We start from the raw sequence: 143,563 nt of genomic DNA on the forward strand, positions 1-143,563 counted from the left end.
GACAACCCGATTAAAATGGCTTCTTTGCTTGGTGATTTGCTGATACAGTGCAAGTCGGTAGCGCAGCGAGAAAAAATTCTGAGAAATTCCTTTTTCGGTGTCGTCCGAGTCTCTGCCCTCATCCCTCATCCCTCGTTCTCTGAGGGAAAGTCGGGGAGTTATTTATGGGGTATCTCCTGCCATTGGTATGGAAGATATTAAGAGCCATTTGGTGGATAAATGTGTAGTGGACGCCCGTCACCTTACTACGGTTAGGGAGGGGGCGAAGGTCGAGACAACGTCGGTGGTGTTGTCCTTTTCCAGCACTTCCCTACCCCCTAAAGTGTTCCTTGGGTATCAAGCATTTCCTGTCCGGGAATACATCCCTCCCCCTCTAAGATGCTTATAGATGTAAAACTTTGGACATACTGCACCATCTTGAAGGGGCAAACAAGTGCAACGGGGAGCATGAGTACAGTAGTTGTCCTAGCCTGAAAATGTGCTGTGCCAATTGTGGGGGGCGACCACAGTGCTGCCTACAGAGGATGTGTGGAATTTCAAAGGGCTGTCCAGATTCAACAAGTTAAAACTGCTGGGAGCTCTCATACACAGAGGCTGTTCTCAAAGTTCTTAAAGTTAAGGCACCAACCAATGAAACCAATCTGATCACCAATTCCCCAGCACAGGCTCAAATACAGACAGTCGGTGGGTTGTCAAACCAAGACTATAGACCAGAAAACCTGGGTAGTGATCACTTTCCAGTGGTCACTAATCTTAAATTAGGAAGGGACTTGGTGGATTCGGATGGACCGGCCTATTGGAATTTCTTTAAGGCTGACTGGGGCCTCTTTTCGAGTCGGTGTGCCAGTGAAGTGAGGGAAGAGATGGTTGCGGATGATATTGATAGCTTAATAGGAATATGGTCCAAATTATAAATAAAATTGCAGTTGACACAATTCCAATTTCTAGAAATTCCATCGGCAAGAAAATTAGAGTACCCTTGTGGAATGAGAGTTGCAAACAAGCTATTCAGGAGAGGAGGGTTAAGGCCCGTAAAAGGTTAAGTTCCGTAAAAGGCCCGTAAAAGGTTAAGGAGAACCCTGAGGTTGGAGGGTGCCTTTGAGTATAAAAGGAAAAGGGCATGTGCCCAATGGGTCATCAAGCGAGCCAAAACGGCCTCGTGGTGTGCATTTTGCTCTTTTAATCAATCCAGATACCCCTCTTAAGGTTATATGGAAAAAGGGTCAAAAGTATGAGGGGAATCAGATCGGGGTGGAAGTCGATCCCGGCTCTCATTTTCCAGAACAAAACTCTCTGCTCAAATGGGGACAAGGCAGAGGCCTTGTACCAGCACTTCTCTGGAAGTACTGGTGGAAATAACAGGGGGTTGAAAGGGCAAAGGATCCAAATTGCAGAGCATCATCTGGACATTATCAATGACCTGCTGCCATATTGAGTTTTGTAAGGGATTTCATTCGAATCTCAGGCTAATGGGGGAAGGGGGGGGGGCGGAGCAGTATAACCCATTTGGCTCCCCAGCGTCTGACTGTCTGGTTTTGAGAAGCTGTTGACAAAATCTTTGTTTGACCTTGCGTCAACATTCCTCCCTATGCGCTCCTTGCCTGCCCTTGCCTTTCTCTGAAGCCCAGCCTGGGAAACCGAGAAGATGTTTATTTTGAGTTTTCTTTGATCCTTGAAATATATTACTGAATACGAGTGGGAACGAACTGAGATGTTGTTGGTTGCTGGCTGTGTGAGGACCAAAAGGTGCTACTAGCTTAAGCGCCCATAGCTACCATACATGTTATCCTTATCCCTCAATAAACCTGTTGTACAGTGTCCGAGTTGAGGTGGTTATTCCAGAACCGAAGAGATTAGGGAATCCACGACAATAACAGGGGGTTGAAAGGGCAGAGGATCCAAATTGCAGAGCATCATCTGGACATTATCAATGACGAGCGGGCCCCAAATTCCTCACTTGACCTGGATTTTATTCTTTGGGAGCTGAAGCAGGTTGTTCAGAAGGCAAAGAATAGTGCCCCAGGTCCAGATTGTTTGATATACCTTATGGTCAAGCTTTTGGATGATAAGTTTCTGAGAGTTCTCCTTTCACTATTTAATAGGAGTTGGGAGTTAGGGGAACTTCCCTGTGATTGGAAGCACTCTATTGTAGTGCCTATTCTTAAGGATGGGAAAGATAGTGCAGCCCCGTCTTCATACCGTCCCATCTCCTTCACTTCGGTTACGTCCAAATTAATGGAGAAAATGGTTCATAATCATTTGGTTTACTTCTTCGGAAAGAACAACCTCTTCTACAAAGGGCAGTGTGGGTTTAGAAAGTGACGGTCAGCTATTGACCACATCACTACACTGGCTAATGAGGCCGGGAAATCTTTGAATAATCAGGAGTCACTTCTGGTGGTTTTTCTTGATATCCACAAGGCTTATGACTTCGTTAGGAAAGAAGGCCTCCTCTATAAGATTGAGAACCTTGGGGTTAGTGGCAGAATGTTTAGGTGGATTAGGGATTTTCTGTCTAATAGATCCTTCCAGGTTGAAGTCGGTCTCAGCCTCTCAAGGGGATTCCTCACGGCAGCTACCTGAGCCCAACACTCTTCAATATTATGATTAATGATGTAGCGTCCCATCCTCGGCTCCATAGCAAGATCCTTTTGTTTGTGGATGACATTGCCATGTGGACCCGTGGTAATAATGTGGCCCATGCCAGGAAAAATCGTGAGACTGATATCGGTTTCGTGGAGCAATGGGCCCAAGCCTGGGGGTTCAAGCTCTCTGGAGATAAGTCCAAATTTATCATTTTTTCCCATAAAAAAAGGTGGGGGACATATTGATGGTAGTGAATGACATTTCCCTTCTGAGGTGGCCTTTTAGGAATCGTTTTCGCTAAGGGATTAACATGGATCTCTCTTGTTAAGAAGTTGGTTGTTAAATGTGCCAAGGGTCTAAACTTATTGCAGTGCATATCCGGTACTGACTGGGGAGCTCATAGGGAGAGCCTTCTCCTTTTATATAAGGCTTTTATTCGCTCCCATCTGGATTATGGCTGTCTGGCTTTTGGAGCTATGTCCATGAGCAGCCGCCTTAAAATGGAGAGCATCCAGTCTAAAGCTCTCCGTGTTTGTTTGGGGTTTTTTATAAGCTCCCCAGTGACAGCACTTTGGGTGGAGGCAGGAGAGATGCCCTTGGCCCTTCGTTGAGAATTGGCCAGAATGAAATACTGGGCTACAACCATTTCATCTGGAGATAATCATCCTGGTAAAGCCATATTTTCAGATTGTTGGGAGTATCAATGGCCTAGTAAGATCTCCACATCTCCTCCCCTAGGGCTAGCCTGTATGAAGGGTTGAAAAGGTCATGGGGCTGGACTCTCTTCCTATTAACCCCCTTTATAAAGCTCCAATCTGACCTCCCTGGACTCTCGAACCCCCCCCCCCCCCCCCGCTAGATCTCTGGGGGAAAATGGACAGGAGTTATCCCGTGGCAATCTTGCAACCAGGCCATTTAATTTATCAATTGGAATTGGAGTCAATCCCTGCATGTTTATACGGATGGGTCTAAAGAACCTTCTCTGGGAAGAACAGCCTCTGCTGTACGTATCCCGGACCTCAGGGTAGTCAGATCAATGCGGTTAACCGACCACTTCTCAATGTTGGCAACTGAACTTTTTGCCATAGTTATGGCCCTAGAATGGGTAATTGAATTTAACCCTCTCAGTGCGGTCATCCTCTGTGATTCGCTTTCTGCGCTAAAGACTTTGGAATCCCTGCAGGATGGTGGCAGATGTGACCTGGTCCTTGAAGTGCTTCACTTGGTGAACGTTGCAAGGTGGAGGGGATCAAAGATCGACCTGTGTTGGATCCCCACTCATGTGGGCATTGGGGGGAATGAGGCTTGTGATTGGGCGGCTAAGCAAGTCCTTAAGAGTGATAAGGTTACTGAAATCCCTCTGGGCCCATCGGGATATTTTTGTTATTTCTTTTTTTGTATACAACAACGAGGCTCGTGAAAGAGCTAACATTAATCACACAAAAAGTCTAACCGACACATAAAACACAAAATAAGGGGAGCGGCAGACAAGAAGGGGCGAGAGGGGGAAGGACACAAACACAACATTTGAGAGCAGGGACATCGAGAGAACTGTGGGAGGGAGAGGGCTTTGGGGGAGGTGGGAGAGGTATAAAACATATGGACACTGCAAGGACTTCCAGGAAAGAAGTTGGAATTTCAAAAAAGTGTATCTGGGGTGAATTAACGGGGGTAGAAAATATCAAGGTTTTGGATGGGGGAAGATAAGAGGTGGTGGTGAACAGCTGTTTTAAAGACCTGGAGGGAGAAGTGGGATTGAAGAGAGTGAGGGAGTTTGTTCCAGAGGCAGGAGAAAAGGGGAATGAAAGAGTGAAGGTGAGCAGAGAGCCTAGATTTTGGCAGTTTAACCATAAGAGGGTTGCTGGCAGATCTTGTGCGACCTGTAGGAATATTTGGGGGACAGAGCACAGAGAGAGCTGGGGGAGCAAGGCCGGAGAGGAGTCGGTAGAAGACAGAAAGACCACCAACCTGCCTGCGGTGAGTAAGTGAAAGGCCCTCGAATTTAGCTTCATTGCAGGAGATTCCAATGATTCTGAAAGCTTTGGTTTCAACAGCGTGAAGCTGAGCTAGGTGTGAGGCAGGAGCACCGGCCCATAGGGGAGAGCAGTATTCCATTGAGCTGCGGATGAAAGCCTTGTATGTGGTGAGGAGCTCAGGTGTGCCAAGAAAGGACTTCGCACGACGGAGGATGCCCAGTCGGCGACTGGCTTTGGAGGCCAGATTTGAAATGTGGTTTTCCCAAGAAAGATCATGGCGGATAGTGAGACCCAAAAGCTTGAGTGACAGAACTTCTTGGAGAGGATTATTCTGAGTGGATGGGAGGGTTTTCCAGTCGGTCTTTTCGGAGAGACATAGTAAGAGTGTGAGATTTGTCAGTGAAATTGTCAGTCCAGTTAAGGCCTGAAGAGATCAGGTGGCTTTATGTAGGTTGAGAATCGGACACTGTTGTCTAAAGTCTTACCTTCATCGAGTGGGATGTCACTCTACAGGGCATTGTGAGCATTGCAGGGCACCAGAGGATTTGATGCACCCATTTGTTAAATGCCCACTCCATGAGGGAGGTAGGCAGTGTTGTGGATGCTGCGCACACACAACTCGATTGCCAGAGAGGTAGGCCACAACGTGTTTGTATAACAAAGAGTCTTTATTCCAAAGCTCGTACTGCAGCACTGAGCGGGCTCGAGCTTAGAGCCCGCATATATATCCCGAGGCCACGCCTAGTCCCCGGGCGTGGCCGATAGGGCGAGAGGGCGATAGGGCACCCGGGCGTGGCATGCATTCTAGTTCCCCACCTGGACGTTCACGCCACCTGCTGGTGCGCTGAATTCGTGTCCCTTGTGTCCGCCACACGCGCCCCCCCCCCCAGAATTCCCGCGCACCTGAAGGGTGAGTTTGCGGGGAAGCCGGATGACCCAGCTGAACGCCCCCTGGCGATGGGTGCCGGTCTGGGGGGTGGCGGCAATGAAGGCCTGCGCCACATCAGCTGCAGACGTCGCCGCCAATGGGACGGCCTCCGGCCACCATGTGGTGCGGTCCACCATGGTGAGGAGGTGGGTGAACCCCCGTGAGGGGGGCAGAGGTCCCATCAAGTCGACGTGTACATGGTCGAACCGACGCTCGGGCACCGCAAACGGGGCCAACTGGGCCTGGGTGTGGCGGTGGACATTTGCGCGCTGGCACGCGAGGCATGTCCTGGCCCAGTCGCGGACGTCCTTCCGGAGGCCGTGCCAGACGAACTTCGCCCCGATGAGCTTCTGGGATGCCTTCGTGCCCGGGTGGGACAGGCCGTGGATGGCGTCGAAAACTGGGCACCGCCAGCCAGCAGGCACGATGGGGCGAGGCCGGCCGAGGGAGACGTCGCATAGGAGGGCCACGCCCACGGCGTCGAACGGCACCTCGGTGACGCGGAGGCCCGTGACGGCGGTCCGCAAGGCCTGGGCACCGGGGTCGGCGGTCTGGTCCTCCGCCATCCGGGCATAGTCGACCCCGAGGTGGACCGTGAGCACGACGGACCGGGAAAGGCAATCCGCCACCGGGTTGTCTTTACCTGCCACATGACGGATGTCCGTCGTGTACTCGGACACGACAGAGAGGTGACGCTGCTGCCGTGCCGACCATGGCTCGGCGACCTTGGCCATCGCGAACACAAGGGGCATGTGGTCGACGAAAGCCGTGAACGGGCGGCCCTCCAGCAGATGGCGGAAGTGTCGGACCACCAGGTGGAGCCCGAGCAGCTCGCGGTCGAAGGTGCTATAGCGGCATTCGTGCGGGCGAAGCTGCCGGCTAAAAAACGCCAGCGGTTGCCAAGCACCACGCACCCACTGCTCGTGCACCGTGCCCACCGCGTAGTCCGACGCGTCGGTGGTGAGGGCGATCGGTTCATCGGGCGCCGGGTGCGCCAGCATGGTGGCGTCGGCCAGGGCCAGCTTTGCGCCCGCAAACGCCGCGGTCATCGGCGCCGACCAGGCGATGTCACCTTTGCCCGGCTTGCCCCGGCGGGCCTCGTGCAAGGGGTGGAGGAGCTGGGCGACGTGGGGCACGAAGCGGTGGTAAAAATTTACCATGCCCAGGAACTCCTGGAGCCCCTTGATTGTGTGGGGCCACGGGAAATCCCTGACCGCCTCCACCTTGGCCGGTAAAGGGACGGCCCTGTACCTGGTGATGCGGTGCCCCAGGAAGTCGATGGTGGCGACGCCGAAACGGCACTTGGCGGGGTTGATGATTAGGCCATGCTGGCCCAGGCGTTCGAAGAGCGTGCGGAGTTGGAGCAGGTGCTCCTCCAGGACGCGCTCGCGACCAGGATGTCGTCCAGGTAGACAAACAGGAAAGGTAAGTCGCGCAAGACGCTGTCCATAAGCCGTTGGAACGCCTGGGCCGCATTCTTCAACCCGAAAGGCATCCTCAGGAACTCGAAGAGGCCGAAAGGGGTAATGACGGCCGTCTTTGGGACGTCGTCCGGTTGGACGGGGACCTGGTGGTAGCCCCGGATGAGGTCCACCTTGGAAAACACGGTCGTGTTTGCCAACTGGGCGGAAAAGTCCTGGATGTGCGGGACCGGGTAGCGGTCGGGGGTGGTGGCATTATTGAGCCGGCGTTCGTCCCCGCACGGCCGCCATCCTCCGCCGGGCTTCGGCACAATGTGCAGAGGAGAAGCCCAAGCGCTGTTGGAGCGCCGTACGATCCCCAGCCGCTCCAGCGTGGCGAACTCCGCTTTCGCCACCGCGAGCTTCGTGGGCTCGAGTCGGCGTGCCCGGGTATAGACCGGCGGCCCGACCGTGGGGATATGGTGCTCCACCCCGTGTTTAACGGCCACCGCTGAGAAGGTGGGCCGTGTGAGGGCCGGGAAACTGGCGAGGAGGCGGGTAAAGTCGTCCACTGCCGGAAGCGTGCAAACTAAACTCGCCGGGACAGAACCCTCCAGCAAGCCGCTTGGCAAGCCGCTCGGTGAGCCACTCAGTGAACAAGCGAGCGAGCTGAAGGTTTCGGCCTGGACGAGCCGTCTGCGCTTCACTTCGAGTAACAGCCCATTCGCACATAGGAAGTCCGCACCGAGCAGTGCCATTGGCACGCTGGCGGTCACGAACGACCATTGAAAGCGCTGCCCTCCGAACCACAGGGAGAGGCAACGCTTCCCGAATGTGCGGATGGGTGTACCGTTGGCGGCAAGCAAAGCGGGGCCCCGGCCCGTGGTTTGCTTGTCGGACGTGGAGGCGGGGAGGACGCTTACCTGCGCTCCTGTATCGCAAAGGAAATGGCGCCCGGACAAGGTGTCCGTGATGAAAAGGAGGCTGCCGGAATGGCCGACGCTCATGGCCGCAAGTGAGCGCCGGTCGTTTCGCGACCCGTCAAAAGAGCACGGCGGGCGACACGTTTTAGCCTTGCGGCCGAACCTGGCATGGTATTAGCTCCAGGTTTGCGGCGGTAACGGCCGCGGCGGCCGTGCCGGCGGCGGTGGTGGTGGCGGCGGCGGTAGTGGACGGGGCGTAGCAGCGGCCATGAGGAAAGTCGGGAGCGCTGGAGCCTCCGCGCCGGGATCCACTACGGCAGCACCGTACACCGACCGCATGTCGCAGGCCGCGAAATACTTGTCGGCCTCTACGGCCAGGGCGCGGGGTTCCTTTATTTTGGAACCGGCCAGCGCGAGGCGTACCTGTGCAGGTAGCTGGCGTAGGAAAAGCACCCGGAATAAGAAATCCGGGGGCTGGTCTCCGAGCAGGGATAGCATGGAATCCATCCGGACGGATGGTCGTGTGTCGCCGAGGGCGGGAAGGTCCAGGAGGCGGTCGGCCCGTTCGATCTCCGTTAGGCCGAACGTGGTGATGAGGAGACGTTTGAGCGCCTCGTACTTGTTGTCGCCCGGCGGGCGCCGAAGGATGGACATGACTCGGGCGGCAGTGCCGGGCCCGAGGGCGCTGACCACGTGGTAGTACCGGGTCTCGTCTGCCGTTATGCCTCGGAGGTGGATTTGAGCTTCAGCTTGCAAAAACCAAATGTCGGCGTGCGCTTCCCAAAACTCGGGGAGTTGGACTGCGACGGCATTGGTAGCCATGGCGCGTTCGGTGGTCAGCGACGGCTGAACCAATCGGGGTCACCAGTGTGGATGCTGCGCACACACAACTCGATTGCCAGAGAGGTAGGCGTTTGTATAACACGTTTGTATGACACGTTTGTATAACAAAGAGTCTTTATTCCAAAGCTCGTACTGCAGCACTGAGCGGGCTCGAGCTTAGAGCCCGCATATATATCCCGAGGCCACGCCTAATCCCCGGCGTGGCCGATCGGTCGATAGGCGGGCATGCATTCCAGTTCCCCGCCTGGACGTTCGCGCCACCTGCTGGTGCGCTGAATTCGTGTCCCTTGTGTCCGCCACAGTGTCTTATCCAGAGTATTAGGGAGATGGGGGTCAAAGTCGCAGACCAGTGGGAAATGTTAAGCATGTTGAAACAGAATCACCCTCGACTCTGTAAAGCCGTGTCAAGATTTTTAAAGGAGAGTGTGAAAGCCCTGTAAAGTTTTAGGCCGAGGGGAACCTAATAGCGGCTTTCTTGATTAGGTCGTCCAAGCTTTGTGCGTGGCGTATATGGAGCCTCGCGGCTCTGAAAGCGCCATAAAACCCCAAGACGAAGAAGTAGAAGTATAAGAAGAAGACGAATGAGCAGAGAAGAAGAAGAAGCATAAGATGAAGAAGAGAGAATGAGCAGTCAGGAAGAAGAAGAAGATTAACAAGAAGAAGAAGAAAGAATGAGCAGAGAAGAAGGAGAAAAATGAGCAGAGAAGAAGTAGTATAATAATAATAAGAAGAAGAAGAAAAGAGAATGAGCAGCGAAGAAGAGGAAGAAGAAGAAGAAGAAGTAGTATAAGAAGTTGAGGAAGATGAAGATTGAGCAGAGAATAAGAAGAAAAAGAAGAAGAATGAGCCGAGAAGAAGAAGTAGAAGAAGAAGATTGAGCAGAGAAGAAGAAGTATAAGAAGTATAGGAAGAAGTATAGGAAGTAGAAGAAGAAGAAGATTCCGCAAAGAAGAAGAAGAAGAAGAGAATGAGCAGAGAAGAAGAAGAACTATAAGAAAAAGAAGAAGAAGATTTAGCAGAGAAGAAGAAGTATAGAAGAAGAAGTAAAAGAAGAGGAAGAATATTTAGCAGACAAGAGGAAGTATAAGAAGTGTAAGAAGAAGAAGAAGATTTAGCAGAGAAGAGGAAGTATAAGAAGAAGTATAAGAAGAAGAAGATTTAGCAGAGAAGCAGAAGTATAAGTAGTATAAGAAGAAGAAGAAGTATAAGAGGAAGAAGAAAATTTAGCAGAGAAGAGGAAGTATAAGAAGAAGAAGAAGAAGCAGAAGAGGTTAAGCAGAAGAAGATTTAGCAGAGAAGAGGCTGTATAAGAAGAAGTATAAGACGAAGAGGAGGAAGAAGCTTTAGCAGCGAAGCAGAAGAAGCATAAGCAGAGAAGAAGTATAAGAAGAAGAAGAGGTAGTAGTAGTAATAGAAGACGAAGAAAAAGCGACGCCGTTGTTCACACGTTCTCACGACACGCACGCACGCACGTGGCTGCGTGAAGCGTTGCGTAGTCCTGGCCTTGGCGCGCGTGGCTTTCCTGGCGGCAAAGTCCGTGTCGTCAGTCTTGAGGCTGACTGTGGTGCGCGGCCTCCTGCTCGGGTCCCGGAAGACGATGGCAAACACCAAGTTCGAGTACGTGCGGTCGTACGAGGTTAACGACGCGTGCCTGCCGAATTGCTGGATCGTGGTGCGGCTCGACGGCAAGAACTTTCACAGGTGTGGTGGTCGATAGCGTATCGGCAAAGGTAATGCGACATTGATTGGGGAACACGGACGATGTCCGTAAATCGGACCTCACGTCATTAGGCTGTGCGGGGTTAACGATACCAAGGTATCTCGAAAAGAGAAGCCATTGCGCGCCGGTGCCCTAGCAAGGATTCGTCGATGTTCAACTAAAGGGGTCGAGATACCAAGTTTAGGTTAATGCTAAGAATGGGGTTAGAAGATTCGGTTAAGATGGGTCAAATGGGCCCCTGTCTCCAGGTTTGCTTGCGTATCCTTGTAGTTGTACAGTGTACAGTGTACACCCATTGAATTGGGCATGAAGAGTGTTGTGTGATGGCTGAGGGATGTGGAGGAGCTTGTGCATTAATCACACGAATTAGAATATCGATTCAGTTAATGAGATTTGAACCTGTGGTTGTAGTTACAGGTGTTTCGATGGGAGCACAAAACTGAGTAACGAGGATCCCTCCCTCTTCTACTACCCCCACCCCTACAATTCCACCACCACTACCCCTACATTTACCCTCCACTGTCCCTTACCCTGCTCCTACCCCTCTCCCCCTCCTCCCCATCTCCTCCTCACCCCCATCCACCTCCCCCCTTCCCCTCCTCACCCCCATCCACCTCCCCCCTTCCCCTCCTCACCCCCATCCACCTCCCCCCTCCCCCCTTCCCCCTCCCCTCTCCCCTCTCCCCATCTCCCCATCTCCCCATCTCCCCCTCTCCCCTCTCCACCTCTCCACCTCTCCCTCCTCTCCCACCTCTCCCACCTCCCCCCCTCTCCACCTCCCCCCCTCTCCCTCTCTCCCCTACTCCCCCTCTCCCCCTCCCCTCCCCTCCCCTCCTCCCCCTCCCCTTTTCCACAATGTGACAATTGTCAACTGGTTGTCTGTTCGCAGATTCTGCGATGCCCATGGCTTCAGGAAACCCAATGATGACCGGGCGCTCCAGCTGATGGGACGCTGTGCGATGCGTGTCATGGCGGAGCTCAGTGACGTGGTCATTGCTTATGGACAGAGTGATGAGTTCAGCTTTGTATTCCACCGCCGTACAGTGGGGTTTGGGCGCCGCGCTAGGTGTGCATCAGCCATCGAATCGGTGGTGGTTTGCATCACCTTTCCATCACCTGATTGTCATTGCTGTTTGTCATTTTCTAAACCAACATTGCTGTATCGATACGGGCTCTAAGTCTAATAGGGCTGCAGATAGACCATGAAAATGAGGGTGAAGTGGCAACTAGCTTCCTACCAGCTAATTTTGATATTTTTTTAATTAAGTATGGGCCCTGACTACTTCACACACCAAAAATACCCAGAATCCCCTTTTTTTTTTTCTTTTTTTTTTTGTATACAAGATCGAGGCTCGTGAAAGAGCTAACATTAATCACACAGAAAGACAAACCGACACATAAAACATATAACATGGGGAGCGGTAGACAAGATGGGGAGAGAGGGGGAAGGACACAAACACAACATTTGAGAGCAGGGACCGAGAGACATCGAGAGATCTGTGGGAGGGAGTGGGCTTTGGGGGGAGGGGGGGTGGGAGAGGTATAAAACATATGGACACTGCCAGGACTTCCAGGAAAGAAGTTGGAATTTCAAACAAGGTGGATCTGGGGTGAATTAGTGGGGGTAGAAAAGATCAAGGTTTTGGATGGGGGAAGATAAGAGGTGGTGGTGAACAGCTGTTATAAAGACCTGGAGGGAGTTGGATTGAAGGGAGTGGGAGTTTGTTCCAGAGGCGGGAGAAAAGAGGAATGAAAGAGTGAAGGTGAACAGAGAGCCGAGATTTCTGCAGTTTAACCTACAGAGGGTTGCTGGCAGATCTTGTGCGACCTGTAGGAATATTTGGGGGACAAAGCACAGAGAGAGCTGGGGGATCAAGGCCGGAGAGGAGTCGGTAGAAGACAGAAAGACCACCTACCTACCTGCCTGCGGTGAGTGAGTGAGTGAAAGGCCCTCGGAGATAGCTTCATCGCGGGAGATTCCAATGATTCTGAAAGCTTTGGTTTCAACAGCGTGAAGCTGAGCTAGGTCTGAGGCAGGAGCACCGGCCCAGAGGGGAGAGCAGTATTCCATTGAGCTGCGGATGAAAGCCTTGCACGTGGTGAGGAGCTCAGGTGTGCCTAGGAAGGACTTCGCACGACGGAGGATGCCCAGTCGGCGACTGGCTTTGGAGGCCAGCTTGGAAATGTAGTTTTCCCAAGAAAGATCATGGCAGATAGTGAGACCAAAAAGCTTGAGCGACAGAACTTCTTGGAGAGGATTGTTGAGAAAGTAGATGGGAGGGTTGTCCAGTCGATATTTTCGGAGAGACATAGTAAAAGTGTGAGATTTGTCAGGATTGAAAGACATGTTCCACTTGTTTGACCAGTCTGTGATTTTGTCCAGGTCTTCAGAGAGTGAGGAGGCTGCAGACTGCCGATCTGAGGGAAGCGGAATGGAGCGGCAGAGAGTGGAGTCATCAGCAAAGAGATAGAGAGGATTTTCCAGAGAGTCGGAGAGTCGGTTCCTTGGGGGAACATGTTCAAGTGACGTCATCAAGATGGCCTCCATTTTTATTAAGTTTTTGTATTTTATTACCTGCAAAATCGAAGATTTTTCAAGTATATTGGTCGGTTGCGTTTGTGGTTCTGTCTGTCTGTCTTTGTTTGTTTGTTTGTCTGTCTGTTTGTCACCGGCCTACAGGTCACAATTCAAAACCAATCGTCATAAAACTTCACCAAGTTGTACAGGTCGTCCCAATTGAGGAGCCTATTGATTTTGAGGTCAAAGGTCAACTAGAGGTCAAATTTCTAAAATCGCCATTTTAAATCCGATTGACTTGAAAATTGAATAGCATTTGTATATTGAGTCACTAAATTGGGAAATGGAGTATTTTTGAGGTCAAAAGGTCAAAGGTCAACTCAAGGTCAAATTTTAATACATTTTCATCTGAAAAGCCGTCAATTTTTAACCGATTGACTTGAAAATTGAACAGCATCTAAATATCGAGTCATTAAATTGGGAAACATACTATTTTTGAGGTCAAAAGGTCAAAGGTCAACTCAAGGTCAAACTTTCACAATCGTCACTTCACATCTGAAAAACCGTCAATTTTCATCCGATTTACTTGAAAATTGAACAACATTTGCATATTGCCTCTCGGAATTGGAAAACCAACTATTTTTGAGGTCAAAAGGTCAAAAATCAACTCGAGGTCAAACTTCTAAAATCATCATTTTTCATCTGAAAAATTGTCACTTTTCATCCTGTTGACCCGAGCTTTGATCAAGATCGTAAATTTTAATCTTCATGAAATGGACAATTTGCTGTATCAATGGAAACTTTTTTGGGGGGAGAGGAGGGCGGATTTTGCAAGTATCGTGCTCCGCATGACGTCTTATTATTGTCCCCCGTCGCACCGCGGAGCGAAAGGGGGACTATGGTTTTCCCCTCCGTCCGTGTGTCCGTCCGTCCGTGCGTAAGCGAAGGACCGCATTCGAATTTGGTGTGTGGGTGCAACCCACGTCAAAATCCAAGATGGTCGCCACCATGTATGTCTGAACCTTGAGCTGAATATCTTGAAAAATAAGCGAAGTACCAACTTCTAATTTGGTGTGTGGGTGTATCTCGGCATAAGGAAGAACGCTATTGAAAATTGGGTCGCCACGTCAAAATCCAAGATGGCCGCCACCATATATATGTCTGAAACTTGAGCGAAATATCTTGAAAAATAAGCGAAGTACCAACTTCTAATCTGGTGTGTGGGTGTATCTCGGCACAAGGAAGAACGCTGTTTAAAATTGGGTCGCCACGTCAAAATCCAAGATGGCCGCCGCCATGTATGTCTGAACCTTGAGATGAATATCTTGAAAAATAAGGGAAGTACCAACTTCTAATTCAGTGTGTAGGTGTATCTAGGCATAAGGAAGAACCCTATTGAAAATTGGGTCGCCACGTCAAAATCCAAGATGGCCGCCACCATATGTATGTCTGAACCTTGTGAGCGAAATATCTTGAAAAATAAGCGAAGTACCAACTTCTAATGTGGTGTGTGGGTGTATCTAGGCATAAGGAAGAACCCTATTGAAAATTGGGTCGCCACGTCAAAATCCAAGATGGCCGCCGACATGTATGTCTGAACCTTGAGCTGAATATCTTGAAAAAGAAGCGAAGTACCAACTTCTAATCTGGTGTGTGGGTGTATCTTGGCATAAGGAAGAACCTGATAGAAAATTGGGTCGCCACGTCAAAATCCAAGATGGCCGCCACCATATATATGTCTGAACCTTGTGAGTGAAATATCTTGAAAAATAAACGAACTACTAACTTCTAATCTGGTGTGTGGGTGTATCTATGCACAAGGAAGAACGCTATTGAAAATTGGGTCGCCATGTCAAAATCCTAGATGGCCGCCTTGCGTCTTCCACTTTGTCAACTCGCATCACTTCACTGACGGGGGACCGAGGCGTAACGCTTGTTTTTACATTGAGGGTCACTGTGTCCTGATCTGTAATAAAATGATACTAGCATCTGATTTAAATATTCTATTTAATAATATTAATATTTAATAATATTTAAAAATAATATTATTAATTATATTCAATAATATTTTAAATAATATTTAAATAATAAATTAATTTAAATGCATGCATTGCAAATGCATGCATGCATGCAATGCATTTAAATGCATTTAAATTAATTTAATAATTTAATTTAAATATTTAAATTATATTTAAATAATATTTAAATTAAACGCAGCTGATGCATTAAGATCAATTTCTTGGGTATTAGGGTATTCAGTTGTTGGTTGTATTTTTTCTATGTCTCTGCGAATAATACTAACTGCACGGTGAAGTATTTGGGAATCATTTTTGTAATCAGAACCATTGTTGGTAAGCACATTCTCACGAACTTCTGCTGGCTTCAAATTCGCTGCTGTAAGTTTTATTCCTTTCTTTTTATTCTTGGTTCTCCACAATTATTTATTTATTTATTTTTTTTGGATACAGAATCGACGCTCGTGAAAGAGCTAACATTTATCACAAAAAAAAAAAAATCAAACAGACAAACAAAATATATAAAAAGAGGGAGCGGAAAACAAGATGGGGAGAGAAGGGGAAGCACATAAACACAACATTTGAGAGCAGGGACATCGGGAGATGTGTGGGAGGGAGAGGGCTTGGGGGGAGGAGGCCTGGGAAGGGGGAGGAGGGTGGGAGAAGTATAAAACACAAGGACACCAAGGACTTCCAGGAAAGGAGTTGGTATTTCAAAAAAGTAGATTTGGGGTGAAATTAGCGGGGGTAGAAAAGATCAAGGTTTTGGATAGGGGAAGATAAGAGATGGTAGTGAACAGCTGTTTTAAAGACCTGGAGGGAGGAGTGGGACTGAAGAGAGTGAGGGAGTTTGTTCCAGAGGTGGGAGAAAAGAGGAATGAAGGAGTGAAGGTGAGCAGAGAGTCTTGATTTTGGCAGTTTAACCATAAGAGGGTTGCAGGCAGATCTTGTGCGACCTGTAGGAATATTTGGGGGACAGAGCCCAGAGAGAGCTGGGGGAGCAAGGCCGAAGAAGAGTCGGTAGAAGACGGAAAGACCACCAACGTGCCTGCGGTGAGTAAGTGAAAGGCCCTCGGAGATAGCTTCATCGCGGGAGATTCCAATGATTCTGAACGCTTTGGTTTCAACAGCGTGAAGACGAGCCAGGTGTGAGGCAGGAGCACCGGCCCAGAGGGGAGATCAGTACTCCATTGAGCTGGGGATGAAAGCCTTGTATGTGGTGAGGACTGAGGAGCTCAGGTGTGCCAAGGAATGACTGCACGACGGAGGATGCCCAGTGTTGGGAGGGTTGTCCAGTCGGTCTTTTCGGAGACACATCATAAGAGTGTGAGATTTGTCAGGATTGAAAGACGTGTTCCACTTGTTTGCCCAGTTTGTGATTTTGTCCAGGTCAGCAGAGAGTGAGGAGGCTGCAGACTGCCGATCTGAGGGATGAGGAATGGAGCGGTAGAGAGTGGAGTCATCAGCGAAGAGATAGGATTTTCAAGAGAGTCAGAGAGATCATTGATGAAGACCAGAAAAAGCACAGGGCCCAGAACACTTCCTTGCGGAACTCCAGCCTGAACAGGAAGAGGAGATGAGAGAAACCCATTCAAGGCCACACGTTGACTGCGACTAGAGAGGAAGTCCGCCAGCCATGCTTGGAGATTTCCATGGATGCCAAAGGAGGAGAGTTTGGTGAGCAGGGTGCCAGACCGTATCGAAGGCACGTGATATGTCAAGGGAGACAGCTCTAATTTTCTGTTTGGCATTGAGGACCTCCGTCCATTGTTGAGACAACAGAAGCAGCATGTCCAGAGTAGAGTGACCTGGTCTGAAACCAAATTGATGATCAGAGATCAGGCCATTGGAGAAGAGGAATGTGTTCATCCCAGGAAAAGGCTGATGTTTTTTCGCTTGACAGTAAAACTACTATATAAACGGTTAGGTACCACGTCAGCACGTGTACACAATGCCAAACTTTACAATTTTGGCAGCCATTTTGATGACGTCATGTAATCATGTTCCCTCAGAGGTATTCTGGGTATTTTTGGTTTGTGAACTTGGCAAGGCCCCTACTTTATAAAAATACCAAAAGTAGCTGGTAGGAAGCCAGTTGCCAGTTCTGCCATTTTTAAGGCACTTTTTGACAATAATCTGCAGCCCTATAAGGCTTGCGGAGGACCTACGACACAAATCGCGCACACCTGCAGACGGACACATGAGACATCAGATTTTGCCTTCACGCAAACACAGCCGCTGAAATTGAGATCTGGGGAAGTGACGTCACTTCCCAGAGCGCTATGGTCTATGGGTACCAGTGATGTCATTTTATGACATTCTTTTTCTCTCCGCACTCAGTGGGGGCAATGGAGGAATTTCCTCCTCCCCGTGGGTGCCGTCCATGTTCTTTAAAAAAGAACCTATCTGTCTAGCTGTACTTTGTACTCATAAGCTGTACTCACACATACAATATGTGCTGTTACCCATCCAATGGTCTTTGGTCCAAGGGATGGCATGGGTGTACAGTGGGGAAGAGTTGGGGATTCATAATTGTGAAACAAGGGAGGGAAGACGAGATCAATGGGACAAAATTATGTGAGCCTGCACTTTTAGAGGAAGATAAAATAGTTCGTTGTGGGGGACTGGGATTAGATGGTTGGGGATGATGGGGAGAGGGAGGCTGGTGTCTGGATGGGGAAGGGGAGCAGTACTCTCTCTCTCTCTCTCCCTCTCTCTCTCTCTCTCTCTCTCTCTCTCTCTGTCTGTCTGTCTGTCTGTCTGTCTGTCTGTCTGTCTGGTCCAGTATCTGGATAAGGAAGGGGAGGGGGGGGGGATCTATTGTCTGGATGGGAAGGGGATGGGGGAAGGTCACCTGAATGGGGAAGGGAAGGGGAGTCTGGTGTGACTGGGGAGGTGTGATCCAGTGTCTGGATGGGGAGGGAGAGGGTCCATTGTCTGGGTGGAGAGGGTCTGGTGTTTGGATGGGCAAGGGAAGGCAGGGTCTGGTGTTTAGGAGGGGAGAGGGTAGTCTCTGGTTTGAATGGGGCAGGGGAGAGGGAGTCTGGTGTGACTGGGGAGATGTGATCCAGTGTCTGGGTGGGAAGGGAGAGGGTCCATTGTCTGGGTGGAGAGGGTCTGGTGTTTGGATGGGCAAGGGAAGGCAGGGTCTGGTGTTTAGGAGGGGAGACGGTGGTCTTTGGTTTGAATGGGGCAGAGGAGAGGGGGTCTGGTGTCTAGGTGGGGAGAGTGGGGGATCCTCTGTCTAGGTGGGAAAGGGGAGGGGAGCGTTTGTTGTCTAGGTGGGGAGGGAGAGTCTGGTATCTGGGTGGGGAGGGAGAGTCTGGTGTCCGGGTGGGGAGGGAGAGTCTGGTGTCCGGGTGGGTAGGGAGAGTCTGGTGTCCGGGTGGGGAGGGAGAGTCTGGTGTCCGGGTGGGGAGGGAGAGTCTGGTGTTCCGGGTGGGGAGGGAGAGTCTGGTGTCCGGGTGGGGAGGGAGAGTCTGGTGTCCGGGTGGGGAGGGAGAGTCTGGTGTCCGGGTGGGGAGGGAGAGTCTGGTGTCCGGGTGGGGAGGGAGAGTCTGGTGTCCGGGTGGGGAGGGAGAGTCTGGTGTCCGGGTGGGGAGGGAGAGTCTGGTGTCCGGGTGGGGAGGGAGAGTCTGGTGTCCGGGTGGGGAGGGAGAGTCTGGTGTCCGGGTGGGGAGGGAGAGTCTGGTGTCCGGGTGGGGAGGGAGAGTCTGGTGTCCGGGTGGGGAGGGAGAGTCTGGTGTCCGGGTGGGGAGGGAGAGTCTGGTGTCCGGGTGGGGAGGGAGAGTCTGGTGTCCGGGTGGGGAGGGAGAGTCTGGTGTCCGGGTGGGGAGGGAGAGTCTGGTGTCCGGGTGGGGAGGGAGAGTCTGGTGTCCGGGTGGGGAGGGAGAGTCTGGTGTCCGGGTGGGGAGGGAGAGTCTGGTGTCCGGGTGGGGAGGGAGAGTCTGGTGTCCGGGTGGGGAGGGAGAGTCTGGTGTCCGGGTGGGGAGGGAGAGTCTGGTGTCCGGGTGGGGAGGGAGAGTCTGGTGTCCGGGTGGGGAGGGAGAGTCTGGTGTCCGGGTGGGGAGGGAGAGTCTGGTGTCCGGGTGGGGAGGGAGAGTCTGGTGTCCGGGTGGGGAGGGAGAGTCTGGTGTCCGGGTGGGGAGGGAGAGTCTGGTGTCCGGGTGGGGAGGGAGAGTCTGGTGTCCGGGTGGGGAGGGAGAGTCTGGTGTCCGGGTGGGGAGGGAGAGTCTGGTGTCCGGGTGGGGAGGGAGAGTCTGGTGTCCGGGTGGGGAGGGAGAGTCTGGTGTCCGGGTGGGGAGGGAGAGTCTGGTGTCCGGGTGGGGAGGGAGAGTCTGGTGTCCGGGTGGGGAGGGAGAGTCTGGTGTCCGGGTGGGGAGGGAGAGTCTGGTGTCCGGGTGGGGAGGGAGAGTCTGGTGTCTCGGTAGGGAGGGAGAGTCTGGTGTTGGGCATTGAAAAGTTTTGGCGTTATTGGCCTCATGGTGGTGGTTACCTTTTGCCTGCGGGCCAGCACTGCACTGCCGTCTACACATCTCGATATACGTTTTATATTGGCCTCAAAACGGACGTCAAAGCCAAGGTTTGGTAGCTTAAAACCTTCCTCAGATTTTGAAGTACCTTCACTCAAAATTTTAGGCCTCTCGGTGCCATGGCCATGAAAGATTGGCCAAATTTGGTGTCATGGCCCAATTTAGCCATGAAAGAATAACGTACACAAACACTTAAAAATATGTATCCAATAGCATTATAAGAGCTAAATTGCTAATCATAATGATGTTCATTTGAGTGATGCAGAAACATCGTTTAACTGTTGTTTTCTTCTCATGAATCGCAGTTGAAACGCTTCCACAAACATTTTAATGCTCTTTTTCAAATTATCATCAACACAGTTTTTATTGTTGATGCTCTAGCGGGGAAAATGGCCTTAAAACGATCATTCATTCATTCATTCATGCACGAGTGTATTGTTGTTGATGCACGAGTGTTTTGTTGTTGATGCACGAGTGTTTTGTTGTTGATGCACGAGTGTTTTGTTGTTGATGCACGAGTGTTTTGTTGTTGATGCACGAGTGTTTTGTTGTTGATGCACGAGTGTTTTGTTGTTGATGCACGAGTGTTTTGTTGTTGATGCACGAGTGTTTTGTTGATTCCGTTTTGGAAAACCTCAGTCTTCAGATCAACTTTTTTTTTTTAAATCATTTGCGCGTTCGGATTCATCGTTGCATCCACATTGGTCTTAATGATGCGTACCCGGGTCTTTCACACAAATTGTATGGGATTGCGGGATTTGTCATGTTTCAGGATTGGAATTTCAGGTTTTTGGAGCAATCACAATTTTTTAGTTGTATTTGCAAAGAGTGACCATATTCGATCAAGAAGGTACACTAGAGACGACCCCATGTGTGATACGCCCCGCAGTAAGCTGATGACGCACACCGTTTCGCTGTTCGCATCTTCCTTCGTATTCCACTGGCTCGAGTTCTTTGGCAAATCCGTGCTGCGGTTTCCCCCGACGTTCGATGCGCGCGTCGTGCTGTTTCCGACCGACCGCTGCCTCCGAGACTATCTCTCCTGGAGACAAGCAGATTGTGAGAAGTAACCTGATTTGCCAACGCAATCCACCAATGTTGTGTTGGACACTTTTTTTTTTTCTTTCATTTTTCCAGAGACCTTCAAACTGCTTTAAGAGGGTGCGCAAACACCATTACTGACATCTATAGTTTGTGCATTGATGTTTGATTTGTTTGAAGTATTGATTTGAAAGGATGGTCATCTTTCTGCTGCTGTTGCATCATTTTGCAGCGCTGTTATCGGAGTCTATGAGGCTCGCCTCTAAGCTGTCTCGTCTGGGTTCGAATCCCGACCCAGCTATAAACGGTCAGTTCGGTGTTTCACAGGCAGGGTCATTCACCGATATGTGTGCCGTCCCTCAGATAGACGTTAAACCAGGAGTCCCGTCTGCCAGCAGGCGTTGGTGGACGTTCAAGATCCCATGGTGTCCTTCGCACAGAGTGGGCGAGTATCGCCGCCACCGTGACCAAATTCCAAATTCCTGCCCTAACTAGGAGAACATCAGGCCTGGCCAGGCCGGTTCGTGAAAGACTTGGGCCAAGGATCCCTCGGTCGACCCCACAAGGTGGGATAATGGTGGTCGTAAAAGAGCAACAAAGTCTTTAGGGGTCTTTGAGGGTAACGAAGGCAGTTCCACGATGGTGAATTTTGCTGTTCTTCCAGGCTGCACACAAATCTACCAGCAGCGGGTTCCATTTCTGTGGCTAATTTACACCAGACCCAGTCGTGTTACGGTTAGGGTATCCTTCTTCGGTCTGGTAGCTCAGTTGTTCGATTTAGACCCTGGTCGCACCAAAGATATTTTATTTGCCTCCATCCATCCATCCATCCATGCATGATGAACTTGTTACTGTGATAACTTGAGAACCGCCGAAGCGTTTTTTTTTTTTTTTTTTTTTTTTTTTTTTTTTTTTAATTAAACGAACTTGGTACAAAGGTGTATTGTGACGCAAAGATGAACCGATTGGATCTCGGGGTCAAACGTCATGTGACTTTATCTGAAAGTAGGAAATTTTTGTTACCGCGATAACTTGTGAATCGCCAAAGGGATTTTGACCACACTTGGCATAGCAATTAACTCCAATAGGAAGATGAACTAATTGAATGTTGGGTTGAAAAGGTCAAAGGCAGTTAAGGCAATGCACCCTTTCATTGAACCATGTGTTACTGAAATAGCTTGTTGAACCACTTGACAACGCATATTTGATACAGTCAATGTACTGTATACAAGATGAATGATCAATTTCTAGATTGAACAACAGGTCATGCACAAAGGCACAAAGGTCATGTGCCCCTTTGAAAATAATTTTGCAGACCATAACTCTGTGAAGATGCATTTGATTATCTCCAGAATCGTTATTCGTCTTGCAGGTTTCTCTCAGACCTCTCTCGACTCTCCTCTCGACTACTACATCTCTACTCTCGACTCTCTCTCTCTCGACACATCTCTACTCTCTGCTGCCCCACTCTCTCTCTCTCTCTCTAACTCATCTCTCTCTCTCACTCTACTATGACTCCGACCCATCTCTCTTCTCTCGACACCTCTCTCCTCTCTCTCTCGACACTCTTCCTACTCTCTACGACTCCTCTCACCCTCTCTCTCGACTCTCTCGACTCCTCTCTCGACCTCTCTCCCTCTCTCTCGACCCTCTCTCGACCCTCTCTCTCTCTCTCGACTCTCCTTCTCTCTCGACACTCCATCTCCTCTCGCTATCTCTCTCAGACACCTCTCTCCTCTCTCTCGACACCTCTCTCCTCTCTCTCGACTCCTCTCTCCATCTCTCTCGACCCTCTCTCCCTCTCTCTCGACGACCCCTCTCTCCCTCTCTCTCGACCCCTCTCTCCCTCTCTCTCGACCCCTCTCTCCCTCTCTCTCGACCCCTCTCTCTCTCTCTCGACCCCTCTCTCCCTCTCTCTCGACTCCTCTCTCCCTCTCTCTCGACCCCTCTCTCCCTCTCTCTCGACCCCTCTCTCCCTCTCTCTCGACCCCTCTCTCCCTCTCTCTCGACCCCTCTCTCCCTCTCTCTCGACCCCTCTCTCCCTCTCGACCCCTCTCTCCCTCTCTCTTGACCCCTCTCTCCCTCTCTCTCGACCCCTCTCTCCCTCTCTCTCGACCCCTCTCTCCCTCTCTCTCGACCCCTCTCTCCCTCTCTCTCGACCCCTCTCTCCCTCTCTCTCGACCCCTCTCTCCCTCTCTCTCGACTCCTCTCTCCCTCTCTCTCGACCCCTCTCTCCCTCTCTCTCGACCCCTCTCTCCCTCTCTCTCGACCCCTCTCTCCCTCTCTCTCGACCCCTCTCTCCCTCTCTCTCGACCCCTCTCTCCCTCTCTCTCGACCCCTCTCTCCCTCTCTCTCGACCCCTCTCTCCCTCTCTCTCGACCCCTCTCGACCTCTCTCTCGACCCCTCCCGACCTCTCTCTCGACCTCTCTCTCGACCTCTCTCTCGACCTCTCTCTCGACCTCTCTCTCGACCCCTCTCGACCTCTCTCGACCTCTCTCTCGACCTCTCTCTTGACCTCTCTCTCGACCTCTCTCTCGACCTCTCTCTCGACCTCTCTCTCTCCCTCTCTCTCTCGACCTCTCTCTCTCTCGACCTCTCTCTCTCTCGACCTCTCTCTCTCTCGACCTCTCTCTCTCTCGACCTCTCTCTCTCTCGACCTCTCTCTCTCTCGACCTCTCTCTCTCCCGACCTCTCTCTCTCCCGACCTCTCTCTCTCCCGACCTCTCTCTCTCTCGACCTCTCTCTCTCTCGACCTCTCTCTCTCTCGACCTCTCTCTCTCTCGACCTCTCTCTCTCTCGACCTCTCTCTCTCTCGACCTCTCTCTCTCTCGACCTCTCTCTCTCTCGACCTCTCTCTCTCTCGACCTCTCTCTCTCTCGACCTCTCTCTCTCTCGACCTCTCTCTCTCTCGACCTCTCTCCCTCTCGACCTCTCTCTCTCGCGACCTCACTCTCTCGCGACCTCTCTCTCGCGACCTCTCTCTCGCGACCTCTCTCTCTCGCGACCTCTCTCTCTCGCGACCTCTCTCTCTCGCGACCTCTCTCTCTCGCGACCTCTCTCTCTCGCGACCTCTCTCTCTCGCGACCTCTCTCTCTCGCGACCTCTCTCTCTCGCGACCTCTCTCTCTCACGACCTCTCTCTCTACCCCTCTCTCTCCCGTGACCCCTCCCTCTCTCCCGCGACACCCCCCCTCTCTCCCTCGACCCCTCCCTCTCTCCCTCGACCCCTCCCTCTCTCCCTCGACCCCTCCCTCTCTCCCTCTCTCCCTTGACTTCTCTCCCTCGACCCCTCTCCCTCAACCCCTCTCCCTCGACATCTCTCTCCCTCTCTCTCGACTCTTCTCTCCCTTCCATCTCGACCCCTCTCTCTCGACCCCTCTCTCTCGACCCCTCTCTCTCGACCCCTCTCTCTCGACCCCTCTCTCTCGACCCCTCTCTCTCGACCCCTCTCTCTCGACCCCTCTCTCTCGACCCCTCTCTCTCGACCCCTCTCCCTCGACCCCTCTCCCTCGACCCCTCTCTCTCGACCCCTCTCTCTCGACCCCTCTCTCTCGACCCCTCTCTCTCGACCCCTCTCTCTCGACCCCTCTCTCTCGACCCCTCTCTCTCGACCCCTCTCTCTCGACCCCTCTCTCTCGACCCCTCTCTCTCGACCCCTCTCTCTCGACCCCTCTCCCTCGACCCCTCTCCCTCGACATCTCTCTCCCTCTCTCTCGACTCCTCTCTCCCTTCCATCTCGACCCCTCTCTCTCGACCCCTCTCTCTCGACCCCTCTCTCTCGACCCCTCTCTCTCGACCCCTCTCTCTCGACCCCTCTCTCTCGACCTCTCTCTCTCGACCCCTCTCTCTCGACCCCTCTCTCTCGACCCCTCTCTCTCGACCCCTCTCTCTCGACTCCTCTCTCTCGACCCCTCTCTCTCGACCCCTCTCTCTCGACCCCTCTCTCTCGACCCCTCTCTCTCTCTCTCTCTCCCTCTCTTTCTCTCTCTCGACTTTAATTTCAAATGTGACCTTTAATTGAGATCAAACGTAACGGTTTGTTGAAAGATAACGTGGGCAGAGGCATATCCTTTGTCCAATTTGCGTCAAATTCTACTTTGTTTTTAAAAATGGTATGTGCTGCTTCTTCGCTTCGCACTAAGAATGTCGAGGATAGAGCACTCACAAACCCCATAGGTTGGCATCTCACGGGAGGGGAGTTGGGGAGGTGGAGGAGATTAAAAGGAACAAAATATTTTCATTGTTTCGGAATAGTTTGTATTTTATTTTGGAATGCGCCAGCCAAAAACCTGATTACATATCCGACAATGAGCAGCGGATTTCCCTTATAAAGTACCAAGTAATGTCTCTGCCAATTCCAGGTCACATCAACAACTTGTACAACACCACGTTCTGGGCATTGGTGCAGCAAGGAGACCTGTCACCATCACAGGCCCAAGAGAGGTTAAAGGTGAGGTGGGTTTCTCTCTTTCCCAAAAAAGCTAAGTTTCGGTGCAGTTTCATCTTCCTTTTTTGTCGAAGTCGCTGGAGGCATTACGTTTTTGGGTTGTCCGTCCGGCTGTCCGGCTAGGTCTGTCCTGTCTGTGATAGGTTTTCGTTACCGCGATAACTTGAGAATGGATGAAGGGATCCAAGTCAAACTTGGTAAATGTATGTATAATGATGCAAAGATGAACTGCTTAGATTTTGGGGGTCAAGAGGTCAGGTAATGTCAGGTAAAAATGTGATACTTGAGAACAGCTGAAGGGATTTAAATCAAACTTCGTATAAGAATGTAGATTTTGGGGGCAGAGGCATATCGGTCGACGTCGCAACGTCGAAAAGTGTCGTTCTCGTTCATTATTGCTGTGGGGTGTTTCCCCATTACCGTCACAGTTTACTTTATTACTCCCACTAGGGAGTCATGCATTCAATCGTGTGTGTGTGTGTGTGTGTGTGTGTGTGTGTGTGTGTGTGTGTGTGTGTGTGTGTGTGTGTGTGTGTGTGTGTGTGTGTGTGTGTGTGTGTGTGTGTTCGTGAACAAGATATCTGGAAAAGTTCTGAACGGATTTGGATGAAAGTTGGTGGGATGATTGTCCTTGGGATAAGGAAGAATTGATTAGTTTTTGGTGAAACTCAGGATATTATTCCCGATCCAGGAATTTTTTGAAGGATTTTTTTACCATTGGAAGACAGGGCTCAGCAGCGGCCACCCACGGCGGGAGTATGCGCTCTACTGAGTGGCGTTCTAGTTTTCAGTTTGATTTCCCTCTTTGGGTTTTCATGCTGCCTTTCCCTTTCACAACAAAACAAAACTATAGCAGGCTTGAAGTCAGACAATTTCAGTTTTCCAGTTTGAGGAAGTGGGCTGCTGCACCACATCTCTGCCACCCACTCCCTGGAAGTACATTAGCTCAAAAGTGCTTGTATGACTGCTTGTACACATTCATATAACGGAGATCACGTCAAAAGCAAAATTTTGATAACTAGAAATACCCACTCTTTATGAGAACGGCCAGGGTAGGTCGTGTGCTAATTCTTATTGGCCCCCGTTGGACTTGGTCCAAAACCGGATATTATGGATTGGGTCTCTTCCGTCCATGCGTGCGTCCGCAACCATATCTCGGAGATTTATGGACCGATTTTGTTCATACTTGAAACGAAGACAATACATGATATACATATGCGCCTCATTTTGTTTCACGATGCGATCAAAGATGGCCGACTGGTGGCCATTTGTGTTGTAAAAAAAACAACCTGATGTTGAACACGACCTCAACCATTTCTCGGACATGCATTTACCAGTCTTGTTCAACCTTGGTACACAGATAAAGAATTATGACTTGCATATGCACGTCCTTTTCTCTTGCGATCAGATCCAAGATAGTCGAATGGAGGCCATTTTGTTACTTACACGTGTCCCCAACTATTTATTGAACGTGCATGATCCGATTTTCTTCAAACTTGGCACAGGAGTGGAGGAAAATCGAGCCACGTGCCACGGCTGGGCCAATGCCCCACGGAAGTTCTTGGGTAACTGATAATGTCACTCGAGACTAGGTCTGCTTATATTCTTTGTTTAAAATTTTGTGGTGGAATTGGTGCAATTCTTGGTTGGCTGTGATTTCTCCTTTTTCCTCTGAGCGCTCATTCCACTGTACGTGAAAACCATTGTGTTTTTTTGGGGGGGGAGGGGGCAGGGGGGTTCTTTTTGCTTCCATGCACCTTGATAGATTTTTGTATTTTTTCTGCCTCGTTAAGTGCTGAGATTTCATCTTGACCATAGGTTTGCTCAAAATGTGGAAATGTTACACGCATTAAAAGTACATGGGTAGGCAAAAGATAAACAAAATGGGATTTGAATATGGGTTCCCTTCGGAAGAACACTAATAAAAAATGAGCAATAAGTTCAGGTAGGAACAGTAACAGGATGAAACTTTGATTTAAAACTTAAAGGAAAGATTACTGAATTTGCTTCTTTAAAATATTGACAGCTTTTCTGCTTTTTGTGTGACACAGGGAACAATGGCTGGAGATAAAAACGAGATCCTCTTCTCTGAATTTGGCACAAACTACAACGACGAGCCGGAGGTCTTCCGCAAGGGCACCACCCTGATCTGGCAAAAAGTGGGTCCCGTACTTCAAGCGTTCTCTAATGCGATGCCAACTGAGTTTCTGCAAACTCATACACAAACACACATTTCAGCAACAGGCGGAACAATGCTCTGTTCCATCAACAATCCTCTCTCCTCTCATATGTTGTTTCTCCTTCTGCAAATTCCCACTGTTTTCTACGGTTCTCTCTCTTGCACACACACACACACACACACACACACACACACACACACACACACACACACACACACACACACACACACACACACACACACACACACACACACACACGTTCACACACACACACGTTCACACACACACACGTTCACACACACACACGTTCACACACACACACGTTCACACACACACACGTTCACACACACACACGTTCACACACACACAACCACGTTCACACACACACACACACACACGTTCACACACACACACACACACACACGTTCACAGACACACACACACACACACACACACGTTCACACACACACGCACATGTTCACACATACACACGTTCATACACACACATACGTTCACACACACACATACGTTTACACACACACATACGTTCACACACACACATACGTTCACACACACACATACGTTCACACACACACACACACACACACACACACACACACACACACACACACACACACACACACACACACACACACACACACACACAACAATTCCTAAGCAAAATCCTGAATCTTTGATCCAGCACAGCCTTATTATACTTGTGAAGTACAAAGAGAATGGGGCTGGGGCCCAAAGAGGGGAGGAGAGGGAGAGGAGAGGGAGAGGAGAGGGAGAGGAGAGGGAGAGGAGAGGGAGAGGAGAGGGAGGAGCATAGATTGGGGGATGAGGAACGAGATAACAGTTCTCCGAGGTCATCAAAGTTTTGCGAATTAACAACGAAGGCTGCAGCATTTCCTGGTCTCTGGTGCCACCGCTGGTCCATCCACGGTAAGGGCAGGTCATTTCTCCAACATCTTTGATTGTAAGACAAGACAGGTTGTTATATTTTACCCTCTCCCTAGCCCTGTGGTGTTTATAGATCTGATTTGTATGTTGGTGAAGAAATAGGTGCCATGTTTTTCCCTTCAGTACAAACAAACAAATTGCCCTTCGAGAAGCAACTCTGCTCTCACTAGGTCCACCTGGATCGTTAATCTTCTCTGACCAGCTTGGGGAAGTTTAGTTCACAGAAAGCTTAATTCTCAGTACTTATGAAGATGCAGTTATATCTACTTGTGTCTTAATACATTTACCATCTTGTCTCTTAATAGAACGTTAACCATAGTTCCATAGTTAACCATAGTTAACCATAGTTTCATGATGCCATGCACCCTGGTGGTGGGCTAGTGGCTAGGGTGCCGGCTTAGGATCCTAGGATCCTGGGTTCGAATCCCGGTCGATCGCTGAATTAACGCCATGGGGGTTGACTCAGCCTGTCATCCTTCCGAGGTCGGCTAATTGAGTACCAGTTCACTGGTAATTCCCTGTTTGTCGTTAAAGGCGGCAAAAAGGGTTGGCGTCAGGAAGGGCATCCGGCCGTAAAACATTGCTTCAAAAAGGGGACCGAAAAACAACAACAACCACGGTTCCCGAAAAAGACCAACCCCCGCTTGCGGAGAAAAATGGCCTCTAAAGGTGTTTTTTTTTTTTTTAACCATAGTTGTGTAAGCCTACAATAAAGAGTGTGTAATTCTCATTCAAACGGGGAACTCCTCCTGAGTTGCCAGGCAATTATTTATCCTCAAAGGGAGAAAGAATGTTTTAATCAGTTACAGATGTTGAGACCTTGCAATATAGTTTCAGAACTACAATACACTTGCTCATACTCCTAAATAAGTAGAGAAATTTGTTGTATATAGGTTGAATCATATGGACTATGTGTAGTTAAACTTAAAATCATGAAAATAAATGTGAAATCAAAGAAAGGGTTTTGTAAAGACAAAGAATGCTTTGAAACTCCCTTATCGCTTGCCAGGTGCACAAAGTTATGGGAGCTGGTCCGACCTTGACCAGTGTTCAGTGATAAGTTTGAGAAGTTATTTTCTTTCCGAGCTTCCAAAACTTTTCTTAAAACTTGTATTACATTTGAGTCTAAATACATAACTGTTTGCAGAATATCATGATTATGTATATGTTCTTTCGAACCACCTTTCGAGGCCATTTTTCCCCGCAGGGCGGGGGTTGGCCTTGTTTGGGCACCGTGGTCCCCTTTTTTGGAGCAATGCTTTACGGCCGGATGCCATTCCTGCCGCCAACCCTGTTGGTCGCCTCTTGCGACGCACAGGGAATTACCAGTGAACTGGTACTCAATTTGCCGACCTCGGAAGGATGACAGGCTGAGTCAACCCACCTGGTGTTAATTCAGCGATCGACCAGGTTTACAAACTCGGGATCCTCGGATCCCAAGCCGGCATCATATAGATGTTCTATAAAGAGTATATTTATTTGTGATACAGATATTTAATGAAAGAAAGAATCCTTTAGTGTTAATCTAATTGCAAAGCTGATAAGGGAGCTCACAACTGGAGCAGACAGGTTGCCCTGGAAACGAGTTTGCCTGCAGCCCAGGCAAAGGTTTTATGACTCTTCCTCAAGTCCAAGTTACTAAAAGAGAATAGTTATTGCTGGTAGATTTTAAGACACTAGGGCATGCCCGTACTATATCTATATCTAAAATTATATCCCCCCCTCTATTTACATGAAATGGTTTGGTCCATGAAATGTTTTGGTCCATTCGCAACGCCAAAGCGAACGGCGAACGCTTTACATGAAATGGTTTGGTGCATGAAATGTTTTGGTCCATTCGCAACGCCAAAGCGAACGGCGAACGGCTTGCGAGTACAGTGACAATCCCCCCGGGGTTTTAATTAGTTTTAAAACGGAGCTTGGCAACCGCTGGCGTTCTTTAGCCGGCAGCTTCGCCCGCCCGAACGCCGTTACAGTACCTTCGACCGCGAGTTGCTCGGACTTCACTTGGCGGTCAGGCACTTCCGCCATCTGCTCGTGCGAGTACAGTGACAATCCCCCCCCCCCCCCCCTCTATTTACATGAAATGGTTTTTATTAGTTTTAAAACATAGTTTAACGCCAACATAGCGCCAACATAGTTTGCAAACGTGAAATAAATGAATACGTTCTCAAATGTGCCATCCGAGGCAGAGTGTGTCCGCCACGTTCGGCACACGCGATAGCTCGCTGCTCTCTGATTGGTTGAATCGTTTTTTGGACATAGCTCGGTAAGTAATTGTCCGATTAATATGAAACCTTGAAAAGGCACATCCTCGGGTCCCCAGCAATATACCTGGCAAGTTTAAAGTATATCGGACCCGTGGTTGTCGAGAAACAGCGGTCACAGACAAACAAACGTACAAACGTACAAACAAACACACAGAGATTACTGGAATTATAGATAGATGATTTAAACGGAACAATATATATTAATGAAGCTTTAAGCCTTATAAAAGAAACAATTAAAACTCAAATCTTGCAGCAAGCGGTTGAGGCTCAAGAAAGTCACTCGGTTCACAAATTAAGTATGCAAATAAGTAATTCCACTTCCACACACTCTGGACTTAATATTTGGTAGCACAGTTTTTGGACAAAATAACTGCAGTCAAGCACTTCCTCTAGCCATGAATGAGCTTCCTACACCTCTCTACTGGCAGTTTGTCCCACTCTTATTGTACAAACTGCTCCAGTTCTCCCAGATTTGAAGGGTGCCTTCTCCCAACTGCTGTTTTCAGATCTCCCCACAGGTGTTCAATGGGATTTAGATCTGGACTCATTGCTGGCCACTTCAGAACAGTCCAGAGTTTGTTCTTGAACCATTCCTGGGTGCTTTTTGAAGTGTGTTTGGGGTCATTGTCCTGCTGCAAGACCCATTGCCTTAGACAGAGACCCAGCTTTCTGACGCAAGGTTGAACATTGTGCTCCAAAATGCCTTTGTAATCTCCTGATTTCATGATGCCATGCACCCATTCAGGGCACCCAGTGCCAGAGGCAGCACAACAACCTCAAAACAGCACTGAACCTCTTCCATGTTTGACTGTAGGGAAGGTGTTCTATTCTTCGAAGGTGTCATTTTGTTTTCTATAAACATAGAGATGATGTGCTTTACAAAAAAGCTCTAATTTGGTCTCTTCTGTCCACAGGACATTCTCCCAGAAGGATTTTGGCTTGTTCAGGTGTGTTTTGGCAAACTCCAGTCGGACTTTATGTCTCTCTCAGCAGTGGGGTCCTCCCGGGTCTCCGACCATAGAACCCCCCTTCATTGAGTTGGTGACGGATGGTGCGAGTTGAAACTGTTGTACCTTGTGTCTGAAGGTCAGCTTGAATCTGTTTGGCAGTTGATTGAGGTGCTATCTCCACCATTCGAACAATCCTTCGCTGCAATCTTCGATCAAGTTTTCTCTTGTGGCTACGTCCAGGGAGGTTGGTTACAGTGCCATGGGCCTTAAACTTCCTGATAACGTGTACAGTGGACACAGGAACATCAAGGTCCCTGGAGATGGACTTGTAGCCTTGAGATTGTCCATGCTTGGCTACAATCTTGTGTCTGACCTCCTCGGGCAATTCTCTGGTTTTCTTTGTTTTCTCAATGCTCATTGCGGTACACACATTGACACAAAACAGCAGAATGGCTCCTTTTTTCTCTTCAAACTGGTTGAATGAGTGATTTTTATACTGCAGGCACCTGCAACTCACCACAGGGGAGTTCAATTCCAAAGTTAAGGAGGAATAGCACCTGCTTGAAATCTAATTATTTCGAACAACTTCTAAAATAAAAGGTGCCAATAATATTGTCCGGGCCATTTTAGGATTTCTGTGTGGAATAAGCTAAGATTTAGTGATGTTTCAGCTTTTTTGTTTTGTTCCACTGCAAACCAAAGAAATACATGTGTGGATACCAAAATATTTTTTTATTTCAACAATTTTCTGGAAGAAATGGTGCATTATTTGAACAAAGTGCAAGGGTGCCAATATTTTTGGCCACAACTGTACATATATAAACACACACATGAAGGTGGATACTTTGTGACCTGGGAGGGCTCCATTCTACATTCTGAAACTCGTATATGGCGTTAACAACACACACACACACACACACACACACACACACACACACACACACACACACACACACACACACTAGCCAATAGTTAAGTTGTTACACTTTGTTGTTTACCTTGTCTGAGTATTGATGCTAGCAGACAAAAAAACTGGGAAGTTTACAATTATTTGCTGTCAATTATTTTCTTTTTTAATAAACTTTTAGACAGAAAAGAAGACTGCGACGCAGCCACCAAAGACCCAAGCGTCACCACTCGACGGGCTCGGGAGTGTATCCACCTGTTTGTCCAAGTCACAGAAACGTCATCGGGCTGTGGTGGCCCTGAATGTGGACATTATTGGAGAGAACTTTTGGCAGGAACACCAAGAAATCCTCGCTGACTGAGGCTGATCGCTGACACCACCTCTCTTGGGGGGGGGGGGGGGGGGGGGGGGTAATGGTGACGTTCCTTTTTTAAATTGTTATCATGTGCACCTTCCCATAGAATGTCTAGCCATTGCCTTCTTTGTGTTAATTGATGAGTGAGTAATAGCAACATTGGCCACATCCATTTGCCAAGGAGACTGATTAATTACCTTTGTAATGTTGATGGTTGTCTTGCTCGCAAAGTATCAGGTCATTTCGACCCATGATCACTGTTCACTACCTCAGCTCGTGCTCTGCAACCATGGCTGATGAAATGTTGATTCAACTTGGTCCAAAACGAAACCCAGTGTGCGAAAGGTGATATATGTACATATTTAAGGTTGCATGCAGCATATGTTGCAGCCAGGATTTGTATCCATTGTAGTGTGCAGGCCAAACCACTTCCCTCCCCCATTTTTTTTTCAGATCCTGTCTAATCTATTTTTATATTAATATTGTCAATAAATAAGTCACTGGCCTTTTCAACAACAGGGGAACCACCTTTGGAGGTCTTTTTTCCCCGCAGAGCCAGGGGTTGGCTTTTTTTCTGGCACCTTGGTCCCCTTTTCAACAACAGGGGGAACAAGGTTATTTTGTCGATTCCGTAATGTTTCCCAGAACCGACCTTTTGAATGGTTTATTGGAAATTTCATAAAGCAGAAACAAAAATGAACACGAAGCAAAATAAATGGCAGAAATGAATACAAAACATTAATACGACTAATGGCCTGATCTTGCTCCTTGCTGGGTCTCCTCAAGTCACTATTCATGATTACTCTGGTTTCACAGTCAACCCCACGTGTTGGCGGATCACTGGCTCCACGAAGCGGTGGCAGACATCTCCGAAGTGCTCGACAGGACCTATGGCACACTACGCATGTGGGTCCAGCAGTTGTGGCACGACTGTCTGCTCTTGAGCAAGAGCACATCAATGTGACCACCCCAATGATTAGTCAGCTGGCTTTGTTGAAAGACAGGTTCGCAAAGCAATGACGAGGGTCTCTAAACCCCCCTCCTTCAGGGCACACACAATGTTCCCCCTCCCCGACCCATGATACCCACAGAAAGCCCCTCTCCCACAGCATATTAACTGTCTGGCATGGAGCTCCTCATCAGCCATGAGCAACCAAATGTGGCTCTGACAATAAAGTTCCAGGATTAAAGCAAAATAAAATTTTATTGTAAACATACCTACTGTGTTTCAAAGTAATCTCTGGGAGTTTTTGTCAATGCTTGTCAATGTCGCTGCCATACTTCAAAGCACCCTTGGAAGTCGTTGTCTGAAAAGCCATTCAGCTCATTGATCATGGCTCTATCTCTGCTATTCCTGCTAAATTAGATCCTTTCATTGGAGTTTCAGACGTCGGTCAGATCGGAACAACATTCTCACCCTTTCAATATTTTCATCCATTTTAGCAATCAATGTGTATCCCAACCATGCCTCATCATTCACGTCCGTTCTCCCTTCAGCAAACATCTTTGCCCACTCAAACGCACGTGATTCTGACATTGCGTCTTCCTCGTACACCACCTTCAACTTGTTGAAACTGTCTGCCACTTTTGTTTAGTTTTACCAACAACAACAAAGATGATTCTCCGTTCCATAAATTTGTTGTTCATTTTCAGAACACGATTGCAACACTTGTAGTTTTAACAAAACTCCAGTACGGGCTACACAACACAACCAATCGATACAACGGCTAACGCAATACTGACAGGAAGATCACGATGCACGTCCAATTACGAAATCCAAGCCAGTGCTGCCACCTGTCGAGAAAAAAAACATCAGTTCTGGAACTTTGTCAGACCTCGTGTGCGTGTGCGCGTGCTTGCATACAGTATTTTTCTTTCTTTTCAAGACATCTTTTCACTTTTCATGTCCGACAGAAACTTTCTTTTATGCTGCATTTAAAATAATGCCATCTGTAAAATGAGTCCAGGGAAACCATAAATGTGCATATAGAGCCGACACTCTAGGTTCCTGCTGATGGGTGGTATGAGGGATAGATCTGTGTAATATGAAAGCTAAATTTGAACGTTTAAAAAAATATCGTGTAAACAAGCCAAGTTACCGAGATGGTTGCCATGGCAACAATGCTTTGCCATGAAGTTGTTCAGCCAGTCACAGCCGTGATATAATCGGGTTGAGATAATGTCGTGAGGAATAAGAACCACCTTTAGAGGCCATTTTTCCCCGCAGAGCAGGGGTTGGCCTTTTTTGGGCACCGTGGTCCCCTTTTTTGAAGCAATGTTTTATGGTCGGATGCCCTTCCTGCCGCCAACCCTGTTAGTCGCCTCTTGCGACACACAGGGAATTACCAGTGAACTGGTACTCAAATTTGCCGACTTCGGAAGGATGACAGGCTGAGTCAACCCTCCTGGTGTTAATTTAGCAATCGACCGGGATTCGATCCCAGGATCCTAGGATCCCAAGCCGGCACCCTAACCGCTAAGCCAGCACCAGGCTTGGTCGTGAGGAATAGATGTCTGCAATACGAAAGCTAAATGTTCAACCGTTTTTGAAATATCATGTACACAAGTACGTGGACGGATGATCGGTCGGTCGGAGCTCATTTTAATGTCCGAACTTGTTGGAGGGGCAGGGGGGCAATAATAAAAATCTTAGCAACCTCCTATATTGCTGACAGCGCTCCAGGTGACAAAAACAGTTGTATTGGTCAAGGCAAAAATTACATAATTAGTCACAAATCACACGTGTGTACAACATAAATCACATCAATGCTGAACAGAATGAAATCATCGTACATTCTGAAAGAAATAAAGACAAGGGAATATATCACGTTGCTCAATCGAGGCTACAGCAGCTTCTCGAGCAAACTTCAGGACATTATAATGTTCGAGCAATTAAATGAGGAATTGTGATATAAAAAGTTAATTATGCGTAAAAACGTACATTTTACATTGTACTTACAATGCATTACAAACAAGCAAAAAAAAAAAAACTTGCTCATTTCGATATAATTCAAAGATGCGGATAGATGCCATTTCATGTTCTTAAAAATGGGAAAAACTTCACTTGATCTTCAACATGACCCTTCAGTTATATTGGCTTTTGCTAAAATATTTCGTCTTCACCCATAATACAGAAGCATGGGATGAGGCAACGACATATGGTACAAGGAAGCATCTTGGCCTATCTGCGCAGAAGACTTGTCAACTGCTGGAAACGTTGAGATGCGTCACAAGATGTGAAATGTGTCCATTCTTAGGAGGACTAGGTTCAGACCCTCTTGGTTGGAATCGATGGGGCATTATGCATTAACCACAAGTCAGGTGTGGAGGAGCAGGTGTTTAAGGCACCTCGGCGAAGAACAATCCCAGATATGCATAAATCATTTCAGAAGAGTTGCATTCGGCCACTCACTGGTTTCCAGATACGCGTCGCTGAGATTTCATAGTCGTAAGCCAAAATGGCAGATTGCAGCGGGGTCCAGGCAGTTTGGAAATAAATTAATTTTATTCAGGGTATTCTGCATATTTTTCAGGGTGCTTTTTAAGTGAGGCACCAGGGTCGAGTACTCCTCTGGTGCATGCCAGCTGGATGGTCTGAGAGTTGCACAAAAGCAATGGAATACTCGTCTTGGCGAAGGCAAGTGTTAGTGTGCGTCAGCCGACAAGTCAGACATTGAATTTGATCAACTCGAAGCCAATACTAGTTTGATAACCGCCATTTGAAATGAGCTACGGTTTACTGAGCATGGTATTGGTTTTAACGGTTTGGGTGCTGGCTTGGGATTCTAGGGTCCTGAGTTGAAATCCTGGTCGGTCATTGAATTAACACCAGGTGGGATTGAAAGCCTGTCATCATTCCAAGGTTGGCAAAATGAGTGCCAGCTTGCTGGGATGAATGAGCCATTTGAGTGTCCTGCGTAGGAGTGGCGACCCAACCAGCATTGTGCCCAACAGTCAAGAAACTCCTTTGGCAGCCATATGCATCTGAAGATGCAAGAGTGGACATCATTACTGAGTGTGGTGAGCCTTTTGTCAGAGCAAAAGGAAATGTGGGTAGAGGGTGGATTAATAAAGTACTGCATCCGGTGTGTACCCCGGTTTAGAATAGGTACACCGTATCCCTGCGTGTCGTAAGAGGCGACTAAAAGGGTTGGCGTTAGGAAGGGCATCCGGCCATAAAAACATTGCCTCAAAAAGCGAACCATGACAATTACGACTACATATGGGCAGGGTACAGCCCGAAGTACCCCGTGGGGGACCCCACTCCCTCTCGTCAAAACTCAAGGTGGGGAACCCGATCGAAGCAAGGGTGGAAATCATTCCATTTAGGACGACGAAACGTCTGACGCCCGACGTGGAGATCGGTTTCTGAGATTTGGGACATGGAATGTAGGGACAATGACAGGGAGATCAGGAGAAGTGGTGGAAGTATTGGTCAGAAGAAGAGTGGACATATGTTGTGTGCAGGAGACGAGATGGAAGGGAAGTGGTGTGAGAATGGTGAAGGGTAGGCAGGGACAGAAATATAAGTTTGTGTGGCAAGGGTGCCCGGAGGGTGTGAATGGTGTTGGTGTCCTGTTTTCTGAGGAGTTTGTAGACAGTGTGGTGAGTGTGACTAGAGTGAGTGATAGGTTGATGATGGTGAAAATGATGATTGGAAAGCTCTTGGTGAACATCATCTCGGGATATGCTCCGCAGGTTGGTCGGAGCGATGAAGAGAAGGACAAGTTCTGGTGTGCTATAGAGAAGCTGATGGAAACGTGAAAGATGAGGAAGTTGTTGTGGTAGGAGGAGACCTAAATGGACATGTGGGAAGTAGTATGGACGGTTTTGAGGGAGTTCATGGGGGTTACGGATATGGTGTGAGAAATGGAGAAGGTGAAAGGATTTTGGAGTTTGCTGATGGAGCTGATTTGTTGATTTGTAATATTCAGTTCCAGAAAGAGGATAATAAGCTTGTTACATACACGTCAGGTGGGTCGACGACAACCGTTGACTACCTGCTGGTGCGTAGGCGAGATAGGGGGCACCTCCGGGACACAAAGGTGATCCCAGGGGAGGACGCTGTTTCACAGCACCACTTGGTTGTCTGCGACATAAAGGTGAAAGGTGCGAGGAGAGCTCGGCGGGGGAAGTACCAACCGAGAAGGAAGGTGTGGAGGTTGAAAGAGGTGACAGTGAGGGAGGCATTAAAAGCGAGGCTGAGTATGGTGGAGGATGATGTGGTTGAGCTTGAAAGTGGTTGGATGTCAATGAAAGATAGTCTGTTGGGAGCCGTTGGTGAGGTATGTGGATTTTTTTTTTTTTTTTTTTTGTATACAGAGTCGAGGCTCGTGAAAGAGCTAACATTTATCAAACAAGCAAACAAAGTATATAAAAAGGGGAGCGGTCGATAAGATGGGGAGAGAAGGGGAGGAAGCACACAAACAACATTTGAGAGCAGGGACATCGGGAGATGTGTGGGAGGGAGAGGGCCTGAGGGGAGGCAGGATAGGCATAAAACGCAAGGACACAAAGGACATCCAGGAAAGAAGACAAAAGTCACCTCAAAAAAGTGGATTTGGGGTGAAATTAGCGGGGGTAGAAAAGATCATGGTTTTGGATTGGGGAAGATAAGAGATGGTGGTGAACAGCCGTTTTAAAGACCTGGAGGGAGGAGTGGGATTGAAGAGAGTGAGGGAGTTTGTTCCAGAGGCAGGAGAAAAGAGGAATGAAGGAGTGAAGGTGAGCAGAGAGTCTTGATTTTGGCAGTTTAACCATAAGAGGGTTGCAGGCAGATCTTGTGCGACCTGCAGGAATATTTGGGGGACAGAGCCCAGAGAGAGCTGGGGGAGCAAGGCCGGAGAGGAGTCGGTAGAAGACGGAAAGACCACCAACCTGCCTGCGGTGAGTAAGTGAAAGGTCCTCGGAGATAGCGTCATCGCGGGAGATTCCAATGATTCTGAAAATCAAATGGACAAAATCAAATCAATGGATGGACAAAAGGACCACAGAGGCACTCGGAAACATGGTGGTGGGATGACGAAGTTGGAAAGAAGATTGACGAGAAGAGGAAGAAGTTCAAGGAGTGGCAGAAGGCGAAGGGTACGGGAGCAGAAACAGCAGAGCATGAAAGTTATAAGGCAGCCAAGACAGCTGCAAAGAAAGGTAGCAAAGGCACAGGAGGCATGTAGGAAAATGTTTGGAGAACGCTTGGATTCGGAAGAGGGTCAGAGAGCGGTATTCAGGATTGCAAAGCAGATAGCGAAAGAGAGATGTGATGGGGGTGAGTTGTTTGAAGGATGAAGTGGGACAAATCGTTGTGGACCCAGATGGAATTAAAGGAAGATGGAAAAGATATATGGAAATGCTGTTGAATACAGAGAATGAATGAGATGGCAACACAGAGAGTAACCCAGTTTTAGGACCGGCAGAGAAGATAACCGAGGAGGAAGTTGAGGAAGCGATAAAAGCAATGAAGAGTAGAAAAGCGGGAGGGCCAACGGGAGTTGTGGGAGATATGTTGAAGGCAGCGGGAAATTGGGGTGTGAAGAGAATGATAGAGATCTGTAATCTGGAGGTGAAAGAAGGCCGCATTCCAGTGGATTGGGAACTGAGTACCCTCGTCCCGCTATACAAGGGGAAAGGTGACCCTCTGGAGCGATAAAGTTATTGGAGCATGGAATGAAGGTATTGGAAAGGGTGTTGGAGAGGAGGATAAGGAAGAAAGTAGATAGGGGGCACCTCCGGGACACAAAGGTGATCCCAGGGGAGGAGGCTGTTTCACAGCACCACTTGGTTGTCTGCGACATAAAGGTGAAAGGTGCATTGACGAAATGCAGTTTGGATTTATGCCAGGAAGAGGAACGACAGACGCGATTTTTATTGTGAGGCAGTTGCAGGAGAAGTACATGGAGAAGAGGAAGAAGTTGTTTCTTGGGTTTGTTGATCTGGAGAAAGCATTTGATAGGGTTCCACATGAAGTAGTGACATGGGCATTGAGGAAGTTAGGAGTGGAGGAATGGTTGATCAGAGTAGTGATGGCAATGTACAAAAGAGCGCGCACAGCTGTAAGGACGAAGGACGGGAACAGTGGTGAGTTTGAGGTGAAGGTGGGAGTGCATTAGGGGTCGGTACTAAGTCCACTACTATTTGTAGCTGTGATGGAGGTGCTGGCTCGGAACGTAAAGGAGGGTTTACCGTGGGAGTTGTATGCAGATGATCTGGTGTTGATTGCAGAAAGTATGGATGGACTGAAGGAGAAGATGAACAAGTGGAAGGAATGTATGGAGACAAAAGGTCTGAAGGTGAATATCGGAAAAACGAAGGTGATGGCAAGTGGTAAAGCATGTGGTGAGGTGGAAAGAACTGGGAAGTGGCCTTGTGCTGTGTGCAGGAAGGGTGTCGGAGTGAATTCCATTCAATGTACAATGTGCGCTGAGTGGGTTCATCAAAAATGTAGTGGTTTGAGAGGGTCATTAACCAGTGTGGCAGCTACAATCAAGTGTAAGGTGTGCACAGAGGGAGCTGCAGATGGGGGAAATGTTGAGTTGGATCTTGGAGATGGCATGAAGCTGGAAGGTGTGAAAACATTTTGTTACCTTGGAGACATGCTGAATGGAGAAGGTGGATCAGACTCGGCAACGGTTGCTCGAGTGAGATGTGCATGGAAGAAGTTTCGGGAAATGAGTGGCGTGCTGACGAGGAGGGGAGTGTCATTGAAGCTGAAGGGAAAGGTGTGTGAGTAGTGGACAACTGCATGTGTGAGTAGTGTTATGATTTATGGGAGTGAGACATGGGTAATGAACGTAGAGCAGCAACGAAGGCTGGAGAGGGTGGAAATAGGAAATGCGAATGGTTCGGTGGATGTGTGGAGTATCGTTGAGAGAGAGGAAGACAAATGATGAATTGCGAAAGATGATGGGAATAGAGCCTGTGATGGATGCTGTGAAGGGAAACAGGTTGAGATGGTTTGGTCATGTGTTGAGGAAGGATGAAAGTGACTGGTTGAAAAGAGTGATGGGAATTAATGTAGAAGGAAGTAGAGGACGGGGAAGACCGAGAAAGACTTGGCTAAAGATGATCGAAGAAGAAATGCGGGTAAGGGGGTTAACAAGGGGAGATGCAGAAAATAGGGCAAAATGGAGAACATTGTCATGGGGACCGCAAGGCTAACCCCCGCTCTTGCAGGGAAAATGGCCTTAAAATGCCTGTTGTTGTTGTTGTTGTATATGGGTGAATGGAGAAGGTGGATCAGACTCGGCAACGGTTGCTAGAGTGAGATGTGCATGGAAGAAGTTTTGGGAACTGAGTGGCGTGCTGATGAGGAGGGGAGTGTCGTTGAAGCTGAAGGGAAAGGTGTATGCTGCATGTGTGAGAAGAGTTATGATTTATGGGAGCGAGACATGGGTAATGAACGTAGAGCAGCAACGAAGGCTGGAAAGGGTGGAAATGCGAATGGTTCGATGGATGTGCAGAGTATCGTTGAGAGAGAGGAAGACAAATGATGAATTGCGAAAGATGATGGGAATGGAGCCTGTGATGGATGCTGTGAAGAGGAACAGGTTGAGATGGTTTGGTCATGTGTTGAGGAAGGATGAAAGTGACTGGTTGAGAAGAGTGATGGAAATGAATGTAGAAGGAAGTAGAGGACGGGGAAGACCGAGAAAGACTTGGCTAAAGATAGTGGAAGAAGAAATGTGGGCAAAGGGTTTAACACGGGGAGATGCAGAAAATAGGGCAAAATGGAGAAGATTGTCATGGGGACCGCAAGGCTAACCCCCGCTCGAGCAGGGAAAATGGCCTTAAAATGCCTGTTGTATATGGGTGAAAAGTCAAAGGGGTGTGAGTGGAGGGAGGGTTTACATAGTGCATTTTAAGCTTGCTTTCCGGCCTGGCTCTATTCTTGACATGGTGCCGCTGTTAACTAAGCAATGGACGAACACCCTGAACATTGTGTAACACACCAATGTGGACTCATGGACATTTCAGTGTTTGACACTGTCTGGTATCCAGCCTGCTCAAACAGTACCTCACGTCCTCTCCTTTACAGACTTGCACATTGCCTCTGTGCATGCAAGCAGCTGTCTATGTGTATTTTACTGGACAGACTGCTTTTTTTTACTTGAACCTACATAGGGGGTGGGTCAGGGGTGGTGGGATCTTCTGTACCGCTTGCAGTTGACACCACTTTGTGTTGGACAGTTCCTCAACAGAAAAAATAATGAGCCAGAAGCTATCCCTATCTTCTGATTTGAAGAGCAAAAAAAAAAGGTCATCCTCCTGGTACTGCTCCATGACCCTATCTTAAACCCTTGGATGGATAAGCTAATAATTTTGAGGTATTAGGTATTTCTCATTCGGAGGATGACGTGCAGGGCCTATTCCTTTCCCAATACAAATAGGCAGTGACTCTCGAAGTCTGCATCTGGTTTTTCCCTCTTACCCCTTCGACTTTGTTCCTCCCCATCGCCATCCTTATCCCACATAGTCGTCTAGCAACCCATTCTTTGTTTCTTTCCACCATATCAATCTTACTGCTTACCTCTGCTCATGTGTAAGGGTGCCAATATTTGCCCCACTTGTGAAATTGCTGTCCTAGATCTGTTCCGTCTTATTCTCTCCAGTTCTTTAATATGGCCATGTCAAGTTGTCCTCCATGGTCTTTCTCTATTCTCTCTGACTTCTCCCTTTGCTCACCGGTCGCCCCATCCATTCTTGGGTTTACGAATGTAGTTGGGATTTGTGATTCCAATATGTTGACAAGTAAATAAATGTCTTTCCACAGGTGTCACACTTGTAAGGGCACTCCCTGCTGTGAACCCGCATGTGCGCACGGCAGGCTGCCGAATGAACGAAGCCTTTTCCACACGTGGTGCACTTGTACAGACATTCTCCGCTGTGTATCTTCATGTGCGTTTTGAGGTGCGAGGAAAGGATGAAGGTTTTCCCACACGTTGCGCATTTGTACGGGCGCTCGCTGTGCATTTTCATGTGTTGCTGGCAATGCACCGAATGGGTGAAGCTCTTGTGGCACGTGGCGCACTTGTAAGGGCGGTCTTCGCCGTGGGTCGTCATGTGTTTTTTAAGATGGGATGGCCGAATAAACGCCCTTCCGCACGCCGTGCATTTGTATCGAGGCTCGTCGGTGTGCGTTTCTATGCACTGTTGACAAGTCGATGACCGAGGTTCAGGTCGAGGGTGCTCGTAGTCTCGCTTGTACCCGCTTTCCTCACACTTGACCGCTTCTTCGTTCAAATCGTCGGGCGTAGTGGGACCGTAGCTGCATTGAGAGCACTCGCAAAACGCGTATTTCGGGTCGACGTCGACGTCGTGGTCCTTGTTCAGGTGCTGCTGGAGCGCATCTTCGGTGGTAAAATGCAAACGGCACACGGTGCAGGAGAACATTCCAACACGCGGTGGTTCTTCTTCTGAGGAGACAATTGACAAATACATTTAATACCTTTATCTACAACGTTATCTTTTCAAAAACTATGAAAGTACAAACGGGGAAAGAAATGTCTTTACAAAGCAGTTTTTTGTGTGAACGGTTCAACATTGCGTCATAACGATGAAAATGCATTGAATAACGGCAACGTTTCCACACGGGGTAATGAAGATCTCAATGTAAATTATACAGCATTTGAACTACTTGTGGGTATACATTTTGTTTGTACGAATCTCGATGATGGATGTTATTTTTGTTTGGTTTGAATATATTCAGGGCATTAAGGCTGTGCATATGCAACACTTGAATGCTTCTAAAGAAGATACCAGCAAATAAGAGGTTAACGCAGGCCATGCCTCTTTTCAGTGTTGCTTTTAACCTTCATGTCATTCTTTATACAGGAAATCTTCCATGAGCGAACCTTCATGTCATTCTTCATACTGAAAAATCTTCCATGAGCGAACCTTCATGTCATTCTTTATACAGGAAATCTTCCATTATCGAACCTTCAGGTCATTCTTTATACAGGAAATCTTCCATTATCGAACCTTCAGGTCATTCTTTATACAGGAAATCTTCCATTATCGAACCTTCATGTCATTCTTTATACAGGAAATCTTCCATTATCGAACCTTCAGGTCATTCTTTATACAGGAAATCTTCCATTATCGAACCTTCAGGTCATTCTTTATGCAGGAAATCTTCCATTATCGAACCTTCAGGTCATTCTTTATGCAGGAAATCTTCCATTATCGAACCTTCAGGTCATTCTTTATGCAGGAAATCTTCCATTATCGAACCTTCAGGTCATTCTTTATGCAGGAAATCTTCCATTATCGAACCTTCAGGTCATTCTTTATACAGGAAATCTTCCATTATCGAACCTTCAGGTCATTCTTTATACAGGAAATCTTCCATTATCGAACCTTCAGGTCATTCTTTATACAGGAAATCTTCCATTATCGAACCTTCAGGTCATTCTTTATGCAGGAAATCTTCCATTATCGAACCTTCAGGTCATTCTTTATGCAGGAAATCTTCCATTATCGAACCTTCAGGTCATTCTTTATGCAGGAAATCTTCCATTATCGAACCTTCAGGTCATTCTTTATGCAGGAAATCTTCCATTATCGAACCTTCAGGTCATTCTTTATGCAGGAAATCTTCCATTAGCGAACCTTCATGTCATTCTTTATACAGGAAATCTTCCATTATCGAACATTCAGGTCATTCTTTATACAGGAAATCTTCCAATAGCGAACATTCAGGTCATTCTTTATACAGGAAATCTTCCATTATCGAACCTTCAGCTCATTCTTTATACAGGAAATCTTCCAATAGCGAACCTTCATGTCATTCTTTATACAGGAAGCTTTTAACCTTCATGTCATTCTTTATACAGGAAATCTTTAACCTTCATGTCATTCTTTTTACAGGAAATCTTTAACCTTCATGTCATTCTTTATACAGGAAATCTTCCAATAGCAAACATTCAGGTCATTCTTTATACAGGAAATCTTCCATTATCGAACCTTCAGGTCATTCTTTATACAGGAAATCTTCCAATAGCGAACATTCAGGTCATTCTTTATACAGGAAATCTTCCAATAGCGAACCTTCATGTCATTCTTTATACAAGAAATCTTCCATTAGCGAACCTTCATGTCATTCTTTATACAACAAATCTTCCATTAGCGAACCTTCATGTTGTAGCGGTTACCGCTGGATGCACACAATCGCCTTGCACCGGCCAGAACACGGCCAGACGCGCCTCTCCCGGGCATGCCCGGACTCACCGTTCCCGGGCACGCCCGAACCTCCCGGGCACGCCCGGTCTCGTCTTTCCCGGGCATGCCCGCTCTCGCCTTTCCAGGGCTCGCCCAGAGCGTCCGGGCATGCCCGCTATCGCCTTTCCAGGGCTCGCCCAGAGCATCCGGGCATGCCCGCTATCGCCTTTCCAGGGCTCGCCCAGAGCGCCCGGGCACGCCCAGCCTCGACTTGCCAGGCCGCAGCCAAACACGCCCGGGCAGGTCCAGACTCGCCTTTCCAAGGCTCGCCCTTGACACCCGGGCATGCCCGGTATAGCTTTTGCCGGGCAAACTTCCCGACATAAATGTGTATATATATTGCTGCCCGAAAAACGGGCTTGTCAGAATACCTGAGCTGTTTTGTTTCAATAAAGCAACTCGGACGAATTCCGTCTTTGGTCGCGTCAATTCTTTCGACTCGCGTTGGAGCGCAGTTCCTTCATTGGTGACCTACCGACATGGATACGGCAGTGACGCTTAAACTGCCTACCTTCTGGGAGGCTCACGCGGCTGTTTGGTTCGCTCAGGCGGACTCTCAGTTCGCCCTGCGAGGCATCACCGCGGACGACACCCGCTTCCACCATGTTGTGGCGGTGCTCGGTTCCGCCACCGCGGCCCGCGCCTTGAGCCTCCTCGAGCACCCGCCGGCTGCTGACAAATACGACGCGCTGAAGACACTCCTCCTCGACGCTTTCGCCCTCTCACCGGCAGCACGCGCACGGCGCCTGCTCGCTCTGCCCGAGCTCGGCGACACGCGCCCGTCAGAGCGCATGGACTATATGCTCTCGTTGCTCGGTGAGCACTCTCTGGATTTTCTGTTCCGCGAGCTGTTCCTTCGCCAGCTGCCTCACCCGGTACGCCTCGCCCTGGCTGGCACGTTGATCACGGATTCCCGCGCCCTCGCCAGGGAAGCCGATAAGATCTCCTCGGCGGGCCAGCACATCGGCGCGGTTACCTGGAGCCCGCCGCCGTCCGAGGCGACGCCCACGACGCCCGAGCGCCCTGCGCGGTTGGAGGCCGAACTGCCGGTGCAACTGGCGGCCGCCATGCCGCACCGCCCGCTTCCGACACGACGGCCGGGGCCTCCACCTGACCGGGCGTGGTGTTATTACCACGCCAGGTTCGGACACAAGGCTCGGACGTGCCGGCCCCCGTGCACTTTTGGCAGGTCGGGAAACGGCCGGGCCGGCGTTCATTCCCAGCCATGAGCGCCGGCCACTCGGGCAACTTGCTGTTTATTCGGGACAAAGCGTCTGGGCAGCGTTTCCTGTGTGACACCGGCGCCCAACTGAGCGTCATACCCGCCTCCGAGCAGGACAGGCGGGACGCCGTTTGTGGCCCCTCTTTGGTCGCTGCTAATGGCTCGGCCATACGCACTTTCGGCCCACGCGTCGTCACCCTCTGCTTCGGCAGCCAGCGTTTTCAATGGACTTTTGTGACCGCCTGCGTCCCCATGGCTTTGCTGGGCGCCGACTTCCTCTGCGCGCACGGACTGCTGGTCGACGTCAAACGTCGTCGCCTTGTCAACGCCGAGACCTTCAGCTCCCTGGCGTGCACGATGAGCAGCTCTGCGCCGACCGAACTGGCGTGCGCCCTCCCGGCAGCGAACGAGTTCGCTCGCCTGCTCGCGGAATTCCCGGCCCTCACGCGGCCGACGTTTTCGGCCGTCGCGGTGCGGCACGGGATCGAGCACCACATACCCACTACGGGCCCGCCGGTCTACGCCAGGGCCCGCCGCCTCGACCCGGCCAAGCTCGCCGTGGCGAAGGCTGAGTTCGACGCGTTGGAGCACCTCGGCATCGTGCGGCGCTCCGATAGCGCGTGGGCCTCGCCACTGCACATCGTGCCAAAGCCGGGGGGTGGATGGCGCCCGTGTGGCGACTACCGCCGTCTCAACGACGCTACCACCCCCGACAGGTACCCGATCCCGCATATTCAGGACTTTTCCGCCCGTTTGGCGGGACGGGTCATCTTTTCGAAAATTGACCTGATACGGGGCTACCACCAGGTACCTGTCCGGGCGGCCGACGTCCCGAAGACGGCCGTCATCATGCCGCTCGGCCTGTTCGAATTTTTGCGGATGCCGTTTGGCCTCAAGAACGCGGCCCAGGCGTTCCAGCGCTTGGACGGCGTGCTGCGCGACCTGCCGTTTCTTTTCGTCTATCTGGACAATATCCTCGTCGCCAGCACGTCCCGCGCCGAGCACCTCCTCCACCTCCGAACACTGTTCGGTCGCCTCAGCGAGCACGGCTTAATTGTCAACCCGGTCAAATGCCACTTCGGCGCGACGACCGTTGACGTTTTGGGCCACCGCATCACCAAGACCGGGACCGTGCCGCTGCCGACCAAGGTCGAGGCCATCACCACGTTCCCACGTCCCCGTTCCATCAAGGCCCTCCAAGAGTTCCTCGGCATGGTGAATTTTTATCACCGATTCGTGCCCCGCGCTGCTCAGCTCATGCGGCCCCTTTACGAGGCCCTCCGGGGCAAGCCGGCCAAGCATGACATTGTTTGGTCCGCGGCCATGGACGCGGCCTTCGCCAGCGCCAAACGGGCCCTCGCCGACGCAACGCTGCTGGCTCACCCGGTGCTCAACGCGCCCATCGCCCTCACTACGGACGCCTCCAACTACGCGGTGGGCGCCGTCCATGAGCAATGGGTGGACGGGGTTTGGCAGCCACTCGCTTTTTTCAGCCGGCAACTCCGGCCGAACGAGTTAAACTACAGCACGTTCGACCGCGAGCTGCTCGGGCTATTCCTGGCCGTTCGCCATTTCCGACACCTCCTGGAGGGCCGCCCGTTCACGGCTTTCGTCGACCACAAGCCATTGGTCTATGCAATGGCTAAAGTCACAGAGCCGTGGTCGGCCCGCCAGCAGCGCCACCTCTCCGCCGTGTCGGAGTTCACCACGGACATCCGGCACGTCGCCGGCAAAGACAACGCCGTGGCCGACTGTCTTTCTCGGGCCAGCGCGAACGCGGTCCACCTCGGCGTGGACTTCGCGCTCATGGCGGCCGACCAGACCACCGACGCCTCGGTGCAGGCACTCCGTGCGGCGGACACGGGCCTCCGCCTGGCCGACATTCCCTTCGCGGGCACCGTCCTGCTCTGCGACGTCTCCCAGGGCCAGCCTCGCCCCATCGTGCCCGTTTCCTGGCAGCGCCGCATCTTCGCCTCCATCCACGGCCTTTCTCACCCGGGCCGGAAAGCTTCTCAGAAGCTGGTGTCGGCGCCTTTCGTCTGGCACGGCCTTCGACGAAACATCCGCGACTGGGCCAACGCCTGCACGGCCTGCCAGCGGGTCAAGGTCCACCGCCACACCCAGGCCCCGCTGGCACCTTTCGCCGTGCCTGAACGGCGTTTCGACCACGTCCACGTGGACCTGGTGGGTCCCCTGCCCCCCTCGCGGGGGTTCACCCACCTGCTCACCATGGTGGACAGGACCACGAGGTGGCCGGAGGCTGTGCCCCTCGCCTCCACCACCACCGCCGACGTGGCGCAGGCGTTCATCGCCACCTGGGTCGCGCGCTTCGGCGCACCAGCGGACATCTCGTCCGACCGCGGCCCACAGTTCACGTCTGAGCTTTGGGGCGCGGTCGCCCGTTCGTTGGGGGTCACGCTGCACCGCACCACGGCCTACCACCCCCAAGCCAACGGGTTGTGCGAGCGGTTTCACCGCTCCATGAAGGCCGCACTCATGGCCGGCCTTCAGGACGACGGTTGGGTCGACCGGCTGCCGTGGGTCCTTTTGGGCCTTCGCACGGCCCCCAAGGAAGACCTCCAGGCGTCCGCCGCCGAGCTCGTCTACGGCCAGCCGCTCCGCGTCCCGGGCGAATTCGTGCCCGACGCTACCAGTCCCTGGTCCGCCGCTCGCCAGCGCTCGGACCTCCAGGAGGCCGCCCGACGATTTGCCCCCGTGCCGACGTCCCGCCACGGTGGCCCCCAGTCCTACGTCCCCCCGGCGCTTCGCACAGCGGAGTACGTCTTTGTGCGTCATGACGCGCACTGGGGGCCACTCCGGCCGCCGTACGACGGGCCCTTCCGGGTCCTGCGACGGGGCGACAATGTCTTTCATCGTCGACTTCGGCGGCCGGCCGGACCGGATTTCTGTGGACCGCCTCAAACCGGCGCACATGGACGTCGACCGACCACCACGGTTGGCTCTTCCTCCGCGGCGAGCCCGCCCCCCGTCCACAGTTCCCCCCGCTCGACCACCCACCACCACGTCGGACCCCTCCCCACGACCCTCCAGGGGTCGCTTCGGCCGGGTCATCTGGACCCCCCTTAAATTGACCCTGCCGGTGCAGGTCGATTCTGGAGGGGCGTGTGTAGCGGTTACCGCTGGATGCACACAATCGCCTTGCACCGGCCAGAACACGGCCAGACGCGCCTCTCCCGGGCATGCCCGGACTCACTGTTCCCGGGCACGCCCGAACCTCCCGGGCACGCCCGGTCTCGTCTTTCCCGGGCATGCCCGCTCTCGCCTTTCCAGGGCTCGCCCAGAGCGTCCGGGCATGCCCGCTATCGCCTTTTCAGGGCTCGCCCAGAGCGTCCGGGCATGCCCGCTATCGCCTTTCCAGGGCTCGCCCAGAGCGTCCGGGCATGCCCGCTATCGCCTTTCCAGGGCTCGCCCAGAGCGTCCGGGCATGCCCGCTATCGCCTTTCCAGGGCTTGCCCAGAGCGTCCGGGCATGCCCGCTATCGCCTTTCCAGGGCTCGCCCAGAGCGTCCGGGCATGCCCGCTATCGCCTTTCCAGGGCTCGCCCAGAGCGTCCGGGCATGCCCGCTATCGCCTTTCCAGGGCTCGCCCAGAGCGTCCGGGCATGCCCGCTATCGCCTTTCCAGGGCTCGCCCAGAGCGCCCGGGCACGCCCAGCCTCGACTTGCCAGGCCGCAGCCAAACACGCCCGGGCAGGTCCAGACTCGCCTTTCCAAGGCTCGCCCTTGACACCCGGGCATGCCCGGTATAGCTTTTGCCGGGCAAACTTCCCGACATAAATGTGTATATATATTGCTGCCCGAAAAACGGGCTTGTCAGAATACCTGAGCTGTTTTGTTTCAATAAAGCAACTCGGACGAATTCCGTCTTTGGTCGCGTCAATTCTTTCGACTCGCGTTGGAGCGCAGTTCCTTCAATGTCATTCTTTATACAGGAAATCTTCCATTGGCGAACATTCAGGTCATTCTTTATACAGGAAATCTTCCATTAGCGAACCTTCAGGTCATTCTTTATCCAGGAAATCTTCCAATAGCGAACAGTCAGGTCATTCTTTATGCAGGAAATCTTCCATTATCGAACCTTCAGCTCATTCTTTATACAGGAAATCTTCCAATAGCGAACCTTCATGTCATTCTTTATACAGGAAGCTTTTAACCTTCATGTCATTCTTTATGCAGGAAATCTTTAACCTTCATGTCATTCTTTATACAGGAAATCTTCCATTAGCGAACCTTCATGTCATTCTCTATCCAGGAAATCTTCCATGAGCGAACATTCAGGTCATTCTTTGCACAGGAAATCCTTAACCTTCATGTCATTCTTTATGCAGGAAATCCTAAACCTTCATATCATTCTTTTTACAGGAAATCTTCCATGAGCGAACATTCAAGTCATTCTTTATACAGGAAGCTTTTTACCTTCATGTCAGTGTTTATACAGGAAGTGTTCCAATTATTCATGAGTGGCACACTAGAGTGGTACAGCTCGCAATTTCCGGGTGGGTATGATCATTTTTGTTTACCCGCCTCTTTTTCCGTTTATCTCCCTTTATAAATTGCTATTTAAACGGGCATACGTACAAATATGTTTTTGTCAGTGTTTAAGGGTTAGGCATGTGTTAGCAAGACGCTCGCTAAACACCTTTTGTAAATTCAACCCGACACGTTTAACTCATTAGTGCAAGTATCAGATAGTAGGTTATGGTTCTCACTCGTACAATCTTGATGTTTTACAAAACTGAATATTACTGGCAACCCCCTCCCCACCTATTTGTCATTTTTATTCACGGCAATATGTTTGTGCGTCATCTCAAACCTTGATGTTGATAGCTTGATGCGTATTCGCAGAAGTCTTCTTCTGGCAAATCCATCGGATCAAATGAGTCGTGCTCCGTTTTCACCGTTTCCAATAGATCTGAAAAATGAAACTTTTGTAGTAAATTGAAACAGTCATATTTTATAGACTTCAGGAACATTGCAGGTTTTAAAACTGTTCTTAGCAACAAAAAAAAAATTCAAATCCTCATACAACTTCCCTTTCATATACAGTATATGATGATGAACAGATGCTGGGGAGCCAGATTATGGTGGTACCAGTGATGTTCAAGGCCTGAGGCTTCATTTCTTCAAGAAGTGGAAAGTGGGATACACAAGCCCCATCCAAAAGGAGTATCATGGCATTTTGGTGCAGTGGTTATCACATTTGCCTTACATATTGTGCAATGTCCCTGGTTTGATGCCAGGAAGCGAGATGCTTTAATGGGGTGCGGGAGGGAAGGAGTAAATCTCGTGTCAGATCTTGGAAGCTAAACATTGCCAAACTTCTCACGATTTCACCACCACCTGGCTCCACTGTGTGTGACAGCCTCACCTGATCGAGGAAAATCTTCGCTTCTCGTGGTTCATTCATCGACATGGGCTCTGGATGGTATTGCTCCATCGTTCTGACATTCACCAACATTAGAATCCAAATGGTCTGTCCTCATAAAACACATTTGTGGTCCCACTTTTAAATTCATATTGATATCTGCATCCGTAACAGAACCAATCCATCCGCCTCTCACTTGAAAATCACAGCTACACTCCCGGAGCTGTGAACCACCATTGGCTCAATCGAGGCCTTGGGTACTCATTCTCACTCAAGACTCCACGTCTCCCAAACGAGAGGGATGTGCTCCAAGTTGAGACTCCTCTCGCCACTCTTTCCTCACGAGGCACCAGACTGGCCCCATGTGATGTGCTGTTGGGCATGGTGACGGCTATAGTTCATCTACACTTGCTCACCCTACAACCGTCCCCTACACCTTAAAAAGCTCATCCTACAACCATCTGTTCATTAAATTTTTTTCTCCTGCCTGGCTCGTGCATCTTCCAGTTTCTAAAGGCTAACCAAAGCATTGTGCACCATGTCGGTGAGGAGATTTCTCTACCAATTGTCACCTAGGAAAGCCAGGTATTGTAGGCTCAGGGGGGATTTTGGTGCACCTTGTTGTCCATGGAGCTTCTAATAATACTGAGGCAATTTTTTATTTAATTTCAAGCAGCAGGCGGCCTATTGATTGATTGATTCTTTCTCTGCTGGGTTTTGGTACTTGCAAAACAAAACAGTCTGCAAGGTCCATTTAGTTGTTTAGTCGTTATCCATCTTACTATAATTCACCAAATGTCCGTCCGTCTGTCTGTCTGTTCGAAGATACCGCAAAAACGGCTCAACAGATCGCAACGATATTTTGGGTGGGTACTCCTGGGATCCCCTGGAGTAAAATAGGCTATATTGTTTTTCCAATTTTTCCAAGTTTTCCAATTTTGCCAAACACAATGGAATAATATTTACCGATATGAACAGTGATGTGGCTTTTGTTGAAATTCTACGTATCAGGAGAGAGTAGATCGACTCCTGACGAGCTCTTCCTATATAAACGTGTGGCTCCGAAGTAGCTCCGAAGTAGCAGCATGTGCAAAGCGACTGAGAAACAGGTGTAGCGGCCGCTTCCATGTTACAGATTCGGCGCGCACTCTTCACACATAAACATGCGACTGAGAAAGACGTGTAGCGGCCGCTTCCGTTTTGCAGAATTCAATCTTTTTTCAAAATGGGTGCCATGTACTGTTTAGATGTTGATGATTTGCGTGTGATTAGATTCAACGGATGTTTATATGAATCGTTTAAAATAAAAAAAGCCTTCAATTCCTGATATTTTGCCTTTTCATTTGGGCTTACCAATTGAAGCCCCGCCCATAGGGCGGGTACCGTTGCTAGTTGTATAAATACACCTACCTATGAAATTACATTTGCATACAAAAAATGGTAATTAGAACAGTACATTTGAGTCATCCTCTTCATTCATATGCAGCACAAGGCTATGGGGTAGCATCATTGGCTGAGGGTGTGGGTGTACCGCTGATGCCCTCTGCTGGTTAGGGCAGGAACTTGGAATTTTTTGGTGCCGGCGATTGCTCGCCTACTCCTTGCGAAGGACACCATGGGATATTTAACATCCACCAAATAAATCCGGCAGACGGGACGCCCAGTTTAACATCCATCCGAGGGATGGCTTGACGAATCACTCTGCCTGTGAAACAACGGGATGATAGTTTATAGATAGGCTGATATCTGAACCCAGGTTAGACAAATCAGAGGGAGTGTGCGTACCTCTTGGCTATCCTGGCAGCCCAATATATTTAAAAATAATAAAAATATTACTCAGAAAAATGATTTTTTGAACAGCTTCCATAACTTACCATCCTCGTCCCTTTCCTCTTCAAGACCATGGGTGGCCATACCTTCTGCTTTGACCTGGACTCCAGAAGATCTTTCCATCTCCTCACCATTTTCAAATTCATTTCCGATGGGTTGGTCTGATCCTTGGTGTGTACAGCAAGAATTCTCGAAATTGCAGAGTTCAGCATACATGGTGAAAGTGAACTTTTAAGTAGCTAATAAACTGTATATTACCCTTTGCAAAGCAGGGTCGATGCACGATGTACACATTAACTACCTTGAGGATCACGCTGCAGTCCAGGGATTCTGAGCAAGCCAATACACGTCTGAGGTTCTTTTGAGTTCTGCCAAGAAGACACAAAGAGGAACGTCAACAGGTTAGGAAGATCAAAACAACGTAAATGAAACCACATATAATAATAACAGCCAAGTCTCGATCATTGAAATAAACATGTTCCAGAGACCATTGAAATTGTTGGGTTTTTTTTTTTTTTTTTGTTGTTGTCTCATGACTCAGCAGATGAAGCATAGCTAACATTTATGTGGTATTATAAAAACCACAGCAATTTGACCATTTTAACGAATAAAAAAACAACTTGCAGGTTCAAGCATTTTGCATTCAAAATTACATTACACATTACAATTACATTACAAAAATTACACCAATATAATAGGAAATAAATGGTGCATAGGGGCAATACCCCTGGTGCTGACCTGGTGGAGTAAACAGTACACTGCATTGACTAAAGGTATTTTAAACCAACTTCAATGGTTGCTAGGAGACAGGGCAGCATGTAGAATCATACTAACATAATTAATAAGATTTTAAAACAAACAAACAAAAAAATACCTATTTTGGGGGGACCCCATATACCTCCTCAGACCTGAATTTTTCTAATGCCTTGAACAAACATTGGTAGATCACGGGTGATGAAGGTTGTGACGAAGTTTCATCGAAATTGCGTGTGTAGTTTCTGAGAAGAAAGCAAATACATATTTTGGGAGGCAAACCCCCCGTAAACCCCTAAAGGGGCAGATTTTTTAAATGCCGTGAACAAACTTTGGTAGATCACGGGTGGTGTAGGTTGTGGTGAAGTTTCATAGAAATCGTGTGTGGTTTCAGAGAAGAAAGCAAATTCCTATTTTGGGGTGGTCAAACCTGGACCCACTTTGACCCCCACCCCACCCCTCCCCCGCCCCCGTAGACCACCTTAGACTTCGATTTTATTAGTGCCGTCAACAAACTTCGGTACATCACGGGTGATGAAGGTTGTGGTCAAGTTTCATCGAAATAGTTTGTGTCGTTTCAGAGGAAAAAGCAAATTCTTATTTTGGGAGGGGAGTCAAACCTGGATCCACTTTGACCCCGGCAAACCCCCTTAGACCCCAAATTTTTTGAAAGCTGTGAGCAAACTTTAGTCACAACACAACAAATATCATTTGTGCCAAGTTTGGTCACAATCCCTTTCGCGGTTTCAGAGAATAAGTTTCAAGTGTTTTACGGCCTGACGGACGATGCGCCATCGCATAAGCTCACCTGAATTTCGTTCCAGGTGAGCTATAAATAGAACCACTGGACCTGTAGCTTATCTGGACCCTGGCCTAATGTAACCTAAATTTGGTAGCATTGTCACCGGTGGGTCTCGAGAATAATATTTTGAAGGAATTACGCGATTTTCCCAAAAATTGACCAAGTCAATTTTGACACACGCCCGGTCATGTGATCGGCATGTCCTCTGCAATTTAACATCCCTGCCACTCTGACCTAATGCAACTCAAATTTGGTAGCATTCTGACCGCCATTTTGACATACTTGAAGTCACATGACCGGAACGAGCTTTGCAATCCTTGTTGCCAGTCAGGAGCGGAACCTTGATGCCAAATTTCAGCCAGATCGGATCAGCGGTTTGGCCGGAGAAGTCAAAATAGGAGACGGACAGAGCACGATGCAAGTACCTTATCTGGAATTCCTGGCCAAATCTGGAATTCCAATTCCAGATAAGTGAAAACCAACTGCTTTACAAACACACTTCACACATCTAATATAACACGAAGTACTAATAAATGCCGCTGAAGCAGTTCACTGTGTTTCAAATACACAAAGTCATGATTATGCTGTATTTGGTGGGAATAGGGTTGCAAAGGGTCGGAAACTTTCCGGAAATTTTGGAAACATTCCATGGAAAGTTTCGGGAATTTTCAATGGGTTGGATATTTTGGGAATTTTCATTTTGTCTTAGAAATGGAAAAATAATGTTATTTTTGGGAGAAAGCAACAACATTATTGTGTTCTATACTACTCTTCACATAAATAAAAGAGTTTTCACATGCTTTGTGGGCTGGCTAGAGCCTTCATGTAGCTTAATTGGCTCAAATATAGGATATGTGCGGATGTACCACTATATACTCAATGTATACAGGGTAACATTTGTTTCAAATGATGATGTCATGACTGGTAATGTGAACTGCTCCCAAATTTACTTTGTGATTTGTCTGGAAAGTCTCTGTCTTAAAGAATATGAATGTGTCATTTTGGTATACCCCCTTCTCATCTATCATTTTGTAAGTTCTATAATTAGATACAGTCAGAGCCATGGGAATTCCCCCATCCAGTGAATAGTAATTTCAGAAAGTGGGATTTTCCATTTCTTGATTTTAAACCTCACTCTGTTCACTAAGTAGCTCCAAGGTTGAGTACAACTACAAGTTGTACATAAAGCTGCTGCTGCTGTAATACTATTCTTCAGAGCTGCTATTCCTATTGGCTGAGTATGTATCCATTATACATGTTCACAAGTTGTTCATTATGTCAGATAATTCTTTATTCAAGAATCTTGCTGCTAATTGCAAAACAAAACATGCTCTTTAACTATTTAATATATATTAATGAATGCCAATAATTTTCCCTGGGTAATTTTCAAAACAACATCTATTATTCCACTGACCAATCAAATTTTAACCTTGTTTGTGTAGGTGAACATTTTACCAAACAGTTGAGATAAAAGTGTTTGTAACACTGATAAAAACTTTCAAGAATAAGACTTAAAATGTTTGTAACTTTTAACAAATGTGATTTTCAAGAATAAGATTTAATCATATGTGATTTGGGGTATAATACTATTCCAGTGCTTGTTGACTCATGGGCATTATGTGTATTGTTTTTACACATGTCGTAAAAAATGTGCAATGATATTGTTACGAATTTGGTAGAGCAATTTGTAGAGCAGAGTAGATCTGAGTAGGTAACATGCTTCGACTGTCGCGATAGGGAATCTACCTGTAATAAGTCATGTGTAGGCGTTTGTCGGGTTAAGATATACGATTGTGAATCTACCAGGAGATTCGTGTGTTAAGTAGTGAAGGGAATAATGAGTAGAGCCCTTGTATGTCTCACCTGGTAGCCAAACCTTTGTCCCTTATGGCACTGCACACCACTTAAACATTAGTTAGGACCTTTAGTACTGTAGCGGTTACCGCTGGATGCACACAATCGCCTTGCACCGGCCAGAACACGGCCAGACGCGCCTCTCCCGGGCATGCCCGGACTCACTGTTCCCGGGCACGCCCGAACCTCCCAGGCACGCCCGGTCTCATCTTTCCCGGGCATGCCCGCTCTCGCCTTTCCAGGGCTCGCCCAGAGCGTCCGGGCATGCCCGCTATCGCCTTTCCAGGGCTCACCCAGAGCGTCCGGGCATGCCCGCTATCGCCTTTCCAGGGCTCGCCCAGAGCGTCCGGGCATGCCCGCTCTCGCCTTTCCAGTGCTCGTCCAGAGCGCCCGGGCACGCCCAGCCTCGACTTGCCAGGCCGCAGCCAAACATGCCCGGGCAGGTCCAGACTCGCCTTTCCAAGGCTCGCCCTTGACACCCGGGCATGCCCGGTCTAGCTTTTGCCGGGCAAACTTCCCGACATAAATGTGTATATATATTGCTGCCCGATAAACGGGCTTTTGTCAGAATACCTGAGCTGTTTTGTTTCAATAAAGCAACTCGGACGAATTCCGTCTTTGGTCGCGTCAATTCTTTCGACTCGCGTTGGAGCGCAGCTCCTTCACTGGTGACCTACCGACATGGACACGGCAGTGACTCTTAAACTGCCTACCTTCTGGGAGGCTCACGCGGCTGTTTGGTTCGCCCAGGCGGACTCCCAGTTCGCCCTGCGAGGCATCACCGCGGACGACACCCGCTTCCACCACGTCGTGGCAGCGTTCGGTTCCGCCACCGCGGCCCGCGCCCTGAGCCTCCTCGAGCACCCGCCGGCTGCCGACAAGTATGACGCGCTGAAGACGCTCCTCCTCGACGCTTTCGCCCTCTCACCGGCGGCACGCGCACGGCGCCTGCTCGACCTGCCCGAGCTCGGCGACATGCGCCCGTCCGAGCGCATGGACTATATGCTCTCGTTGCTCGGTGAGCACTCTCCGGATTTTCTGTTCCGCGAGTTGTTCCTTCACCAGCTGCCTCACCCGGTACGCCTCGCCCTGTCTGGCACGTCGATCACCGATCCCCGCGCCCTCGCCAGGGAAGCCGATAAGATCTCCTCGGCGGGCCAACACATCGGCGCGGCTACCTGGAGCCTGCCGCCGTCCGAGGCGACGCCCACGACGCCCGAGCGCCCTGCGCGGTTGGAGGCCGAACTGCCGGTGAAACTGGCGGCTGCCACGCCGCACCGACCGCTTCCGACACGACGGCCGGGGCCTCCACCTGAACAGGCGTGGTGTTATTACCACGCCAGGTTCGGACACAAGGCTCGGACGTGCCGACCCCCGTGCACTTTCGGCAAGTCGGGAAACGGCCGGGCCGGCGTTCATTCCCAGCCATGAGCGCCGGCCACTCGGGCAACTTGCTTTTTATTCGGGACAAAGCGTCCGGGCGGCGTTTCCTTTGTGACACCGGCGCCCAACTGAGCGTCATACCCGCCTCCGAGCAGGACAGGCGGGACGCCGTTTGCGGCCCCTCTTTGGTCGCTGCTAATGGCTCGGCCATACGCACCTTCGGCCCGCGCAACGTCACCCTCTGCTTCGGCAGCCAGTGCTTTCAGTGGACCTTTGTGTCCGCCTGCATCCCCATGGCTTTGCTGGGCGCCGACTTCCTCTGCGCGCACGGGCTGCTGGTCGACGTCAAACGTCGTCGCCTTGTCAACGCCGAGACCTTCAGCTCCCTGGCGTGCACGATGAGCAGCTCCGCGCCGACCGAACTGGCGTGCGCCCTCCCGACGGCGAACGAGTTCGCTCGCCTGCTCGCGGAATTCCCGGCCCTCACACGGCCGACGTTTTCGGCCGTCGCAGTGCGGCATGGGATCGAGCACCACATACCCACTACGGGCCCGCCGGTCTACGCCAGGCCCCGCCGCCTCGACCCGGCCAAGTTCGCAATGGCAAAGGCCGAGTTCGACGCGTTGGAGCACCTTGGCATCGTGCGGCGCTCCAATAGCGCATGGGCCTCACCACTGCACATCGTGCCAAACCCGGGGGGCGGATGGCGCCCGTGTGGCAACTACCGCCGCCTCAACGACGCTACTACCCCCGACAGCTACCCGATCCCGCACATCCAGGACTTTTCCGCCCGTTTGGCGGGACGGGTCATATTTTCCAAAATTGACCTGATACGGGGATACCACCAGGTACCTGTCCGGGCGGCCGACGTCCCGAAGACGGCCGTCATCACGCCGTTCGGCCTGTTCGAATTTTTGAGGATGCCGTTTGGCCTCAAGAACGCGGCCCAGGCGTTCCAGCGCTTAATGGACGGCGTGCTGCGTCTGCCATTTCTTTTCGTCTATCTGGACGACATCCTCGTCGCCAGCACGTCCCGCGCCGAGCACCTCCTCCACCTCCGAACACTGTTCGGTCGCCTCAGCGAGCACGGCTTAATTGTCAACCCGGCCAAATGCCACTTCGGCACGACGACCGTTGACTTTTTGGGCCACCGCATCACCAAGACCGGGGCCGTGCCGCTGCTGACCAAGGTCGAGGCCATCACCACGTTCCCGCGTCCCCGTTCCATCAAGGCCCTACAAGAGTTCCTCGGCATGGTGAATTTTTATCACCGATTCGTGGCCCGCGCTGCTCAGCTCATGCGGCCCCTTTACGCCTTTACGAGGCCCTCCGGGGCAAGCCGGCCAAGCATGACATCATTTGGTCCACGGCCATGGACGCGGCCTTCGCGAGCGCAAAACGGGCCCTCGCCGACGCAACGCTGCTGGCTCACCCGGTGCTCAACGCGCCCATCGCCCTCACTACGGACGCCTCCAACTACGCGGTGGGCGCCGTCCATGAACAATGGGTGGACGGGGTTTGGCAGCCACTCGCTTTTTTCAGCCGGCAGCTCCGGCCGAACGAGTTAAAATACAGCACGTTCGACCGCGAGCTGCTCGGTCTATTCCTGGCCGTTCGCCATTTCCGACACCTCCTGGAGGGCTGCCCGTTCACGGCTTTCGTCGACCACAAGCCGTTGGTCTACGCAATGGCCAAAGTCACGGAGCCATGGTCGGCCCGCCAGCAGCGCCACCTCTCCGCCGTGTCGGAAATCACCACGGACATCCGGCACGTCGCCGGCAAAGACAACGCTGTGGCCGGCTGTCTTTCTCGGGCCAGCGCGAACGCGGTCCACCTTGGCGTGGACTTCGTGCTCATGGCGGCCGACCAGACCACCGACACCTCAGTGCAGGCCCTCCGGGCGGCGGACACGGGCCTCCGCCTGGCCGACATCCCCTTCGCGGGCACCGTCCTGCTCTGCGACGTCTCCCAGGGCCAGCCTCGCCCCATCGTGCCCGTTTCCTGGCAGCGCCGCATCTTCGCCTCCATCCACGGCCTTTCTCACCCGGGCCGGAAAGCTTCTCAGAAGCTGGTGTCAGCGCGTTTCGTCTGGCACGGCCTTCGACGGAATGTCCGTGACTGGGCCAACGCCTGCACGGCCTGCCAGCGGGCCAAGGTCCACCGCCACACCCAGGCCCCGCTGGCACCTTTCACCGTGCCTGCACGGCGTTTCGACCACGTCCACGTGGACCTGGTGGGTCCCCTGCCCCCATCGCGGGGGTTCACCCACCTGCTCACCATGGTGGACAGGACCACCAGGTGGCCGGAGGCCGTGCCCCTCACCTCCACCACCACCGCCGACGTGGCGCAGGCGTTCATCGCCACCTGGGTCGCGCGCTTCGGCGCACCGGCGGACATCTCGTCCGACCGCGGCCCACAGTTCACGTCCGAACTTTGGGGCGCGGTCGCCCGCTCGTTGGGGGTCACGCTGCACCGCACCACGGCCTACCACCCCCAAGCCAACGGGTTGTGCGAGCGGTTTCACCGCTCCATGAAGGCCGCACTCATGGCCGGCCTTCAGGACGACGGTTGGACCGACCGGCTGCCGTGGGTCCTTTTGGGCCTCCGCACGGCCCCCAAGGAGGACCTCTGGGCTTCCGCCGCCGAGCTCGTCTACGGCCAGCCGCTCCGCGTCCCGGGCGAATTCGTGCCCGATGCTACCAGTCCCTGGTCCGCCGCTCGCCAGCGCTCGGACCTCCAGGAGGCCGCCCGACGATTTGCCCCCGTGCCGACGTCCCGCCACGGTGGCCCCCAGTCCTACGTCCCCCCGGCGCTTCGCACAGCGGAGTACGTCTTTGTGCGTCATGACGCGCACCGGGGGCCACTCCGGCCGCCGTACAACGGGCCCTTCCGGGTCCTGCGACGGGGCGACAAGTCCTTTGTCGTCGACGTTGGCGGCCGGTCGGACCGGATCTCTGTGGACCGCCTCAAACCGGCGCACATGGACGTCGACCGACCACCACGGTTGGCCCTTCCTCCGCGGCGAGGCCGCCCCCCGTCCACAGTTCCCCCCGCTCGACCACCCACCACCACGTCGGACCCCTCCCCACGACCCTCCAGGGGCCGCTTCGGACAGGTCATCCGGACCCCCCTTAAATTGACCCTGCCGGTGCAGGTCGATTCTGGAGGGGCGTGTGTAGCGGTTACCGCTGGATGCACACAATCGCCTTGCACCGGCCAGACGCGCCTCTCCCGGGCATGCCCGGACTCACTGTTCCCGGGCACGCCCGAACCTCCCGGGCACGTCCGGTCTCGTCTTTCCCGGGCATGCCCGCTCTCGCCTTTCCAGGGCTCGCCCAGAGCATCCGGGCATGCCCGCTATCGCCTTTCCAGGGCTCGCCCAGAGCGTCCGGGCATGCCCGCTATCGCCTTTCCAGGGCTCGCCCAGAGCGTCCGGGCATGCCCGCTATCGCCTTTCCAGGGCTCGCCCAGAGCGTCCGGGCATGCCCGCTCTCGCCTTTCCAGTGCTCGTCCAGAGCGCCCGGGCACGCCCAGCCTCGACTTGCCAGGCCGCAGCCAAACACGCCCGGGCAGGTCCAGACTCGCCTTTCCAAGGCTCGCCCTTGACACCCGGGCATGCCCGGTCTAGCTTTTGCCGGGCAAACTTCCCGACATAAATGTATATATATATTGCTGCCCGATAAACGGGCTTTTGTCAGAATACCTGAGCTGTTTTGTTTCAATAAAGCAACTCGGACGAATTCCGTCTTTGGTCGCGTCAATTCTTTCGACTCGCGTTGGAGCGCAGCTCCTTCAGTACAACAATAAATGACGCCTTTCCCCCCTGACATGACTTCGGAAGAAATCGGGCTAAAACACCGCCACAATTGGCCGCCACCATTTACACCTCCGAGAGGCCTACCCACCTCGCATAGCACGTGCTATAACACAAGGACCATGGAGTAGGGGACGAGAGTTGGAGTGACGCAGTGGGCGTGCACAGGGGCGAGTCGGTGGAGGCTCTGATTGGCAGAGCAGTGCGCCAATGCTGACGTCATCAACAACAACAACAACATGCATTTTAAAGGCCATTTTCCCTGCTAGAGCGGGGGTTAGCCTTGCGGTCCCCATGACAATCTTCTCCATTTTGCCCTATTTTCTGTATCTCTCCTTGTTACCCCCTTGCCCGCATTTCTTCTTCCACCATCTTTAGCCAAGTCTTTCTCGGTCTTCCCCGTCTTCTACTTCCTTCTACATTCATTTCCATCACTCTTCTCAACCAGTCACTTTCTTCCTTCCTCAACACATGACCAAACCATCTCAACCTGTTCCTCTTCACAGCATCAATCACAGGCTCTATTCCCATCATCTTTCGCAATTCATCATTTGTCTTCCTCTCTCTCAACGATACTCCGCACATCCGTTGAACCATTCGCATTTCCACCCTTTCCAACCTTCGTTGCTGCTCTACGTTCATTACCCATGTCTCGCTCCCATAAATCATAACACTTCTCACACATGCAGCATACACCTTTCCCTTCAGCTTCAACGACACTCCCCTCATCATCAGCACGCCACTCAATTCCCGAAACTTCTTCCATGCACATCTCACTCGAGCAACCGTTGCCAAGTCTGATCCACCTTCTCCATTCAGCATGTCTCCGAGGTAGCAAAATCGGCGTTTTCAAAAATTTCATTCCAAAAATGACGTCATCAGCGAGAGATATTAGCGAGCGCCGGACGCCCTTTGAGGAGAGTTCAGCATGTTGAGAGTGAGGAGTGCAGATCTGATCCTGAGTTGAGCAGAGGGAGTTGAGACTAGCTACATTCCTGGCGCAGTCCAGAGCAGCTGGATTCGTAGTTGTGAGTTGGATCCCGAGTGAGGAGAGCAGATCTGATCCCGAGTTGAGCAGGAGGATTGAGAGAGTCGAGTTCCATTCCTGAGTCGAGTTGAGCAGTTGGATTCCTGGCAGTGCAGTGCAGAGCCCGAGTCCGTTTTGAGCAGTTGGGGTTGAGATGCGGCAGGACTTTGGTCGGAGTCGACCCCGTGTGGAGCCGCGAGCCTGTGTGGGACGCGTGGCGCTTGGAGCGAGGCCTTGTGAGATTTGGAGCGAAGGACCTCGTGGTGTGCGGTCGGGCCGGGCGGGGAGGTGCTGGACAGCAGCGTGTACATTTTACAAGACGTGTTTCTTTCTTTAATTCATCTCCCTCGTCTCGTGTGTGGGATCCCAATTTAGCTACCTTATTTTATTATCGGCGCAAATTTACCTGCCCCTGCCTGTTATTCAATAAACCCTTATATTACTTTTTGTATATAATACCTGAACGCAGTTTACCGGGTGATTGATTTGATAGATAAGGCTGCGGGGACTTGCCATTTTGACTTTAGATTTTGATTTTGACTTTAGATTTTATCTTTACTTTGACTAAGTTTGACTTTAGATTTTGGAATCCGCCATTGAGCTTCCGCCTCGGAGTTAAAGCCTTCGTAATCGGCATCCGCGATCGCCTGATATAAATTTGGGCGGTTGCGCGACATTTGGTGTCAGGAGTGTGGGATTCGAACCCGTCGGACAAAAAATTTTGTCTGCGGCAAGACATCGACACGGTCGGGCGTACATCGCGCCCGACGTTCGAACGCAAAATTTGTTATAGTCAAGGCGGAGAAATTTGAATAATCAATTGGGCGTACGGAGCGCGATATCGCGTCTTCGACAAATTTAATTTAATTTTTTTTTAAGTAAAATAATACGCGCGCGGGGAACGATCTTCCGAAAAGCGGATGTCGGAGATCGACGAGATGGAGGTACGCAGCGAGGCCTCCGTCAGTTTAGGTAGTGAGCCGGAAATAGAGGGGGTAGAAGACAGTGTCGGAGCGCTCCCTGCCGTGGGGACGGCCCCGATAGATCTCCAGACCATAGTAAATTTATTAAATGCTCAGAGGGCCGATAGTGAGCGATTGGGAAAGCAGATGGGAGACATGAACGCACAGGGTGAGCGAAACCTTGCAGAAATTCGGGGAATAAATGGAAAAATTGAAGGGATGGGAAATCAAATTGGGGGATTGAGTAAGGAGATGGGAGAAATGAAAAGTGGGTTGGAAAATACAATGGGAGAAATGAAAAGTGGGTTGGAAAATACAATAGGAGAAATGTAAAGTGGGTTGGAAAATACAATAGGAGAAATGAAAAGCAAAATGGAGTCCCAGGGGAATGAATGTAGGGAAGGAATGAAGGGAATGAGTGATCGATTGGAGGAACAAATTGAAGGAGTGGGAAATATAATTGATGAATGGACGAATGAATTGAAGGAAGGACGAACGAATGGTGCCGTCGGAGCACAGGAGAAGCCAAAGGTGGCAAAAATTGAATCTGAACGGGGGGGAAGGCAAATTGGAAATGGGAGAGAGTACGGCCCATGCAGATGTGCACGGGGCTCAGGAGCCGGGAATGGAAAAATTGGGAATTGCACCGGGAATGGCAATTGTGGCATGTGTACAGGTGAGCGGGGAATATCCACAGGTAGATGGAGAGACTGCAGGTGCAGAGGTGGATGGGGAATGTCCACAGGTGGATGGGGAATGTGTGCAGGTAGATGGGGAATGCCTGCAGGTAAATGGGGAATGCCCACAGGTGAGCGGGGAGTGTCCACAGGTGAGCGGGGAGTGCCCACAGGTGAATGGGGAAGGAAATTTGGAATGTGAGAATTGTAATGGGGAACGTTTCCCACATTCTGGCCTAGTTGTTTGTCGGGACCGGGTGGATGTCACAACACCCCAACCGGGGGACTAATTGGAATCCCTGCAGCACCAGGGCAGTGGTGCGGAGCAAGAGGGGGTAGAGTTTTTGGGGGTCCGTGCAATAGAGCCGGACCGGGTATTTATTGGGAATATTGATCAAAGCCTGTCGGAGCCAGAAATGAGTTGTGATGGGATTGATGAGGATGATGTGATTCAGCGGCTGGGGACCTGGGACAGTCCCATAGAGGTAGGGTTTGACCAGGCCCAAAAGAGTCTGGGTAATGAGGTGAGGTGGTCCAAGGAGATGGTTGGAATGACCGTGGGGACGCTCACCGTACACTACGATTTGGAAACAGAGGCTCGGAAATTGGACAACCAGTTGGGGGAGTGTGTTGGCTCAGGGCTGGATTTGGATCTTGAGGGATCGGGAGATCGAGCCTCCGACGATTTGGTCCCCGTAGGGAATGTGGACCGGCCGCAGGGAGGGGCAGAACAACCTGTGGGAGTTGTTACCTGCAGCTGCGGTTTGGGGCAGGAAAGCAAAATTTCTAAAAGGAAATTTAAAATTAAATTAAAATGGGAATTTGATTTGGCGCAGCCATGGGGAGAGTTGGTCCCCAGGCTGCGGAATTTTGACATGGAGAGGTCGATGGTGATGGCCTTGGGGAAAAGTTGCCCCTTTCAAAATTTGGTGATGCCAGCCAGCTGGGGTGCTGCGCTGGTGAGATTTGGACGTGGGGTCCAGCCTTGGGTGGCATGGTACGACCTGGGCCCCACGGGGGGTCTGGTGGAGTGTGGCGTCCCTTATCCGTCGGGGCGCCGTCCGAGCTGGTGGCTCGGGCCGACAGGGTCACCGGACCCTGGTGGGGGTTAAGACCTTCAGAGGGGTCCGAGGTGGTCTCTCAAGCCTGGGATGGCAGATATTGAGGACCACTAGGGGGAGGTGTTGTCGGTCGCCCTTTGGTGGTGGCACTGCGGACGGCCAACATGGGCCTGATGTAGTGACCACCTGGGTATGCGGCCTGGCACCCTCTCCCTGAGACCTTGGGACAACCAGCATGTGGTTACCTGACATGTTGTGTTGGTCTATGGACACAGGTCAAACCGAATGGACAGGAATGAGACAGCCTGCCGGACAACCATTGGGGCATCTGTGGAACGTGATGGTGTGAGAGTGACCTTCCACAGATGCTCCGTTATGATTTATGGACTCTCGGTTTGGGAAGAGAGCCATGGGAATGTGAATCGGGAATGTGTAACGAGCCGAGCATATGGGCCATACTCGGCTGGCATGTGTATGGCAAAGCATCTTTCTTTGGTGAAATGAGTGAATTGTGACAAATGTTTGGCATGGGTAATCTGTGGGTTAGATGCAAATTTAAGGGTGAATTTTGTGAAGAGAAATGGTGGACACTGTACAGTGGCACCATTATTGATCCAGGTGTGTTAGACCAAAGTGTTGGAGGCTGTGATAAAATTGATAGGGTAGCAGGACACAGCTTTCAACTGGTTGCGGGGGCGACTGTGCTGATATTTGGGACGCGGGATCATGGGGATGTAGTTGTGTGGTCTGAGGGTCAACGTGGTGTTATGGGTGTCCGAGGTGTGTGGACCATGTCTTCTGGGTGGGTCTCCTGGTGGAGCATGGCTGTTGACTGGACCTTGGTGTGGTCAAGTGTGGGTGAGCACTGGGGGGTGGCCTGCGGTTCTGTGGACTGGGGGGGGGGGGGGGGGGAGGGCGGCGTAGGTGACGTGAGGGGAATGCCACGCACTGCGACCGTCTCCCCCAGGGCCGAGGTTGTGTGTGCGGTAGTGTGTGTTGTGGCAGCAGGTGCTCACCACATTGGCCAGCTGGGGCTGGTGCAGCTGTGTTCCTCGCAGGGGGGCCGAAGGATGGATGGTGGGTCGCACCCTTATGGACACTCATGGGCCATGTTGGCGTTTTGACTGCTCACCTTGTCCCGATGACCCTTGCACGGTAGAGGTGCAGAGCTGTCGTGGCCACAGGTAGTTGTGTAGCGATCACCGTTGGATGCGGATCCACATACCTGCCAGTATAGTGGGGACAAAAGAGAAATTTGGAGAGATTTGGTAGGCCCAATGTGAAATTTTGGGATTGTGAAGGGTGGATTGCACTTTGGACCTGACCAACCGGTAGTTACCTGCACTTGAGGTGAGTGGTTGATATGCACTGTCCCAGGCGTCAGGACTTGCTTGTGGAAATTTTGGGGACATGTAATTTGGAGTTGGGTGGCGAGTGAGAGTGATGACATGGTCGGTGAGGGGATGGAATGGGGGCCACACAGTGTCTTGTGGGTGGCGTATGTTTTTGTGTTGTGGTTATGTGTTTTGATGTGGTCGTGAGAGTGGAAACTGGAGAGTGAGGGATGATTCTTGGAGACCATGAGGGGCGATTATTGTGTTTTGGAAATGGAAATGTGTAATGTGATTCAATGTGAACTGGGGGATTTCACATGTGGCAGGCCATGGCAAGCTTTGAAACATATTTTGTACCATCTATGAATTGTGCTGAGTTGTGCTGAGAATTGAATGGCAGCGGGGGAGGAAGTGTGTTTTGGGGTCTTATGGGTGGGGAAGGTGTGTGTGTCCGCAGGTACGGATCAAGCTCTGAGGAGCGATCCCTGCGGCCCCCCTCTGCGGCAATTACCCCTGGCAGCCGGTGGTAACTGGAAATTGGAGCTCGTTGGTGGAGGGTCTGGTTGGGCGCCGCAGGGTGAGGAAGTCCCCCGGTGACCCGTGTTGCTGCGCTGAAGCAGGAGGCAAGGGAGCCTGATGTGTGTGGAGACCCTCACCGGCGAGGTAACGGCGGAAAGGGGCTGTTGGGCTGTCACGGGGCCAAGAGTTAAAGGGGGGGGGGGGGGCAATGAACTGACTTGTGTTTGGGATTGCGGGCACCACAGCCTGAAGCGCCCCCACCATCTTTTTGTGCGGTACCTCCCCGCTGCCTAGTTGAGGAATGCATACACATGTATATGACGTCAATGCCATGGTCCTGCAGGGGGGTGAAATAAGTGCTGGTAATGATAAAGTGTCGTGCTGAGTTTTGGAATGAGAATGAGTGGATAAGGGGGTTTGTGTCGAATGAATGTGGGCGAAATCCACCGAGCCATGCCACTCGCCTGCAGCATCTGGACAGGGCCCGTGGAAATTTGGGGGTGCATTGGGGATGGCACCGCAGGTAAGGTTGTGTATTGTGGCATCCACCGGGGGACGCGGTCTGTAGACCGGGGTAGGTAAAAATGTTTTATAGAGTTTTTGAATTTCTGAGTAAGTGGCTAAGTTTGTGGTTAAGTTAGTGTTGCGTGTTGTTGTTTCCTCCCTCCGCAGGAGCAATGAAGACCATTGTAAATATTTGATTGCATGGCTGTTAAGGGGTTTAGTTGGTAAGGAAGTGTAGGTAGGTAGTCCGACTCACTTCCCACAGCCCTTCCTGATTTATTTCATAGGTTAATTAAGTGTGTGACAGTAAGTGTTAAGGCTGGAATGGTAGAGCCTGCAGTGAACCTTGCAGGAGCTACGATTTGAGGCGGTGGGGGGGGGGGGGGGGGGGGGCTGTGTTACGAATTTGGTAGAGCAATATGTAGAGCAGAGTAGATCTGAGTAGGTAACATGCTTCGACTGTCGCGATAGAGAATCTACCTGTAATAAGTCATGTGTAGGCGTTTGTCGGGTTAAGATGTACGATTGTGAATCTACCAGGAGATTCGTGTGTTAAGTAGTGTAGGGAATAATGAGTAGAGCCCTTGTCTGTCTCACCTGGTAGCCAAACCTTTGTCCCTTATGGCACTGCACACCACTTAAACATTAGTTAGGACCTTTAGTACAACACTAAATGACGCCTTTCCCCCCTTACATGACTTCGGAAGAAATCGGGCTAAAACACCACCACAATTGGCCACCACCATTTACACCTCCGAGAGGCCTACCCACCTCGCATAGCACGTGCTATAACACAAGGACCACGGAGTAGGGGACGAGAGTTGGAGTGACGCAGTGGGCGTGCACAGGGGCGAGTCGGTGGAGGCTCTGATTGGCAGAGCAGTGCGCCAATGCTGACGTCATTGGCGAGAGATATTAGCGAGCGCCGGACGCCCTATGAGGAGAGTTCAGCACGTTGAGAGTGAGGAGTGCAGAACTGATCCCGAGTTGAGCAGAGGGAGTTGAGACTAGCTACATTCCTGGCGCAGTCCAGAGCAGCTGGATTTGTAGTTGTGAGTTGGATCCCGAGTGAGGAGTGCAGATCTGATCCCGAGTTGAGCAGGAGGATTGAGAGAGTCGAGTTCCATTCCTGAGTCGAGTTGAGCAGTTGGATTCCTGGCAGTGCAGTGCAGAGCCCGAGTCCGTTTTGAGCAGTTGGGTTTGAGACGCGGCAGGACTTTAGTCGGAGTCGACCCCGTGTGGAGCCGCGAGCCTGCGTGGGACGCGTGGCGCTTGGAGCGAGGCCTTGTGGGACTTGGAGCGAAGGACCTCGTGGTGTGCGGTCGGGCCGGGCGGGGCGGTGTTGGACAGCAGCGGAAGAAGACGACAAGACAAGCTAAGCCGAGATCAGCGTGTACATTTTACAAGACGTGTTTCTTTCTTTAATTCATCTCCCTCGTCTCGTGTGTGAAATCTGTTGTGTGTGTGGGATCCCAATTTAGCTACCTTATTTTATTATCAGCATGTATTTTCCTGTCCCTGCCTGTTATTCAATAAACCCTTATATTACTTTTTGTATATAATACCTGAACGCAGTTTACCGGGTGATTGATTTGATAGATAAGGCTGCGGGGACTTGCGCTGCTTCCCTCCATTCCGCGCGTTTAGGGGCTTTAGATTTTGGAATCCGCCATTGAGCTTCCACCTCGGAGATAAAGCCTTCGTAATCGGCATCCGCGATCGCCTGATATAAATATCGGCGGTTGCGCGACAATATGTTCCACAGTTCAGCAAGTAATAAAAATGTTTAGATTACTTACAATCAGTGGTTTTAGTGTTAAAAATATTGAAGCATGTTTCTTTTTTCTTGAAAAACATTATTGAGTTAACCAGAGAACTTTAATCCAACATCCCTCATCTTTTTCTCACATTAAAATTTCAAATTGTGTGAAAATTCTTAAAGTTTCCGAAAGTTTCCGAAAATTCCCAATATTCCCGGTGGAAATTTACCGCATTCAAAATTCCCGGGAATTTTGCAACCCTAGGTGGGAAGGATGGCTTCGATTCTAGAGGTACCCACACTCACCTCTCAGCTGTCTAACGTGGGATGGAATCTTGACCCAGCTATAAATTGTCATCCTGGTGTTTCACAAGCAAGATGATTCATCAATGTGTGGTGGTGTCCCGTGGATGGATGTTGGTAGTTTGGCGGTTTCGTATGCAGCCTGCGACTGTGCTGCTAATGCAGTGCCCCCTATTACCAGTCAGCTAGTACTCATCTTGCCAACCTCGAAAGGATGACAGGCTGAGTGAGTCAACCCACCTGGTGTTAATTCAACAGCATGACAGGGGCTCAAATTCAGGACCCTAAGATCTCAAGCCAGCCACCTTAACCGTTAAGCCAACACCAGGCTTAGATGGACGTTAAACGAGAGTCTTGTCTGCGTTCATTGATTGGTGGACATTATAGATCCCTCGTGAACAGTGGGCGACCTATCACTGGCACCCTGAACAAATTTATGCTCTCACCTACTCACTCGAACGTCAGTTCGTGAAAGACTTGGGGCAAATACTTTCCCTGGCCAATGCACAGGAAGCAATTTTGCTGCAAGGCTACCACCGCCTCTTCTCCAATATTGTTCCCTCTGCTCTTGGCACTCACCAGCAACCTTGGGATGCACGCTGGAATAACCCCCTTGTGGTTAAACTTCCAAAAACCAGGTTGACTGCACACCTCAATTCATATTCCTCATGTCTAACTACAGAACCACAATCTGGTATCTCAGCACGCCACATCTCGAAGCACGCCATCCTTCTGACGGAGATGTAAAGTCGGCTGTCCTCTTTGCATTCAGATCACAGGATACCTTTCAAAAGCAATTATGATGGTCCAAATGTCCTCCTCGAGGTGAGCTGCAAATTGCTCTCAGTCGTAGTAGTAGGACCTGCAGTCGGTGCTCCAGCTGCAATGTGGATAACGCACTGTCATGATGGTCCAAATGTCCTCCTCGAGGTGAGCTGCAAATTGCTCTCAGTCGTAGTAGTAGGACCTGCAGTCGGTGCTCCAGCTGCAATGTGGATAACGCACTGTCATGATGGTCCAAATGTCCTCCTCGAGGTGAGCTGCAAATTGCTCTCAGTGGGGGGACCTGCAGTCGGTGCTCCAGCTGGAATGTGGATAACGCACGGTCATGATGGTCCAAATGTCCTCCTCGAGGTGAGCTGCAAATTGCTCTCAGTGGTAGGACCTGCAGTCGGTGCTCCAGCTGGAATGTGGATAACGCACGGTCATGATGGTCCAAATGTCCTCCTCATGTGTGCACGTCGCCACGTCTCATCTTTACGCAGTGGACGAATTATAAATCCCCGACTGAGACGGTTTCGGCAGCGAGGGTCTGCTACTTGGATGGATTAGATAATATGGATTTCAAAGCGATGCATTTGCAGCCACATCCCCCAGGAGATCGCATCTCGGGCTAATTAAATCCGATAATACATCAACGGGAGCGACGAACAAAGACGATTAATGACGGACAAAATGAGGAGGCGGAGAGGAGGTAAGGAATTTGTCTAGTTTTACTCGTCTGACGCAGAGGAACCATTTGGTAATAATAGTTAGTGTTGTGCCAAGGGAAAAATAAATATTTAAAGTGATGTGGCATATATAGATCCACGTAGATTCAAATTGCCACCATCACCACAACACAAAAGGCAAACAAAATAAGATCATCAACATTAAAATCGAACTACAGCAAACACCAGCGAACGTGGTCCGTGGACTATGCATTCGTCGAATCCCGTTTCTGAGCCGGGCAAGCACCGAATAACTCACCACAGGGACTCACGTTGATGCTTGAAGAATTTCCTCAGTCGCCATGTCCCACGCGATGGACTCCTTTACGGGGTTCTTCTTCTTCACCGGAACGATCTCGTCCGCCCGTCCTTTCCATTATAATGGGGAAGTGATTCGACAAACGTTCTGCTATCCTTTATTACCTGGAATGAAACGGGGCTTCGCTCAATCACGAACTGTCCACAAAAGCCAGCGATCAGCTAAGCTAGACTGTGCACACCCCTTTCGTGCAATGTCGTTAAAATCCTATCCTTGTGGATGGAGGGAGAGGCAAAGCCGTCAGAATTGGCATTTCTGAAGATTAAATGGGTCTGAATGATGTTTAACGGTGAAAAAAAAGTGCTGCGGTGAGGTTAAAAGGTCACCCCCTTTATAAGGTCGTAGGTTGGGGTTAAAAGGTCACCCCTTTATAAGGTCATAGGTTGGGGTTAAAAGGTCACCACTTTATAAGGTCATACGTTGGTTAAAAGGTCACCACTTTATACGGTCATGCGTTGGGGTTAAAAGGTCAACACTTTATAAGGTCATAAGTTGAGGTTAAAAGATGACCACTTTATAAGGGCATGCAATGGGGTTAAAAGGTCACCACTTTATAAGGTCATAGTGGAGTCCTTTATAAGGTTAAAAGACCACTTTATAAGGTCACAAGTTGGGGTTAAAGGTTCACCACTATATGGTCACAAGTTGGGGTTAAAAGGTCACTTTGTAAGGTCATACATTGGGATTAAAAGGTCAACACTTTATAAGGTCATAAGTTGAGGTTAAAAGACGACCACTTTAAAAGGTCAACACTTTATAAGGCCAAAGGTTGAGGTTAAAAGGTCAACACTTTATAAGGTCATATGTTGGGGTTAAAAGGTCAGCACTTTATAAGGTCATACATTAAGATTAAAAGGTCAACACTTTATAAGGCCATAGGTTGGGGTTAAAAGGTCACCACTTTATAAGGCCATAGGTTGGGGTTCAAAGGTCACCACTTTATAAGGTCATAGGTTGGGGTTCAAACTTTACCACTTTATAAGGTCAGGTTGTATACCTCATTCCAGTTAATTATGGTTTCTAGACAGACGCATTGTATTGTCTTGGTGTACATGGTGACCCACTTTTGGAAGACATTTTTCATTGCTTTTATTTGATTTTCAATTATTTATTTTTCCCCTATTTTAAATTATATTTAAAAAATTCAATTACTGATACTTCTTTTAATTATGCCTCCGCCGACAATGTTGTTTTTGGGTTGTCCGTCTGGCTGTCCGTCCGTCATAGATTTTCATTACTGCAATAACTTAAGAATGGCTGAATGGATCTTTGTCAAACTTGGTCCATGTATGTATAATGATGCAAAGATGAACTGATTAGATTATGGGGTCATGAGGTCAAAGGTCAGATGTCCCATTAGGTAAAAATCCTGTTACCGAGCTAATTTGTGAACCAGTGATGGGATTTTGACCAAACCTGATAAAAGTATACATTATGATGCAAAGATAACCTGATTAGATTTAAGCATCAAGAGGTCAAAGGCCAGTCTGCAAAAGTTTTTCATTACCGCGATAACTTAAGAACTTAAGCTGCGAGGAGAGCTCGGCGGGTGAAGTACCAACCGAGAATGAAGGTGTGGAGGTTGAAAGAGGTGACAGTAAGGGAGGCATTAAAAGAGAGGCTGGGTAGGGTAGAGGATGATGTGGTTGAGCTTGAAAGTGGTTGGATGTCAATGAAAGCTAGTCTGTTGGGAGCCGTTGGTGAGGTATGTGGATGGACAAAAGACCACCGAGGCACTCGGAAACATGGTGGTGGGATGATGAAGTTGGAAAGAGGATTGACGAGAAGAGGAAGAAGTTCAAGGAGTGGCAGAAGGCGAAGGGTACGGGAGCAGAAACAGCGGAGCATGAAAGTTATAAGGCAGCCAGGAAGGCTACAAAGAAAGAGGTGGTAAAGGAGCAGGAGGCATGCAGGAAAATGTTCGGAGAACGCTTGGATTCGGAAGAGGGTCAGAAAGCAGTATTCAGGATTGCAAAGCAGATAGCGAAAGAGAGGTGTGATGTGATGGGGGTGAGTTGCTTGAAGGATGAAGTGGGACAAATCGTTGTCGACCCAGATGGAATTAAAGGAAGATGGAAAAGATATATGGAAATGCTGTTGAATACAGAGAATGAATGGGATGGCAACATAGAGAGTAACCCAGTTTTAGGACCGGCAGAGAAGATAACTGAGAAGGAAGTTGAGGAAGCGCTAAAAAAAATGAAGCGTGGAAAAGCGGGAGGGCCGACGGGAGTTGTGGGAGATATGTTGAAGGCAGCAGGAAGTTGGGGTGTGAAGAGAATGACAGAGATCTGTAATCTGGTGGTGAAAGAAGGCCGCATTCCAGTGGATTGGGAACTGAGTACCCTCGTCCCTCTATACAAGGGGAAAGGTGACCCTCTGGAGTGTGGCTCGTACCGAGCGATAAAGTTATTGGAGCATGGAATGAAGGTATTGGAAAGGGTGTTGGAGAGGAGGATAAGGAAGAAAGTGAAGATCGACGAAATGCAGTTTGGATTTATGCCAGGAAGAGGAACGACAGACGCGCTTTTCATTGGGAGGCAGTTGCAGGAGAAGTACATGGAGAAGAGGAAGAAGTTGTTTTTTGGGTTTGTTGATCTGGAGAAAGCATTCGATAGGGTTCCACGCAAAGTATTGACATGGGCATTGAGGAAGTTAGGAGTGGAGGAATGGTTGATCAGAGTAGTGATGGCAATGTACAAAAGAGCGTGCACAGCTGTAAGGACGAAGGACGGGAACAGTGGTGAGTTTGAGGTGAAGGTGGGAGTGCATCAGGGGTCGGTACTAAGTCCACTACTATTTGTAGCTGTGATGGAGGTGCTGGCTCAGAACGTAAAGGAGGGTTTACCGTGGGAGTTGTTGTATGCAGATGATCTGGTGTTGATTGCGGAAAGTATGGATGGACTGAAGGAAAAGATGAACAAGTGGAAGGAATGTATGGAGACAAAAGGTCTGAAGGTGAATATCGGAAAGACGAAGGTGATGGCAAGTGGTAAAGCATGTGGTGAGGTGGAAATAACTGGGAAGTGGCCGTGTGCTGTGTGCAGGAAGGGTGTCGGAGTGAACTCCATTCAATGTACAATGTGCGCTGAGTGGGTTCATCAAAAATGTAGTGGTCTGAGAGGGTCATTTACCAGTGTGGCAGCTACATTCAAATGTAAGGTGTGCACAGAGGGAGCTGCAGATGGAGGAAATGTTGAGTTGGATCTTGGAGACGGCGTGAAGCTGGAAGGTGTGAAAACATTTTGCTACCTCGGAGACATGCTGAATGGAGAAGGTGGATCAGACTCGGCAACGGTTGCTCGAGTGAGATGTGCATGGAAGAAGTTTCGGGAACTGAGTGGCGTGCTGATGAGGAGGGGTGTGTCGCTGAAGCTGAAGGGAAAGGTGTATGCTGCATGTGTGAGAAGTGTTATGATTTATGGGAGCGAGACATGGGTAATGAACGTAGAGCAGCAACGAAGGCTGGAAAGGGTGGAAATGCGAATGGTTCGATGGATGTGCAGAGTATCGTTGAGAGAGAGGAAGACAAATGATGAATTGCGAAAGATGATGGGAATAGAGCCTGTGATTGATGCTGTGAAGAGGAACAGGTTGAGATGGTTTGGTCATGTGTTGAGGAAGGATGAAAGTGACTGGTTGAGAAGAGTGATGGAAATTAATGTAGAAGGAAGTAGAGGACGGGGAAGACCGAGAAAGACTTGGCTAAAGATGGTGGAAGAAGAAATGCGGGCAAGGGGGTTAACAAGGAGAGATGCAGAAAATAGAGCAAAATGGAGAAGATTGTCATGGGGACCGCAAGGCTATCCCCCACTCTAGCAGGGAAAATGGCCTTAAAATGCATGTTGTTGTTGTATGTTGTTGATAACTTAAGAACAGCCAAATTAAGTCAAACTTGGTACAAGTGTGTGTATAATTATGTAAAGATAAACGGATTTTATTATGTGGTCAAAAGGTCAAAGGTCTCATTTGGAAAAATTTTTTTTATTATTTGTGCGCTAACCTGGTACATTGCAACACGCTGTGCTTCTTCCTACTTAAAAGGCTTTCTTTAATTTCCTCATCGAATCATTCCATTTCAAAAAAAAATTGAATCTCTTACAGTTCTTCCTTTCTGCTTTCTCTAAACACACATAAATTCCACCCCTCCTCTAATGTTTTCAAACGGATCTCTGACGTAAAAATCACAATAAACCCAGTTTGTAATAAATTTTCGTTTTTCATTAATCGTCCAACATTTTCGAAACTCCCCCCTCACCCCTCCCTTTCAAATCGACCCCTCACCCTTTCCCTCCAAATCTCCCTCCTTGCCGCTCCCCTCCTAAACTCCCCCCTTGCCCCTCCCCTCAAATCTCCCCCCTCTCCCCTCCCCTTCTAACCACCCCCCTCCCCTTCAAAACTCCCCACTTACCCCTCCCCTTCAAAACTCCCTCCTCACCCCTCCCCTACAAATCTCCCCCCTCCCCTCCACTGTCCTGTACCCGATTCTTCCCCTTCCTCTTAATTAATGGTATGGACCTCAAACATCCGGGGCCTTCGCTCAAACCTGATTGATCTCTCCATTCAGGTTGCTTCTGACAAACTTTAGGAGCTATGCTCCAACGTAAATCGAAAGAATGGACGCGACAAAAAGCTGGAATTCGTCCGAGTTTCTTTATTGTGTCAAATCAACTCGGGTACTCTGAAAAGCCCGTTTATCGGGCAGCAATATATATTGTTACGGACACGACTTTGATGTTATGGTGGGCCGAGCGGAATGGCCGCCGTGTTCGCACAAGTTACCCGATTACACTCAAACGTTGGCCGAATCGCGCTACGCTAGATCAATGAAGGAAAGGACACAACGGCTGGGTTAAATGACACGACACCAGGGGTACAGTTCTCAAGACCTCCGGAGGAGGTTATAATATGGGTTTGCAGAATGGTTAGATTACACGGACAAGAGGTACAGCACAGAAAGGTGGGCACTTAGACACGGTCTTATCTTATTCCCGACAGACCACAGACAAACGGGACAAGACTGACTCACACAGGGATTGATGGCAAGGAGGGGCAGGCAGTCGATGGCTCAAGGTGCACCTTGGCTCAGGGGCAGAATCGACTCGGTCCGGTCCAAAGAGGCGGGAGGTATCTCTCAGCGCTAGGAGGTGGCGTCCTTTCTTCTTCGTAGCTGAAGCGCATCTGACGTCACCTCCGTCTTCCTGCGCATGTCCAGCGGGGAGTGACACGCCCTCGGCTCGTTAGCTCCGCCCCAGATGGAATCGGTCCGCCGCTTCTTATTGGGTGCGGGGGGTTACTGGGCTCCGCCCTTGACGAGGAGCTGACAGTGAGCCCCTGCGTGGTAACCCCGTCGGAGCACATGGTCAATGGCGGCTAACCAAGCCGGAGTGAGGACGCGCACTCCCCGCGCCGCTGTTGTTGTTGTTGTTGTTTCATGAGGAAGAGATGCGGGGAGGTATTGGGAGGTCCTAAACTTACTACTGGTGCCGTGCCATACAATCACATTCTGGTGCAACGAAGAGTCAGAATTAATGGAAACGAGTCCTTAACTGACATAGACTAAGAATAACTAGCAAGATGTCCTATAGTTGTCTACGTGAGATGCGGTGAACCTGGGCACGACATTTAATGAGGGAAAAAGGGGAAGGTCGGGGCTACAGAGTGTTGTTTACAGACAATGGGACTAGGGAATGGGGGATTGGGGATAGTTGGGGAGTATTGGGGAAATAGGGGAATATTTACAAGCGGATATGGATGGAGGCCAAATCCCATATCCGCAACATTGCACCCTTCTCTACCTCGGGGCGTCCCGACCCGATAAATTTTTACCTACGTTAGTGTGGCACTCAGATGTAGTTCCCTCTACTATTAACTCAACCCTGAGTGCGACAGTTTTACAGATGTTCACAAATGAGTAAATATGTCCCCCTGCGACGTTGCACCCTTCTCCTCACAGAAACACACCCACAGGATAACCGAATCGCGGAAAGAATCCTCAAACTAAACATACAGCCGGTAGGGAGCATTATTTACACAAGACTACACTGATATTTACACTATGATCCAGGACCTGTTTTTGGAGGAACACATGCAGATGTTATGCATAGAGAGCGCACGCATGCCAGCATCGATACACCAACCCACGAGTGCTCTGTGGCCCTACGGCCTTTAATAATGTGCAGAGCACCCCATCCAAGCACCAAAAGCACCACCCCATAACACAGTCAGCACCATCCGGTGCACCAATAAAGTTTTCGATAATCACCGGTGGTGTCGCAGCCGGCCGATGTTCTGCCGCTGGTCTTGCCTTCATGGAGCACTTGGCCTTCTGGCTTCCTTAGAAATAAAGAAAGGCGCCAACCGCGTCCATTTCTAAATTGTGGCCGTCAGGGGGCCAACTATTAGTGGTTCACCTGTATGGCATAGGTGCCACGTTGACCCATAGGTCCATCAACGGGTGGTGCTTGCCCGCAAAAGAACTGCGGTCCATGGTGGGCGGCCACAAAAATTGCGGTCCATATGGTGTATCGATCCAGGCAGCAAGCAGCGAAAGTGCAGGCCCACAACTGCGGAGCCAGCACCTCTCTCTCCTCTCTCTCTCTGCCCCAAAGCCAGATCCTCGGAGGTGGGAGACAAAAGAAGAAGACAAGTGAGTAAGGTGGTAAGGGCGCAAAAGTGCACGCAATATAAGGTAATGCACACTGGGGGCACATGGGAACCAGGTGAGACAGGTACGTTCCTACCGTACGCCCCCCCCCCCACCAGGTAACCTACATTGCCCCTCCCTTACCCCTTACTGTATCCACAAAACACAACACTACCCATAAACATCTACTTTACAAATCAACAAACGTCCCTACTGTCTTCCCCGTTCCTCCCATAAACCAAATTTGTCTTCTCTCCCTCCTAACCAATCAAATTTGCCATTTTCAACTCTCATCAAAATTTGCCATCTCCAACTCAACATCATAATTTGCCATCACCAATTCATCATCAGTCCCTCCTAAGGAGGGAGAGATGGAATCACCCCAATGTCTCATCCACGTCGTGATGCGTCTCACAAATCCAACAGCAATTCTCACTTCCTGCAACACAGAACAAGGGAACACAGGTGTGGAGTCATCATCATCACCACAGGTAAGTGGCTGCGTATGGTGCGACAGGTTCATCAATCCTAACTATTTCCTAAATGACTTTAACAACTTTACATTACCCGGGGTCTTTCTCCTGCCAAACCATTGGCCCTCTTACACTATGGGTTCTAAAAACCAATTCCCATTGACCAAACTGTGGTGCTTTTCAATTTGGGGTCTCACTCCCCCGATTCATCTCCCGGTGCCCTCGCACAATTTCTGGGCTGTGACGTGTAGCTCTCCCAGCAGGTCTACGCACCTGCACACCTCCACCACTGTAGTTGCCACCCGAGCTTACCTGCTCCTCACCCTAACCTATCTACCTGGGGAAGGCCCTCTGGCGCTCTCCCCACTCGGTGCCCTCTCTGGCACTGGGCTGCCCGATCCACACCCGGGATCCTCAGGCACCCACTGACACTAACGGCTCCCAGAGCCCACCTGCGGCCTCACCTGGCCGACATCCTCACAGTGGTGGAGTGCCCAAACCAACTACACACACTAACAGGCTACACGCCCAGCCATTTCCACAACACTAATGCACCCATCCGCAATACCATTCTGCAACCGCACCACAAATGCCAATATCCAACCACAATTTACCTATACCTTCTACCTAACACTTACACTACCCGCCCCGGGTACTCGTGAAAGGGGTCCACTCTTCCCCCATCCACACCTTCGCACCATGCACACCACTCCGTACCACTTACTCCAACTCTCTCCACACCACTCATTCTCTGCTCCATATATTCCACACACCTGTACTTGCACACCTGTGCTCTCACACCTGGTGCCACCTGCACCCTTCTCTCCCCAAGCGCATTCACGCTGATCCACAACACTCACTACTCATACACTGCTCCACACACCTGTCCAGTTCTCACACAGCATCATCTCATCTAACTACTCCCCTCTGAAACTTGCGCTTCCCAGTCGTCCCTTTAAACTATTGCGCTCCCTCGTCATTATCATCCATACTAATCTACCTGCGTCCCCACTACAGGTATTAGTCACTAACTAAACCTTAACGTTACCTAATGTCATCTTCGCTAGATCCCTAACAATATCCTAACCCACCCGGGCTAGTTTTCACTGCCATACACCCCATAAACTATAGCTCCTTTGCCCCCTCCATGGGAAGGGTGGCAGGGATGCCACCCTTACCCACCGGGCCCATCGCTCACTACCAATTTTGCACATCAAATTTCAACAAATCAAAAATTTGCCAATCACTACTCATCATCTGCCAATCATTACTGCTACTCCTTTGCCAATCATCAAATTTTGTTTTTTTCTAATTTTGGGTCCAAAACACTAACCTCATCACACAGTCTACTCACTAATGCCTCTCGGTGCGCCAATTAACTTCTAAAGCTCGGCTTCGTACAGCCAAGCCATGAATGCGGGTTGTTCTGTGCCAGCGGCTGGATGCGTCCGGCACTCGGTGCAGGGACGGGGGCTTACCCGGGCCGAGATCCCACGCACCACCTCGGTGTGGAGCCATCCAATGTCCCGATCTCGACCTGCCGGAATGCCTCAACAAAAAGTGGTCGCCATGACGACCCTTCCTATCGGGCTGCCCGCTCCGCCTAGTGGAGCCCGGACGCGGCCGTTCCACGCGAGGCCCAGCGTGGATCGCGCACGGCGGTCCTTTCGAACCCGCCGTGGCTCGGATCCCCGCTGGTCCTCGCGGCACGCGAAGCCCGGCACGCACCGAGGGCCCGATTCGGCTAAAAGTCGCTCTAACCTCTAACCCGGTTACCTTCGATGCCTCACCTGCATGCTTACACCCCGCAGCCCGTTCCTTGCTCACACATCCAGCCGTTTCCATGCTCCTCGTCGTACCTTCTCTAACACACCCAGGTTCACTCATTCCACTCCCAGTCTTGGTCACACACCTGACCACCGAACACCTTGGCACACATTCGCCGCTCGCACACCTCACCAACACACCTCTTCGCGCCCCCTCCTCGGTCACCTCCTCTGTGACAATCACAGGTGTGCTCTCACTCGCACACCCAACCACGTGCCTCACTACCAATTCCAGCGTGCATTCCCACTCACGCTCTACCATTCCAGGTGTGCTTCCTTTCTCACCTGTCACAACCAACTCACGCTCCGTGTCACTCTTACTACTCTCACCTCCACTCTTGACAGCGCACTCACCCTTACTCTTGACAGCGCACTCTTTCCTCATGCACCCGTCCGTTACACACCTCTCTCGCGCACACTCTTGCGCACACTCTCCCGTCACACCCTCTGTAACACTCACCACAGGCGTGCATTCTTCCTGGCCTTTGACAGCGCACTCTTTCCCCATGCACCTGTCCGTCACACACCTTTCTCGCGCACACTCCTGCGCACCCTCTCCCGTCACACCCTCTGTAACACTTACCACACCGCGCTTCCATGTGCTCCCTCGCACACGCGCTACGACCGACTCACTCTCGCCAGCATCCTCACTCCTTGGCACGCACTTTTTCCTCACACACCCCAGAGTCGGACTTTCTCGCACACCTCCTTTTTTGCACACCAGACCTGTCGCACACTTCACCAACGGCCTCTCACGAACACCCGGGTCCATCTCGACCCCCAAGCTTCTTAAATCCCCTGGCGCATCATACGCACGACCATATTGGTCACCACTTACACCGGGTCCTCTTCCTCTTCGCTTTTCCTCCATCACCTGCGAATCCCTCATCCGGTTAATGAGCACATCATCACGATCCAAACACAGACTTTGGACCAATTCTTTTATCTCCTCTTTTATCTCTTTCTTATCCCCTCTCCGTCGCTTCTTAATTTCGCTCACCCCTTCTTCCACTTCTTCTAATTTCTGCTTCACCTCTTTTATTTCCCGGTACGTCTCCTCAAGCTCGTCCTCTAAGGCTACCTTGACCGTTTCCATGTGCGTCCTCACCTGCCGGTCCTTCGTCTCCATTACCTCTGTCACCTCGTCCAACCTCGTTGTCAGTCCCTCACGTACCATCTGACATTCCCTCTTCGTCGCTACCAAGTCATTTTTTAGGTCATTTTGTGTCGCTTTTAACCCTCCTATTACCGCAGTGTTCCTTTGAACCTGCTCCGTTAACTCAGTCTGTCCCACCGTCAGCTGTTCCACCTCCTGCGTCAGGTCCTCTATGCCCCCTTGTAACTTTACAGTCCCCTTTCTCACCTCCTTCTCCATGCGCTCCTTACAGTGCCTCACCTCCTCGCGCACTCCTCCGACCTCCTCACTCACACCTCTTCTGATCTCCTCTCCCATCACTTGCATCTCCTGCCCAGATGCCACCCTCATCTGCTCCATTTCCTCCCTGTGAGCATCCAGTTTAGTTTCTACCCCCATTCTGACCCCCTCTATCTGCTGCCCCATTTGTTTAACTTCCCTTTCCGCTTGGTCCCTCATGTCCCTCAATTTGCCTTCCATCCTGTTTTCTAACCCCTCTAACCCCTTTTGCATCCCTTCCATTTGATTCTCTTGAGCGGCCATTCTGTTTTCTACCCCCATTAACCCCTCCTGTATTTCCCCTAATCTATTGTCTAATCCCTCAAATTTGTCATCTAACTTCCCAAATTTCTTGTCTAATCCCTTAAAATTATTGTCTAACCCCTCACCGGTACCCCTCGCTTCGTCCCTCATTACCCCCATTTGGTTTCCCATTACCCCCAATTGCTCACTCTGAGCATCCATCCGGTTCCCCATTACCCCCATTTGGTTTCCCAAGTCATTCCTCAGGTCTTCACTTGTCTGGACCATGAGCGCCTTTATTTGTTCCATAAATAGGCCCCAATCCATCGGCGGCGCTGCTACGGTCACGGGCGCGGCTAAATTTGGCGCCACAATAACCATGTGTGCGAGGCCGCCATTTTGTGCGTCTGCTACCCTCACTGCTTCGCTCTCATGTCCCTCAATTTGGTCCTGGATCGACCCTGCCTCACTCTCCTCTACCGGAACCCAGCCGTCTTGGTCTGCCATAGCGCGACTTTCAAAATTCGGGTTTTTTTTTTTTTTTTTTGGAAAACACAATCAAATTTCGCTGTTATAATTTCGAGCGCGTGAAACGCGCTCTGGGACCGATCCCACTTCCCGACACCAATTGTTACGGACACGACTTTGATGTTATGGTGGGCCGAGCGGAATGGCCGCCGTGTTCGCACAAGTTACCCGATTACACTCGAACGTTGGCCGAATCGCGCTACGCTAGATCAATGAAGGAAAGGACACAACGGCTGGGTTAAATGACACGACACCAGGGGTACAGTTCTCAAGACCTCCGGAGGAGGTTATAATATGGGTTTGCAGAATGGTTAGATTACACGGACAAGAGGTACAGCACAGAAAGGTGGGCACTTAGACACGGTCTTATCTTATTCCCGACAGACCACAGACAAACGGGACAAGACTGACTCACACAGGGATTGATGGCAAGGAGGGGCAGGCAGTCGATGGCTCAAGGTGCACCTTGGCTCAGGGGCAGAATCGACTCGGTCCGGTCCAAAGAGGCGGGAGGTATCTCTCAGCGCTAGGAGGTGGCGTCCTTTCTTCTTCGTAGCTGAGGCGCATCTGACGTCACCTCCGTCTTCCTGCGCATGTCCAGCGGGGAGTGACACGCCCTCGGCTCGTTAGCTCCGCCCCAGATGGAATCGGTCCGCCGCTTCTTATTGGGTGCGGGGGGTTACCGGGCTCCGCCCTTGACGAGGAGCTGACAGTGAGCCCCTGCGTGGTAACCCCGTCGGAGCACATGGTCAATGGCGGCTAACCAAGCCGGAGTGAGGACGCGCACTCCCCGCGCCGCTGTTGTTGTTGTTGGTGTTGTTGTTTCATGAGGAAGAGATGCGGGGAGGTATTGGAAGGTCCTAAACTTACTACTGGTGCCATACAATCACATTCTGGTGCAACGAAGAGTCAGAATTAATGGAAACGAGTCCTTAACTGACATAGACCAAGAATAACTAGCAAGATGTCCTATAGTTGTCTACGTGAGATGCGGTGAACCTGGGCACGACATTTAATGGGGGAAAAAGGGGAAGGTCGGGGCTACAGAGTGTTGTTTACAGACAATGGGACTAGGGAATGGGGGATTGGGGATAGTTGGGGAGTATTGGGGAAATAGGGGAATATTTACAAGCGGATATGGATGGAGGCCAAATCCCATATCCGCAACAATATACACATTATCCCGGAGCGTTTGCCCGGGAAAGGCGAGAGGGGGCGTGCCCGGGCGTCCTGGACGAGGCCTGGCAAGTCGAGAGCGGGCATGCCCGGGCGTCCTGGGCGAGCCCGGCATGGTGATCGCTCCGCGTCCTCGGTAGGTGCAAGGCGATTGTGTATACCCAGCGGTAGCCGCTACACACGTCCCCCCAGAATCGACTTGCACCGGCAGGGTCAATTTAAGGGGGGTCCTGATGACCCGGCCGAAGCGACCCCTGGTGGGTCATGGGGGGGGGGGGGGTCTGGTGTGGTGGTGGGCGGTCGAGTGGGGGGCACCGTGGACGGCGGGCGGCTTCGGAAGGGCCAACCGTGGCGGTTGGTCGATGTCCACGTGCGCCGGCTTGAGGCGGTCCACCGCAATCCGGTCCGACCTGCCGCCGATGTCGATGACGAACGACTTGTCGTCCCGTCGCAGGACCCGGAAGGGCCTGTCGTACGGCGGCCGGAGTGGCCCCCGATGTGCGTCATGACGCACAAAAACGTACTCCGCTGTGCGAAGCGCTGGGGGGACGTAGGACTGGGGGTCACCGTGGTGGGACGTTGGCACGGGGGCAAACCGTCGGGCGGTCTCCTGGAGGTCCGAGCGCTGGTGAGCTGCGGACCAGGGACTGGTAGCGTCAGGCACGAATTCGCCCGGGACGCGTAGCGCCTGGCCGTAGACAAGCTCGGCGGTGGACGCCCGGAGGTCCTCCTTGGGGGCCGTGCGGAGGCCCAAAAGGACCCACGGCAGCCGGTCGGCCCAACCGCCGTCCTGAAGGCCGGCCATGAGCGCGGCCTTCATGGAGCGGTGGAATCGCTCGCACAACCCGTTGGCTTGGGGGTGGTAGGCCGTAGTACGGTGGAGCTTGACCCCCAGGTTGCGGGCGACCGCGCCCCACAGCTCGGAGGTGAACTGCGGTCCGCGGTCCGACGAGATGTCCGCCGGTGCGCCGAAGCGGGCGACCCAGGTGGCGATGAAAGGCTGCGCCACGTCGGCGGTGGTGGTGGAGACGAGGGGAACGGCCTCCGGCCACCTGGTGGTCCTGTCCACCATGGTGAGCAGGTGTGTGAAACCCCGTGATGGGGGGAGGGGGCCCACCACGTCCACGTTGACGTGGTCGAAACGTCGTTCGGGCACGGTGAAAGGTGCCAGCGGGGCCTGGGTGTGTCGGTGGACCTTGGCCTGTTGGCAGGCTGTGCAGGTGCTGGTCCAATCGCGGACGTCCCGTCGAAGGCCGTGCCAGACGAATCGCGCCGACACCAGCTTCTGGGAAGCTTTCCGGCCCGGGTGGGAAAGGCCGTGGAGGGAGGCGAAGATGCGGCGTTGCCAGGTAACGGGCACGATGGGGCGAGGCTGGCCTTGGGAGACGTCGCAGAGCAGGACAGTGTCCGCGAAGGGGATGTCGGCCAGGCGGAGGCCCGTGTCCGCCGCCCGGAGGGCTTGCACCGTGGTGTCGGTGGTTTGGTCCGCCGCCATAAGCGTGAAGTCCACGCCGAGGTGGAACGCGTTCGCGCTGGCCCGAGAAAGACAGTCGGCCACGGCGTTGTCTTTGCCGGCGACGTGCCGGATGTCCGTGGTAAACTCCGACACGGCGGAGAGGTGGCGCTGTTGGCGGGCCGACCACGGCTCCGTGACCTTGGCCATTGCGTGAATCAACGGCTTGTGGTCGACGAACGCCGTGAAGGGTCGGCCCTCCAGGAGGTGGCGGAAATGGTGAACGGCCAGGTGTAGACGGAGGAGCTCATGGTCAAACGTGCTATATTTGAGCTCGTTCGGCCGGAGTTGCCGGCTGAAAAAAGCGAGTGGCTGCCGAACCCCCTTCACCCGTTGCTCATGTACGGCGCCCACCGCGTAGTCGGAGGCATCCGTGGTGAGGGCGATGGGAGCGTTGAGCACCGGGTGAGCGAGCAGTGTTGCGTCGGCGAGGGCCCGCTTTGAGCTTTAAAGGCCGCGTCCATTGCTGCGGACCAGACGACGTCGTGCTTGGCCGGCTTGCCCCGGAGGGCTTTGTAGAGGGGCCGCATGAGTTGAGCAGCGCGGGGCACGAAGCGGTGACAGAAATTCACCATTCCCAGGAATTCCTGCAGGGCCTTTATGGAGCGGGGACGCGGAAACGTGGTGATGGCCTCGACCTTGGTTGGCAGCGGCACGGCCCCGTTCTTGGTGATGTGGTGGCCCAAAAAATCAACGGCCGTCGTGCCGAAGTGGCATTTGGCTGGGTTGACGATGAGGCCGTGCTCGCTGAGGCGCCCGAGCAGTGTTCGGAGGTGGAGGAGGTGCTCGGCCCGGGACGTGCTGGCGACGAGGATGTCGTCCAGGTAAACGAAGAGGAACGGCAGGTCGCGCAGCACGCCGTCCATCAAGCGCTGGAACGCCTGAGCCGCGTTCTTGAGGCCAAACGGCATTCGCAGGAATTTGAATAAGCCGAACGGCGTGATGACGGCCGTTTTTGGGACGTCGGCCGCCCTGACAGGTACCTGGTGATATCCCCGTATTAAATCGATCTTTGAAAAAATGACCCGTCCTGCCAAACGGGCGGAGAAGTCTTGGATGTGCGGGATCGGATACCTGTCGGGGGTGGTAGCGTCATTAAGGCGGCGGTAGTCGCCACATGGGCGCCAGCTGCCCCCTGGTTTTGGGACGATGTGTAGTGGCGAAGCCCACGCGCTATCGGAGCGCCGCACGATGCCGAGGTGTTCCAAAGCGTCGAACTCGGCTTTGGCCACGGCGAGCTTGGCTGGGTCGAGGCGGCGGGCTCTGTCGTAGACCGGCGGGCCCGTGGTTGGTATGTGGTGCTCGATCCCATGTCGTACTGCGACGGCCGAAAACGTTGGCCACGTGAGGGCCGGGAACTCCGTGAGCAGGCGAGCAAACTCGTTCGCCGCCGGGAGGGCGCATGCCAGCTCGGTCGGAGCAGAGCTGCTCAATGTGCATGCCAGGGAGCTGAAGGTCTCGGCGTTGATGAGGCGACGCCGTTGGACGTCCACCAGCAGTCCTTGTGTGCAGAGGAAGTCGGCGCCGAGCAGAGCCATGGGCACGCTTGCGGTTACAAAAGTCCAATTAAAGCGTTGGCCACCGAAGCAGAGGGTGACGTTGCGCGGGCCGAAGGTGCGGATGGCCGATCCGTTGGCCGCAACCAAGGAGGGGCCGCAAACCGCGGACTGCCTGTCCTGATCTGCCTGTCCTGTATGACGCTCAGTTGGGCGCCGATGTCGCACAGGAAGCGCCATCCGGACGCTTTGTCCATGATGAAAAGTAAGTTGCCCGTGCGGCCGGCGCTCATGGCTGGTAATGAACGCCGGCCCGGCCGTTTCCCGGCTTGCCGAAGGTGCACGGGGGTCGGCATGTCCGGGCCTTCTGTCCGAACCTGGCATGATAATAACACCACGCCTGGTCAGGTGGAGGCTCCGGTCGTCGTGCTGGAGGTGGTCGGCGCGGCGTAGCGGCCGCCAATTGCGTCGGCAGTTCGGTCGTCGACCGTGCCGGGTGCTCGGGCGCCATGGGCGTTGCTTCGGACGGCGGTGGGCTCCAGGTCGCTGCTCCAATGCGTTGGCCTGCCGCGGAGATCTTGTCGGCTTCCCTGGCGAGGGCACGGGGATCCGTGATCGTCGTGCTTGCCAGGGCGAGGCGTACCGGGCTAGGCAGCTGACGGAGGAACAGCTCCCAGAACAGGAATGCCGGAGAGTGCTCGCCGAGCAGCGAAAGCATGTAGTCCATTCGCTCGGACGGGCGCATGTCGCCGAGCTCGGGCAGGTCGAGCAGGCGCCGTGCGCGTTCCGCTGATGAGAGGGCGAAAGTGTCGAGGAGGAGCTTTTTAATCGCGTCGTATTTGTCAGCGGCTGGCGGGCGCTCGAGGAAGCTCAGGGCGCGGGCCGCGGTGGCTGAGCCGAGTGCTGCTACCACATGGTGGAAGCGGGTGATGTCGGCCGTGATGCCTCACAGGGCGAACAGGGAGTCCGCCTGGGCGAACCAAACCGCCGCGTGAGCCTCCCAGAAGGTAGGCAGTTTGAGGGCAACTGCCGTGTCCATGTCGGGTCACCAATGTAGGAGCTATGCTCCAACGTAAATCGAAAGAATGGACGCGACAAAAAGCTGGAATTCGTCCGAGTTTCTTTTGTTGTGTCAAATCAACTCGGGTACTCTGAAAAGCCCGTTTATCGGGCAGCAATATATATACACATTATCCCAGAGCGTTTGCCCGGGAAAGGCGAGAGGGGGCGTGCCCGGGCGTCCTGGACGAGGCCTGGCAAGTCGAGAGCGGGCATGCCCGGGCGTTCCGGACGAGGCCTGGCAAGTCGAGAGCGGGCATGCCCGGGCGTCCTGGGCGAGCCCGGCATGGTGATCGCTCCACGTCCTCGGTAGGTGCAAGGCGATTGTGTATACTCAGCGGTAGCCGCTACAAAACCAGACTTAATCTGCTAAACAGAAACTTTCCTCCTTCAAAATGTCTTTGATTCCTTAATATCTCTTCCTGGTTACTCCCTCCTCCGGTATGATAGACCTGAGCCTTGTCGTGGTGGTCAGGTTGCTATCTTTATCAAAAACTCTCTCCCTCACTCTCCTTGCACTGCCCTCTCTCCACCCCATCCCCAGGAGTACCTCTGGCTACGGCTTCTTCTCCGCTCCCACCTTTTGTTCATATGTGTGTTGTACCGTCCTTCAAACAGTGATGACCCAATTTACATTTTGCTGTCTGACAACATGGACCAACTCATATCCACTCATCCCAACTCTTCCTCATATGTGGCCACTTCAATTGTCATCATGCCAGCTGGCTGGGTGTGGGTACCTGTCTCACCAGCCATGGCACCTCAGCAAAGGACTTCTGTGACTCATTGGGACTGACACAATCCGTCAATTTCCCGACCCGGATCTCAGTCAATGGAGTATCTTCTCTTCTGGACTTGGTTATGACAAACTTCCCTGCAAATGTCTGCTGCTCTTCTTCTGCTCCAATCGGTTCTTCTGATCATGTGCTTGTTAAAGTAGACATCTCTCTGGCCATTCTCAGAGAGCCTCTTCAGCGTCGACGAGTCTAGCATTTCACTCAGGCCGACTGGCATGGTTTTCAAGCAGCCATCAATCATCTGGACTGGTCTCCCATCTCTACCGCCTCTGACATCAACTCTTCCTGTGAATTCTTCCAAAGTAAACTCCTCTCTCTCATGCACAGATTTATCCCATCTCGTCTTCAGTTGTTATACCCTTCCTCCCGTCCATGATACACTGAACCTTTTGGTGAGTCAGTTGCCCTGAAACAACTTGCCTTCGCCTCATGGAAGGCAAATTCAACTGAAGGCAATCTCAGTTCCTTCCAACAAGCTCGGAACAAGTGTGTGTCTACCCTCCGGCGAGCCAGGAAACAAATCTCTCTACTCTCAAGACTGAACTCTCAAACCTCAAACTCTCCACCCTCTTCCAAATCCTGGTGGCGTCTTGTCAAATCTGTTTCTGGTGTTTGTCCCCCCTCCATCCCCTCCCTTACCTCAAATGGCTACACAATTGACACCGCACGTGAAAAAGCCGAATGCCTCAACTCTGTGCTTGTCTCAAAATCTTGTGTCCCAAACCCATCGCTCTCTGTTCCCACCTTACCCAGTCGAACCCAACTGCTCCTGGACTCTGTGTCCTTCTCTCCTGACAAGGTCGAGATGTTTCTATCAAACCTCGACTCTGATTCTGCAACTGGACCAGACGGCATCAGCCCACGGGTCCTAAAATCCTGCCCTGCCGCTCTATCTCACCCTCTCTCTGTTCTCTTCACCCTCTCTTTTGCTAAAGGTCATCTACCATCTGCTTGGAAATCTGTTCACCACCATAAAACAGCTGTTCACCACCATCTCTTATCTTCCCCCATCCAAAATCTTGATCTTTTCTACCCCCGTTAAAACACCCCGAATCTGCCTCTTTCAATCTCCAACTTCTTTCCTGAAATTCCTAGAAGTGTTCATTTGCTTTACACAGTGCACCCCTTTCCTCCTCCCCCAGCCCTCCCCCTTCCACAGATCTACCGACGTCACTGTTCTCTACTGTTGTTGTGCTGGTGTGCTTCCCTCTCTCTCCCCCTCTTGTCTCCCGCTCCCTTCATTGTATGTTTCATATGTATGTGTATGTTTTCATGTTTAATGTGTTAACTCTTACACAAGCCGCAATTCTGTACAAAAATATGCATTGCTTCCTTGCTTGACGTTCAGAATTTAAAAGGATAGAGCATGGTGTCTACAGACAATCCCTATAGGTTGGCATCCATGGGTATGAGGAAACTCCTCCTGAGGAAATGCCCCGATGAGTGCGGTGAGAAAGGCAGCGCCATTGTTGTGATGTCGCTGATATCCAGAATGCCCAGAGAAATGATGGCACTTCCCCCAAGCTCAGTGGCTGCGTTACTCTCATCTAACAGTCCTGTGTTGTGTCTCGTGTATTCGTCTGTATGTCCACATGTGTGAGATGTGTGTGGCAGCTCCACTACGAGCCTTACATCCTGTAAAAAAAACCCCAAGAAAATGCAGAAATGCCTTCATCTTGTTGGGGATCAAATCTCTAGCATTTCTATTTATAGGTCAGCAATACTGACAGGTTGCATTTCAATACCTATTATGTCTTTAATTTCACTGCACTGAATAGTCATGGAATGATACAGCTCTTGGGATATAGTGTCCGCACCTTCACCATCTTTGTCTGTGGTGGTTACAACACCAGACTAATCACAATTAGCTGGCAGGAGGGCCTCGAGGTACACACACTCACCTCTAAGCTCTCTTTGGCCATTCCCTATTTCTCGCCGAGTTCAAGGAGAGCAAACATTCCAAAAGCCTATATTCTTTGAAAATCTTCCGTTCCGTCTTCTCGGTGAATTTCTGGAACTAGAGAGATACCCGTGCTACGCACGGGTGGGAGGCCAGAAGCAAACAGGCAATGCAGATACGGCGAATGCTAAAGCATGAAACCAATAAATTCCACATTCCTGCAGCACCTTCAGTCGCACGTCAGACATGGACAGCAAGTTCGTGAAGGACTTCCATGAAAAACGTATCCGTTCGCAAACAAACGGGTACGTTCACATATAGAAACATCGATCGTGGAACCGTGGCGAATCTGCATATGGCGATCCGCGAAGTTCACGTTCAGAAAGTAGAAACCATCACGGCATGTCGTCATTTACTTGAACTCGATATCTCTTTTTAAATTCCAAACAACATAACTCCAATTAATCACAAAATAAACTTTCAACAACATTGTTAATGTTTCCTTCATTGTAAAAACTACTAAGTCAACAGTTAAAAGGATTTTGAGCCGATAGGTGTTAAGGCCTTGGCAAGATCGATGGAGACAGCGATCTGTTAGCGTATTCACTGCCCAAATAGCTACAGTCATGTGAAAAAGTAAGTACACCCCATGTAAAGTTTTGACTTTTTCAACATATTTCAACATACAGCTATTTGATCTTCATTTCAACAATATTGATAGATAAAGGTGACATAATATAACAAATATCATGAAACATTTACATTTTGTAGTCCATTGTATAATTTAAATAAACATAAATGCAAATTTCGCATGTGGAAAAAGTAAGTACACCCTTGGCTCTAATCTAATAGGTGGTATTGCCCCCTTTGGCAGAAACAACCTCAAGTAGGCGTTTCTTATAACTGTATACCAGTCTCTGACATCGACTGGGAGAAATTTTTGCCCACTCCTCCATGCAGAATTCTTTCAGCTGTGCGATGTTTGAGGGGTTTCTTGCATGCACAGCTCATTTCAAATCCCCCCACAACATCTCGATGGGATTTAGATCCGGGCTTTGACTTGGCCATTCCAGAACCCCCCATTTCTTTCTTTTCAGCCATTCCTTGGTGGATTTATTGGTATGTTTAGGGTCATTGTCATGTTGCAAGGTCCACCTTAGGGTTGAGCTTCAACTTCCCGACAGATGGCCTCACATTATCCTCAAGCACCCTCTGGTACAATGAAGAATTCATAGTGGATTCTATGATTGTGAGCTGCCCAGGACCTGATGCAGCAAAGCTGCCCCAAACCATATTTCCACCACCATGCTTTACAGTTGGTATCAGGTCCTTGTGGTCAAATGCTGTCTTTGGTTTTCGCCAAACATGTCTTCTGGTATTGTGGCCAAATAGCTCTACCTTTGACTAATCTGTCCAGAGCACATTGTTCCAGAAGTGCAGGTCTTTGCCTCGGTGTTCATTGGCAAACTTTAGTCTTGCCCTGATGTTCTTTCTGGACAACAAAGGTTTCCTCCTGGCACACCTCCCATGTAGATCAAATTTGTGCAGCCTCTTTCTAATGGTAGACTCGTGCACTTTGACATCAACAGTGGCAAGAGCTACCTGTAGGTCCCGTGATGACATTCTGGGGTTCTTAGAGACTTCTTTCAGCATCTTGCGGTCTGCTCTCGGGCTGAACTTGCTGGGGCGGCCTGGCCTGAACAAGTTGGCAGTTGTTTGGAATCTTCTCCACTTGTAGATTATCTTCCGGACAGTCGAATGATTGATTTCAAATTGTTTGGAGATCTTTTTAAATCCCTTCCCAGACTCGTAGGCATCTATAATCTTCTTTCTGAAGGCCTCAGAGAGGTCTTTTGATCTAGGCATGGTGACGCCGCACACTTCAACAACAAAGAGCAAACCAAACTAAATGTCTGAGGTTTAAATAAGACAGGTTCCTCCAAGATCCTCTCTGACGATGTTCTAATCATTTGCACCTGAGCTGGTGCACCTGATTCTAATTTTAGGTATTTGAAGCAGTGATAAATGTAGGGGTGTACTTACTTTTTCCACATGCGAAATTTGCATTTGTTTATTTAAATTATACAATGGACTACAAAATGTAAATGTTTCATGATATTTGTTATATTATATCACCTTTATCTATCAATATTGTTGAAATGAAGATCAAATAGCTGTATGTTGAAATATGTTGAAAAGGTCAAAACTTTACATGGGGTGTACCTACTTTTTCACGTGACTATATGTGGAATTCTCTCATGTCGAGATTAAATGTTGTTTGAACTTTGGCCGAGGTCATTATTTACTTTTAATGATGTTTATATGCAAATGATGTTTATATTGGTTTTAGGTCGTCCATTCCACATATCTCGTGGGATTGTAAGTTGGAGAGACGGCCGTGATGGCGGCGAGGGGGTTGGAATTCTCTTAAGCAGGGATTCAACCCGTGTCCTTATAAAAGGTCTTTATCCGAGGTCACCGAGTCCAATCGGTGCAGCTGTGCAGCTATCGGTGCAGCCGTTTGTGTGGCACCCGGGAAAGCAACATCGTCACAATGAGAACAATGAACGTTATGCGAACACGAATGTTATGCGGGAGTCCAAACCCGAGAATGCTGGAGACTAAAGCTGAAATTGGGAAAACTAAATAGCCTATTTTACTCCTGGAGATCCCAGGATTATCCACCCAAAATATCGTTGCGATCGGTTCAGCAGTTTTTACCGTACCTTCGAACAGACAGACAGACAGACAGACGGGCGGACATTTGGTGAATTATAGTAAGATGCCTCATCTTATGCTAGGCTCGGAATGCTTTCTACCTGTCTACAATGTGAGGCCACAGAGCTCCGACCCGGAGGGCAGGCATCTTGTTTTCCCAGCAGTTGCAATCACAAACCATTTGTTCATTACAAAGCCAATCCTTTTTTTTTAAACACAAGATCGAGGCTCATGTAAGATCTAACATTAATTACAAAAAAAACAAACAGACACATAAAAAACATATGATAAAGGGAGCGGGAGACAAGGGGAGAGAGAGGGAAGCACACAAGTGCAACAGCAGAGAACAGGGACATCAGGAGATCTGTGGGAGGGAGAGGGCTTGGGGGGAGGAGGCATGGAAGTGGGGGTGGAGGGGAGGTATAAAATACATGGACACTGCTAGGACTTCAAGGAAAGAAGTGAGTATTTCAAAAAAATGGATCCGGGGTGAAATTAACAGGGGTAGAAAAGATCAAGGTTTTGGATGGGGGAAGATAAGAGATGGGGGCGAACAGCTGTTTTAAAGATCTGGAGGAGTGGGATTGAAGAGAGTGAGGGAGTTTGTTCCAGAGGTGGGAGAAAAGAGGAATGAAAGAGTGAAGGTAAGCAGAGAGTCTTGATTTTGGCAGTTTCACCAGAAGAGGGTTGCTGGCAGATCTTGTGCGACCTGTAGGAATATTTGGGGGACAGAGCACAGATAGAGCTGGGGGAGCTATGCCGGAGAGGAGTCGGTAGAAGACAGAAAGACCACCTACCTGCCTGCGGTTAGTGAGTGAAAGGCCCTCGGAGTTAGCTTCATCGAGGGAGATTCCAATGATTCTGAAAGCTTTGGTTTCAACAGCGTGAAGCCGAGCGAGGTGTGAGGCAGGAGCACCGGGCCAGAGGGGGGAACAGTATTCCATTGAGCTGCACATGAAAGCCTTGTATGCGGTGAGGAGCTCAGGTGTGCCAAGGAAGGACTTCGCACGACGGAGGATGCCCAGTCGACGATAGGCTTTGGAGGCCAGCTTGGAAATTTGGTTTTCCCAGGAAAGATCATGGCAGATAGTGAGACCTGAAAGCCTGAGTGACAAAACTTCTTGGAGAGGATTGTTGAGAAAGTAGATGGGAGGGTTGTCCATTCGGTCTTTTCGGAGAGACAAAGTGAGAGTGTGAGATTTGTTAGCATTGAAAGACATGTTCCACTTGTTTGACCAGTCTGTGATTTTGTCCAGGTCTGCAGAGAGTGAGGAGGCTGCAGACTGCCAATCTGAGGGATGAGGTATGGAGCAGCAGAGAGTGGAGTCATCAGCAAAGAGATAGAGAGGATTTTCCAGAGTCGGAGAGATCATTGATGAAGACCAGAAAAAGCACAGGGCCCAGAACACTGCTTTTGGGAACTCCAGCCTGAACAGGAAGGGGAGATGACAGAAAACCATTCAGGGCCCCACGCTGACTACCAACAGAGAGGATGTCCGCAAGCCATGCGTGGATTTCCATGGATACCAATGGAGAGTTTGGTGAGCAGAGCGGGGTGCCAGACCGTATCGAAGGCATGTGATACGTCAAGGGAGACAGCTCTGATTTCCTGTTTGGCATTGAGGACCTCCATCCATTATGGAGACAGCAGAAGCAGCATGTCCAAAGTAGAGTGACCTTGTCTGAAACCAAATTGATGATCAGAGATCAAGCCATTGGAGAAGAGGACGGATTTGATATCCTAAGCAATGATGGATTCCATGACTTTGCTGATGATTGGGAGAAGGCTGATTGGTCTGTAGTTGCAAGGATCTATTTTTGCACATTTTTTGTGCAAAGCGGTGATGTTGGCTGATTTCCAAGCTGATGGCAGATGACCTTGAGCAAAAGAGAGGGTGAAGAGAACAGAGAGAGGGTGTGAAAGAGCTGCAGAGCAGGATTTTTGGATCTGTGGGCTGATGCCGTCTGGTCCAGTTGCAGAATCAGAGGCGAGATTTGATTTTAAAAAACTTCTCCACCTTGTCAGGAGAGAAGGACACAGAGTCCAGGAGCAGCTGGGTTCGACCGGGTAAGGTGGGTGCAGAGAGAGACGGGTTTGGGACACAAGATTTAGAGGCAAACACAGAGTTGAGGCATTCAGCTTTTTCACGTGCGGAGTCATCTGTGTAGCCATTTGAGGTAAGGGAGGGAAAGGCGGGGGAATAAACACCAGGAACAGATTTGACTAGATGCCATCAGGATTTGGAGGAGGGAGACAGATCTGAGAGTTCAGTCTTGAGAGAGGAGAGATATTGTTTCCTGGCTCTCCTGAGGGTAAACACACACTTGTTCCGGGCTTTGTGAAAAGAAATGAGATTGCCTTCCGTTGGATTAGCCTTCCATGAGGCAAAGGCAAGTTGTTTCAGGGCAACTGACTCAACACAAGCTTCAGTGTACCATGGATTGGAGGAAGGCTATGACAGCTGAAGATGAGATGGGATAAATCTGTGCATGAGAGAGAGTAGTTTACTTTGGAAGAATACCCAGGATGAGTTGATGTCAGGGGCAGTAGAGATGGGAGACCAGTCCAGATGATTGATGGCTGTTTGAAGACCGTGCCAGTCGGCCTGAGTGAAATGCCAGACTCGTCGACACTGAGGAGGCTCTCTGAGAAGGGTCAGAGAGATGTCCACGTTAACAAGCACATGATCAGAAGAACCGATTGGAGCAGAAAAGCAGCAGACATTTGCAGGGAAGTTTGTCATAACCAAGTCTACAAGAGAAGATGCTCCATTGACTGAGATCCGGGTTGGGAAATTGACAGATTGTGTCAGTCCCAGTGAGTCGCAGAAGTCCTTTGCTGAGGTTCCATGGCTGGTGAGAGAGGTACCCACACCCAGTCAGCTGGCATGATGACAATTGAAATCACCACATATGCGGAAGAGAGAGTTGGGATGAGTCGATAGAAGTTGGTCCATGTTATCAGACAGCGAGATGAAGATGGAGTCATCACATTTTGGTGGACGGGACACTTATCTAAAAGGTGGATACACCCAGACAGCTTTTTCCCTTTTTCAATTTAGGACCCCATTTGAGGGGTCAAAAGTCAAACCCTTTTAAAAAAGACACATTTTGCCTCACCATTCCCTTGAATTGGAGTCGAGATGAAAGTTGCCACAAAGGGGCCTTCAAACAGCCCTGATAGTGATGTGTACAAACATTTCGGATTTAAGTCGTTTTCAAAATTTTACAGGAGTGAAGGGTCAAAATTGGTCACAAATTTGTGTTTGGCTTGCTAGGTCTCTGTAATGTATTTCAACCAACCCACACCTTAATTGACAAAATCAAACCTTACGACAGCTCCTTTAGACTACAGCAGGTATAAACATTCATCTCGTCTTCTTTTCGATCGTCAGGGGTCAAAAGTCAAAGGTGGTCACAAAATTAAGGGTTGTGGCCGAGCCTTTACGTTTCAAACCAATCCAGACACAAGTTTCGACAAAAGAATACCTTAATTGTCACAGCTACTTTCAGACAAATGCAGGTAAACATTGATCGAGCGTCTTCCTTTTGATTTTACAGGGGTCGATTTATGTAGATAGGGAGGGGGGTGGGGGGTGGGAGATAGTATATCGCTTACAAATACTGCAATACTGCACCAGCAATTCTACTTCTTGCAGGATTGTGATCTTGCCTCTGGGGTAGTTAAATCTTCTCCAAGGATCCTCTTGACAATCACGTCTTGTTTCCTGTAATGTGCTGCTGTCGTAAGGGCTTCACACACAAGTAGCAAGGGCATGTGTAGCATCGCACTTGTATGCTTACACTTTTTCTATTGGCAAACTACACATAATGACCAGTCCGTTACTGTACGTGGCCTTCTAGTCTGCAGATAGATGTAGCAGGACCGATCTCTTATTCATCATCAAGCAGACTGACGGCTCCTCCTGCAAAAGCTGGGTTCATACTGTATTTAGCATTAGTATTTGCCACCGATTTCAGGTTCAATATGTTGGAATATGTGATCATTTCTGATTTTAACAGCTAAATAAACTTGCATACCGACTGAGCAGATGCATTGTTGTACACCGCTCACTCACTATTGACTCACTATTGATTCCAGCTTCAGGTTCTGCATGACGTCATTCCCGGACGCTGAAGGTGGCCCGGTGATGACGCGCGCCGAAAGGTTACCTCCGCCACCGAAGGTGGATGGAGGTTATGTTTTCACCCCGGTTTGTCCGTTTGTGAACAAAATATCTCAAAAAGTTGCGGACTGTTTCGGACGAAATTTGGCAGAGGAAGCGTTTGTGACAAGGACGAAATTATTAGATTTTGGTGAAGATCCGGATTCGGATCCGGCTACTAGAAATAATAAAGTGATTCTTCACCATTGAGTGACATGGCTAAAACCGATACATAGCAGGATATCTCAAAAAGTTATGGATGGATTTGGGTGAAACTTGGTGGACCGGTTGGGTGTCTGCCATAAACTGTTCAGCCAGGCGGAGGTACGCTCTCTACCGAGTGACGTTCTAGTTTGTTTGTTGGTTTTTCTGGGCGATATCTCAGCCATCGTTTGAGCTAGGGAATGAAATTTGGGCACAATAGTGAACAAGTGCTTCGGCACAAATGATGTTTTTAAATATATTTTTAATTAATCAATTAATTGAATCAATTAATAGATTAATCACTTAATTGTTATCGATTAATTAAGTACTTATTTATTTCCTTTCTCATCTGGGCAATATCTCAGGCACCTTTTGAGTTGGGAAGCTGATATTTGGACATGACAGTGACCAAGTGATTTGGCTGTAAAGGCTATTTTTGATTTATTGATTTGATTAATTAATTAATTATTTTTTTGATTACTTTCCAAAAAGTTACAGATTCGGATGAAGCAGTGCTGGTTTGAGATTGCTATTAGCCAATTGATTACAATTTTTATTTTTATTTTTTATTATGCACTTAATCAATCAATGACTGTACACCGCTCCATCCCAATTCTGTCTCCATGTGCTGCCCTGCGGCATCGCTGGGCACCTAAGGCCTCCCGGAATGTGTCTCATCCTGGAGTATATGTTATTTATTTATTTGGCATGGGGGTGGTGTACATTGAATGTATATCTACTTGTTTGACCTTTTATGGCTCTTTGGCATTTCACAGTTGTTGAAGTTGCTGCATGACCTGCTCCTTTTCAGTGCCAGCCAATCACCACAGCCCATAAGTCATCATCTGGCAGTTTAATTCCTAGATGCTTTGTTGAGGTCCTTGTCCGTCTAATGAGGGATGTACAATGTAAGCATTACTTATTGTATATTTGCAACTATAAGCAGCAGCAAATCTGTAAACTACAATAAGAAGCTTGGATTTGACAGTATGGCATTCAAATGTTCAAGGATGAATCGTATTGTGCTCAATAAAACATAGCAGACAATTTATTGGTTGGTATTGCATGGATTTTGTATCATAAATGGATCATCGAGAATGCCTTTTCACAATGGTACACAGAATTACAAACATCTTCAATGAGCTCTTCAGATACACTTATTGTGGAAATTGTATTGACAACAGCATGTCAGAAAGCAGTACGTTTATACAAGTCTCCTCAGATATTGATGTTACAGATCTGGTCTAGGGCTCTGTTGGCAGATTCTCCGTGGTCCTATGTCCGAAAGGCCGATTGGCACCATATTAACTTGGCAGATGTGGAGACCTTTTCATCCCATCTCCACCAATGGCTTGACTGTCAGTTGAAGATCTGGCTATTTACAGGTAGTGGACAAAAAAATGGAAACGCCTCGAGTGGCCTTAAACCTAAAGGCTTTGTGGCGGGCAATATCTTAACAATAAATAAATAAATAAAAAACCTGCATAAATGAAGGACACCAAGGAACAGCTTCCACACAGATGTGGTCCATGTGTTAAATAAGCAAATAACATCCCAGAATGATTAGGGTCATGTATAAAAATGCTGCACTGGCCTGGTAGCGTATAATTATGGCTGGAGGAGGAGACCACCCGATACGTGATGGACCAAAGTTTGTTCACGGATTAAAAAAAAAATCTGCCCCTTTGTGTTGCCCCCCAAAATAGGTATTTGCTTTTTTCTCAGAAAATACACGCAATTCTGATGAAACTTAACCACAACCTTCATCATCTGTGATCTACCAATGTTTGTTCAAGGCATTGGAAAAATTGTGGTCTGAGGAGGTACAAGGAGGAGGAGGGGTGGGGGGGGGGGGGGGGAGGGGAGCGGATGGGAGGAAGGGGAGGGGGGGGGGGTTCCCCAAAATAGGTATTTTTTTTGTTTCTTTGTTTAAAGCCTTATGATTATGTTAATATGATCTACTGATACATGCTGCCCTGTTTTCTAGCAACCATTGAAATTGGTTTAAAATACTGTAACGGTTTTGAGAAGTGTAACGAATTTGAGAAGTGTAACGGTTTTTGAGAAGTGTAACAATTTTGGAGGAAGTGTAACGAATGTGAAAAGTATGGTTTTGTTGTGTGTAACACCCTCGTAATGTAAATAATGGTCGCAGCCGTCCTCCTAGTTAATTCCATGAAACTTACACACAGGCCACGATATATCTTTTTAAATAGTGTATTTCCTTATTCTATGAAGGCTAAATATGTTTCCCACTAGATTGACTTTGCATTGTATCAAACAAAATAAGCGTAGGCCCTTTCAATTTCCCCAAACATCTCCGCTCTCCAAAGTTCCTTTCAAAAGGGGTGCGAGTGGTGTTCAATCCCGCAAGCCGCCATTGCCCATGTGCTCATCTCGGAGAAGAGGGGGGTAGGAGCCGCCAACTCACAGGCGTGGCACGTCGTCATGAGCAAAGGAGGAATCGGACAGCCCTAACAGCCAACCAGCACCGCGGTTAGCGACCCGGTAGGCGTGCCCTCGCAGCCGGCGGCTTGATTCCGCCCCGAGTGATAAAAGCGACTGGAAGTGACTGCTTCACCAGACGGGAGATGAGCGAAGAGGTGACATACGAGAGGAGCTGTGAGCTGAGCTGTGAGCGGTGAGATGCGAGACGCTCCAAGCCAAAGAGGAGAGGTACTCGGAGAGGCAACCAGCTTTGGAAAGACGCGCTGAGAGGAGGGAGACGGCTCCACCAGAAGGAGAGGAGCAGGTGTGACCGAGCCAGCGCGTGACGTCTACAGTATCAGCAGCGTCGACGCGACCGAGGGTTTTCCCGACAAAAACGCGAAGGATTGAGAGCTGCTACCTCCAGCCCTGCCGGTTGGAGGGACCTGACCCTGCCTCCCTCTCCAGCAACCCACCTCCGCCATCCCTGCCTGCAATTTCCCCCGTGTAAGTGTGAACGTCGTCTGTCCTAATCGTTGTCCTGGGGTTAAGTAAATTGAATAGAATAAGTTAACGATTCCCTGTGTGACTGCTTCTTCCATCCATTGCTTGTGTGTGTATAATAAATCTGTTCTTCCTCCGTACTCTGTCTTCTTCTCTTTTTCCTTCTCTTTCGGTCGCTTTAGAGGTTTCCCGATTGAATATCTGTGGTGCGATCTGGTCAACGTCGGGTGGAATCGGGCCAATTGGGGATCCTGTAACGGTCGCGGTTGGACCATCCGCTCGGCCCATCATAACATCTAAACCGCGTCTGTAACAATTGGTAGTCAGAAGTTGGGATTCGGACCTGGGACTAAATTTGTTAGGCCCAAATTTTGGAACACCAATTGTGTTATGAGTAACAATTGGTGTCGAGGAGTGAGATCGGACCCGAAGCGCGCTTAACGCGCTAATTACAAGCTGCCGAAATTTATTTTGTTTTATAAAACCCGAATTTTGAGATCGCGCCATGGACAATCAAGGCGATCGGATGTCGGTGGGGGAGATAGACGGGTTAGGGGTAACCCAGGACTTAGGGGAAGAAAGGGAGGAGGAGAAAAATAGCAATGTGGTTGCGGAGGTTTCAGACGCACAAAATGGCGCTCTCGCGCACGTGGTTGAGGGGGCCACGGTCGCGGAACCAATGAGCGCGGCCCAAATACAAGCCTTCATGGCCCAATTCATGGTGGAAATGCAGAAAAAAAACGACAGTATGGAACAAATGGAAAGCAGAATGATGGGGGCCCTTATGGGGCAAATGGGGGTAATGGGGAACCGGATGGATGCTCAGGGTGAGCAATTGGGAGTAATGAGGGACGAAGCGAGGGGTACCGGTGAGGGGTTAGACAACGGGATAAAAGAGGTAAAGAATGGGTTAACGGGGGTAGAAAACAGAATGGCCGCTCAAGAGAATCAAATGGAAGGGATGAAAAAGGGGTTAGAGGGGTTAGAAAACAGGATGGAAGGCAAATTGTGGGAGATAGGGGAGCAATCCGCCCGAGAAATTAAACAAATGGGAGAGCAGATAGAGGAGGTAAAAATCGGGGTAGAAACCAAATTGGATGCTCAGAGGGATGAATTGGGACAGATGAGGGTGGCATCTGTAGTGAAATTATACCAAGGTGAACCCAGGGGTGCTCGCCACGGAAAGGGGGCCGTCTATAAGACCCGGGACACTCGGGGCGTGCGGACACTTCGGCGGGACTCACTGTGACATTATCCAGTAGTTGAATGGTATGTACGCCCCCAAATGCTGCGCTGATGCTGCGCTGCGCGAACCATTGTTATATCGAAGCTACCATTGCTGTGCTTGAAATGCTCTGATTTAATGCCTATTGTTGCATGTATTGTTACAGGAGATATTGCCGATCTAAATGATATTAAAGCCTACCCAGAGGTAAAGTCGTGTCTGCACTTGATTTTCACGACATTTAATATCATTTAGTTCGCCGAATGGCTGACCACAAGATGATCGTGGTTCCGATTCTCGGTGCCGACCCTCAAGCTGAAGGATCTGCATCGGAGTTTGCTCACTGGCTCAACACGCTGCAGAATTACTTCGCTGCTCACGAGACAGAGCCAACCGCTGCGATGCAGCTGTCCGTGTTACAGTCCAAGGTCCATCACACTGTTTATAAGACCATTTCTCGATTTGAGACGTATGATACGGCCCTGGCCGAGCTGACGCGCCTCTACGTAAAGAAACGGAGCGCTGTGCATGGCCGGCATCAACTCTCTCAGCGACGGCAACAACCGTCTGAAACGATCGATCGCTTCGCGCAGGAGCTGCGCTACTTATTGGCAGATTGCGTGCAGGACGTCCGGACTCACGAGCAAGTGCAGGACGATTTGCTCCGAGATGCATTCATATCCGGAATTAGTTCTGGAGTCCTGCGGCTCCGTCTCCTGGAGGTCGCGGAGCTGACATTTACAGAAGCACTACGGCTGGCACGCGTATACACAGATGCTCGAGAACAATTGACCGCATATGATCACCCACGAGTCGTGGCGGGGACCTCGCAACTCGCGCGACCCGAGAGGGCCACCGCCGAGGATACGGAGGAGGACCAGACCCCCACGACGGCCGAGTCCCTGGGTGCTCCGGAAGCGGACTCCGCATCCTGCCTCACTGCGGCCGCCGCTGCCAGGCCACGGACTGCCCGGTATGCAAAATGTTATTTTTGTGGCAATCGGCAGCATCCCCGCTCTGAATGCCCGGCCCGAGAGGCGACATGTCACCTCTGCTCTACCAAAGGCCATTTTGCAAAAGTCTGCAGAAAGGCCGCTCGGGGCACGCATTCCCGAGCGACCTTGAATGGGCTCATCGCTGAGCCAACGGATCGAGCACCGGACGGGGCGCCTTGCACAGCTTTGATGAGCCGCTCTCCTCCTCGCGGGCCTCTGGCTTCTTGCCCGACCTTGGTGAGATACGTCGGGCCGCCGAAACAAATGGCGCGAACGCGACCGGTCACAGAGCATCCAACCTTGACTGGCTTTCAAACGCCTACTTCAAACAAGCAACATGCTCCTACTTTGGAAATGCCTCTCGAAGTGCGGCAAACGCAGCACGTGACTCGAGCGCCATCTGATGACAGCTTTTGCGAATTACATGCTCCCCCTCTGGCATGTCAATCTGCAGATGGCAGAAATCTTTCTCACGTGGCTCGAGCGCCATCTCATGGTAGCTTTTGCGAATTACATGCTTTGGCATATGACTCTGCAGATGGCAGAGATCTTTCTCCCGTGGCTCGAGCGCCATCTGGCGGCTGCTCTCACGACCACCCCACACCCACTCTGGCAAATGAAACCACCGAAGAGCCAACTGACTTCAATGCTCCTGCTGAGGCCCGAAGGATTGCAGCCGGCGTGGGATCCACCCGCGAGGCGCGATCTTCTCGCCCGGCCGGAACTATACCTGCCGGGTCTGCCGGCCTAGCGCAGGCCTTCATTCCGCTCACAGTCGCGGGCGTTTTTGCGCAAGCTTTGATTGATACGGGATCCACGGATAGTTTTATTGATCAGCGACTCGTGCATCAACATGGGTGGCCGGTTCTCGGGACAACCCGCCGGATCTTCATGGCGTCTCAGGGACTTCGGTTGAGCACAAAAGGGGCGTGTCGATTGAAACTTGTGATAAATGGACGCACGTTCCCGGACGTGTATCTCATGGTATTACCGGCCTTATGCGCTGACGTTCTGTTAGGACTTGATTTCCTTAAGCGGCATGGTCGTTTGGAAATAGACTTCGGAGGGCCGGACACGCTCGCTGTGTGTGCCCTCGCTCAAATGGACATGGAGCCACTCTCACTGTTCCCCAACCTGACCACTGATTGTACCCCTGTAGCCATCAAATCGCGGCGCTACTCTCGCGCGGACGCGCAATTCATTGCGGATGAAACGGCCCTTCTCTTGAAGGACGGTATCATAGAACACAGTAGGTCACCGTGAAGGGCCCAAGTCTTAGTGGTGCGGAGTGAGGCCCACCGCAGGCGAATGGTAATCGACTATTCGCAAACGATTAATCGTTTTACACAGCTGGATGCCTACCCATTACCGGGGATGGACGCCCTGGTACGCCAGGTGGCCCTGTATTCCGTTTATAGCACTCTCGATCTACGTAGTGCGTATCATCAAGTCCCCATCTCTAGGGCTGATCGCGTCTTTACAGCCTTTGAATCGGGTCAGCGGTTGTACCAGTTCACGAGACTTCCCTTTGGGGTAACGAACGGCGTCGCTTGTTTTCAGAGAGCTATGGATGACCTCGTTGCGAAGGAGCATTTGACGGATGTCTTTGTCTATCTGGACAATCTTACGGTTTGTGGGTATGACCAGGCGCATCACGACGCTAATCTAAAACGCTTCCTCGAGGTCGCGCGGAAATATCGCTTAACCATGAATGAGGCGAAGTGTCAATACTCTCTACGCACGGTAGACCTTTTGGGGTACACCGTGACCCATGGCTCCGTCTCTCCGGATAAGGAGCGTCTGCGCCCTTTGCTCGAGATGGCTCCGCCTAGCGATCGGGCTTCGCTGAAACGCGCTCTAGGGCTGTTCGCCCACTACTCAAAGTGGGTGCAAAATTTCTCCGCTAAGCTCCGCCCCCTCGTGGCCTGCGACACTTTCCCCATGGGCCCGGCCGCCCTGGCGGCCTTCGAGGGCCTTAAAGTCGACATTGCTGGCGCCGCTGTCGCAACGATTGACGAGAGTGCCTCTTTCGTTTTGGAGAGTGATGCCTCGGATCATGCGATAGCGGCGACTCTCTCCCAAGGAGGCCGCCCTGTGGCTTTCTTCTCGCGGACTCTCACCTCCGCCGAGCGGAGGCATTCGTCTGTCGAAAAGGAAGCGTACGCGATCGTCGAATCAATTCGGCGATGGCGTTCGTATCTGCTTGGGCGGAGTTTCCAAATCATCACGGACCAACAGAGTGTTGCGTTTATGTACGACACCTTACATGCCCAGCGCATTAAGAATGAGAAAATCACCCGTTGGCGTATCGAACTCGCCGACTTCTGCTACACCATCAAATACCGCCCGGGGAAGGATAACCTGGTCGCTGACGCCTTATCGAGGCCGGCCACTTGCGCGGGGGTCGTATCTTTGGAGGGGCTGCGCACTTTGCACGGCACTATGTGTCATCCCGGGGTAACGCGCTTCGCGCATTTTGTGCGCGCGGGCAATCTGCCGTACTCGATGGAGGACATCCGCCGCATCTGCCGTGATTGCGCGATCTGTGCGGAACTCAAACCGCGTTTTTATAGCCCCCCTCTGGGGACTCTCGTTAGGGCTACTAGACCGTGGGAGCGCTTGGCGATGGACTTCAAAGGGCCGCTGCCATTGTCGAGCAACTCTCGCTATCTGCTCACTATCGTTGATGAGTATTCCCGATTCCCCTTTGCTTACACGTGCGGGGATATGTCGGCTACCACGGTAATTCAGTGCCTGCGGAATTTGTTTTCTATGTTCGGGTGTCCGGCCTACGTGCATACCGATCGGGGTGCGGTGTTCCTGTCCCAGGAAGTGAGGGGCTACTTGCTCCAACACAATGTCGCTTCGAGCTACACCACCCCGTACCGGCCCCAAGCTAATGGACAGATCGAACGCTTTAATGGGATTATATGGCGGGCCGTCATGCTAAGCCTTCGGACCCTCGGCCGAGGCCTCGATAAATGGGTGTGGTCGCTGCCTGCCGCACTGAACTCGATCCGGGCTCTCCTATGTACTGCCACCAACCAGACTCCTCACGAACGACTGTTCCACCATCCTAGAAGCTCCGGCAGTATCCAGTCTTTACCCAGCTGGCTCGCTGAACCGGGGCCCGCCTATCTCAAACGAGCGGTTCGCACTAGCAAGTACGACCCCCTTGTTGACAATGTGCAGGTCCTCCAGGCTAATCCCGAGCATGCCCGCGTGTTAACGGCGGATGGCCGCGAGTCTACTGTCTCCGTACGCCATCTCGCCCCTTGTGGAGACGACGACCGGGATATCGACGAACCCATCTACGAGTCTATGGACTCTATCGAAGCTTCCCCTATGGAACTACCGCTGTCACTCCCATCGTCCCCCGCCCCCGTGCCCGAAGGCGCGGGGGCGCCCCCTCCGACTCCAACCTCCGGCGGCTATTCCGACGCGGGGGACTCCGGTCTAGGGGACGCCGTGCCCGGTAGTTTCCGAACACGAACTGGCCGGGAGGTTCGCCGCCCCGACCGCTACGGGTGGACCGACTGACGTGGATTGACGTAACCCTTTGGTTTATTGCTGATGCTTGCTTGCAAACTGCCGAGCGGTAGTATAGTTTTAACGACGGGGAGAATGTAGTGAAATTATACCAAGGTGAACCCAGGGGTGCTCGCCACGGAAAAGGGGCCGTCTATAAGACCCGGGACACTCGGGGCGTGCGGACACTTCGGCGGGACTCACTGTGACATTATCCAGTAGTTGAATGGTATGTACGCCCCCAAATGCTGCGCTGATGCTGCGCTGCGCGAACCATTGTTATATCGAAGCTACCATTGCTGTGCTTGAAATGCTCTGATTTAATGTCTATTGTTGCATGTATTGTTACAGGAGATATTGCCGATCTAAATGATATTAAAGCCTACCCAGAGGTAAAGTCGTGTCTGCACTTGATTTTCACGACAGCATCTACAAAGGAGATGGAGGAGATGAAGGAGGAGATACGACGAGGTGTGAGTGAGGAGGTCTCGGGGCTACGAGAGGAGGTAAAGCGAGGTGAGAAGCGTATGGAGAAAGAGGTGAGAAATAATACGGCTAGGTTACAGGGGGGAATAGAGGGTCTGACGAAGGGAGTAGAACAGCTGACAGAGGGACAAACGGAGTTAGTGGAGCAGGTTCAAAGGAACACTGCGGTACTAGGAGGGTTAAAGGCGACACAAAAAGAAATTAAAAACGAATTAATAGCGACACAGAGGCAATGTCAGATGGTACGTGAGGAATTGACAATGAGGGTGGACGAGGTGACAGAGATAATGGAGACAAAGGACCGGCAGGTGAGGATGCACATAGAGACAGTCACGGTAGCCTTAGAGGACGAACTTGAGGAGACGCACCGAGAAATAAAAGAGGTTAAACAAAAATTAGAGGAAGTGGAAGAAGAGGTGAGTGAAATTAAGAAGAGACGGACAGAAACTAAGAGAGAAATCCAGGAGGAGGTAATGGAATTGGTACAAGGTCGGTGCTCAACTCATAATGTGCTGCTCACTAACCAAATAAAGAGTTTGCAGGTGGCAAAAGAGGTGCGGAGACGAGGTGCCAAGGTGAGTGGCGATATAATCGGAAATGTATATGATGTGAGGAAAGCTTCAGTCGGCTTGGGGATTGGTTTGGATCCGGGTGTTCGTGAAAGGCCGTTGGTGAAGTGTGTGACAGGTCAGGTGTGCGAAAAAAGAGGTGTGCAAGAATGTCCGACCATGGGGTGTGTGAGGAAAAAGTGCGCGCCGACTAGAGAGTGTGCCGTCAAGAGTGAGTCGGTCGTAGCGCGTGTGCGAGGGAGCACATGGAAGCGCGTAGTGAGGAGTGTTACAGAGGATGTAAAGGGGGAGTGTGCCGTCAAGAGTGAGTTGGTCGAAGCGCGTGTGCGAGGGGGTACATGGAAGCGCGGTGTGGTAAGTGTTACGGAGGAAGTAACGAAAGAGTGTGCGCAAGAGTGTGCGCGAGAAAGGTGTGTAACGGACGGGTGCATGAGGAAAGAGTGTGCTGTCGAGAGTAAGGGTGAGTGCGCTGTCAAGAGTGGTGGTGAGAGTAATGAGAGTGGCACGGAGCGTGAGTTGGTTGTGACAGGTGAGCGAGGATGTACACCTGGAATGGAAGGATGCACACCTGGAATGGTAGAGCGTGAGTGGGAATGCACACTGGAGTTGGTCGTGAGGCACGTGGTTGGGTGTGCGAGTGAGAGCACCCCTGTGATAGTCACAGAGGAGGTGACCGAGGAGGGGGCGCGAAGAGGTGTGTTGGTGAGGTGTGCGAGCGACGAATGTGTGCCAAGGTGTTCGGTGGTCAGGTGTGTGACCAAGTCGGTGAGCGGAATGAGTGTACCGAGGTGTGTAAGGAAAGGTACGAGGAGCATGGGAACAGCTGGAGATATGAGCAAGAAAGGGGTAGCGTATGCGTGTAAACATCCAGGTGAGGCATCGACGGTAACCGGGTTAGAGGTTAGAACGACTTATAGCGGAATCGGGCCCTCGGTGCGCGTCGGGCAGCTTCGCGTGCCGCGAGGAACAGCGGGGATCCGAGCCGCGGCGGGTTCGAAAGGACCGCCGTACGCGATCCACGCTGGGCCTCGCTTGGAACGGCCGCGTCCGTGCTCCACTAGGCGGAGCGGGCAGCCCGATAGGAAGGGTCGTCATGGCGACCACTTTCTATTGAGACGTGCCGGCAGGTCGAGATCGGGACATTGGATGGCTCCACGCCGAGGTGGTGCGTGGGATCTCGGCCCGGGTAAGCCCCCGCCCCTGCCCCGAATGCGGGACGTATCCAGCAGCTGGCACAAAACGACCCGCGTTCATTGCTCGGCTGTACGAAGCCGGGCTGTAGACGTGAATTGGCGCACCGAGAGGATCTAATAAGTAGACGGGTGATGAGGATAGTGTTTTGGACCCAAAATTAGAAAAAGGCGAAATTTGATGATTGGCACGGTGATTGGCAGAATTTTTGATTGGTTGGATTTAGGTGTGCGAAATTGATAGTAGGACCTCCCCGATGTGGTGGGATGGGCAATCCACCATCCCTCACACCAAAGGTGGGGCAAATGCGCTATAGTTTATGGGGTGTATGGCAGTGAAAACTAGCCCGGGTGGGTTAGGTTATATTGATAGGGATCTAGCGAAGATGACATTAGGTAACGTTAAGGTTAGTTAGTGACAATGATACCTGTAGTGGGGACGTAGTAGCTTAGTGGATGATAATGACGTGGGAGCGCAATAGTTTAAAGGGGCGACTGGGAAGCGCAAGTTTCAGAGGGGAGTAGTTAGATGAGATGATGCCGTGTGTGTGAGGATTGAACAGGTGTGATTGCACAGGTGTGCAACTGAACAGGTGTATGGAGCAGTGTATGAGTGAGTGATGGTGATGTGTATTGTGATGACCAAATGGTCCAGGAAGAAAGGAGGGTGCAGGTGGCACCAGGTATGATTGCACAGGTGTGCAACAACAGGTGTATGTGGCTATGTGGAATAAATGGTAGTGTGGAATATCTGGAGTATTGGAATGGATGGTCGTGGAGTGAGTATGGTGGAAATTGTGGAGTGGAGTGGATGGTGCGAAGGTGTGAATGGGGGAAGAGTGGACCCCCATCACGGATACTCGGGGCGGGTAGTGTAAGTGTTAGGTAGAGGGTATAGGTAAATTGTGGTTGGATATTGGCATCTGTGGTGCGGGTGAAAGAATGGTCTTTGGATGGGTGCATTAGTGTTGTGGAAATGGCTGGGCGTGTAGCCTGTTAGTGTGTGTAGTTGGTTGGGCGCTCCACCACTGTGAGGGTGTCGGCCAGGTGAGGCCGCAGGTGGGCTCTGGGAGCCGGTAGTAGTTGTTGTGGATGGGGCCCGAGGATCCGGAGGACGGACCCGGGTAGCCCAGTGCCAGAGGGCACCGAGTGGGGTGACAGAGCCAGGAGGGGCTGTCCCCAGTTAGTTAGGTTAGGGTGAGGAGCTAGGTAAGCTCGGGTGGCAACTGCAGTGGTGGAGGTGTGCAGGTGGGTAGACCTGCTGGGAGAGCTACACGTCACAGCCCAGAAATTGTGCGAGGGCACCGGGAGATGAATCGGGGGAGTGAGACTCCAAATTGAAAAGCACCACAGTTTGGTCAATGGGAATTGGTTTTTAGAACCCATAGTGTAAGTTGGCCAATGGATTGGCAGGGAAAGACCCCGGGTAGTGTAAAGTGTGTTAAAATCATTTAGAGGATAGTTAGGATGAAGGATCTCCTCGCACCATCTGCATCCACTCACCTGAGGTGACAGGAACTCCACACCATGCCATGTTTTGATTATTTTTTTATGATGCAAATGTTGGATTGTGAGACGCATCATGACGTGGGTGTGACATTGTGCTTTGTGTTCCATCTCTTCCTCTTTATGAGGATTGATGACGAATTGGGTGATGGCAAATTTTGGATAGTGGGGGATTGTGGAGACGAATTTGGTATAGGAGAAATATGGGGGAGACGTGACAGTAGCGACGGATTGGTAATGTGTAGATTTTTGTACATATGGGGTAAGGGCAAGGGTAGTGTAGGTGACAGGGGGGTGATGTACGGTAGGGACGAGCTTTCTCACTTCGCCCTCCGTACGCATTTCGCCTTGCATTGCCTAATTGATGTGTACCCTTGTGACCTTACCCCTCGCTCAATTGTCTCTTTTGTCTCCCACATGACCTGTGCGCCATTGGGGGCCGAGGGGAGCGTGCGTGAGGTGGCCATTGTGCGCACGAGATTCCCAGAACCAGCATGCATTGCGTTGATGTACCACTTTATGGACCGCTGTTCTGCGGCCAAGTACCACTTGATGGACCCCAGGTTCTGGGGCAGGGCACCTCTGTTGGAGACCGGCCATAGTGGCCAGGGAATCTTGCTTGCGGACCTCGGTAAGGTGGCACCTATGCCAAACAGGTGGACCACCCTTAGTTGGCCCCTGTTGCCCTAAATAAAAATGGACACGGTTTGTGCTTTTTATATTTCCAAGTAGGCCGCATGAAGCCAGAAGACGTCGGAAAGAACATCGGCCCAGCAGAGAAAGAGAAGACCACCACCAGTTGTTTTGTTGTGTTTATTATGAACCATGGTGACTGCGCACCGAGTGGTGCTTTTGGTGCTTTGTGGTGCTTGTGGTGCTTTTGGTGCTTTTGGGTGCTTTGGTGGTATTGGTACTGGTGCATCGATGCAATGCATGCTGTCTCCTCCCTCCCAACAGGAATTTCTTTTTTTCTTGTTCCATAAAAAAAAAAAAAAAAAAACACAGGTCCTGGGTTGCGTTGTAAATAAGAAATAACGTCATTGTAAATAATGCTCCCCACCGTAAATGTATAGTTTGAGAATAATTCCGTAATTCGGTTAGCTGTGGGCTTGAGTCTGTTAGACAGGGTGCAATGCAATAGGGGGACATACTTATTTGTGTTTTAAGATTGTCACACTCAGGGTCAGGTTAAAAGTAGAGGGAATTACACCTACGTGTCACACTAAGTTAAAGTTTTGTAGGCCCGAGGACGGGCCTGAAGAAAGGAGGGTGCAGTGTAACGGTTTTGAGAAGTGTAACGAATTTGAGAAGTGTAACGGTTTTTGAGAAGTGTAACAATTTTGGAGGAAGTGTAACGAATGTGAAAAGTATGGTTTTGTTGTGTGTAACACCCTCGTAATGTAAATAATGGTCGCAGCCGTCCTCCTAGTTAATTCCATGAAACTTACACACAGGCCACGATATATCTTTTTAAATAGTGTATTTCCTTATTCTATGTAGGCTAAATATGTGTTTCCCACTAGATTGACTTTGCATTGTATCAAACAAAATAAGCGTAGGCCCTTTCAATTTCCCCAAACATCTCCGCTCTCCAAAGTTCCTTTCAAAAGGGGTGCGAGTGGTGTTCAATCCCGCAAGCCGCCATTGCCCATGTGCTCATCTCGGAGAAGAGGGGGGTAGGAGCCGCCAACTCACAGGCGTGGCACGTCGTCATGAGCAAAGGAGGAATCGGACAGCCCTAACAGCCAACCAGCACCGCGGTTAGCGACCCGGTAGGCGTGCCCTCGCAGCCGGCGGCTTGATTCCGCCCCGAGTGATAAAAGCGACTGGAAGTGACTGCTTCACCAGACGGGAGATGAGCGAAGAGGTGACATACGAGAGGAGCTGTGAGCTGAGCTGTGAGCGGTGAGATGCGAGACGCTCCAAGCCAAAGAGGAGAGGTACTCGGAGAGGCAACCAGCTTTGGAAAGACGCGCTGAGAGGAGGGAGACGGCTCCACCAGAAGGAGAGGAGCAGGTGTGACCGAGCCAGCGCGTGACGTCTACAGTATCAGCAGCGTCGACGCGACCGAGGGTTTTCCCGCCAAAAACGCGAAGGATTGAGAGCTGCTACCTCCAGCCCTGCCGGTTGCAGGGACCTGACCCTGCCTCCCTCTCCAGCAACCCACCTCCGCCATCCCTGCCTGCAATTTCCCCCGTGTAAGTGTGAACGTCGTCTGTCCTAATCGTTGTCCTGGGGTTAAGTAAATTGAATAGAATAAGTTAACGATTCCCTGTGTGACTGCTTCTTCCATCCATTGCTTGTGTGTGTATAATAAATCTGTTCTTCCTCCGTACTCTGTCTTCTTCTCTTTTTCCTTCGCTTTCGGTCGCTTTAGAGGTTTCCCGATTGAATATCTGTGGTGCGATCTGGTCAACGTCGGGTGGAATCGGGCCAATTGGGGATCCTGTAACGGTCGCGGTTGGACCATCCGCTCGGCCCATCATAACATCTAAACCGCGTCTGTAACAATACTTTTAGTCAGTGTAGTCTGCTGTTCTACCGGGTGAGCCCCAGGGGTGTATCGGCCCCTATGTTTTTGTCTACTACCTATATCTTCCCTCTGCTGTGTGCCACCATATGTGTGCGACAGCTGAATAAACGACTGAAAGTCTTTCCACATATGGTACACTGGTGCGGACGTTCCCTGCTGTGAACATTCATGTGCGTCTTAAGGTGGGATTGCCTTCTGAAATATTTACCACAGGTCGAGCATTTGTAGGGGCGCTCGTCAGTGTGAGTTCTCATGTGAATTTTCAGCTCCGACGAGTAAATGAAGCATTTCTCGCAAATCGTGCACTTCTTGGTACGCTTGCCAGTGTGAATTTTCACGTGGGTTTTCAGCTCCGACAAATAAAAGAAGCATTTTTCACAGTACGTGCACGTGTACCGGCGCTCAGCACTGTGAATTCTCATGTGCAATTTAAGATTCAGCGACCGGATGAAGGATTTTCCGCAGGTTGTGCACTTGCAGAGGCGCTTTCTGTGGACGTTCAAGTGCTTTTTCAGATGTAACGAGCTATCGAAGAGCTTTAAGCACTTTTTGCATTTGTATTGGCGCTTGTTGATACACGTTTCAACGTGCTGCTGAGAGGTTGATGACTGTAAGACTGCCCAGCCGCCTCGTTTCTTGCGTGTTTTGCGCTTAGTTTTACCGTTGTGTGTCCCAAAATGTACATTAAAGCGCTCATTGAAATACGTACTATAAGGGCAATGGCTACATTTGTACATCTTATCTATAAAAATCTCATGGTGCCTTTTGACGTGCAGCTGAAGTGCAGCTTCCGTGGCAAACTTCAAGCAGCATCTGGCGCAAGGGATGTTGCGGGCATTCGGCGGTTCTCCTGAGCACACCAGTCAAAAAAACAGAACACTGTAAATTAATGTCAATTTTGATAGAATAGTGAACTCTAATTCACACGGTAATTGAAGACATTGAAAGAAAAGAATGCTTTGCAAAAGCGATTCCTTCACCCATTAGTCTAATCTATGGTAGAAATGTGCAAAGTGTGCTATACGTAGTTATAAAGGTACAGATACAGGGAACGAAAAGTGAAGGGAAGGACGTTGATGGGATGGGGTAGGGGGTGCAAAATGATTTTGGTGGGGATGAATGGTGAATGATGGGAGAGGAGGACTAAAACTAACTAAATAAATAAAATACATTTCTGTGGTGGTGGTTTCATATGCAGCCTGTAGTTGCTTGGCTGCATCATTTTCTGGGGGCACCACTGTGCCGGTGATGCAATGCCCCCCATAACCAGTCAGCTGGTACACATTTTGCTGACCTTGAAAGGATTACGGGTTGAGTCAACCAGCCTGAAGTTCATTCAATGCATGACAGGGGCTTGAACTCAGGACCCAAAGATCTCAAGCCAGCCACCTTAACCATAAAGTCAACACCACGCTTTTATACATTCTAATCTACGAGCAGGGACCCTTGGAAATTCCATGGAATGCAAAATGTGACTTCAAGCCCTCAACTCCCCCGCACCCTTCTCACAAACCCCAAATCCTCACATACCCCCTCGCAACCCTAAGGAATCAATCCTCTCCCCACTCCAAGCATTTAAACCCCCTCCCCATCCATCACGGTCGCCTGTCCATCTCACAATCCCACAAGATAGGTGGAAAATATATGTGATAATAAAAGACCTGAAACCTATTATTTTCTTCCTGATGCATGTATACACTTTGTTTTTTTAATTTTTTTATTATTTTTATTTTATATATATAGAGTCGAGGCTCGTGAACGAGCTAACATTTATCAAAGAAACAAATCAAACAAACAAGCAAACAAAGTATATAACAAGCGTTACGCCTAGGTCCCCCGTCGGTGAAGTGATGTGAGTTGACAAAGTGGAAGACGCAGAAAACATGCTATATGATATGATATTTCACTCACAAGGTTCAGACATACATGGAGGCGGCCATCTTGGATTTTGACGTGGCGACCCAATTTTCAATAGCGTTCTTCCTTATGCCTAGATGCACCCACACACCAGATTAGAAGTTGGTACTTCGCTTATTTTTCAAGATATTCCGCTCAAGTTTCAGACATACATGGCGGCGGCCATCTTGGATTTTGACGTGGCGACCCAATTTTCAATAGCGTTCTTCCTTGTGCCTAGATACACCCAGACACCAGATTAGAAGTTCGTACTTTACTTATTTTCCAAGATATTTCACTCACAAGGTTCAGACATATATATGGTGGCGGCCATCTTGGAGTTTGACGTGGCGACCCAATTTTCAATAGCGTTCTTCCTTGTGCCTAGATACACCCAAACACCAGATTAGAAGTTCGTACTTTGCTTATTTTCCAAGATATTTCACTCACAAGGTTCAGACATATATATGGTGGCGGCCATCTTGGAGTTTGACGTGGCGACCCAATTTACAATAGCGGTCTTCCTTATGCCGAGATACACCCACACACCAAATTAGAAGTTGGTACTTCGCTTATTTTTCAAGATATTCATCTCACAAGGTTCAGACATACATGGCGACGGCCATCTTGGAATTTGACGTGGCGACCCAATTTTAAACAGCGTTCTTCCTTGTGCCTAGATACAGCCACACACCAGATTAGAAGTTGGTACTTCGCTTATTTTTCGAGATATTTCGCTCACAAGGTTCAGACATATATATGGTAGCGGCCATCTTGGAATTTGACGTGGCGACCCAATTTTCAATAGCGTTCTTCCTTATGCCGAGTTACACCCACACACCAGATTAGAAGTTGGTACTTCACTTATTTTTCAAGATATTCATCTCACAAGGTTCAGACATACATGGCATCAGACATACATGGCGGCGGCCATCTTGGATTTTGACGTGGGTTGCACGCACACACCAAATTCGAATGCGGTCCTTCGCTTATGCACGCCCGCACGCAAACACGCACGCACACACGCACGCACGGACGGACACACGGACGGAGGGGAAAACCATAGTCCCCCTTTCGCTCCGCTGTGCGACGGGGGACAAAAAGGGGAGCGGTCGACAAGATGGGGAGAGAAGGGGAGGAAGCACACAAACACAACATTTGAGAGCAGGGACATCGGGAGATGTGTGGGAGGGAGAGGGCCTGTGGGGAGGCAGGATGGGTATAAAACGCAAGGACACCAAGGACTTCCAGGAAAGAAGACAAAAGTCACCTCAAAAAAGTGGATTTGGGGTGAAATTAGCGGGGGTAGAAAAGATCAAGGTTTTGGATTGGGGAAGATAAGAGATGGTGGTGAAGGGGCTGTCACACCATGACGATCGATCCAGCGTATGCCGACGTATCAAAATCCATCTAAAACGCTGGCACACGTCGAATACGTTATGGGTAAGTTTCCTATACGTTAAGAGCACGCTGGCATACGTCGTAGTACGCCGAGCTCGTCGACAAATTTTGTGCCATCCTTAAAAGGAACCAATGACCTCGGCCAAAGACCTTTTATGATATGTTTTTAAGCCCTGCTGAGAGAATGCCAATCCCCTCCACATTTCAAACCTACTCCCAACCCATCAAGGTCGCCTATCCAACACACAATCTCGTGAGATATGCGGAAAAGATATGACCATGAGCACTGAGCAGGTCATGGCCCATCACGGTCGCCTGTCCAACTTACAAATCCCACGAGATATGCGGAAAGGATATATGTGACAATAAACGACTCAAAAATAATTATTTTCGTATATACACTACCGGTCAAAAGTTTTAGAACACCTCAATTTTTCCAGTTTTTATTGAAATTTACGCAGTTTAACGTCTCAATGTACTCTGAAATTAAGCATAGAACAAATAAACAATTGGAGATAAAAAAGAAATCAGAATCATTTTGTTTAACAAAATTTAATTGAAATCTTTGACTCAGCAAAGTAGCCACCTTTTGCAGATATAACCGCCGAACACACTTGTGGCATTCTTTCTACAATGGAAATCAAATATTGTTTGGGAAGTTCTTCCCAACACTGTTGCAGAAGTTTCCACAAATGTGTTGCACTTGTAGGTTGCTTTGCTTTCACCCTTCTGTCCAGTTCATCCCAAACCAGCTCGTTGGGGTTTAAGTCTGGAGACTGTGCTGGCCATTCCATGATTTGAAGCCTACAGTCTTCTTCTTTTCCTCGGAGGTAGTTTTGACAGAGCCTGGAGGTGTGTTTAGGGTCATTATCTTGCTGTAGGATGAACCCTTGACTAACGAGGAGTATACCAGAGGGTATTGCATGGCGCTGCAAAATGCTGTGGTAGCCCTTTTGGTTCAGGGTGCCAGTCACTCTGTGCAAGTCGTCGACTCTGGATCCAGCAAAAGAGCCCCAGACCATCGCGCTTCCTCCTCCATGTTTGACAGTTGGTGTCACACACTGAGGAACCATCCTTTCGCCTACTCGACTGTGTACAAAAACCCTGTGTGATGAACCAAAGATTTAAAATTTTGATTCATCGGTCCATAAGACCTTCTTCCAGTCTTCAGTAATAATAATAATAATAATAATAATAGTAATAATAAATAATGCATTTAATTTATATCGTGCTTTTCAGGGAGCCCAAAGACGCTTTGACAGAGTGCAAAACATAATGCATAGCAAAACATAAAAACAATTGCAAAAAACAAGAATCAATAGGGAAATATTCAAAGCAAAAAGGAGGGAGAAGGAGAAGAGATAGTCAGGGGTTAAATGCTATGGGTTAAATGTTGAATGCAGTGTCCACTGGCGGTGCTTCGTGGCCCAGGCAAGCCTCTTTTTCATATTTTGCCATCTTAGCAATGGCTTTCTTTCTGCCACTCGACCTGTCAAACCTGTAGCTCGAAGTCTTCTCTTCACAGATGAAACTGAGACTTGCTTACTTCGACCAGTGTTAAGCTGGGCTTGAAGCTGTTGTCCTCTGAGCCGCCTATCACGCAAGCTGTTGACTCTCAGAAACTTGTCTTCCGATTCTGTTGTGGCTTTGCGTCTGCCAGACCTCTTCCTGTCAGAGTTTCCTCCAGTTTCCAAGTGCCTTTTGATGGTGTCGGAAACTGTACTCACTGACACCTTGGCTTTCTTTGCAATTTCTCTAAAGGAAAGACCTGCACTTTTAAGGGTTATAATGGTCTGTCTGTCTTCCTTTGTTAATTGCCTTTTTCTCACCATTATGATAGCAATATACTACTTCCTGCAGTGCAATATTGTCCAAATAATGCTTCAGAGGGTGTAATAACAGTCTGTTCCAATACTGCTTTGAAACAGACAGGGGGTTTGTAATCAAGTAATCAGCAGAGGTTGGGACACCTGTAGGAATTGTTTGCATCAACTTTCAAGGCTTAATTTACTTACATTGCTGCAGAACAGCTGTAAGTTGTTGACACATTATTTGTTCCCTGAAGAAGGCATTTTTTTTCTTTCTTTTTTTTTTACAATATAACTGTGCAATTTACATTATTTTCCCGTTTTTGCAAACCTAAACATTTTTTTAACCTCGAGCAGTTTACTGCTTACCTTTGTACCATTTCAGGTTATTCACTGGACTTGAATTGCTTACATTTCAATAAAAACTGGAAAAATTGAGGTGTTGAAAAACTTTTGACTGGTAGTGTACACACATGGTTAAAGTAATTAATGACGTCGGACAAATTTCAAACGACATGGGTTTCATCTCTGCTTGAGAAAATGCCACATAGGTATTTGGGCGGTGCATAAGTTAACAGACCGCTGTCTCGTTTGCCGAGGTCGAAAAGGGCAAATTGTTACATCGTCATTACATATTAATTCATTACTTAATTGAAATGGTATTTATTGAATATTTAACTCTCTATGCCATGAGTAACATCACAGAAAGCACGATCGAAACAGGAAGTGGATGTCTGACAGGTCATGGTTTTTTTTACGGTCACTCATTTGTCTATCCGTGTATTTTTACAGCGTAGCCCATAGGGCAAAGCCGTCTAGAACAGCGTTTGTCCATTTGTATGTATGTCCCCTCAAACGTATACCAATCAGAGCTGAGGATCTGGTCACATGACAGGGTGATGTGATTACGTATGTCATTATGTCTGATGTCATTACGGCAGTACAGCGGCTGACTCCGCACACCATCATTTTGATTTATATGACGTTCATATCGTCGAACTTGTCATATATCACAATCGCCATGCTCTACCTTTACGTTTTTCATTCAGTGTGAAACACAAACAAACCGATTGTTAAAATGACCATCAAAAGCATCGGCGTTACGTCTCTTCCAACAAAACGGTACGTACCCAACTCTTGTTGGGTATAATCTAGATTGCAATAGATCTTCCCTCAGTTCTGTAAATAAAACTTATCCTCACGGATGTCTGGATTCCTCCAAATTTCTTTGTTTAATGTTATAAACAGCATTAGCGACTGTTTAAAAAGTGAATCATGTGTGTTTGTGGTTCATAATATATTACAAGCCCGGCTACGCCGCTGTTAGACTTTTGGTCTTGTTTAATATATAATTATGCAGTGCCTAATTGTGTTAATAATTGATCGTAAATTAATTATATTCTTCTTGAAGCATCTCATATACATATCAAAGTGACAATTGTGGGTGGAGTCAGGGCAGCTGTCCAACCAATCGGTGCGAAGGATTGTTACAGACAGACAGACAGACAGATGAACAAGCATATTAGTAACTCACCAGGGCTAGTTGCTAGAAGCTATCGAGTGGATAAGTTTAATTCGCAGGATGTGATTTATCCACAGGATAGGCTCACCTGGGTTTCTAGCAACAGGGCCCTATAATTTAGTTCAGTGAGCTTATGCGATCGAGCAGTGCCTGTTATTGCTTGAACCAAACACACGGTTTTGATGAAACTTGGCAGTTTTAATGAAACTTGGCCACAAGCTTGATATCTGGGGGAGTGGGGAGAGGGATGAGGCCTTCATGAGCAAGACAAATTTTCTATCTGACAGAACTTGTAGTTTAGGGTGTGAAAGACAGTCTTGTCAGTTGGCGATAGAAAGCACTAATCTAAAGCATGATCGTGGAGGAAATCCTTTCTACAGCCCTGTCCTCGGAGGTGGGTGTTGCTCAAAGCAGTGTCTTTTGACCTATCCTGCTCCGAGTTCAGGTCAATGATCTTTTTGGAAAACCTTTGATGTCCCTTTGAAAATAATTCCATTGTGTGGCAGAGAGTCCTATATGACAATGACAGGTACAGGTACAGGTAACTCAAAGTGGAGAAAATAAGTGTTGGGTAATCAACTGGATTGTTATTCAATCAGCGATGTTCAAAATAAATTCACCCCAGAATGCTCGGCTTGCAAGTACAGAGACTTTTAGCAAAAACGGTCATCAGGACAGGGAATGTATGTGCCAGAAAAGGATCGTTACCTAAAATGGTTCACAAAGCTTCTCGGACAAGCCGAAAATACTTGGAAAAGTACTCGAGAGAAAGGGTTGTGCCTTTGTACAATGAAGGAATTGGAGAACTTTCTTATCAACTCACCCAAAAAGTTGATATATTGCTGCTCATCCTGCAAAAATCCCGACGATGTGGGTCCGTGCAAGACCTGTGGGTGGACGCATTATACCCAACCTCCCCGATCATCCCTGTCAGTGAGTGGATTTTGCAGGCTGGGCGATTTACATAATGGATGTCTGAGATTGGAAAGATGACGCCGTCATTCCTAACATCCAGGCAGACTTCCCAGAGTGAGACATCTGGTTTGTGCATCTGGTTTGGGTGCTTCTAAGTTTAAAATGATGATGTTTACTATTAATCATGTCCGGGAGGATGGGTCGGGGGCGTGGGAGGCAGAGCTGTATGGGCTGAGTGCCATTATATGTATTTTTGTTTGGTCCCGGACCAAGCAGAAAATTTTATTCGATTTTTGCATCTATTGGTAATAGGAGAAGTGTCCCCCATCCATGTGTGTGCGAGTGTGTGCGTATCCCACCACTCGTTTGTGCTAACAAGAAATTGTGCGGACTTGACACCTCTCATCGATGGATATTTGTCGTACTTCCTATATTTCCTCGAGTCTGATTTGCATTCAGGAACAGAACAATTATAGTCAACCATTTCGAAACTGCCACCCTTTCATCGAAATGCTGAAAATTATGTTAAAAAGACGATTTGAATGAGGTATTTCACACTAACAAAGGCAGGTTAAAAGTGTCCTGCGAGCAGAGCCGAATCATTGTAAACACACACAGTGCATGCACAAAAGGCCTCATTTAGCATTCATACGTCATTTTTAAAGAAGCATCATTTTAAAAGTTGAGTATACCCAGGTGTCCCACACATTCACCATCTCTATATAAACTAGAACGGCACTCAGTACAGAGCATACCTCCACCTGGTTGGCCATATCACTCAATGGTGAAGAATCACTTAAAAAATTCTACGAGCTGGATCCGGATCTTCACAAAAATCGAATCGATTCTTCCTTGTCACACACACAACCTGTCCAACAAGTTGCGTTCAAATCCGTCCACAACTTTTTGAGATATCCTGCTATGTATCGTTTTTGGCACTATCTCCAAATGGTGAAGAATCACTTAAAAAATAATAGTAGCCAGATCCGAAAATTCACCAAAATCTCCTCATTTCGTCGTTGTCACATACGATACATCTCTGCCAAATTTCGTCCGAATCCGTCCACGTTTTGAGATATTTTGTTCACAAACGGACAAACAGACAGACAGGAGTGAAAACATAACCTCCATCCTTTGGTGGCGGAGGTAATAATATATGGCTAAAAGACTCAATCAAGCTTTGGCGGAGGTGCAGTACAGTACTTTCACAATCAACTTCTGGCAGAAGTGTAATCCTCAGAACTTCTTTGATTTACAATCTGTCACAATCTTTCCTGAGTTGATCATCTTTGCAGACAGACCTGCAGAGGTCAGGTTGGCATATTGGAATTCCATGCTGAGCTAAGTCTGATAACATTGTCAGAGGAACCCCTGGCCATTATGTGAGGGACCCAATTAAAAACCCCATTTTTCATGCATTTTCCAATTGTCTACTAATGTCCTTGTACTTCATTTAAAGTGCACCGATGTCAACTAATGTCTTTGTGCTGAATGCGATTTGTGTACATGCCCATGGTGAGATTTATATCAATGTAAAAAAGAAAAGAAAAGAAGTCATTCCTTTGTCACTTTCATCTCAGAATAGTGTACCCAGGTGCAATACAATCATTTATTTATTTTCTTTCTCATTTGGCCAATATCTCAGGCATCTTTTGAGCAAGGAAGCTTATGTTTGGACACGACAATGACCAAGTCATGTGGCTATAAAGGATATTTTGATTTATCGATGAATCAAAGGAAATATTCTTTTTCCTGATCAATGACTTATTGAATTAATTTTCAAAAAGTTACAGCTTCGGATGAAACACTGGTGGTTGAGGTACAGTCACGTGAAAAAGTAAGTACACCCCATGTAAAGTTTTGACTTTTTCAACATATTTCAACATACAGCTATTTGATCTTCATTTCAACAATATTGATAGATAAAGGTGATAAAAACAAATATCATGAAACATTTACATTTTGTAGTCCATTGTATAATTTAAATAAACATAAATGCAAATTTCGCATGTGGAAAAAGTAAGTACACCTTTTTTTTTTTTTTTTTTTTTTTTTTTTTGTATACAAGATCGAGGCTCGTGAAAGAGCGAACATTAATCACACAGAAAGACAAACAGACACATAAAACAAATAACATCGGGAGCGGTAGACAAGATGGGGAGAGAGGGGGAAGGACACAAACACAACATTTGAGAGCAGGGACCGAGAGACATGGAGACATCGAGAGATCTGTGGGAGGGAGAGGGCTTTGGGGGGGAGGCATGTGAAGGGGGGGAGGCATGTGAAGGGGGGGAGGCATGTAAAGGGGGGGGGGGGGTGGGAGAGGTATAAACATATGGACACTGCCAGGATTTCCAGGAAATAAGTTGGAATTTCAAACAAGGTGGATCTGGGGTGAATTAGTGGGGGTAGAAAAGATCAAGGTTATGGATGGGGGAAGATAAGAGATGGTGGTGAACAGCTGTTTTAAAGACCTGGAGGGAGGAGAGGGATTGAAGGGAGTGTGGGAGTTTGTTCCACAGGCGGGAGAAAAGAGGAATGAAAGAGTGAAGGTGAGCAGAGAGCCGAGATTTCGGCAGTTTAACCATCAGAGGGTTGCTGGCAGATCTTGTGCGACCTGTAGGAATATTTGGGGGACAGAGCACAGAGAGAGCTGGGGGAGCAAGGCCGGAGAGGAGTCGGCAGAAGACAGAAAGACCACCTACCTGCCTGCGGTGAGTGAGTGAAAGGCCCTCAGAGATAGCTTCATCGCGGGAGATTCCAATGATTTTGAAAGCTTTGGATTCAACAGCGTGAAGCCGAGCCAGGTGTGAGGCAAGAGCACCAGCCCATAGGGGAGAACAGTATTCCATTGAGCTGCGGATGAAAGCCTTGTAAGTGGTGAGGAGCTCAGGTGTGCCGAGGAAGGACTTCGCACGACGGAGGATGCCCAGTCGGCGACTGGCTTTGGAGGCCAGCTTGGAAATGTGGTTTTCCCAAGAAAGATCATGGCAGATAGTGAGACCCAAAAGCTTGAGTGACAGAACTTCTTGGAGAGGATTGTTGAGAAAGTAGATGGGAGGGTTGTCCAGTCGATCTTTTCGGAGAGACATAGTAAGAGAGTGAGATTTGGCAGGATTGAAAGACATGTTCCACTTGTTTGACCAGTCTGTGATTTTGTCCAGGTCTTCAGAGAGTGAGGAGGCTGCAGACTGCCGATCTGAGGGAAGAGGAATGGAGCGGCAGAGAGTGGAGTCATCAGCAAAGAGATAGAGAGGATTTTCCAGAGAGTCAGAGAGATCATTGATAAAGACCAGAAAAAGCACAGGGCCCAGCACACTTCCTTGGGGAACTCCAGCCTGATCAGGAAGGGGAGATGAGAGAAATCCATTCAGGGCCACACGTTGACTACGACCAGAGAGGAAGTCCGCAAGCCATGCATGGAGATTTCCATGGATACCATAGGAGAGTTTGGTGAGCAGAGCTGGGTGCCAGACCGTATCGAAGGCACGTGATATGTCAAGGGAGACAGCTCTGATTTCCTGTTTGGCATTGAGGACCTCCATCCATTGTTGAGACAGCAGAAGCAGCATGTCCAGAGTAGAGTGACCTGGTCTGAAACCAAATTGATGATCAGAGATCAAGCCATTGGAGAAGAGGAAAGATTTCATATCCGAAGCAATGATGGATTCCATGACTTTGCTGATAATTGGGAGCAGGCTGATTGGTCTGTAGTTGCAAGGATCTGTTTTTGCACCTTTTTTGTGTAAAGCGGTAATGTTAGCTGATTTCCAGGATGCTGGCAGATGACCTTGAGCAAAAGATAGGGTGAAAATAACAGAGAGAGGGTGAGATAGAGCGGCAGAGCAGGATTTTAAGACCCGTGGGCTGATGCCGTCTGGTCCAGTTGCAGAATCAGAGTCGAGGTTTGACAAAAACTCCTCCACCTTGTCAGGAGAGAAGGACACAGAGTCCAGGAGCAGTTGCGTTCGACTGGGAAAGGTGGGAACAGAGAGAGATGGGTTTGGGACTAAGGATTTCGAGGCAAACACAGAGTTGAGGCATTCGGCTTTGTCACGTGCGATGTCAACTGTGTGGCCATTTGAGGTAAGGGAGGGGATGGAGGGGGAACAAACAGAAACGGATTTGACCAGACGCCACCAGGATTTGGAGGAAGGAGACAGGTTTGAGAGTTCATTCCTGAGTGAGGAGAGATAGTGCTTCCTGGCACTCCTGAGGGTAGACACACACTTGTTCCGAGCTTGGTGGAAGGAACTGAGATTGCCTTCAGTTGGATTAGCCTTCCAAGAGGCAAAGGCAAGTTGTTTCAGGGCAACTGCCTCACCACAAGATTCAGTGTACCATGGACGGGAGGAAGGGTAAGACAATTGAAGGCGAGATGGGATAAATCTGTGCATGAGAGAGATCAGTTTGCTTTGGAAGAATTCCCAGGAAGAATTGATGTCAGAGATGTCAATGGACTACAAAATGTAAATGTTTCATGATATTTGTTATATTATATCACCTTTATCTATCAATATTGTTGAAATGAAGATCAAATAGCTGTATGTTGAAATATGTTGAAAAAGTCCAAACTTTACATGGGGTGTACTTACTGTTTCACGTGACTGTACGCTATTGGCCAATTTCTCAAGAAATTATTTTACGATTATTGTTTATTGATTTACTTCCGCAATTAATCAATCAATTATTGTTCACCTCTCCCTCCCAATACCGTCTATATGTGTTGCACGGAGGTATTGCCAGGCGCCGAAGGTGCCCCGGCAATGCCACGCTGGAGGATGCCATTAATTTATTTATTTTGGCAGGGGGGCAGTGTACTTTGAATGTATCTGCACTTGTATGTAATCTTCTCAAACCCTGCCATCTCATTCCTCTGTCTTTACTGAGCTCTACCATGTTGCAAATGGTCAACCAGCAACTCCTACATTTATTACCCTCCCAAAAGGTGAGTCCATTGGTCGTCTCCATTTCTTTGTTCCAGTCTTTGTTCCCTTGTGAAATCACCTCCAAATGCCTGCTTATTTTAGTTACCGTAAAATGGGGGGAATAGGGACAGCAAGGTGAATAGGGACACAAACTGAATAAAAGTTCGGAAACCTTTTTCGCTGAAAATTGATAACCATACTGATTTGTTGATATTTGGGTTGAAAGTGTTCTCTTGTTTTAAAAAAAAGCAACTTATAGTCCCTATTAACCCCATATATGGGTTAAATAGGAATAAATAGGATTTTTATGGCTGTCCCTATTCACCCCGTTTTATGGGTGAATAGGGACAGTCACTAATACAAAAACATAATAATCAAAACAATCATAATAATCAATCAAAAAAACAAGAGAACACTTTCAACCCAAATATCAACAAATCAGTATGGTTATCAATTTTCAGCGAAAAAAGTTTCCGAACTTTTATTCAGTTTGTGTCCCTATTCACCTTGCTGTCCCTATTCACCTCATTTCACGGTAATCCATCTACTCTTTTAAGATGGTGAGCCATAAGCATCTCAATGTCATGCTGTACTTATTCCTGCTCATCTATTATATACTCAGTACTCTGAACTTTTTCTTTTTTTGAATACAAAGTCAAGGCTAATGGAAGAGCTAGAACACTTCATGTATCAGGATGCAACAGATCAGGAAGAGGAATAAATGAGGATGTACAGGGTGGACAAAATGGATACACAGAAAGAAACTCTCAGGAATGAAAAACTGGAAATTAGGGAGGAGATGGACTTGGGGTGTTAACGGTGGTAGAAAAAGGAATGGGGGGCAGGAGAGGACATATGGGGTGGACAAGATTGATACAGAAATTTGGAAGGAAGAGGGAGTGGGGTGGGGGGGGGGGGGGGGTGGGGAGTGGTTAACCAGGGGAGAAAATATCATGCTTTTGGATGGGATGATCTGAGATGGTGGCAAACAACTGTCTTGAAGATCTGGAGGGAATAATGAGATTGAAGAGAATGTGGAGGTTGATTCTACAGACAGAAAAAAAGAGGAATTACTGAGTGGAGGTGAGCAGTTATCCTGGATTTAGAGAGTTTCACCAGAAGGGGGTTTATGGTGGACTGCATGCGCCCTGCAGAACTGTGTGGGTAGAGGGGGGGGGGGGGGGGGGAGGGGGACAAAGCAAGGAAAGAGCAGAGACCACAAGACTAAGAATGACGCGGTATGAGACAGAGAGACCACCAACCTGTCTGCAATGAGAAAGTGATCGGCCCATGGATTCAGCTTCATCACACGAGATTCTAATGATCTTGAAGGCCTTGGTTTCCACGGCGTCAAGCTGAGCAAGATGTGAGGCATGGGAGCCAGCCCATCGTGGAAGGAGTATGTGGACAAATTTTAATTCGTCTTTACGACCTTGCAGCATACCTACCTGCTGTACTGCTTGAGCAAGAGCTTGCCTTTCACCAAGCCCAGATGTGCTTGTGCCAGGGCAGTTATGATACGTTTCCTACTGTTGTTGCCATATTATACTACCATTATTATTGTTGTCATATTGTGGAAGTCCTTGTTCCAGACTTCCTTTCAAACCACCGTTTAGAGGCCATTTTTCCCCGCAAAGCGGTGGTTGGCCTTTTCGAGGACCGTGGTTGTTGTTGTTTTTTGGTCCCCTTTTTGAAGCAATGTTTTACGGCCGGATGCCCTTCCTGCCGCCAACCCTTTTTGTCGCCTTTAACGACAAACAGGGAATTACCAGTGAACTGGTACTCAACTTCCTTATGATTCCTCCAGATTCCTCCAGACAACTTCCTCCAGACTTCCTTATGATTGGAAGAATTAATAATGTCCTTGTGAGTGAGTTCTTACTCACAGCTAACAAATTGTAAATGGTGCATGGGTCGTTAACAATGCAGAGTATAACTAATACATATTTATTAGTTTGTGTGTTTACTTAGAGCCATTAAAATGAAATGCGAATAATAATGAAGATGAGCTTTGGAAAGGTTATAATGAAACGGTGCTGGAACTTAGAGCAGAGAGAAGCTTGTGTGGTGACCTTTTTGACCTGCTATAAAGTTTTCTGGCTAAAGTGAAAGCTCCCTCTCTTATCTCAGACAAAGTCCAGATAATTTCATACCCCACTCTTCTCCTCCTCTGAGACGTACATTTTTAGTCTACACCCTGTGAAATGATGGTGTACATCTGGAATATGGCGTCAATTTGTCTGGGAATACAATGACTTATGGTGACCTTGGAATACCCGTCTGCTTTTCTTCACTGACATCAAAGAAACCACACGACTATATAGAGACAGAATTCTCCGAGAGCAAGAAGAACCTGGCTGGACGTCTTGTGTGTTAACTCTAAAGTGAATTTGTACTAGCAAGTGTTTATTAAAATTGTTCACAAGAAAGTGGAGATAGAGATATTCCAGCGTTATCAATATGATACTACCATTAATTATTGTTGTTAATACTATTTGTATTAATTAATATATGCTTTGTTAAAATGTTATCAATCATTTTGTTACTTATTTTATAAATGTTGTAACATTTTGAATGCCATGCCATGGAAGGACCTATTAAACTGCTCTATTGACGCACCTTAACAGGGCGTGCATTTAAAAACATGGGAATTCTTCCGGATTCACGGAATATTTGTAGTTTAGTCTTATCAACTCAGATCATTTCAGTGTATCTATATCACATTCCACATCAGAAACCTCCAGTAATAATAATAATAATAATTCATTTATTTTGTATAGCGCTTTTCCAGAAGCCCAAAGGCGCTTTGACAGAGGGAGTGGCAAACATAATGCATAACAATACATGAAAACAACAATTGCAAAAAAGACAAGAATCAATAGGGAAATATTTAAAGCAAAAGGAGGGAGAAGGAGAAGAGATAGTCAGGGGTTAAATGCTGTGGGTTGAATGTTGAATGCAGTGTTGAACAGGTGGGTCTTTAGTGATGTTTTGAATGTGGTGAGTGAGGAGGAGTCTCTGATGGTGTGAGGTAGTGAGTTCCAGAGGGTGGGAGCAGCGATGGAGAAGGCCCTGTCCCCCCAGGATCTGAATTTGGTCCGGATGGAGGGGGTCAGGAGGTTGGTACCAGCAGAGCGGAGGTTGCGGGTGGGAGTGTGTCTGGAGAGGAGGTCAGCCAGGTAGGATGGGGCCAGGTTATGGAGGGCTTTGTATGTCAAGAGGAGGATTTTGTACTGGATTCTCTGGGGGATGGGGAGCCAGTGAAGCTTGTAAAGGACGGGGGTGATGTGGTCACGGGTCCGGGAATGGGTGAGTAGACGGGCAGCGGAGTTCTGAATGTATTGGAGTTTATTGGTGATTTTTGAGGGTGAACCATAGAGGAGGCTATTGCAGTAGTCCAGACGGGAGGTGACGAAGGCGTGGATGAGGGTTTCTGCAGCCGTGGAGGAGAGGGATGAGCGGAGACGGGCAATGTTTTTCAGGTGAAAGAAGGCTGACTTTGTGATCTGTTTAGTGTATTTGTCGAAGGAAAGGGTTTGGTCAAAGATGACGCCAAGATTCCGGATGTGAGGGGAGGTGGATACTGGGATACCGTCGATGTTGAGGGCAAAGTTATGGGTGGATTTTGTGAGCGTTTTTGGGCCAATGATGATTATTTCAGATTTATCACAGTTAAGCTTGAGGAAGTTGATTTGAAGCCAGGATTTTATTTCAGTGATGCAGTTTGTCAGGATAGAGTGGGTGTCGGTGGAGACGGACTTGGTGGAGATGAAAAGCTGGATGTCATCGGCGAAGCAGTGGAATTGGAGACCATGACGGCGGATTAAGTGACCGAGCGGGGACAGGTAAAGGATGAAGAGGAGGGGGCCAAGAACTGAACCTTGGGGGACACCTTGGGGGAGGGGAGCAGTGGGGGATTTGCAGTTATTGATGGAGATGAACTGGCATCTGTCAGAGAGGTATGATTTAATCCAAGAGAGGGCAGTGCCGGTAACGTTAAAGGTGGATTCAAGTCAGGTGAGGAGGATAGTGTGATCGATGGTGTCAAAGGCAGCGCTGAGGTCGAGGAGGACGAGAATGTTGAGGTTGCCAGCATCAGAGGAGAGGAGAAGGTCGTTGGTGATTTTGAGGAGAGCAGTTTCAGTACTGTGGTTGGACCGGAATCCGGATTGGAATGTTTCATACAGGTTATTGGCAGAGAGATGATGTTTGAGTTGAGTGGCTACAGCGCGTTCCAAAACTTTTGACAGAAAGGGTAGGTTGGAGATGGGTCTGAAGTTGTTTAGGGTGTCAGGGTTTAGACCAGGTTTTTTTAGAATGGGGGTAACAGCAGCAATTTTGAGGGAAGGTGGGACGATGCCTGTAGACAGGGAGGAGTTTATTGTTGCAATGATAAGTGGAGAGAGAGCAGGGAGGGAGGCTTTGACAAAGCTGGAGGGGATGGGGTCAAGAGTGCAGGTGGCAGTTTTCATTCCTATGAGGAGTTCAGAGAGGTCAGTAGGGGAGATTGGGGAGAACCGAGACAGGGGATGGCAGGACAAGGGGGGGCAGGTGGTTGGAGGGGGAGCGGGTGCGGCGGTGGTCAAGCTGTTGTAGATGTTGTCAATTTTGCGTTGGAAGAAAGAGAGGAAGGAGATGCAGTTGTCTACTGTGAATGACTGGGTGGTGGTGTTCAGGGGGCGGAGGAGTTTGTTTATTGTCGAGAAGAGTGCTTTTGGGTTTCCGGAGCCAGAGTGGATAATTTGAGAGTAGTAGGCAGAGCGGGCGCGGGAGAGGGCATCTTTGTAGTGTTGTAGGTGGTCCTTGTAGGCTTGGGAGTGAACTGTGAGACCCGTTTTATTGCGGAGTCTTTCAAGTTGGCGAGCACGAGTTTTCATCAGGTGGAGTTCAGGGGTAAACCAGGGAGCAGAATGGGTGAAAGAAACTGTTTTGGTTTTTACAGGCGCAAGCTGGTCAAGGCAGGAGGAGAGAGTGTGGTTGTAGTAGTCAGTGAGGTCGGAAGGGGTGTGGAGGTCAATGAAGGGAGAAGTGGACATTTTTTCAGAGAGGGTGGATGAGAATGAGGTAGGTGAAAGAGCGTTTAGCTTACGGAAGTTGATTGTGCGATAATGCCTTGGTGTTGGGGCGGGGATGTTGATGGTCAGAGTGATGGCTAAGTGGTCAGAGAGGGTGAGGTCAGAGCCATAGAGATGGTGCAAATTTAATCCAGTGGAGCAGACAAGGTCCAAAATGTGACCACGGATATGGGTAGGAAAGTCGACAGTAGGACTCCAAAAAAGGCATACTAAACACCCACACACACAAATACAGTAATACCCCGGTTAGCGCTACCCCTTTTAACGCTGTTTCGTTATAACGACCTTGCAAATTGAAATAAATTTTTTACGAGAAATTGAAAAAAAAGAAGAAAAAAAAAAGGACAAAAACCCTTAAAGCTACTCAAAATCCACGAGTCCAAACGCAAGTCACAACACGAGCACTCACAACTTCCTGAGAGCGTCCATTGCTGTTTACATTCACTTAGCCAATTGGAGCACTTCACACATACGCACTCACAGCCAATCAGGCACTCCTCTCAGAGTAGTCTCAGCCTGCTCTCAGTTCAAACTATGCCTCGACCACGTTTGCATACATTCTTGTTGTCTCGCAAATTTTTTCTATTGTTTTTCACCGATCATGTCTGGAAAACAGCCTGCAACTTCAACGAGGAAAATCATTTCCATGGATGTAAAAACTGCAAGCGTTGAGGTGGTTGGAAGCGGATGAGCGTCAGGTAAATGTGGGTGCTTTTTTGAAATTGGCTACATCCACCATCAGAACAATTGTGAAAAATGCAGACAAGATAAAAGCTTCTGGAAAAACGACCTCAAAGTTGTCAGCAACGAAGGTGACTCGTTCAAGGAGGATGTGTGGAGAGTGAAGAAGCGAGGCTGTGAGCGGGCTGGTGATGAGCGCTTGGCAACAACTCGTGCCGACAGCGAAGGATTCTCTCATACGACTGTATTGCATTCATCATTCTTCAAATGACTTATTCATGATACATTACATGTACTGTATTAAATAAAGGATCATTACTGTGCGGTATTAGTTTGTTTTTATTATACCCATGAATTACTGTATTATATATATATCTCAGGTTGAAAATAAAATTATGAGGAACGCATTTTCATATGGTTTATGATGACCCCGTAGAGCTCCATGTTTAGGAATGTATCCTGAGCGCTAAACGGGGTATTACTGTGTGTGTGTATATAATATAATATAATATATATATGTACTTACTTACTTGTACTTACTTTTTCCACATGCGCAATTTGCATTTATGTTTATTTAAATTATACAATGGACTACAAAATGTAAATGTTTCATGATATTTGTTATATTATATCACCTTTATCTGTCAATATTGTTGAAATGAAGATCAAATAGCTGTACGCTGAAATATGTTGAAAATGTCAAAACTTTACATGGGGTGTACTTACTTTTTCACGTGACTGTATATATATATATATATATATATATATATATATATATATATATATATATATATATATATAGCGTCTTTCTATGTCATGTCACCTGCTCCTCTGCAGTATTGTTGGTACTCTCACCCACTGTTCAAATTCCCATGAGGCACATTTAAAATTGGCCTTAATTAGCCGATAAACACAACTACTCTCTTGTTAGGAAACAAGGAGACGTTAAGGGAGGAGCACGGCAGAGCTGCTTTTAAAGGGCAGTAAATTCTCATGATGGTATCCGACAAATAAATAAAACATGGTTAATTTTCCAGGTTGTTCCTAAACACGGGTTGTACATGGGTAGCCCGATCCCACACTCCCAACCCATCCTCCCCTCCCCCTCGCAAATAACAAATGCATGCTCTTAAAAAGCGATTTTAATTTCGAAGGTTCCAGAGTGCAGCAATTCTAGAGCAAACAAAAAACAAGCTTCAAAAATTCAACAACAACAACAACAACAAAAAAATGTGCTTCAACCTTTTTTGCTTCAGAGAAAAAGGTTGCATAAAGCATCGTGTCCTAAACTAGTTTCATTAAAATGTTCAAACACTACTTCAAACAAAGTGTTGTCTGCTCAAAGTGATGCACATGAAGCACACTTGCCTTAGAGCAGTCCTGTCTGAGTTTGTTTGTCAACCAATGAACTGTCAGAGTGGTGCGCCGCAGGCTTTGAACTGTCACTCAGTTGGAAATTCGTTTACAAACATCGACTGGTGGGCCTGAAACATCCCACATTGATGTTTTGAGTTGATCGAGTGTGTAAACGTACAGCGAGACCGATTTCAGCCCTTGGCAGCTCTCGGCTAGCGAGCAGCCAGCAGTAATCAGTGGCACTCTTCCGAAATATGCGACTTGTCACCAGCACCGCAGACACCCTGCACAGAAATTCCCAGACTCGGTGGCATAATGGAGGAGGTAATTCCTCCTTGGTTGCCCCACCGAGTGTGGAAAGAAAAGCGGTCATAAAGAGAACGTCGCTGGTACCCAGAGTGCTCTGGGAAATGACATCACTTCCCCCAATCTCAGCAGCTGTGTTTGCGTGAAAGTCAAGCCTGGCCTTGTCTCATGTATCAATCTGTCTGCATGTGCACAAATTTATGTCACAGCTCTTTCACAATTATAAACTGGAAAAATAAAATAGGAAAAAAGGGGCCTTCATTGTCCTACGTGGCATATTCCATGTCCTCTCATGCTCTGAGCAATCTGTATGATGTTTCCTTTTTGAGCTCTTGTGCAACTGTTATTCATGAATTTGTATCTTTTTCTTAATTTTTTTCTTTGCCTGTTATCAATGTGTGTTCAGCTTGTTTGTTCTGTCCAAATTCCTTTAACAGTTTGAATTGTGCTAGCTTTTCATCATTTGGCATGAAAAGCTTCAAATATTCCCCACGACTTTGGTCATATTATCTATCCCATCTCTATGAGCAACAAAACGCAGCTCCAATTCATCTCAGCAGCAATGAACGTTATCATTAGAATAAATTATACCCTGGATTGAATTAATTGTTCAACATGTCCAGCAAAAAAACCCAGAAATATGCTGAGCGACATCAGAATTGGTTTTCCATCACCACTGATCGTGACGGAACTCAAACCTCAGTACTTAATGTGTGGGAAGGTTCTCCGTAATCAGACCATGAAACCTGCAAAGCTACGAGAATATCTGGAACAAAATAATCCTGAAAATGTTGAAGAAGTGTTGAATGTTTTCAAGCAAAAGAAGGCTCGATTTGATTCATCTGACACTTTACCCAAACTTGGATTTATTACTTGCAAAATCGAAGATTTTTCAAGTATATTGGTCGGTTGCGTTTGTGGTTCTGTCTGTCTGTCTATCTATCTATCTATCACCGGCCTACAGGTCACAATTTTCAACCGATCTTCACGAAACTTCACCAAATGGTAGAGTTGGTCAAAAGCAAGAACCCTATTGTTTTTGGGGTCAAAAGGTCAAAATAGGCCAAAGGTCACCAACTTTGCTAAATTTCTAAAATCCTCAATTTTCATCCGATTGACTTGAAATTTGAAGAGGACTTGCATATCTGGTCACTGAATTCAACCACAAATTATATTTTAGGTAAACATAGGCCAAAAGGTCAACATAGGCCAAATTTCTAAAATCACCAATTTTCATTTGATTGACTTGATAGTCTAAGAGGATTTACATATATGGTCACTGAATGCAACCACCAACTATTTTTGAGGTCAACATAGGCCAAGTTTTTTAAATCCTCAATTTTCATCCGATTGACTTGAAAATTGAACAGCATTTGCACAGTGAGTCACTAAATAGGGAAACCAACTATTTTTGAGGTCAAAGGTCAACTCAAGGTCAACCTTACAAAATCATCATTTTTCATCTGAAAAATCGTCACTTTTCTTCCTGTTGACCAGAGCTTTGATCAAGATTGTCAATTTTAATCTTGATGAAATGGACAATTTGCTATATCAATGGAATTTTTTTTTCTTGGGGGTGGGGGGCGGATTTTGCAAGTATTGTGCTCCGCATGACGTCTTCTTGTTTTCTCATCTCAAAAAAAACCTGCTTTGGAAGCGTCGTACAAAGTGGCATTTTTCATTGCCAAACAGAAAGCCACACACAATTGGAGAAACTTTGATCAAGCCATGCACTCTGACAATGGTTGAGATGGTGTGTGGCAAACAGCATCGGAGGGAAGATGAAAAAAAAACTACCGCTGTCAAATGACGCCATGTACTCACGACACATCTTCAAATATTCTTCAACAAGTGATGGGGAAACTGGAAGCCAGCCCTCTCCCATTCAGCATACAATTGGATGAAAGTGTAGTCAGCTGCCGGTTTTTATGCGATATGTGAACAGTGGTTAAATCAAGAAATAATTCATTTTCTGCAAACCATTTGTAGCAACCACAAAGGCAGTGGATGTGGTCAATTTTGACCAGGATTTTTTGTAAATCATGACTTTGCTGAATGGAGCAAGAAGCTTGGCGTGGGGGGAGGAGGGGGGGGGGGGGGGGGAACAAAAACAAAACAAAAACAACAAAAAAAATAGGATTTGCAGGCCTGGTGAAAGCAGAAGCTCCTCACATTGCTGTCACTCACTGCATCCTGCATCGACATGCACTTGCCTCCAAAACAAAATTTGAAGGACATCCTGTCCACTGCCATGCAGGTTGTGAACGTCATACAAGCTCGTGCCACAAATCATCGCCCAATCAAAATTATCTGCCAGGAAGTTGGCTCAGAGCACAACATCCTCCTGTATTACACAGAAGTCCATTGGCTCTCGAAGTCAAGTTTATCTCGGCTCATGGGACGGCACTTCAGGTGGAGGTTGCCATGTTTCTCGAAGAAAAAGACAGCAACTTCGGTGGAAAATTTGAGAATCCAGATTTTGTTCTGGGCCCGGCTTCATTGGTGGACATTTTTTTTTCATTTGAATGATTCCCATGAATCATTTGATTCAGGGACCTGGTTTTACAATCATGGATGCTGGTGAAAAGTTGAAAGCATTTCTGGACAAGTTGCCCCTCTGGAAAAATCAGTTGGAGAAGGACGATTACACAAAATTCTCAAGGATGGAAGGGCTTCTTCTGGCATGCGAAGAGACTGAAGAAATCATGCCAAATCACATTAAGGATCAAATTTTGACTTGTTTTAAAACACTGAAAAATTAATTTCAAGATTATTTTGGTTCACGGGCTGAAGCCTGCTGCATGGATTCGTTATCCATTTCTCATTGACCTGGACTGAAAAATGGTTAATAAAATAAAAATGAGTTCCAGTCAAAGAATCAAGTGGAATTCTGGTGTTCGATGATGGAGGGATAGCCTGTTCTTGCCAAGCGGGCTCTCATCCTGTTCGCAACAACTTGCCTGCGTGAAGCTGGATTTTCAACAAGTCCCAAAACCAGTTGGATGCAGCAGATGTGTGTGTGGCTGTTTTCTATGCTAATTCTTTGCTGCACTGAATTTGATTTGCTTCCTAGTGAGCCAGAATAAAGTTTTTGAAAAAAAAAAAAAAACTTAAATATTTTTACCCCAAGTACATATTTTTTCCTCTACTTTGTTACTGGAACCTTATGAAAATATATTATTTAATGGGATGCGGGGTCCATGGGTAATACTTGAGGATCTGGGGGGGGTCCATAGGTTCAGAAAGGTTAAGAACCACTGTTCTAGAGTCAAGAGGATAGCAAATTTCTTCAACCAGAAGCCAGGACTACGTCGGAATTGGAGATTTTCTTTTCAATCAATTTATTAGTTGATGCATAACCATTCCATGTTGATTCTTTTGTTATTGGTTTTCAACACAACATTTTGCCTTCTTGTTATGATCTTTAGAGTCTGCAAATTCATTCCAGAATTTTAAAGATATCTTTCTTTTGTTACATATTTTTTGTTGTTTTCCCAAGTGCTGGGCAAAATATTTTCAGGTGATTTCCAAACAGGTTCCTTAATTTTAATTCATCAATTGCTTGGTCAGCTTTTTGCGCCATCATTTATATTTTGAGATTGTTCGTGGGCTGGCAAGATAGCCGAAAGGTATGAGCACTCGCCTCAGATGTTTAGTCTGGGTACAAATGTTTCACAGATGCTTCACAGGCAGGGTGCTATCCTTCGGATGTATGTCAAACTTGGAGTAGCGTCTGCCAGTATTATTCAGTGGACATTAAACATATCAGTGTATTTTGCGAAGAGTAGGCTCTCCTTGATTATGAGTGAAGGGTGAGTCCTTCTGGTGAAGGGTGAGCTGCAATATTTTTTTGAACAGCCTCAAATTGTTGCTATTGCCGACACAGTCAAGAAATTTCAAATTCCTGCTCTGACTTCCTGTGTCAGAGAGGTGACTCCTTCAGGATTGCAACCCCAGCCAAGAAACTGCTTCGGCAAAACATATACTCTGTATGGAGCATGGCACATGATGATAATAATTTGTGGTGGCAATTGACTTGTTATTTAGATGAGTGAAGGGTGAGTTCTTCAGGTGAAGGGTGAGATCCAAAAATATTTTTGAACAGCCTGAAATTGTTGTTGTTTTTTTATCATGAAATTTTCTGGTAGCTCATTTAATTCTTCTGCAGATTCTTCTTTATCACTCCTGTTGCTCTACCACTGTTCTTATTGCCGATTTGATTGTTCCAACTTCTTATTTGATCAACTTCTCCAGTCCTGGTACTTTCTCTTCATTATTTCCAAATGGGTGAATAATCAAATGTTTTCTAAGATATGTTGCCCGAGTAAAAGACTTTCCACAAGTTTTGCATTTGTTTTGGTGCCCACATCTGGAGAGCTTCATGTGCCTTCCAGCATTTGCTGGATGATTGAAAGCTTTTCCACAAGTTGTACATTTGTATGGATGCCCACCACTGTGAACTTGCAAGTGTGTTGTCAGGTCTGGTTGGTCATCGAAACATTTTTCACAAATCTCACATTTGTATTTACGGATGTGAATTCGCCTGTGTATGTTAAGGTATGACAGCCGAGTGAAAGATTTTTCACAAAGTTCACATTTGTGTGAAGCAATGTGAATTTGCAAGTGCTTTTTAAGAACCGATTGCCAAATAAAGGATTTTTCACAAATTTCACATTTGTGAGGACGATAATCAGTGTGAATTATTGTGTGGTTTTTAAGATCTGTTGGGCGAAAGAAAGAACTTCCACAAGTTGTGCATTTGTACGGACGCTCAGCACTATGGATTGGCATGTGGTTTTGAAGTGATGATGAGGAATTGAAAGCTTTTCCACAGGTCGTGCATTTGTAAGAACCATTAGTACTGTGGATTTTCATGTGCACTGTAAGACTTGATGTGCAATTGAAAGATTTTTCACAATTACTACATTTGTGAAGGAGCACAGTACCATGGTACATCACATGTTTTTTAAGATACCATTCATGTTGAAAACTTTTTCCACAAATCTTGCATTTGTATGGCCGCTTTTTGTAGCTTTTTCCAGGTTGTTGTTGATTGGTTGAAGACTCAGCGCCAATCATTGAGGTTTGAGGACGCTCATTCTGATCTTGTTTGAATGCATGCATCTTCAGGTGACTATTAAAGTTGTCCTTCAAGTCGGTAATCAAACGGCCATTGAGATATTTGTTCATCGCTTCAACAGAAATCTCATGGTGCATTTTGAGGTGCAGCTGAAGTGCATCTTCTGAGGCAAACTTCAAACAGCATCTGCCGAAAGGGATCTTTTGTACATTCTGTTGTTCTCCTGAGCAAACATTCACAAAGATAACAAGTAGTGACCATTTTGTTTTCAAAGGGATCAACAATTCATAAAATTTTAAATCCCTCAAACAAGAAGACGTCATGCAGAGCACGATACTTGCAAAATCCACCCCAAAAAAGGTTGCCATTGATCCAGCAAATTGTCCATTTCATCAAGATAAAATTGACGATCTTGATAAAAGCTCGGGTCAATAGGATGAAAAGTGACGATATTTGGATGAAAATTGATGATTGTATAAGTTTAACCTTGAATTGACCTTTTGACCTCAAAAATAGTTGGTTTCCCAATTTAGTGCCTCAATGTGCAAATGCTGTTTAATCAAGTCAATCGGATGAAATATGGCGATTTTAGAAATTCAACCTCCAGGTGACCTTTGACCTTAAAATCAATAGACTTCTCAATTATGATGACCTCTACAACTTGGTGAAGGTTCATGAGGAACAGTTTAGAATTGTGACCTGTAGGCGAGCGACAAACAAACGGGCAGAATAACACACAACCGACCAATATACTTGAAAAATCTTCGATTTTGCAAGTAATGAAGCAAATCACGTTCCAGGGTAGTTGCTTTACCAATACCTCAATACATAATGTAAAGGAGCAAGAGGATTCAGCATGCACACTGCAGTCAAAAAGGCATGTGTTGACTAACATTAACCTATCTGGTGAATTATCAAACCTGCCTCATTGAATGTGGACGATCCCCAGTGCCTACATTAAAAACCTTAATCGGCCACTCCAATTTTTGAACTCAATAATGTTGGCCATGTGGATTTTTGACTTGAGGACGTAGCACAGGCTGCTCTCAAATGTGACAAAATAAATCAAACAAAAGAGAAAACGTAAAATGCGGGTCTGATGATACAACAGTTTTTATGATTAATTGCATAAATGGTTAATACATTATTTGATGAGAAGTGCAATATCGAGAAGTATAAAGAATTGTGCAAGTGCAGGGAAAAAGGGAATCAAACATCCACTCAAACAGCACTCAGTAGAGCACATACCTGCACCAAACTGAACAGTTTACGTTTTGTATCCCATTGATAGGCCGGATCTGGATCCAGACCTGAACCAAAATCGAATCGGCTTGTTCTTGTCATCTAATCAATTCGTCGACAAAATTTTGCCATATTACTGGTCCACAAGTTTTTCAAATATCCTGCTATATATAATTTTTGGTCAGATCTCTCAATGGTGAAGAATCACTTTTTAATTTTTTTTTAAATCCTCGTATCTGGATCTGGATCTCCACAAAAATCGAATCAGTTCTTCCTAGTCACACACACAACCTGTCCAACAAGTTTAGTCTGAATATGTCCACAAAATTTTGAGATATCATGCTATGTAATCATAAGCCTGGTGCTGGCTTAGCGGTTAGGGTGCTGGCTTGGGATCCTAGGATCCTGGGTTCGAATCCCAGTCGATCGCTGAATTAACGCCAGGGGGGTTGATTCAGCCTGTCATCCTTCCGAGGTCGGCAAATTGAGTACCAGCTTGCTGGGATGAATGATCCCGGTGTGTACCCCGGTTTAAGAATAGGTATCCCTGTGCATCGTAAGACCGTGACCAAGGGTTGGCATCAGGAAGGGCATCCGGCCATAAAAACATTGCCTCAAACAGGGAACCATGATTGTCATGGGGCCCGCAAGGCTAACCCCGACTCTAGCAGGGAAAATGGCCTTTAAAAAAATCATTCATTCATGCTATGTAATCACTTTTGGCCCTATCTCTCAATGGTAAAGATTCACTTATAAAATCCTAGTAGCTGGATGTGGATCCAGGTCTTCACCAAAATATAACCTCTATTTTTATTATTCTTCCCCATCTCCAACATCTTAGATTTGTTTATGTTAAATGGCATCTGCCAATCCTGTGCCCAATCGAAGAAAGTATCAGAGCTTTCCATCCGAGATTCAAGTGCAAAGTCATTTGCAAATTTTGAAGGTAGACTCTTAATCCCACTGTATAAATCATGTGCAAGTCACAATATAATAACGGTCCTCGTTCTGAGTGCTGGGTTACCCCCACTAATTAAAACCTCCAAGCCCACATCCTCTGATTTACAGTAAAAATTCCAATCACCAAGTGAGTTTTTTTTTTTTTTTCCAATGGCGGCTCCGCCAGACATTCCACAGCTCTAAACTTAGCGAACAGCATTCTACATTGTACCGTACCAAATGCATTTTTAAAGTTTTTTAAAGTTTAAGCATTTTTAAAGTTTACATATACTACTTCAACACATCGATGAATTAGTCCCTCATGGGGACAGATTTCTCCACGACACGTAGCAAGTTAGAGGCGCGGGTTGGTAGGAATCGAAAGCAGGCTATATTTTAATTATCTATTTTTCCCAAAATTGGTTAAAAACGTTTTATTCACTGTCAGTGACACAAAATACACCAGAATACTGAGATCGCTGTATGTTGACGAGTAATGATGAGGAGGTTCGAAGTAATACAACTTCAAATTCGGTCTGTCATTGTGGTGACACGATGTGAAAAATGTAATTATCGATTCAAGAATGTTCTTTCGCTTTTATGAGCAGGAGAGGAAGGGGGAGGAGGAGGAGAACACAGAGTTGGGGTTTGGTGCAAGTCCTCGCACCACATGGAAAAACATGCAACATTGTCAATCCTGAAGCTCTACAAGGATTTAAAAAAAGTTAAACACTGATAAAAATTTTGATGTGAAATCCTCAGTGCTGAAGAGGAAGGCAGAAAGAGGAAGGCAGAAAGAGGAAAGAGGAACACAGAAAAGGCAGAAGACAGAAGCAGGAAGATAGAAGAAGAACAATGAAAAGAGATGAAGAAGAAAGGCAGAGTGAGATGCAGATAGAAGGAAGATAGAAGTAGAAAAAAAAAACTAGAACGGCACTCAGTAGAGAGCATACCTCCACCTGGTTGGCCACATCGCTCAATGGAGAAGAATCACTTTAAAAATTATACTATCTGCATCTGGATCCGGATCTCCACCAAAATTGAATCGATTCTTCCTTGTCACACACACACAACCTCTCGAACAAGTTTCGTCCAAATCCATCCATAACTTTTTGAGATATCCCGCTATGTATCGTTTTTGGCCCTATCTCCGAATGGTGAAGAATCACTTTAAAAAAATTAAATAACTCTCATATTCGAATCCATATTCAGATCTTCACCAAAATCGAATGGAATCGTCCTTGTCAGACACCCAACTGGTCCACCAAGTTTCGTCCAAGTCAGTCCACAACTTTTTGAGATATCCTGCTATATATAGTTTTTGGCCCGATCTCCCAATGGTGAAGAATCACCTAAACAATTATAGTATCCAGATCCGAATCCGGATCTTCACCAAAATCTATTCATTTCGTCCATGTCACATACACTAAATCTCTGCCAAATTTCGTCCGAATCCATCCACAACTTTGAGATATTTTGTTCACAAACGGAAAGACAAACAGGGGTGAAAACATAACTTCCATCCACCTTTGGTGGCAGAGGTAAAAAAAACAAAAAACCAAGGAATAATAAATAAAAGAATCCAGAGTAGCAGAAGCTCCCCAACATCAAGAAGCAAGAAGAGAAGCAAACACAGCAGAAAACTGCATTCTGCCCTCCCGTGTCTGCGACCTCCCAGTGACTGTCTTGTACTTCAGTCATTTGTCCATACAATTTGGTCCAGGACACAGTTCAAGCCGATGAAACCTTTGTCGCTCCTGTGTGAAGTGGGGCCATGGCCGTATGGTCATGTTTAACCCTCAACCAGGCAAAGAACCCCAGGCGGTTAACTATCACAACAACATCAGCTTTGGCCTTATATTATCATAGCGACAAGTCTTATTTGCTCTCTCCCCCCTCCTTTCTGGCTCTCTGCCCCCTCCTGTCTGTCTGTCTGTCTGCCCTCTGCCCCCTCTGCCCCCTAACCCCTCCTCTTCCTCTCTCTCACATCTCCCCACCCCTTTCGGTATTTCATCATCGAAGCAAGTATGATATCAAATAATAGAAGCAATGTTTGCAAAACAAAAAATTCTTCAAAATGTTGATTGTTTTTTAAAACATGAAAAATCATATCAGTGAATTCATAAAATTATAAAATCCTAAATTTAACCCCAATATTATTGGAGAAATGCCTTAACTCTGAGGTCATAGGGAAAGGGAAACATTTGTTATTTGTTCACGAAAGGAATCCCTCAGTGAAAGTGATTTTAACCCTCACTCATCAGGTTCTTTAACCTTGCTCTGCTATAAAACTACACAAACGGAACCTCGGATTCTCACGCGTCTTCCATGCAAATGTAAACTCAATGTTGGAAAAAGAAATCAATCAGAATTGTTACAAACCTTGACAATGATCACTTTCAAGCTTTATATTTGGACACACTTTCGTTTCTTGCACCTCTGTGTCTACAAAGGTGTCAGGCTCAGTCTTCACTTTTGCCAATATTTCTGAAAAAATACAAAAAACATCTATTGGAAAATCAAATGCGTCTTTAAAAAGAAGAACGCCACATGCCCCGAATCAACAAGTTATAACATACAGGTAGTGGAGAAAAAGATGGAAACACCAATGTAAAGTCACTTATTAGGGCGTTGGGCCAACACGTGCGGCCAGTACATCTTGTATGCGCCGTGGCATAGAGTCCACCAGCGTCTGGAATTTTGCAGGAGGGATGCAGCACCGTTCTTCCATGAGAAAGTCAATCAACTCACACCTGTTTGATTGAGGTGGAAACACCGTCTCAAGCATTGATCCATAATATCCCATAAATGCTCGATTGGGTTCAGATCTTTGACTTCCGCTTCCGGTCCCTCGAGCAAGGAGGCTTGCTTCGATCTCTCCACGACATCGAAGTTTGAGTATTTTCCCATTCGTGTTTGTCAAATTTCCACTGGTTATTTTATTGCGTATGTGTTATTGTGTGTTTTTAGTTAGTTTTGGTTTTGTAATTATTGCAAACGTGTGTAATTAGTCGTTTTTTGTTCACACCTCGTGCGCAGCCTGGTCTCTCCAGGCTCCCTCCCCCCGTCGGTATATTGTGAAAACAAGTTCTTTCCTTCGCTGTATTTGCTTGTTTCTTAGATTTTGTTTTTTTCTCCCCCCTACCTCCCATGAACATCTTATCCTTTGTCAAACGTTTTAAATACAAAAAAAACCCCAAAAGAACATTCCTTTATTAATTTTCTCTCCTCGCTGACACGTGCTTGTTCTCTCACCCCCTCGTCTCGCCTTGTGCCCTGCCCCCTTTATCTCCTTTTTCTCCAGCCTTTCCAACTCCAGTTTCCTCCATACTCACTCAGCCCTTTCTCCTTCTTTCTCAAATCCACATCCTCACTGAAGGACTTTTCCCAGATTGTTTTTCACGGTTTTGTTTAAATACGTTTAAACTTTCCCCTGCAGTGTTTTATTAAGTGGTGTATTACAACACGCTGTTTTTCTTCCAATTTAAGAAGCTTTTTTTCAATTTCCTCTTCAAAAAAAATTTCA

General features: G+C 48.8%; 4 protein-coding genes across 8 annotated transcripts in view; 1 reads left to right on the forward strand and 3 right to left on the reverse strand.

The window, feature by feature from the left end:
* The first annotated feature begins 9,690 nt into the window (after positions 1-9,690).
* Positions 9,691-33,774, forward strand: THG1L (tRNA-histidine guanylyltransferase 1 like). Of its 2 annotated transcripts, XM_078769988.1 has the most exons (6): positions 9,696-10,357; positions 11,266-11,442; positions 20,331-20,500; positions 24,844-24,932; positions 26,981-27,088; positions 32,384-33,774. In XM_078769988.1, the coding sequence occupies exons 1-6, from the start codon at positions 10,254-10,256 to the stop codon at positions 32,561-32,563; spliced, it is 828 nt and encodes a 275-aa protein (XP_078626114.1). In that variant the 5' UTR covers positions 9,696-10,253; the 3' UTR covers positions 32,564-33,774. The 2 variants fall into 2 exon arrangements, with proteins under 2 accessions (XP_078626115.1, XP_078626114.1); XM_078769989.1 differs by lacking the exon at positions 20,331-20,500 and having other exon boundaries at positions 9,691-10,357; positions 24,844-24,937.
* LOC144889898 (uncharacterized) lies at positions 21,723-23,397 on the reverse strand (the record flags this gene model as incomplete). The annotated part of the gene is made up of 3 exons (XM_078771106.1): positions 21,723-21,729; positions 22,555-23,228; positions 23,269-23,397. Coding segments are annotated over 3 exons (810 nt in total), but the record flags the coding sequence as incomplete, so codon positions are not given.
* Positions 33,775-35,235: 1,461 nt separating the features above from the next.
* LOC137414319 (uncharacterized) lies at positions 35,236-71,799 on the reverse strand. Of its 2 annotated transcripts, XM_068099818.2 has the most exons (5): positions 71,707-71,799; positions 53,507-53,573; positions 53,250-53,372; positions 50,824-50,922; positions 35,236-42,966 (listed from the first exon to the last, which is right to left on the reverse strand). In XM_068099818.2, the coding sequence occupies exons 3-5, from the start codon at positions 53,326-53,328 to the stop codon at positions 42,260-42,262; spliced, it is 885 nt and encodes a 294-aa protein (XP_067955919.2). In that variant the 5' UTR covers positions 53,329-53,372; positions 53,507-53,573; positions 71,707-71,799; the 3' UTR covers positions 35,236-42,259. The 2 variants fall into 2 exon arrangements, with proteins under 2 accessions (XP_067955919.2, XP_067955913.2); XM_068099812.2 differs by having other exon boundaries at positions 53,250-53,573.
* A 28,057-nt stretch (positions 71,800-99,856) lies between these two features.
* The window catches only part of LOC137414450 (uncharacterized), a 93,662-nt gene continuing 49,955 nt past the window's right edge, over positions 99,857-143,563 (reverse strand). For 2 of the 3 annotated variants that reach the window (XM_078769997.1, XM_078769998.1), the window contains exons 4-5: positions 142,420-142,524; positions 136,094-138,079 (exon numbers count right to left, since the gene is read on the reverse strand). In XM_078769997.1, coding sequence (XP_078626123.1) covers positions 137,010-138,079; positions 142,420-142,524 — 1,175 coding nt within the window. In that variant the 3' untranslated portion in view covers positions 136,094-137,009. Of the gene's footprint in view, positions 99,938-112,869; positions 113,739-136,093; positions 138,080-142,419; positions 142,525-143,563 lie in introns of those variants that run through there. The other variant, XR_013621828.1, reaches the window with a different exon arrangement.

This window comes from Myxine glutinosa, chromosome 1 (genome assembly GCF_964187855.1).
Source record: "Myxine glutinosa chromosome 1, kmMyxGlut1.1, whole genome shotgun sequence".
NCBI lineage: Eukaryota > Metazoa > Chordata > Myxini > Myxiniformes > Myxinidae > Myxine > Myxine glutinosa.

What these genes read in the sequence shown, in the direction of transcription:
- THG1L (XM_078769988.1), top strand. Translation starts at nt 10,254, where the DNA reads ATGGCAAACACCAAGTTCGAGTACGTGCGGTCGTACGAGGTTAACGAC. An exon ending in GGGTTTGGGCGCCGCGCTAG is followed by an intron (nt 11,443 to 20,330) that starts GTGTGCATCAGC and finishes TACGCCCCGCAG; the next exon opens with TAAGCTGATGACGCACACCG. An exon ending in CCACCCTGATCTGGCAAAAA is followed by an intron (nt 27,089 to 32,383) that starts GTGGGTCCCGTA and finishes ATAAACTTTTAG; the next exon opens with ACAGAAAAGAAGACTGCGAC.
- LOC137414319 (XM_068099812.2), bottom strand. Translation starts at nt 53,421, where the DNA reads ATGTATGCTGAACTCTGCAATTTCGAGAATTCTTGCTGTACACACCAA. An exon ending in AGAGGAAAGGGACGAGGATG is followed by an intron (nt 50,923 to 53,249) that starts GTAAGTTATGGA and finishes TTCATTTTTCAG; the next exon opens with ATCTATTGGAAACGGTGAAA. An exon ending in ATCAAGCTATCAACATCAAG is followed by an intron (nt 42,967 to 50,823) that starts GTTTGAGATGAC and finishes TTGTCTCCTCAG; the next exon opens with AAGAAGAACCACCGCGTGTT.